This window comes from Ictidomys tridecemlineatus, chromosome 11 (genome assembly GCF_052094955.1).
Source record: "Ictidomys tridecemlineatus isolate mIctTri1 chromosome 11, mIctTri1.hap1, whole genome shotgun sequence".
Classification (NCBI taxonomy): Eukaryota; Metazoa; Chordata; class Mammalia; order Rodentia; family Sciuridae; genus Ictidomys; species Ictidomys tridecemlineatus.
The window spans coordinates 82,845,074-82,989,252 of NC_135487.1; the positions used below are offsets into that span (position 1 = coordinate 82,845,074).

Sequence of the window (144,179 nt, forward strand, 5' to 3'; positions counted from 1 at the left end):
CTCTAAGAGACTACATGGCCCAATGGGCAGTGTGAGAGAGGTTTTGGGGGTGTAAATATGTCTAAAAAGGACTGTAACCCCAGATTTTGTAGAAATCTATATTCAAGATAAGAAACAGAATTAAATTCAGAAAGAGAAAAGAAATAAGAAATCTAATAAATTTCTCTCTGGAAGACTTGAATTAAATGATGGATGTGAAGGCAAGGGTCTCTGAGTCCAGAAAAAATCATGTTAGCATAGTAACAATCAACATTAACTGTATCATTCTTAAGATTTACAAAGTACATGCCAGAGAAAATGAGACAAGTATGTAGTATAAATAATGCTATATCACATTTTACTTATGGAATTTGATTGATTATTCCCTGAGGCCTATCAAACCACAGACGGCAGTGTTAATAATAGTCAATATTCATTGGTTACACTGGATTCTGGGAGGCCACGTTTTCTTTCTAGTTTTTATGCATTCACCTTTCATTATACAAATCAAAACAAATAAAAATAGCTACACCCTCCCCAGTGGTTATATCATTCTTCCTGACTGATTTTAGCCCTAGAATCTTACAATAACATTTATCTTTTCAGCAAGAGCTGGATCCTCTCCTCTTCTTCATCAGGCTGTCTAGAGTTAGCACTGTCTTCTGTACCTCCACCTCAGGGATGACTTGGTTCCCCAGGGACATTGGAATTGTTTTTGGACATTTTTGAAGATCCTGTGTGTGTGTGCATGCACATATGTGTGCAAAGGGCCAGGAATATTGCTAAACATGTCATATTGCACAGGACAACAAAGAATTACCTGAATCCAAATGTCAATAGTATTGACATTGAGGTACCCTGACTTATTTCAACTGCAAATTCCTAGTGTTCCTTGCTCCTCCCTTCCAATAGATGAACATACCAATTACTTCACTGACTACATGGAGGTGGCCTGAACAAACCTCTTCAGACTTTTGTTACTCTCATAGTTTACTCAGTTGTAAGAAGGGGACAATAATGGTGCTTACCTCTTAGGATTAGTTTGATGGTTAATCCATAGCAAATATATGGAAAATGCTTAAAATTGCTTCCTGAGATTTAAGCAGATAATTAGCCTATATTTTAAATATGTCAAGTATTAGTTTATCTTTATTTATGCCTGTGCTTACTTCCTTTCATTTAGTCTCAGGGAGTGAAGTGTTTCTTCTCCTTTTCAAGTTTGGTACTTCTTGGCCCCATGTCCTCTTATCTCCTTTGAAAGAGGAAAAGAAAAACTTTCTTTTGTATTTCAATGCTTTTGGTGTGTTTTTGTTTTTTTTAAACAGTGCAGTCCTTTTCATTTCTTTCTTTCTTTTTTCTTTTTTTTTTTTTTTTTTTTTTTTGAGAGAGGGTCTTTCTAGGTTGCCCAGGCTGGCCTCAAACTTCTGATTTTCATGCGTCAGTCTCCTGAGTTGCTGAGATTATAGGAATGTTCCATGGTCCCTAGCCAACTTTTTTTTCTTTATCCTATATTTTCAAATTTTTCCTGTCTCATAACAATGATCCTCCCTTGACCCTGGCTCTCCCATATTTCCCTTTTCCTACTCTCTGCTCCACTTTCAGTCAAGGTCTTTGACAGAGGAAACTCTACACTTTCTGTCTTATTTCCCTTACTCCATTTGTCTGTTTCCTTGGTCCCAGGCTTGATCATCACCAGGTTCTGACTGAATCTGTGTACACTTTGCATTTCATCACACTAGAAGCACATCAGAGAAGGTACCCCAAGCACAGTGCTTACACTGGACATCTTCGTTCTCTGTCCCTTTATTGTGCACACCCCAGCCCACAGGACACACTGTATGGAGGGGCACAGGTACCATTAGACTAGAACGTGCCAAGTGGGCAAGTGCATTCTCCATCAGTCAAGGCAGCACAAAGTAATTTCTAAACTATTGGCCTTGGGCATGGCTGACTACAGTCATAGCATCTCTCTATGCCATTTTCATGCCTGGTAAAGGTCCCTGGAAGACAACTGCTGCAAACTCGGAGGCTTGTGTTGGTACAATGCTCAGAGACATCGGTTCCTACTGGATACTTGTAACAGGTTAGTACCTGGCCAGTGGCATGGTCAACATGGCGGTATGTGCCAGTGAGACTTGGGGCCTTTGGTTCTGGCTGAGCCATGATGGTGGTGCTAAGGAATCTAAGTAGAAGAAAGGAGCCAGTGATCATAGTGGTTCCAATTCCGCAGGTGATGCGGCTGCAATAGGCAAGGGTGGTGCTGCTGCTTGCAGAGGTTCCCAGGGCTGGGGGGGGGGGGGCGCTCACAGGGATGCTTGTGGCTCCATGGTAGCTGGAATCTGTGGCTGCTTTGCCCAGCGCCATATCCACTGCCGCCTACTGGGTTCAGAGCCCATCTACCTCTAACACCCCTTTTGCACTGCAGTAGCTAGGCAGCAAGGCAGAGGAGAAAGGTAGCAAGGGAGGTACTCAGCACCTGCCATGTTGCGCGGCTGCCCTGGCTGGGAGAAACACCCTCGGCTGTAGCCTGGGCCTCCAGGTGCACTCCTCAGACAGCGGCTGAGGAGAACCAATGGGGAGGGCTGGCCCAGAGAGAGCAAAGGGACAACTTCCCATAGCAAATCCTCCAGCCACTACCAAATACCCTCCTCCGCTGCCCAGACCCACAGGCAAAAGACTGTCCTTTCTTCTTTAAGTTAAATATTTCTGGTATTTTGTCACTGAATGGAAGCTAATTAACACAATATCTTTATAATCACTTTAGAATTAAGGTCCTGTCTTACTTTCTTAATCTTCAATAGCATCAATCCTATTCTTGGTCCTTTGCTCTTATTATCTTATATACTTTCATAAATTCTATATAAATTTCAGAACCAGCCTGTTTAGTTACATACACATAAGCGTACATACACATATACTCCCTTTTTGGATTTTTATTATAATTTATTAAATGTGTAGAATGATTTACTGGTGAATTGGCAAATTTATAATATTAAATTTTCTCTCATAAACATTACATCTTGGGGCTGGGGATGTGGCTCAAGCGGTAGCGCGCTCACCTGGTGTGCATGCAGCCCAGGTTTGATCCTCAGCACCACATACAAAGATGTTGTGCCCGCCGATAACTAAAAAAAAAAAAATTAAAAAATCTCTCTATCTCTCTCTTAAAAAAAATTACATCTTCATTTATTTAGATCTTTTTTTTTTTAACATGAGCACTTATTTATTGTAAAAGAAAAAAGCAAAAACAGTTCCAGGGGATGAGTGGCTACCATCCTGCTAGCACACAGCAGCATAGTCGCACGGGAGTCAGACCATTGAGTTCTGGAGATATGAGGGTTAAACAGGGATAGCGAGGCCAAACCACTTTCTGGATGCTCACTGGATCTGGATCTTATACTTGTCCCACTTCTTTTCAAGGTCATAGGGCTCCCAGCAGATGACAGAGAAAATGTGCTTGTTCTTATAACAGCTCCTCAGCACCACTTTTTCTGCATGAGACTCACTTCTCCACAGTGGCATCACTGAGTAGCCGAGCATCATCATGAAGATTAAGGTTAAAGAGTGGCCAATTCTTCCCACGTACCTTGGTAACGATGAAGTCACAGAAACTGTGATGATGGGGAATGATTAGTCCTCCTTGATGTACATGAGTTGCTCCACCCCTGCTGACCTGAGATTACTGAAGTCTTCATGCAGGATCTCAAGTGCCTTCTGGAGGAACGGCTGCATTGTATTGCCCTTTTCCATTTTGACTGTCTGCTGGTGTCCAGAGCCAGTCCAGTAACTGAAGGTGATTTCAATATCTTCACTCTTAATCTTCTCCTGCTTGGCTTCTCACTCCTGCTACAGCTCTTCCCAGAGACAATTATCTTCCTCCTCCCTGTCTTGGTCAGGCAAGAAGCTGGTGTCCACAACTGGGTTCTTCCCCAATTTCCTTCTCTTTGTGGTGATCTCTTCCCTTTCCAGCTGCTCCTCATGCATGTCCACCACCTCCTCCTTTTCTCCTCCCTCCTCTTCTTTTTCCCAGGTGAAGGGCAGGCTAGAGATCTTCTTATTGGCCTCCTTCTTGTGCTCTATTCTCGCAGCTTCTCCAGCTTTAGCTGCAGCTCCTTTGACTGCTCCCTTTTGGCCAGCTGCTTTTCCTGCTCCTTCACCAGTGCTTCCTGTTAGGCTTGCATGTTATTCAGGGTCATAAGATGGTGCTGGACTTGAGCTCTGCCTTCACAGCATCGTAGTGTGTAGAGAACTTCTTGTCAATGTTGGATTTTATTACATTCTCTTCTGTGATCCTTTGCTTCCTCTGCTCCATCTGCTCCCGCTGCTCTTCTTATTTCTTCATCAGATTTTTGGCGCAAACTGCCTTGCTTGGGGCGCCCTTGTACTGAGCCTTGGTGGCCTTAGAGGTGGCAGCGGTGGCAACAACTGTGACAGCAGCCCAGCTAAATCTTAGATTTTTTTTTTTGCTACAGTCTGGCTGCAGCAAAATAACCAGGGGATGATGAGGAACTTGTGTAGATTGATACAGCAGGAGTGGAAGCCATTTATTGTAGGACAGGAGGGGTATTTATACATTCCACACAGCTTATCTAATTAACATAAACTAGATACAGCAGTCAACCAATAAGGAATCTCCACACTTAATGGCTCGCTGGCTTTACTTCATAAACCACTTCCTCTGGCAAAATGCCAGGCGCCATCCAGACTTGTTTACAGACCTTAACATTTCCCCCTTTTGTTTAATTTAAATAACAACCCTAGTGGTTTTTATACAAACACCATAAATAATTTGCTACAAGCAGAAGGGGAGGATACACAATGCCAAAATACCAAACCAATTGATGGCTCAATGCAAGAAGCCCTTGGAAAGATTATACCAGCAATGACACCGTTAGCAAAGATACAGTTTGTTGTCTCAGTCCAGGTAAAGTAGTGTCTCAATAGATTAACTCACAGTCCAGGTGAGTTCTAAAGGCAGCTAGCTTAAATCATAGTCCAGGTAAGTTCTGTAGGCAGCTACCTTGATCTGAAATCTCGTCTGGTTCTCAGCAACATAAAAATTCTTTTACCCTCATCCTCACTGGCACTGGGATGAACGCAGGAATTCTGGCAATGATGCTAGAAAAAATCCTGTAGTATTCCAGCAGGTGCTAAGAAAACAACCTTCTGAACAATTTAGTACATTATCTCGAGTTTTTTTACATTTGAAATAAGCCTTAATAGTGCTCATTATTCATTAGCTTCCAGGTGTGGGAGAACCATTGTAATTATTGGCCTTGGAAATTATCAAACTTCAGGGACTAGGGCTGTCTTCCCCCTGCCACATCCCCAGACAGCCATGACTCCAAATCTTTGGATTTGGGCTCTTGCAGTGGTGTCCCGCTCCCCGGGCTGGGGGTGGGGGTAGGGAAGAGCGGGTTGCCACTGCTTGGAAAGGTCTTGCTGCACCATGACCAGCTGGCTCACGTGGCAACTGCTGCACCGATTCATGCACCCTCCGGTAACGAAAAGTATTCAGTAATAGCCTTTTGCTGCAACTTTTTTCCTGATAATCTTTCTTCTTCTGAACTTTCTTTTTCTTTCTGACTAGAGTTTCTGGGCTTTTATCAACACATGCCCTAATTATTCTTAGTTCCACTGGGGTGCCTTCTTTTTTCAACAATTTACTTTTCACCCCTTCCATATTTTCATCACAAAGACAATACAACATTTCAAGACAAAACAAGACACAAACATACTGTATTGATCTTCTCCATTTTCTCAAAATGGCCATTTTTCCTCTAGCCCTATCTAGGGACTAGCATATTTGCTCCATTCCTATCTAGGGAAGGGCAGGGTTTTTTTTTTTGTCGCTTACCCCCAAATGTCCCGGGGCACCATCTGCCTCAGTCCGGCTGCAGCAGAATAACGGGGGTGGGGGGTGACGAACAACTTGTGCAGATTGATACAGCAGGTGTGGGAGCCATTTATTGTAGGACAGGAGGGGTATTTATACATTCCACACAGCTTATCTAATTAACATAAACTAGATACAGCAGTCAACCAATAAGGAATCTCCACACTTAATGCCTCGCTGGCATTACTTCATAAACCACTCCCTCTGGCAAAATGCCAGGCGCCATTCAGACTTGTTTACAGACCTTAACAATTTTTAACAGAAGGGATCAATGATGAAAAATGTCCATTGGGAGATTTTTCAGTGAAAGCAGTTCCAGCAGTGTGACAAAGGGCTACATCAGACTGCAGAGGGCTATTGAATGAAAGGAAAGTGAGGAGATGAGGTCTGTTATTGTGGTATATTAATTTAGAAATATTGAGATAAAGTAAACAAATGAGCAAGTCTAAATGTTATATTTTTAAGGATAGGTGAGCTTTGAGGAAGAATATCTGTCAGAGAAGGACATGTTGTACATGATGTAGAGAGATGAGGTGGCTTATAGATGATAGGGAGGGGTTGAAACCAACAACTCAAGACGTGTGTGTGTGTGTGTGTGTGTGTGTGTGTGTGTGTGTGTGTGTGTGTGTGTTGAGGTGGAAATGACAATTTACCCATAGTAAATAGAGAAGACCTTGAAGGTGACATTTGAGTAGATCTGAAGGAAGTGACAGGGACTTGATGAATCCTTGGGGAGGGGGAATCTTTCCAGAAAAATAAATAGGAAGAGGTAGGGGCTGAAGAGAGTTTGGAATAGAGTGCATGAGAAAGAGGATGCCAGGAGGTGTGTGATTGAAGAGGTAACAGGCTATATCACATGAAGTCTTGTAGGAAATTATGAGGACTTGGACTTTTACTCATATATTATTGGATGGTTTTAAACAAGTGTGTGACATGATATAACTTAAGTTGTAACACCCTCACTCTTGCTGGTGTATTTAGAGTAGCTAGCGTAAGGATGAAATCAAGGAAAGCAATTAGAGTAGTTTTACAGCACAGACAAAATTTGAGGATGGCTTTTACTAGGATGGAAGAAGTGAGAACTGTTTGGATTTTGATATTTTTTGAAATGATGACAGGATTTTCTTCTGGGTCATGTGTATGATACAAAAGAGGGTAGTCAGGAGTTTTGATATGAGCACTTAGAAGACTGGGGCTGCCATGTAGTGGGATGGATAAGATTTTGAGAGAAACTGGGTTAGGACAGAGTGAATATCAGAATCTAGTTTTGTTTTTTGTTAAGTTTCAGATGCTAATCTGACATCTAAGTAAAAATGTCAAGTAGGCAACTTGAACTAGTAATCTGGAGTTCAAAGAAACACCCTAGCTAGAGAGAGGAGGTGGCTTATAGCTGACTGGGAGGGGTTGGAACAAACAGTTTTCAGAAAGTCTTTAAAGCCATGAGACTGGGAGAGATGACCAGGGAGAGAGAATACAGTATACTGAGTCCTAATATTTTCCAATGTTAAGAGACAGGGATGTTAGAGTCTGTAAGCAAGTAAGGATTGCACCTGCCATTTTGCCAGAAGGAGTGGTTTGTGAAGTAACACCAGAGAGCCATTAAGTGTGGAGATTCCTTATTGGTTGACTGCTGTATCTAGTTTATGTTAATTAAAATAAACTGTGTGTCATGTATATATACCCATCCTGTGCGACAATAAACGGCTCCCACTCCTGCTGTATCAATGTACACAAGTTGCTTGTCACCCCCCGGTTATTTTGCTGCAGCCATGCTGTGGCAGATGGTGTCTCATACGGGGAGCCCTGGGACACTCGGGTGTAAGTGATGAAAACTAAAGTTGCCCGTCCATAGATATGATGGGAGAAAATCCTCTCGCCTTGGTAGATAGGGCGAGAGGAAAAATAGTCATTTTGAGAAAATGGAGAAGATTGATACAGTATGTTTGTGTCTTGTTTTGTCTCAGTGTATTGTATTATCTTTCTGATGAAAATATGGAAGGGGTGTTAAGTAAATTACTAAGGGAAGAAGGCACCCCAGTGGAACCAAGAATAGTTAGGGCATGTGTTGATGGAAGCCCAGGAACTCTAGTCAGAAAGAAGAAAGTTCAGAGAATGAAGGATTATCAGAAAAAAAGTTGCAGCAAAAGGCTATTACTGAATACTTTTCATTACTGGAGGGTGCGTGAATTGGTGTGGCGGCTGCCACATGCCTGAGTGGGTCAAAGCACAGCAAGGACTTTCCAAGTGGTGGCTGTAGCTCTTCCCCGCCCCCTGCCTGGGGAGCGGGATGCCACTGTGAGAGCCCAGATATAAACCTGACCTGGAGGCACAGTCTCCTCTCTCAGGCTCTTGCTCCCTGTGCCCAGTGACAGTTTGAGTCTGGAACACTCCCAGGACTCTCCCCAGGGCCATCTGGAGCTGCCCAGGATGTTGCAGGTGGAATAAGGCCCAGCTAGCATCCCTGAATTTTGATCATTTCCTAGGCCAGTAAATAAAATGGTACTCCACACCTGGAAGCTAATGAGTAATGAGCACTATTAAGGCTTATTTCAAATGTAAATAACCTTGAGATAATGTACTAAATTGTTCAAAAGGTTGTTTGCTTAGTGAAATACTACAGGATTTTCTTTAGCATCATTGCCAGAGTTCCTGCCTTCATCCCAGTGCTGGTTAGGATGAGGATGGAAAAATTTCCAGTGTTGCTGAAAACCAGACAAAACTTCAGCTGAGAAATGGACAAGACTTCTGAGCTGTTGCTGTTTCTGCTGCTACAGCTTAGGCTAGCTGCCTGCAGAACTTACCTGGACTGTGATTTTAGCTAGCTGCCTGCAGAATTTACATGGACTGTGATTTACCTGGACCGTGAGTTAATCTATTGAGACACTGCTTTACCTAGACTGAGAAAACAAACTGTAATCTACAACAAATTGTAACTCAGTATCTTTGGTAACGGTGTCATTGCTGCTATAATTTTTCCAAGGGCTTCTTGCATTGAGCCATCAATTGGCTTGGTATTGTGGAATTTGGTATCCTCTCCTTCTGCTTGTAGTAGATCATTTATGGTGTTTGTGTAAAAACCACTAGGGTTGTTATTTAAATTAAACAAATGGGGGAAATGTTAGAGCCTGTAACAAGTCAGGATGGCGCCTGGTATTTTGCCACAGGGAGTGGTTTGTGAAGTAACACAAGAAGGTAATAAGTGTGGAGATTCCTTATTGGCTGACTGCTGTATCTCGTTTATGTTAATTAAGATAAGCTGTGTGTAATGTATATATACCCCTCCTGTGCTACAATAATAGGCTCCTACTCCTGCTGTATCAATGTACACAAATCACCCCCCGGTTATTTTGCTGCAGCTGGACTGTGGCACAGGGGAGATGGGCAGAATCACACAAAGTGACCCAGAAGGAGCAACTAGAGACAAAAGGGGAAAACAGTAGAATACTCTGTTCTGGAAGCCAAATACATATTACAGTTTGGGAGGAGATAGTTTTTTCTGTCAAATGACTCTGATAAGCTAAGACAAGGACAGAAGATAGACCACTGGATTGAGTCCTGTGGAAGCCATTGGTGGAGTAATGGTGGTAAGATCTTAATGGGTTCAAAAAAGTAGAGGATAGGAAAGGTAGCAGAATACATCAGTCACTAGTATGGCATTATGTAAAAATGTGAATGTGTAACCTATGTGATTCTGCAATCTGTATTTGGGGTAAAAATGGGAGTTCATAACTCACTTGAAACTATTGTTCGAAGTATGATATGTCAAGAGCTTTGTAATGTTGTGAACAACCAATAAAAAAAAATAAACACTACCTCAAAAAAATGGCAAGGAGAGATTGAAGACAAGGGAGGTAACTGTTGATTAAATGTTGTTGCAAGGACAGAGACAGAAACAGAGTGATAGTGGGGAATGTGGAGACAAGAGTCTTTTTGTTTTTATTTATTTATGATGAGACTGCTTGAGCACTCATGTTTTGGGAAGAACTGGGATGACTTGGGGCCTGAGAATGAGTGTTAGGAATTGAACTGGTGGCCTGAGGAGATGCTTTAGTATTAGCAATAATCCCTGAAAAAAAAATGAGGACAGAAGTTGGCTGAGGCAAGAATTTGAAACCAAAATTAGTAAAGCAATGTATCTCACTGTCTTTCTTCAAATTCTTAATTTTATTTAGTTATTTGAGAAATTCTTTGATGTGAATTTTTTTTTCTACTGATGTACTGATGATTGAACCTAGGGGTGCTTAACCATTGAACTATATTTCCAGCCATTTTTTTATGTTTCATTTAGAGACAAGGTCTCTCTGAGTCTGGCTTTGAATTAGCAATTCCTCTGCCTCAGCCTTCCAATCCACTGGGATTATGGGCTTGTGCCATTGTGCTGACTCTGATGGCAATTTTAGAAATTCATGAAATTGGCTTGAACAGTATCATCTCAATGGGAATTATAATTCCATGGCTATTCAGATTTCTTTGACATTTTGGATATTAGATATTGTAGATCCATAAAAATGGAAATTTTATTTTAAGATCTGCAACCACAAAGGGTATTTTTCTGCATGACTCTATTCCTAGAGAGATTAGCAATGAAAATAAGTCTTAAGATGAGGTTATAAGCAGAAAGAAGAAGAAATGTTGAAGAAGAAGCACTAGCAGATTGGGATGTAATAATACCGACTTAAATTTCTGCTGTTCTTTATAATTTATGGTGACAATGTATATACCATCTCATTTAATACTCTGAATAGTTCCTTATTGTATGAATTATTTCCACATAAATTGGGGTTCAGGGCTGTTAGGTGGCCTCCATATCACAAAAGTAACAATGGACAGAGCTCTACTATAATCCAGATTTTCTGACTTGACGTCATTTTGATGTTTTTGAAATTTATAAATCACAATTTCTATTTGAGCAAATTCTTAAAAAATGTATAGCACAGATATTGATGGGTCAATGACAGTGAATCTGGATGAATGGAAGAAGCATTTCCTATTGAAACCTGTCAGAAATGTTGAGGAAATTGTTCATTACTGGAATCATTTTACTGTAAGTAGTCTCTTTTTACTATTTGTTTATTTTATGTCATGGGCATAAAAATGTAACACAGTCTATAAAATTATGTGTCAATGTGACCTATGCCTTAGGCTATTGTGGGGATTAAAGTAATTAATAAAAGAAAAGCATTTAGAATAACAATTGACATGTTAATTACCATACTTTTTTAGCTATTATGATTACCAGTAGAAAGTAAAGGACTTTGAACTGAAACTGCTATTTCAAAGCTGTGATATCTGGTTTTTTTTTTTGTGAAATTTACCTTTTTTTTTTCTTCAACACTTAATTTTTTCTTAACATTCTGTGTTATGGCTGGGTGCTGTGGTGTACCTGTAATTGAGAGACTGAGGCAGGGGAAGCACAAGTTCTAGTACAGCCTGGGATTACAGGTGTGAACCACTGCACCTGTCTTGTCATTTATAATCTTACCAAGAAGGTATTAGTATTGTTTCTACTTCACATTTGAGGTAACTGAGGCCCAGAGGAGATTTTCAGTTAGGATTAGGGAGGTCAGGATTTGATTCCATCTGATTCCTGGGTCCAGGTTCTGTCTCCTCAAAAATTCCAAGTTATGATACATGTATAACAGAACTTATTTTCTGCTTTAGGTATTATGTGGAAATGATCAGACTTTTACCACTTCCACTATAGGTCAAGATGTAAAGCAAAACTCTTTTAAATATGTTTTATATATTTTATATATTTTTGTTAAAGTATATTCTGACTGACATAGCCATCCACTAGATCTTGAACTCTAATGAGACTTTGACATTATTGCCAATTAAATAGCTACTAGCTCATTAGTAGTTTGTTTGATTTGAGTTTTGCCATAGCTAAAAATATTTATTAGAATTTGAAAGAATATTCTTTTGGTATTCCATATTACATAATTTGTTTTCAATTAAAAAAATGATAGATTTAAAAATTGGTAATGTAAAGATTGTCATAAACATGATAATCTAGTTATTTTTAATTTATAATTGACAATATTATTATCTACCACTAGTGTTCTAGGGTGGGGCAAAATTAGAGAATTCTCTCATTTCATTTGGAGATGGGTGATAAACATACAGTATACTTTGATTCATGGAGAGAATCAAAATTGTGTAATGAAGAGACAGAGACTGGTCCAGGAGTTCACTCACTCTTTATTCCCTTCCATATGAAAGAACCTGTAATTGCTTGTGGTCCCTTTGAAGTAGGCCATAACTTAAATTTTTTGCCTGTGCCTTGGGGCCAAGTTTCTATGGGTCTGGTGATGTAACTGTGACAAGGGGAGAGGAAGGGTTTCCACTCTTTCCATGTTGTACTTAAGGCAGAAATTATGGGCCTCTAGCAACAATCTCTATCTACTTTTACCTTTTTGAGCCATGGAAGAACACTTTTTTTTTCTAATTTTTACAAAAATAGAGATGAAGCAAGTGTGCTTGGTTGCAGATATTCTGAAATCAAAAAAAGGGGAAAGGGGCACAAGACTTTTTTCAGTGTGCATATTTTTCACCTGTGATCAGTCCTGTGCCTCATTGAATGAAGAAGGGGGTAATTGATTTATAGTGGGAATTGCCTCCTGTGATTATAGAGGGTAAGAAGTTCTGTGATGTACTTTCTGCAAACTGGAGAACCAGGATACCTGCTAGTGTCCAAATCCACAGGCCTGAGTACCATGGTTCAACTCTCAGTCTAAGATCAAAGACTTGAGAACTGGGGTGAAGGGTGAGTCTACTGGCATAAGTCTTTGAGTCCTGAGATTCTGAGAGCATGAAGACAAAGATGTCCCAGCTCATGAAAATAGAATGAATTTGCTTTCCTCTATCTAAAAGTTCTATGATGATAGTCAAATGGTTGGATGATGCCCACCTATGGTGGATCTATGCATTCAAAACTAATCTCTTCTAGAAATACCCTCATATAGACACATATGAAACCAACTACAGGGCATCACTTAGCCCAGTCAAGTTGGCACATAAAATTAAACATCACACCCTCTATTTTTTCATAAGTATTTTTTTATTAGAATGTAATTTTACTCAACATTTTTTGGAACTTTCCTCAATCATATTTTTTAACTCTTCTGTCAAACTTATTATTTTAGCAATCAATACTTTAATGGTTCCTATTTTTTTGGTACTTTCTATTGAACTGAAGAACCACTGAACTATATCCCTAGTCTTTTTTATTCAATTTTTAAATTTTTGAGACAGGGTCTCAAAAAGTGAGGCAGGTCTCACTAAGTTTCTTAGGATCTCACTAAGTTGCTGAGGGGGTTGAATTTTTGAACTTGCATTCTTCCTGCTTTAGCCTCATGACCTTCTGGGATTACAGGTGTGTGCCACCACACCTGGCTTTTATACTTATACTATCTTTCTTTTCTTCTTTTTTTTTAATTGAGAGGGGTTTTGTATGTTGCTCAGGCTGCTCTTGAACTGAACTCAGATGTTCTTCCTACTAAAGCAATCACATAAGTTCTAGTAAATTTTTCCAAGACCTGTTGTATTTATTGGCAAAACAAAGTATTTTCTTCTATGAGTAGTAAGTAAATGTATCTGTTACTTGTTGTAAGCCGTTATTCTACTCCATTTTCACTCTGAGCTGTTGTTCCTTCCTCCTCACTTAATTCCATCCCTTTGGACACTGTCATATCTGTTTCCTGCAGTGTTTCAACACTGTTCCCATCATATTTCATTATTCAACAGTGGTACCAATATTTACTGAGCAACATTCACCTTTCACAAAAGTTTTAGGATATATGTAGAATGTTATTTTATACTGTCTTGCTTTCCAGATTTTTTTGTATTTAAGCTTTATTTCCCAAATTTTCCTTTTCTTGAAGGAAAAACTTTATATTAAGTTTATTTATTTCTCATAATATACCAGATACATAGCTCATCAATTCATTTCTAACTAGATTTAGTTGATATCACTGAAACTAAAGTAACATTTTTAATAAGGTGGGAATGATTATTTTTTAATTTTTATTTTTATTACTTCTTTTTAGTTATTCATGACAGCAGAGTGTATTTGATATAATTGTATAAGCAGGGAATGTATTTTATTCTAATTAGGACATCATTCTTATGGATGTACACCTTGGTGGGATTCACAGTGGGGTATTCATACATGTACATAGAAAAATTATGTAAGATTAATTCCACTACCTTTTCTTTTTCTATTCTCCCTCCCTTCCCTTCATTCCCCTTTGTCTAATCTGAACTTCTGCTTTCTCACCACCCTGCCTTATTGTGGGTTAGCGTCCATATATCAGTGAAAACTTTTGGTTTTTGAGGATTGGCTTATTTCCCTTAGCATTATAGTCTTCAGGTCCATCATTTACTGGCAAATGTCATAAAGGCTGAGTAATACTCCATTGTGTATATATACAACATTTTTTTTATCCATTCATCTTTTAAAGTGCGTTGAGATTTCATTTCACTCCAGTGAAATTGACAATTATCAAGAATCCAAGTAACAATAATAAATGTTGGGAAGGATATATTGAAAAAGGTACATTTATAGATTTTTGGTGAGACTACAAATTGGTGCAACCACTTTGGAATACAGTATGGAGGGAGATTCCTTAGAAAACTAGGAATGGAACCATCATTTGACCCAGCTGTCCCACTCCTTAGCATATATCCAAACAATTTAAAATCACATAATACAGTCATGCAAGCACATTATAGCAGCATAACTCACAGTAGCTAAGCTATGATTATCTTGTTGAATGATAGAAGAAATGCAATTGTTCTTTCATTGAAATAACAGACTCTGCGATGTCATATGGACATTTTAATGCATCTATTTGAGAATTTTGCCTAATAATCAATAATTTTGCCTAATTGAGAATTTTCCTAATATCTCACTTTGATAATTTGCTTAATTTGAAGTGCCTCCTCAGAGTCCCTCTAAAGCAAGCTTTATTCTTCTTATCACCATATGTATTCTTGCTTTCTCTGTGACTAGTTTTGTGATTTTCTTAAATCATGCCTGAATAATAACAAATCTACTACTTTTTAACATGGAAAGATACAGGATTATCAATTTTTTTCTCCTTTATGCCTTAAGGTAGAAATAAAAATGCCAAGTGACTTTGAATATTATAACATTAAAAAAAGTAGACCAGTGCCACAAGTTATAAATTTGGGGAACCTTTGTATGAAATGTGGCAGTAGGCTCCCTCAACACGCCTTTGCATCTTGGTTCCAGTCCATACAGCCACACTTTCCTCCCACTAAGCTGAGTGCCATAGTAGGACTAACTGGCCATTTTGTCTGCTTTTTTGTTCATGTCAAATCATCAGGGACTAGCTATAACTCAACTATGCGAACATTTTGACTCTACCAGTAATGCAGCATGGTATATCTGAATTTTCAGGGCTAATGTCTGTATTGGCAGAAATAAGACCAAAGAATAACATGGGGCATCCTTTTTTTGAACATTTGAGATCTGGAGATAGAATGATCGATTATGTCAGTGGCCAGCTTATTTAATGATCAGGAAATATTGCTGAAGTAAGTATTAAATAAGTAAGGTGTGTCTAGTTCAAAATAAGCAAAGGCACAATAAGAATTATTATATAGAGATATATAATGTATACCTTTTTTTCTCCCTTCTTTGTATTTCTAGTTCTAATACATAGAAATTTGATTCATGAATTATTGGATAGCACAGTTTCATGTTATGATTTATCTTTTAAAATAGGTGAAACCTGTGAACACACCAAATTAACTTTTTAAATTATTTTTACAACAGGTTGGTAAAAGGTTGCAGGCTATGTTCTTCTACTTGAAGCAGATCCCACGATACTATCCCATGTTACTTTGATGCTATATTAATTGGTGCATACACCACTCTTCTGGATGCAGCATGGAAGCAGATGTCAAGGTCTATCCAACAAAGCTTACATAAATAGGTGTGTTTACATAGAAACTATACACAGTGTCACTTTACACATGCTCTTAAAAGACAAAAGCACGAATTTTGGACACTCAGAGCGGGAAAAGTTTTTAAGTGGAGAGTAAATTTATTAACATCCTTAAGTCTGAAACACACAAAAAAGAAACCCATATAAATTCTGTTCTATATAAAATATGTTTGGGGAAAATAACTTGTTTTATGTTATTTGTTTCTATTTATTTATTCATTGATTTTTTTAAATTTAATTGATATAATGTTTAGAATGTGTATATATAGTTCTTTCTCTAATTTTCATCAACTAAAAGAAAAGTATTCTGGTATTATTATGAATGTAATCTTCTTTTTACAATGAAATTTTCTAAAATGAAACTACAAATGGAAATGAACTATGAGAGCCAGCAAGTTGATTTGGGCATGTTTTCAGATTTTTCAGAAAGAAAAATCACTTCAATTCTGCCATTTGTGTTACAACAATGCCTGGACTAAAGCCAGCTAAAATAATGGATGTCATGTAAGCAGTTTTGAAATCTAATCAAATTTAACATTTTTCTTACTATAACACTATTTTTATATATTGTTTGGAAAAATCATTTGAAGGGGGAAAACAGAATAAAACTGCTAAAAAGTTTTGTATTTTTACAGATTATATTTTAAACCCTATCACTTTTATTACAACTTTGTTCAGAATGGTTTAACCTTTGTGAAACACCTTTCACTGGGTTCAGTCCAAATGTGTGGAGTAGGAGAATTCCCTACTCTGCCACTTCTTTCACCTTCTTTTCTGGATGTGCCATATAGGTTGAATGAGATCAGAAAGGAAAAGCAGCAGTGTTGTGGTTTTTTAGCAGGTAAAGAATTTTGTAGAAGGTTAAAATGTAAAAGTCAATAGTATTCAAAAGGAAAACTTAAAAGAAAAAGACTTTTTAAAAAAATTAATGAAGTTATCCAAGACTGTATGTTATTGCTTAGTAAAATTTCTTAGATACTCATAAAATACTAATCATGTTATTATTTAGTTATAATTGTGTATGAGGGATTTATGTGTGTTTTTATTGTGTCTGGTTAATCCTTTTCTTATAACTCATGGTATTATTTTAAATCCTATTTAAAATATATGTTTCAAATCATTATTTTACTATCCATTTTCCTATATCTCTTCCCAGTTTTTAAAATAAACTTACCTAAAGATCATTTAAAGGTGTCCTATCAGTTACAAAACACAAAACTGATTTTAAATAATTATTATTGGAGATTAGGGTTGTGGCTCTGTGGTGAAATGCTTGCCTAGCATGTGTGAGACACTGGATTCAATTCAGCATTGCATATAAATAAATGAATAAAATAAAGGTCCATCAACATCTAATGAAAGTTTTGTGGACAAAGATGGCCGCTGCGTACAGGGGTTGCTGAAGTGCTGAGCGTGGGGCTCTGAGCAGCGGCTTTAATCGAGGTTTCATGCAGCGTGTTAGAGCCCCTATCACCATTAATCTGTAGTGGACCACCTTGCCAAGCAGCAGAAAAAACAAAGAGATTGAAAGAGAGACGCTTTTCTGCTCAGACCCGCGGGCGCTCTGCGCCCATCTGCTGCCTCTTTCACTTCGCTACCGGCAGAGAAGCTGAATACGTAAACAACAGCGGATTCACCAAATAAATTTATGAGAGTAAACAGTAACTCAGCAGTCAAACAGATCAAGAAGTAACATGAGCATAAAAAAGCAAGGAAGAAAAGGAGTACAAACAATTAAGGACAGCCTAAATATTCAGGAGGACTTAGAGTCATCAGAAAAATGGCCATATAAAGAACTCAAGGAACACCTTAGACAGATGGAAAAGAACCTTAAAGATCATATTGAAAGTGAATTACAGAAACAGATAAAAGAAGGAGTTAAGCATCTTTATCAGGAAATAGAGATTATTAAAAAAAATCAAACTGTAATCCTAGAAATGAAGGAAACGATAAACCAAATTAAAAACTCAATCGAGAGTATCACCAACAGAGTGGAGCAAGTAGAAGCCAGAACGTCAGATAATGAAGACAAAATATATCATCTTGAAAGGAGTCTAGCCAACTCAGATAGGCTGGTAAAAAATCATGAGAAAAACATCCAAGAGATTTGGGATAATATAAAAAAAACCAAATTTACGAGTCATCGGGATAGAAGAAGGCACAGAGATTAATACCAAGGGAATGAGTAACCTGCTGAATGAAATAATTACAGAAAACTTTCCAGAAATAAAAAAGGAAACAGATTTACAAATTGTAGATGCATACAGGACACTGAGCACACAAAATCACAGTAGACCAACGCCAAGACACATTGTTATGAAGATATCCAACATACAGAACAAAGAGAAAATATTAAAAGCTACAAGAGAAAAGAGGCAGATTACATTTAGGGGTAAACCAATAAGGTTAACAATGGATTTTTCATCACAGACGCTGAAAGCGAGAAGATCCTGGAACAACGTATTTCAAACATTGAAAGACAATGGTTGCCAACCAAGAATTTTGTATCCAGCAAAATTAAGCTTCAGGTACGACAACAAAATAAAAATCTTTCAGGATAAACAAAAGCTAAAAGAATTCGTAGACAGAAAAGCAGCATTGCAAAGCATCTTGAGCAAAACATTTCATGAGGAAGAAATGAAAAACAATAACCAAAACCATCAGTGGGAAGAGCTTCTATAAAGCCAGAGGGCGGGGGGAAAGCTAATCTAGGAGAAACAAACTAAAAGAAGATAAATAATAAAACATGGCTGGAAGTACAAACCATACATCAATAGTAACTCTAAACGTTAATGGCTTAAACTCTCCAATAAACCGACATAGGCTGGTAACATGGATTAAAAAAACAAACCCAACAATATGCTGCCTCCAGGAGACGCATATGATTGGAAAAGACATACACAGACTGAAGGTGAAAGGTTGGGAAAAAATGTATTACGCACATGGTCCTCGCAAGCAGGCAGGAGTGGCCATCCTCATATCGAATAAAATCGACTTCAAAACTAAATTAATCAAAAGGGATCAGGAAGGTCATTATATACTGTTAAAAGGAACCATTCACCAACAAGACATAACAATTATCAATATTTATGCACCAAATAATGGGGCTGTGACGTTCATGAAAGAAATTCTCCTCAAGTTCAAGAATCAAATAGACCGCAATACAATAATTATGGGTGACTTTAACACACCTCTCTCACCATTGGACAGATCTTCCAAACAAAAGTTGAATAAAGAAACTATAGAACTCAATATCACAATCAACAACCTAAACTTAACTGACATATATAGAATATATCATCCAACATCAAGTGGCTATACTTTTTTTTCAACAGCACATGGATCCTTCTCAAAAATAGACCATATATTATGTCATAGGGCATCCCTCAGTAAATATACAGGGGTGGAGATAATACCATGCATTTTATCTGATCATAATGCAATGAAAATGGAAATCAATGATAAAAGAAGTAAGGAAAAATCCCACATCACATGGAAAATGAACAATATGTTACTGAATGATCAATGGGTTACAGAAGACATAAAGGAGGAAATCAAAAAATTCTTAGAGATAAATAAAAACACAGAAACAACATATCGGAATCTATGGGACACAATGAAAGCAGTTTTAAGAGGGAAATTCATCGCCTTGAGGTCATACCTCAAAAAAAGGAAAAACCAACAAATAAGTGAGCTCACACTCCATCTCAAAGACCTAGAAAAGGAAGAGCAAAACAACAGCAAATGTAGCAGAAGGCAAGAAATAATTAAAATCAGAGCGGAAATCAACGAAATTGAAACAAAAGAAACTATTGAAAAAATTAACAAAACTAAAAGTTGGTTCTTTGAAAAAATAAATAAGATCGACAGACCCCTAGCCATGCTAACGAAGAGAAGAAGAGAGAGAACTCAAATTACTAACATACGGGATGAAAAAGGCAATATTAAAACAGACACAACAGAAATACAGAAGACAATTAGAAATTATTTTGAAAACCTATATTCCAATAAAATAGAGGATAGTGAAGACATCGATAAATTTCTTAAGTCATATGATTTGCCCAGACTGAGTCAGGAGGATATCCACAATTTAAACAGACCAATATCAATAGATGAAATAGAAGAAGCAATCAAAAGACTTCCAACCAAGAAAATCCCAGGACCGGAGGGGTATACAGCGGAGTTTTACAAAACCTTTAAAGAAGAATTAATACCAATACTTTTCAAGTTATTTCAGGAGATAGAAAAAGAGGGAGCTCTGCCAAATTCATTCTATGAGGCCAACATCACCCTGATTCCGAAACCAGACAAAGACACCTCAAAGAAAGAAAACTACAGACCAATATCTCTGATGAACCTAGATGCAAAATCTTCAATAAAATTCTGGCGAATCGGATACAAAGGCACATCAAAAAAATTATACACCATGATCAAGTAGGATTCATCCCTGGGATGCAAGGATGGTTCAATATACGGAAATCAATAAATGTTATTCACCACATCAATCGACTTAAAGATAAGAACCATATGATCATCTCAATAGACGCAGAAAAAGCTTTCGACAAAGTACAGCATCTCTTTATGTTCAAAACACTAGAAAAACTAGGGATAACAGGATCTTACCTCGACATTGTAAAAGCTATTTATGCCAAGCCTCAGGCTAGCATCATTCTCAATGGAGAAAAATTAGAGGCATTCCCCCTAAAATCTGGAACAAGACAGGGATGCCCTCTATCACCACTTCTATTCAATATAGTTCTCGAAACACTGGCCAGAGCAATTAGACAAACAAAAGAAATTAAAGGCATAAAAATAGGAAAGGAAGAACTTAAATTATCACTATTTGCAGACGACATGATTCTATACCTAGAAGAAACAAAAGGGTCCACAAAAAAACTACTAGAACTAATAAATGAATTCAGCAAAGTGGCAGGATATAAAATTAACACGCATAAATCAAAGGCATTTCTGTATATCAGCGACAAAACTTCTGAAATGGAAATGAGGAAAAACACTCCATTCACAATATCTTCAAAAAAAATAAAATACTTGGGAATCAACCTAACAAAAGAGGTGAAAGATCTATACAATGAAAACTACAAAACCCTAAAGAGAGAAGTAGAAGAAGATCTTAGAAGATGGAAAAATATACCCTGTTCATGGATAGGCAGAACTAATATCATCAAAATGGCCATATTACCAAAAGTTCTCTATAGGTTTAATGCAATCCCAATCAAAATCCCAACGGCATTTCTTGAAGAAATAGATAAAGCAACCATGAAATTCATATGAAAAAATAAAAGACCCAGAATAGCAAAAACAATTCTAAGCAGGAAGCGTGAATCAGGCGGTATAGCGATACCAGATTTCAAACTATATTACAGAGCAATAGTAACAAAGACAGCATGGTACTGGTACCAAAACAGGCGGGTGGACCAATGGTACAGAATAGAGGACACAGAGACTAATCCACAAAGCTACAACTATCTTATATTTGATAAAGGAGCTAAAAGCATGCAATGGAGGAAGGATAGCATCTTCAACAAATGGTGCTGGGAAAACTGGAAATTCATTTGCAACAAAATGAATCTGAATCCCCTCCTCTGGCCATGCACAAAAGTTAACTCAAAGTGGATCAAGGAGCTAGATGTCAAATCAGAGACTCTGCGCCTGATAGAAGAAAAAGTTGGCTACGATCTACATATTGTGGGGTTGGGTTCCAAATTCCTTAATAGGACACCCATAGCACAAGAGTTAATAACAAGAATCAATAAATGGGACTTACTTGAACTGAAAAGTTTTTCTCAGCAAGAGAAACAATAAGAGAGGTAAATAGAGAGCCTACATCATGGGAACAAATTTATACTCCTCACACTTCAGATAGAGCCCTAATATGCAGAGTATACAAAGAACTCAAAAAATTAAACAATAAAAAAATAAATAACCCAATCAACAAATGGGCCAAAGACCTAAACAGACACTTCTCAGAGGAGGACATACAATCAATCAACAAATATATGAAAAAATGCTCACCTTCTCTAGCAGTCAGAGAAATGCAAATCAAAACCACCCTAAAATATCATCTCACTCCAGTAAGATTGGCAGCCATTATGAACTCAAACAACAACAAGTGCTGGTGAGGATGTGGGGAAAAGGGTACTCTTGTACATTGCTGGTGGGACTGCAAACTAGTGCAGCCAATTTGGAAAGCAGTATGGAGATTCCTGGGAAAGCTGGGAATGGAACCACCATTTGACCCAGCTATTGCCCTTCTCGGACTATTCCCTGAAGACCTTAAAAGAGCTTACTACAGGGATACTGCCACATCGATGTTCATAGTGGCACAATTCACAATTGCTAGACTGTGGAACCAACCCAGATGCCCTTCAATAGATGAATGGATTTTAAAAATGTGGCATTTATACACCATGGAATATTACGCAGCACTAAAAAATTACAAAATCATGGATTTTGCAGGGAAATGGATGGCACTAGAGCAGATTATGCTTAGTGAAGCTAGCCAATCCCTAAAAAACAAATACCAAATGTCTTCTTTGATATAATGAGAATAACCAGGATCAGAGCAGGGAGGAAGAGCAGGAAGAAAAGATCAACATTAAACAGATACAATAGGTGGGAGGGAAAGATAGAGAAGAGGGAAATTGCATAGGAATGGAGGGAGATGCTCATTGTTATACTAAATCACACATAAGAGGTTGCCAGGGGAATGGGTAAATAAACAAGGAGAGAAGTGAAATACAGTAGATGGGGTAGAGAGACAAGATGGGAGGGGAGGGGAGGGGGGATAGTAGAGGATAGGAAAGGGAGCAGAATACAACAGTTACTAATAGGACATTATGTAAAAATGTGGATATGTAACAGATGTGATTCTGCAATCTGTATTTGGGGTAAAAATGGGAGTTCATAACCAACTTGAATCTAATGTATGAAACATGATATGTCAAAAGCTTTGTAATGTTTTGAACAACCAATAAAAAAAAATAAAATAAAAAATAAAAAATATTTTCCACACAAAAAAAAAATCTTTAACACCAATAAAATGGATATATGGAGATATATATATATATATATATATATATATATATATATATATATATAAAGAAAGTTTTGTGTTTGTTTTTTTAAATATTTTTTCAGTTGTCGATAGACCTTTATTTTATCTATTTATACGTGGTATTGAGAATCTAACCCAGTGCCTTACACATGCAAGGAAAGTGCACTACCACTGAGCCATAGCTCCAGCCACAAGTAATAAAAGTTTTAAGAAATTATTATTATTATGCATACAGATGCTGTCAATTGGACCTAAAATACTTCCAGCCATGTTTATTGGTGTCTGTTCCTGAAAGTAGATTAAAAACATCAATCGAATAACAAGTATGAGTAAGTAAAATAGGTTAAAGAACAGGCTTTCCTTTAAAAAATTTTCATCATATTTCTAGAAAATATTTAATACTTGAGGTCACTGAAGTTGAGAATTCTCAAAACTAACCTGAAATATGTGAAATTGTAGAAAATATTATATATCTTCATGGGTCTCTCTGTAAAATTTATATTTCTTTAAATTTGTATCTGCTCAGATCAAATGAAAAGGCTTCATGGTACCTAAAAACTACAATAGAATTTACCTTTTTATTTAGAATGATCATAAAAAAATCATAAAACTTTTTTTTGGAGTGTAGATGTAGTTCAAGTATGTGTGAGGCCCTAGGATCAATTCCTATCACAACAAAAATAAAAAAATAAAACAATTTTATAAAAGAATAAAATTAAAACTTTGGTTTAGTTTTATAATTATTTTCTATTTTCACTTGACTGTTTGATCATCTATTTCCTGTCATTTCCCAATGAATCCATGCAAATACTCATAAAACTGAACTGAGCCTTTCTGGGGGAAAAAACATGCTGATATAAAGAATTTTAGGTTTTAGCCTATTTTATAGAAGCCTATTACATCAAATAGTAATCTCAGTCTTTTGATTATATGCGGTTGCTGTTAAATACCCCTAATATATACATTTATTCATAAATTATATACCAATATATGTTAATGATACCTGATACAATTACATACCAAGTATAGTATAGTAAGTAAATATAAATTCTGGTATTTTCTTTTAGCATGGGATGTTTTGCCTAGTGCTTACTGGCAAAATTAGAATAAACTCAGATTTGCAGGTAGTTTTTTTGGAGGTGCATTTTAAAATGGCTGGGAATTCATTTCTTTGGTGATACTATTACAAAACATGTTATAATTATAAACATCTATAATAATTGACAAAGCAGAAATTATTCCAATGATATATAATCTATAAGCTATATACTTTCAGAGATGAAAAGGTTAATATGGGTGTCTGGGGAGGGAAGAATAAAAGTTTGTTCATTAGATTAGACAAAGGGAAGTGAACAGAAGCAGGGATGGGAATAGGAAGCCCATAGAATGAATTGCGCAGTAACTTTCCTGTGTAATTATGAACACATGATCAGTGTGTTATATGGGACGTTATATTCCATGTATGTATAATATCTCCAAATATACTCTACTCTCATGTATATCTAAAAAAGAACAAATAAAAAAGTTAATATAAATATTTCCACATATCATTGATACAGATTTTATAGCATTTTTTTTGAACAAAGACTGTACATATTTTAGGATATGCAAATTTAAAGTCACCTTTGAATCTCTCTAACCAGGTTTCATACAAAATGTTGAATGGAATTTTTAAACTATAGAAATCCTTCTGACACAGACTGCTACATATATATATGTTAGCTGCTGTCATTATCATCATCAAAGTTTGTAGCCATCAATCATGTATATCAATCATTATTTAAAAATACAGAGTGTGGGCTGGGATTGTGCCTAGCAAGAGTGAGGAACTGGGTTCAATTCTCAGCACTGCATATAAATAAACAAAGTTCTTTGACAACTAAAAAACATATTAAAAAAACACACAGTGTGTTTAGGGAAACTCTGTACCATCATTTTGGAGATAGCAGAGAAAATATGTATAATGTTGCCTTTGTTCTAATATTTCTTATTTTCTTCTTCCACTTCATCTCTCTCTCTCTCTCTCTCTCTCTCTCTCTCTCTCTCTCTCTCTCTCTCTCTCTCTCTCTCTCTCTCTCTCTCGGCACTGGGGATTGAACCTAGGGTGTTTAACCACTGAGTCACATCTCCACCCCTTTTTAAATTTTTACTTTGAGACAAGGTCTCACTAAATTGCTTAGGGCCTCACTAAATTTCTGAGGCAGGATTTGAATTTGTCATCCTTCTACCTCTATCTCCTGAATTTCTGGGAGTATAGGTCTGTGTCACTGTACCTGGCTGCTTCACCATTTTTTGACTATTTTTTTTTAGTACAAATAACAGCTAGCAATCATATTTCTTCAAATGTTTTATAAAAATACCAAACTAAACTGGGAATGTAAATCAGTGGTAGAGCACTTGCCTAACATGTACAAGGACCTTTCATCAATCCCCTGAATAACAGGGGGGAAAAAAAAGAAACTCAAATCCATCTAAAAGTAAAATTTTAGAATTTTTTCTATTACATATCCTGTTTATATCTTATACATAAAAGTTGTAATTACCACAAATGTTCATTGTTTAGCATAAAAAATTCCGTTTTCATCTGCAAAAATTTTTATGAAAGTATAACAGTTTTTAAAAATTCATTTATTTTTACTTTTCCTTTTTTGAGGGGGCAGTTCTGAAGGTTGAACTTAGGGGTGTTTTATAACTGAGGTACATCCTAGCCCCTTTTTTATTTTATTTTATTTTATTTATTTATTTATTTATTTTGAGCCAGGATCTCACTAAATTTCTTAGGGCTTTTCTACATTGTTGAGACTGGCCTCAAATTTGTGAACTTCATGCTTCAGCCTGCCAGATTGTTGGTATTACAGGCTTGTGCCACAACACCCAGCCAAAATATATTTATTTTCAGTTGACAAACATTATATTTATTCATTGTATACAAAGTGTAACAGTATTAATTTATTTTAAATTAATAGAAAATTTGATAATATGTTTAACTCCAGAATAATAGAGGAATATATGTATATAATTGGTTATCATTCAGGTAATCATTTCATATTTAGATTTATTTATTATCCTTAAAGGAAGGGTAGAATATTTAAAGCCTATAATTATTATATTACTTTATATGTTAAACATTTGATTTCTTGCTTTTTCATTAAAATAAAGTTTTTTGTCTTTTTAAAGATATCTTGAAATCAATTGTCTAGCACTTGTTTTGGGGGGCAGAGGATGTAACTCAGTAGTAAAGTGCTGGCCTAGCATACAGGAGTCTCTGGGTACTATCCCCAGAACCTAAAAAAAAAAATCTAGCACTATTTTTTAATCTCCTTTGTGTCTTTTAAAAATCTGGTAAATCAGATGTAGTGGTACACACTGTATTCTGAGCATCAGAAGCTGAAACTGGAGAATGCCTGTGCAACATAGAAAGAATCTATCTCCAACAAACAAGCAAAAAAAAAATAACCTGATAAAAATATAGAATTGGGGCTGGGGTTGTGGCTCAGCAGTAGAGCACTTGCCTGCTATGTGGAAGGTCCTGGGTTTGATCCTCAGCACCACATATAGATCAATAAAATAAAGGTATGTGTCCAACTACAACTAAAAACTAAATATTAAAAAAAAAGAATTGCTCTGGGGGTGGTGGCACATGCCTATAAATTATATTGACTCAGGAGGCGGAGGCAGGAGGATCATTAGTTTAAAACTAGCCTCAGGAATTAAGGCATGCTGACCCTAAGGAATGTAGTGAGACCCTGTATCAAAATAAATTAAACAAAATGCCTGGAAATTTGGCTCAGTGGTTAAGTGCCCCTGGGTTCAATCCCCAATACAAAAAAAAATATGTGTGTGTGTGTGTGTGTGTGTGTGTATACACACATATATATATTTACATAATTTTTTATACATATAATTTATTCCATAAAAGTTGACAAAAACGTATATTTTGAAGATAAATTTTAGACATTTTGCAGACACATTTGAACTTATTCTTCTACCCCATGTTTAGAGTAACTATTGTGTGATAATACAGTTCATGGATTCGTATTTATTTTTGTGATTGACATATATGATTTTTATGATTGACATATGTGATTATCATACATTTATATTGACACATATTTATCTTTACTGTTAGGCTTACCTCATTTTTCTTCTGTTTTTCTCTGTTGCTGGCGAAGAGATACTTTTATTTCACTTAAAGTTTTACTGCTGGTTACTGGACGATATTTAGAAGCCAGATAAGAGATCATCTAAAAAGTTACAATGTAAATTTATGTCTTAATGTTTTCTATATGTTCTTCAAATATTTCTTCTTATCTATCTAGTCTCAACATTTGAGAGGTATGTTTTCCATAAATATTTCAATGGTATTTTTACGAATGTTCATTGAAAAATATAATAAAAATTTAAAGGAGGTAAAAACCTTTGAATATGCCAAGTTCTACTCATTCATATTATAGGTTAGGTTATGTTCAGAATTTGTAAGTTTATTTTTATAAGATAAATTTTTTGATCATTTTATGTCTTTTATAATGAAGTTACTGCTGGCTTGTTGAGTCTTACAGGAAAAAAAAAGAGTTAGCAGGTTTCCTTCTGTTTGTTGCAAGCTTGCAAGCTCCAGTTTCCAGATTCAAATGATCTTTTCTTATGTCACACAATAATGTAAATGAATTTATTGGAGGTTGAAAATAAAGTTCTGCAGCAGTGTGATTCAGAATGTTCAATAAATCAGTACTAACACCATCATTTGAGAACTTGTTAGAAATGCCTATTTTTCGTGCCTATGGCAGACCCCTGAATTTAACCTGGAGATGGAGAGGGCAAGGTTGGTAGGAGAAACTGTCTTCAAATCATCTATGTAGCAATCACCAACTGGAAGTATGGTTAGGAAATGTGAAATGGAACAACTATTTTGAATCCGTATACCACAGGGGTGATTTCCTTCCTCCCTTTGTAGAGGTATTCATGGATCAATAATCTTTTTATTCCATTTTCACATGTTTGACATTTATCTGGATGGTCAAGATTGCTAGAATTCTCACCTTTTATTAATTGGGAACGTCATTTGCATACAGACCCTTTTGCATTTTAGAAAACAAAACTTTCCTATTGTACAATTACTGGACAAACATTCAACTGAAGCATAGAATAAATAAAATTTCTGAATGTTTTAGTTAAAAAGCATTAAAGTCTAGATGTTGTTAAATGACTTATTCCAAGGTCATACAGGTGGCAAAGCTAGGATTTAGACCTCAGCCATCTTATTTCTTAATTTTATGATCTTTCCAGAACACAATTCCATCTTACAAATGAGATGCCCCAAATCTTCCATCTCATTTGGTGTAGAATATAGTAGACTATATTTATAGTAGAATTCTATTTTTAGAATAGAATTCTACTATAAATATATAGTAGAATTCTATTTTTAAATTTTAAATACCAATTTTTAAAATTGAGTGTTTTTTTAAAGTCAGCTTTTAGTCATTGGTTTTCTTATATATTTGCTTTGCTTTTGGTATATTATAAAATAGAAGTTTATGCCTAATAATTACTTAGATTTTGAAATACTATGGATTTCAAAAGTAGAATCTATAGCTATAAAGAACTTTAAAAATCACCCAGCCCAATCCCTGACTACACAGATGAAAAAACTGTTCAAAAAAGAGAAAGTCACAAATTGTTAGAGAAAAAACCAAAGATGAAACCAAAATCTCTTCCTTTTAATTCAGTGCTTTTCATATTATGACTGCTTTCTAAAAATATATATATAAAAATAAATAAGGACAGGTGAGAAAATATTTCCATGACACAGTCACCAAAAGTGACCATGTTTGTCTTCAGTTTTTAAGAGTATGTTTTCATTTTAAAAGATCCACTCAATTCTGTTGTTTAGGAATACTATTTTAGCGTTTGCTGGTACCCTGAGGCATGGTCTCATTCCTAATATCCTCAGTGAAGGAACTTATGCCAGATACAATTGCCAGGATGCTATGTGGTGGTGGCTGCAATGTATTCAAGATTACTGTAAAATGGTTCCAAATGGTGTAGAGATTCTCAAGTGCCCAATTTCCAGAATGTATCCAACAGATGATTCTGTTCCTTTGCCTGCTGGCACATGAGTAAAGAGAATTTATTAAAACTTATTTGCTAATACACAGTCAACATAAAACTGCTCCTTGCTTAAACAGCTTGTAACATGGTAGAAGAGATGGTGTGTTCACATAAACATGGTCATTGCAAAGATGTACAAGTAGTACTATGCAGTCTCATACAAGGGAGAGAGGAATAGTAGGTGGGACCCAGGAAGGAGGACTTACAAAGTAACTAAAATTTCACCCAAATGCCCTCTGAAAATGTGAATAGAATTTTAGGAGAGTTTGTGGGGGAATATGGGAAGACTTGAAAGATGAAAGGTACAGTGAAGCATATTGAGTTGAAGCACAGTTTAAGACACACTGTTCAGCCTAGTTTTAATTTCTGTGTACAACACCTGAGGGTAGTGAGAGAATATTGAAAGGGTGAACCAGGTGTAGAGGACCTCGGCAACCAATCCAGGTAGTTTCGAGTTCATCTTATGAACAATGTTGAACTGATACACATTTTTTAGTGTTTTTCCCCAATACGGAATGTACAATAATATTACGTTTTTGTCACTTTTGATTTGCTTTTGTTATCATGTGTTAGGTATAAGACTTCAGGGGTGGTGAAAACTGCTTCAGGGCTAGCATGTTTGTGTCCCCATGATGTTTATATTTATCATGAAGTAGTCAAAAAACATTTGTCAAAAAATAATTCTTTATCTATGTTCCATTGTCCTACATGGGTTTATATTATCAAGTAGGTATTTATTTTAGACCTATTTATTTTCTCACAATTTGGTAAAAGTTGCACAGTATTTTTATTTGCTTCATACATTTTAAAACTATATCAAGAATTTTATATGATAGATTCAGATTTATTCCCAGGTTTTTTTAAAAAATAAAGTTTAATCAAATATATAAGGACTCTAAATTTCATTTTTAGTTTACATGCTTCAACTTATTTAAAAAAAATACAATTATATATCTCCCTATTGTCATCCTAAGTATTACTTTATTATTAATATGGACAAAGAAAATTATCTGTGGACTCTCTACATTCACTGGGGATATTTTCTGAAGTTATGATAGATTCCCATGTTTGAGAGTACCACTTTGCACATAATTTAATCACTATTACCTATGTGTGCAGAGGAGTAAGAATATTTAGGTGATAAATGATAAGCTAAATTCATTTATTGTTTATTGTTCTGCTAGAAACTATTCAAGCTCATCATTTCACCTACCTGCAAAATTACAAATTATTTTGTCACAGGCCTGAATAGTTAAAACTACTAATGTTAAATATTCGTATGACAGATTGTATTATTTTGTGTAGTAGGAGCTGCTGCTTTTCCCCGAGCCTACTCCAATCCTTATTTCTCTCTCCAAAGAAACGTATGTGTTTTAACATTACTTAAGTTGTGGGATTTAGGAGAAGATCAGTATGTAGTTTCTAATAGAGGTCACATCCATTCTGTCTCAAACAGGATCAACCATTGTTTGAAGTAATAAAGGAAGCCATGCAAAGACACATGCAGGGCATGCAGTTCCAAGAAAGGAATGCTGGACCACTGATAGATTGAAACATGAAGGATGAAGTTATGGAACTTTAACTCCATAGTGAATATTTACTGACGCAGAGAAATTAAACCTTGTAATCATTCTTTCACTTTGCAGTAATGGATGAAAACCCTTAAAATATAACAATGAGAGAGATGACTGTTTCTGATCTCATCAAGTTTTTAGTTTCTAGAGAAAATATGAAATTTCATATCATTCTAGTCAGCCAATATTAACAATAATATTGATGGTTACAATTTATAATGATAGCATCAATATTAATTGCCATAAATTGAGTCATTATCTGGTAGGCATTTTACTAACTACTTAACCTATGTTGTTCCAATTTAATACTCCAAAGAACATTTGAAACAAGTTATTTGGTTTTTATTTTTATTAAATGAAAAAACATCTTAAGAGTAGCCTGCCAAGAGCTAAAGAGCTACTAAGTGGCAAACTAGGATTTTTTCCCTGGTCTCTCTCTTTGGCTTATACCCCTATAAAACAGTTTTTACAAAAATGATATATGTATATCAAGTTAAAATTGATAAACTTTTAACTTCTTCTTCCTTATTTTATGGCACACAATCATTACCAGGCAATGCAAGGCTAATTGTTTCATTTTCCCCCTATTTCTCTTAGAGAATCATTCTAATGCATTTATTGTACATTTATTTTTTATAAAACATATATTTTTTCATGTATATGTCATTTTAATGTTTTCTTAGTGTATTATAGTTATATATAATTTTGGGTTCATTTTTAGATAATCACACAAGCATTTGCTCCACTTCACTTCCTAGTACTTTTTCTTTTCTTCCCCTCTTTCCCCCACCCATGTTCACCTCACCATATTCCCTTTCCTCTACTCTTCTGGTCTTTTATTTACTTACACATTTTTAATTTTAAACACCATTTTTAATTGGTGTTTAATAGATGCACATAAAGGTGAAAATCACTGTGGTATATTCATCTGTATACATAGCATAATTTGGTCAATTGCATTCTATCGTTCCTCTCGTTTCCCATCCTGTCTCCCTCCCCCTCTGCTCCACTGATTTTCATGGGATCTTTACCCCTGTCTTTTTTCCTTGTTTTTGCCTTCTGGATATGAAAGAAAAAAGTATACCCTTGATCTTCGGGATCTGTCTTATTTCACTTAGATGCTGTTTTCCAGTGTTATTCATCTAATAGCAAATGCCATGCATATCAACTTTTTAACTTTATAGTTTAGAAAGAATTTGAAATTCACAAAAGTTTGCAAAACAATGATACATGGAGAACCAGGAACCATTCACCCAGTTTCCCTCAGCTTCTTCCAATGGGAGTGTCTTATATAACTGAAGTATGGTATCATTAGGAAATTGGCATTAGTGTGATACTGTTAACTAGCCTATAGACCTGATTTGTTTCTAGTTTTTACATTATCTTATCTGTGTGTCTTTGAGTTTGTGCATACATGCTCACACTTGCATGTATGTGTGCATGTAGCTCTGTGAAATGTGACTCCATGTGTAACTTCATGTAACCATTACCACAATAAAGGTACTGAACTAATCCATCACCACAAAAGTCTTTGTGTCTGCCTTTATAGTTAACACCTACGCACTCTACTAACACACTTGAACTCTAACAACTGCTAATCAGTTCTCTCTATATATGATTTTATTATGTTGAAAATGTTATGTAAATTGAATTATGATTCAATTAACCTTTTGAGTGGTTTTATTCACTAATCATAGTGCCCTCAAGATCCATCCAAGTGGATGCATGCATTGGTAGTTTATTTCTTTTTGTTGATGAATAGTATTTCCTCTTAGGGATGTCAGAATTTATTTAAACTTTCATCCACTGAAGGACAATTAAGTAGTTCAATTTTTTTACTAATACAACTAATATGCATAATTCACATGTAGATTTTTACATGACACATATGTTTCATTTCTCAGGGAATGGCCAAGGATATGAGTCAGTCATATAATGAGTGCCTGTTTTATTTTATAAGAAATTGCCAAACAATGTTCCAAAATGTTTGTACCATTTTACATTCCTCTACAGCAATCTGGAGAGGACCAGTTTCGATTTTCATCCACACTGAATCACCATTTATGGCTATGGAGTTTTGTTTTGTTTTGTTTTCAAAGAAGTGCAAATGGTTGTGTAGACTGCTATACAATATTTGCATATCTCTAATGTTAAACATCTTTTCATATACTTATTTGCCATTCATCTCCCCTAATTGTGTCATTTGCTTATTTTCTAATTGGATTGCTGATTTTTTGACTGTTAAGCATTTTAAAAATATTGTTTTAAAAATTTTATTATAAAATGTCCCAATTTAGCCATTTGAAAGTGTGCAGTTCTGGGGCTTTAACTATATTCACATTGTTGTGTTGCCATCATCACTATTCATCTCCAGAACTTTTTTGTCATCCCAAGTAGAAACTACCCAGTAAATAATAAGTGCTCATTAGCCTTTTCCCAGCTCCTAAAAATCGCTATTGTACTTTCTGTATCTATGAATTTAACTATTTGAATGTATTTGTCCAGTGTCTGTTACTATAAAAAAAACCTGAGGCAGGCCACTTTATACAGAAAAAAGATTTGTTTAGCTAAAAGGTTTGGAGGCTGAAAGTATAAGCTGAAGCATCTCTGTTGAGTTTGGTCTCTGGTGAGAACCCTCTTGGTTATATCACATCATGCCAGATACCCTCATAGTGGGAGAGATTATGTGTGGGGGAGATCCCATGACAAGAAAGAAAGCCAGAGATTTAGAGGTCAGGACATTCTTATTCTTTGGAACCTAACCCCCTCTGAAAGGCATCATTGATCTTTTCCAATGGTAATGTCTCCAGTGACTCAACCACCTTCATCAGGCCACACCTCTTACAGCTTCCAGAACATCTAAATCATAGTCTGTGAACCTCATATAATTGAAATAATAATATATTTGCCCTTTGTTTCTGGCTTATTTTATTGAGCACAATTATTTTTATGTTTCAACCATGTTGTATGTGTGTCAGGATTCCATTCCTCTTTTTTTTGTTAGTTTTTTGAGGTTTTTTTGTGATAAAAATTTCTAAAATTGAATTTTCCATCCAACATTTTTAAAAACTAGAAATTACGACCAAAATAAGCTGGAAGAAAAAAAAAACCTCTTAACACTTACAGAGATTTTCTTCCAGATTGTTTCCATGATTTTTATTAGAGAATCATTAGAGAATCTCAATGGGTTAGAGCGTCTTTATGTGCCAAACAGAAATAAAGGACTTACGCTTGCTGTTCCCATTGTTGGTAAGTATTCTCTTCACATCCCTGGCTTATTAATGAAGCAGGCCAACATTCTCAAACCTGAAAGGATGCCAGTCATTTTGTAGGCATCTGTCTTCTGGCACCACACCACTATGTACCAAGTCTACAGCTGTGTTCCAAAAAGGCCATACAATTTTGAGTTGCAAATCTGTGCTAAGTATATAAGACATTGACTGACAGGAAACTTTTCTTTTTAATTACAGACACAATCCATGTGGTTTATTTATAAGTGGAAGGAGTTAGAAATTAATTTCCTCCCCCCCAAAAACCCCAGCAACTAGCAAAAAATTTCCTAGAAAATCACAGTCACATGTAGAGTGCACCCTAGAAAAGAGAAGGGACACAACAGTTGCCACCCACTTTCATCAAATACTGGATCTATTCAAGGGTGAAGAGAAAAGGCAACTTTCAAAAAGGCAGTGAGGGAAAATCTGTTCCAAGCCTCTCTCTTTATTTAGTACAGGATCTTCATGTTCACATGGCATTCTTCCTGTAGTTCACATCATCTTCCCTTTGGATATGTCTGTGCCCAAATCTCCTCTTATAAAGATACCAGTCAGATTGGATTAGGGTCCACCCTAATGATCATTGTAACTTGATTACCTTTGTGAAGTTCAGTTTCTAAATAAAGTCACATTCATATATACTGGAGGCCAGGATTACAATTTTAAATTTGTGGGGAGGGATCCATTTAAACAAAATCAAAAATGTTTAGTTTTGAGAAGTATTTATATACTAATGATGGCATTCCTTTTTTATTTTACTTTTTATTTTTTTATTTACATGGGACAGTGAAATGCATTAAAATTCTTATTATACATATAGAGCACAATTTTTCATATCTCTGGTTGTATACTAAGCATACTCACACAAATTTGTCATGGCATTACTTTTTTAAAATAATTTACAGTCAGGCATGGTGACACATACCTGTAATCCCATGGCTTTAGAGACTAAAGCAGGAGGACTGCCAGTTGAAAGCCAGCCTCAGCAAATTAGTGAGGTCCTAAGAAACTTAATGAGACCCTCTCTCAAAAAAAAAAAAAAGAAAGAAAGAAAAAGAAAAAAAAATTACAAATGTATTTATGGAGATATAAAATATTCCTCCCATATTCCTTCTCTCTATCTCACTCTAGATAGGGCAGAGGGGTTTGAAAGGAAGGGAGGGGGCATAGGTTATTAATGATGGTGGATTGTGATGATCATTATTATACAAAGTACATGTATGAAGATATGAATTGGTGTGAATATACTGTGTATACAACCAGAGATATGAAAAAGTGTGCTGTATATATGTAATAAGAATTGTAATGCATTCCCCTGTCATATATAAGTAAAAAAGAGATATAAAATATTTAAGTTTTTATTAATTTAATCTGCTCCTAGGTATCTAGCCTATGAAATAATCTAAAACACACAAAAAAGTCATATTATATGATGATATTGATCATACCACCATTTATAATTATATAAAATGAAGAAACAGCCTTTACAATTAACAGAAAATATTTACATTGACCAGAATGAAAAAATTACAAAATTATACCTATGACACACAAATGTGAAATCTAGTAAATAAAAAATATTTGATATAAGCCATTTATAAAAAAAATTACTGTATAAAAACATTAGAAGGAAATATGTATTTTGATTTTAAAATATGATTATGATTTTATAATTTATGATTTTAAAATATAATATTACATTTAAAATATATTAATATGTTAATATAATGGCACCATTTATAACATAACGTAATGAACCTTTGAGTTTCTAGGTAACTCACTGCACTCATTGGCAAATATTGTATACTCAAAATTACATTTTATATATTAATTTAAAATCATTAATTTATTATTTCTAGCAGAAACATCCAAATACTAACCATGCTAACTGAAGTTAGCTTCTAACAATCACTTATAGTTCTTTTATCCTTCAGTAAATCAATAGAAATAGATTTTATATTTAAAGAACATATTTTGTGCTATCTTTGAATTAATTTCATTTTTTATTTCAAATTACAGATGGTGGTATAACTTCTACCACAAACTTAGTACTCAAATTAAGCAGATATTAACATTCAGTTATATTTTCTTCAGATCTTTCTGTTTTTTTTTTTTGAAAAGAAATAAACCATATCAGGTATATCCAAAGCTTCATCTCTTCTTTTCTTCCTTTTCTCTCTAGAATTAATGACTATCTTATAATCAGGGTTCACTATTTGCATGTATATTTTTAATGCTTTAGGTTTTGTGTGTATTTGAGTATATGCAAATTACATATGATCGATGTTGTGTTGTATATATTCAGTGTACTGTAACATATACACTGTATAAATATTTGATGTATTTTAAAATTATACACAAATACGTGTATAATTTTATGAGTTTCATATAGACCAGATAGACATGCATAGCTGTATACATTAGAATTATCTATGTTTTAAGCTTTTACAGAAAAAGTTTTTATTATATATCTCTTTTTATGACTTGTTTACTCAATCATTATATCTTGGATATTTTTGTTTTCATAAATCTACTTTTTAAATTTTATATGATATAGGGTGTTTCCCTATATATAAACAGCATTTAATCATTCCTCTACTTAGTGGTTTATTTTTTTGCTGATAAAAGCAATGTAATGATGAATATTCTTATAAGAATCTCCATGTACAAAGAAGTAAGGATTTCCCTAGAGTATATTTAGAAAGAAATGTAATTACTGTTCAATTTTACATCTCTAATTATTAAGATATTACAAAGTTGATCTTCAGAATAGTTGTCCTGGTTTATTATATTCCTATAAATTGTATAAATATTTTAAATAGAATATTAATTTTCATTTGCTATATATAATATGCACTGGTTATAGAACATTTGTTTTATACATGTTTTGGTTTTTTTAGGTTTTAATATAACTGCAGGGGTTGATGACAATACAGGATTTATTTATGGAGGAAATTGCTTAAATTGTGGCACATGGATGGATAAAATGGGAGAAAGTGACAGAGCTAGAAACAGAGAAATCCCAGCTATGGTGAGCCGCCTCTGCCGCTTATGCAGATTATGGTTGCCATTACAAGATGGCGCTGGCTCCGCTGTGGTATGTGACAAACAACTCCTTATTTGGGAGAGTTGGCGCATGGTTTTTCAGTACCCTATGAGAAAGTTCCACGTGGCAGCTTCGCATTGGGGCTTGAGATGCTGTATTAAGGCTGGGAGGAGCATCCGAAGAATCAGTAGAAGAAATATCAAGGGCCTGAATAAACCACTGAAAGAAGATTCCCGAGTTGCGTCTTCCTTGCGGGCAAGGGGTCGCGACAAGTGGTGCCGAAACCCGGGAACCAGAAATTTCAGCGGTCAGGTGTGGTGCACTGGTTAGTCCCAGGTAAGTGGGATCCGCGATCAAAGCGGGGCAGCTCCTCTGTAAATAAAGAGAGAGCGGGAAAAAGGTATTTGCTCCTCTGTAGATAAAGAGAGAGCGGGGAAAAAGTAATAAATAAGACGCTCATCTGTAGATAAAGAGAGAGCGGGGGAAAATAATAAAATAAGACGCTCCTCTGTAAATAAGGAGAGAGCGGGGTTTTGTACTTTCACTTTCTTTACACTGCTTGGAACAGTATGGGCGCTACTTCCTCAAGCCCAATTTTGCTGGCCTTGGGTTACTGCCTTCCAAGGGACTTAAAGTGAAGCGGAGCACATTACAGAGGTTTTTAGAAGAGACTGACTCTGTAGCTCCTTGGTTTGCTTTTTCAGGGAGTCTCACGATTCCCAGTTGGGACAAATTAGGGAAAGATCTGGATTTCGCTTACAAACAAGGAACTTTAAAGGGCGGTACCATTCCGCTTTGGAAATTAGTGAGGGGGTGTATAATGGATGGTAAATGCCAGAAAGCTGTGAGCGAGGGTCAGGCCGTTCTTGAGCAATTGCATGAAGAAACATTGGAGGGGTCACATAGCGAGGTAGCAGAAAGTATTAGGAGTAAGAGTGGTGAACAGACAAGGGAGTCTGAAGTTAAACAGAGGAGAAGGCTCTATCCGGACTTGACTGAGTTAAAAACTCCCAAGGACACAAGTAGCTCGGACAGTTCTGAGGAATTGGACAAGTTATTACAACAATTACGTAAGACTAAGATGAAAAAGAAAAAATGGGAAACAACAGATGTAAAAGCCTGCTGTGAGAAGGGTAATAAATCCAGTTCTGGGGAGGAAGTTGAGAATCTAGAGGAGGAGCCAGTACTTGATGCTTCTCCACCCTTCCCCGTGCCTCCAGTAGTTCCGCCGCTGTATGTGGGTGGAGTCCAAGGCTCTGGGAGGACTTTTCATTCTCAAGTTTGGAGAACAGTCAATACAGATATGGGACTAGCATACCAGGTTTTTCAGGACAATAATAGGGGAAGATATCATGAGCCTTTAGATTTTAAAATAATTAAAACCTTGGCAGAATCCGTCCGTACTCAGGTGGAAGGACTGACTAGATTCTGCATGACCCCCTTAGATTGGGCTGGCTTAATCCGAGCCTGTGTCTCCCCAGGAAAATATCTAGATTGGAGAGCATTCATGTTAGAGGGTGCAGGAAAAGAGACTGCTCAAGATCACAGCAGCTATAGTGACAGCCATGGCGGTGTCTGCTGCTGCAGCAGTTACAGCCGGAGTAGCCATGGCCAGTCATGTAAAAACTGCTGCCACTATTAATGGTGTTGTTCAACAAACTTCCACCATACTCGAATCTCAAAATAAAGTTAACCAACATCTTTTGTCGGGGATTTTGGCTGCTGACCAAAGAATGGACCTACTTCAGGCTCAGGTAGAGGAGTTGTCTGACTTGGTACTTTTGGGTTGCATTGACCAACGTGCGCATTTATGTATAACCTCTGTCAGATTTAATGATTCCAGGAATGCTTCCCACATAATCGGTGACTATTTGGCCGAGAATTGGTCCATGGCGGCGGAAGACATGATCCAGTCTCAACTGACTCAGATAGCTGTCTTGAATAACACCCGTGTTGATCCCGTGACTTTGGGTCAATTCACTAATTGGATATCTTCTGCTTTTTCCTTTTTTAATGAGTGGGTGGGCGTAGGCATTTTTGGTGCAATGTGTTGCTTCGGTATGTTCCTCTGTTTGTGGTTTCTCTGTCACCTCAAGGCCCGCAGTGCTCACGATAAGGCTATGATCACACAAGCTCTTGCAGCTTTAGAAAATGGCAACTCACCTCAAGTCTGGCTTGCGCATCTTAAACAGTAAATCTTTGACATGTCTTTCCTCATTATTCTTTTAGTGTTGGAAAGCCCTTGCACTCTGTTGGTCTTGCTACCATTGCACGCAGATGGGTTTCCACACTAGTGCCTTTGACATGGTCGTTGCACCCCAAGTTATTCTAACATTGCACTGGGTTCGACATGTCCTTCTTTTGTCTTTCTTCTAGTGCTGGAAAGCCCTTGCACTCTTCAGGTCTTGTTGCCATTGCACGCAGAAGGGTTTCCACACTGGTCTTTAGCTATGGCTTTAAAGCCCATGCCTTTCTCTCAGGGTGTCGCCAACTTAATTGTGGTTGTCCTACAGAGGTAGTCCAAGCTACCACCTTTTGTTCACCATCGTCATGATACAGGATGCGAGGCAAGGCACTGCACTTGAGTGATCCCGCAGTGGACCGGGACCTCAAGGAGACCATGTCCTATTGCATGCGGGTTTGACGTGTCCATGCCCCGCCCCACGAAAAAAGGCGTCGGCTGATATGGAGTCAGATCTGGGGAAGGGCCCTCCTTAGGACTGAGCCATACTATGCAGCCACTTCTGCACAGTGGGATAGGACCTCTACTCTCACCTGTATTGTTTTAAAAAAACAGAAAAGGGGAACTGTGGTGAGCCGCCTCTGCCACTTATGCAGATTATAGTCGCCATTACAAGATGGCGCTGGCTCTGCTGTGGTATGTGACAAACAACTCCTTATTTGGGAGAGTTGGCGCATGTTTTTTCAGCACCCTATGAGAAAGTTTCACGTGGCAGCTTCGCATTGGGGCTTGAGATGCTATATTAAGGCTGGGAGTAGCATCCGATGGATCAGTAGAAGAAATATCAAGGGCCTGAATAAACCGCTGGAAGAAGATTCCCGAGTTGCATCTTCCTTGCGGGCAAGGGGTCGCGACACCCAGCCACCGCAAAATAGTGTTTATTTTAAAGTGCTTTTGTAATTGTGCCCTTTTTTAAAAAAATATGTTTTAAAATATATGTATATATTTTAGTTGTAGGTGGACACAATATCTTTTTTTTATTTTTATGTCATGGAGAGGATCGAACCCAGAGCCTCAGGCATGCTAGGTGACTGCTCTACCACTTGAGCCACAGCCCCAGCCCCCTAATTATGCCCTTTTAATTCACCATTTTAGTTTTTAAAAACATATACTTGTCGAATCTTTTACTCTATTAATGATGTATTCTTCATAGTAAATAAATAAAAATCTGCCTCTCTTCTTCTCTTCTATTTTCTGACTCATCTGTTCTTTCTCCTTGTCATTCAGATGTGTTCCTTTTGATATATGTTATACAGCAAAGCTGTCTGTTTTTTTTTTTCAGAAATTATCATGGTTTCAGCCTCTGCAAGTACTTAAAAATCAAGTCTTATGATCTATTATCCCAGTGGTTAATATTTCATTGTGCATATCTTCTGTAAATATGAGCAACCATCAGTTGTTCTGTCTTTTATGAAGTCTTTTCTCTTCATAAAAATGGAATCTTTTTTCTTCATAATTCTTTAAACTTTTGTCCCAGAATTTGTCATTTTTCTTTTTTTATTTCAGAAGCTATCAACAAATAGCTTCTTGTACTATATTAAGCTGAGAAGCTCTTTTCTTCAAATTTTATCTTCAGTAAGTATTATCTAAAAAATAATGTTTAAATAGTTGCTACTAGATTGAAGGGTATAGCTCCCTGGTAGAACACTTCTCTAACTTGGGTGAGGCCTGGTTTCAGTCCCCAGCAAAATCATATATTCCTGGGGGGGAGCCAACATGGCTGCCAGCGAAGAGGCAGCACATACAATGCCTCCATGGTAAGGGGATCAGAGAGACTCATTAATACACCCACATGCGTCCTGCTGAGAAACTTCAAGCAAAATTCCTCTGAAAGGAGACCTTCCTGGAACTAGTAAGTTTAATTGGAGGTGTCAGATTGTCACAGAATACTGAATCTCGGCAACCGAGAGAAGGGGCACAGTCCCGCCGGGGCCGCCAAATGGCCGCTGCCTACACGTTGCTGTGAACATAGGAGTGGACACTGACCACCTGGACCCCCGCGGGCGGGCTCTGTGAACCGCAGCCGACAGCCGCCCACACGCTGCAGCGTTCTTGGGAACGGTAGCTGCCTGACTGGGCCCCCACGAGCTGGCTCTGTGAATCGCAGCCGGCCGCAGGCCACACGCTGCAGCGAGTTCAGGAGCGGGAGCTGCCTGCCTGGGCCCACACCGCCCGGCTACCGCCCACACGTTGTAGTGAACTTGGGAGCGGTTGCTGCCTGCCTGGGCCCCCTGGGCTGGCTCTGTGAACCACAGCCGGCTGCTGCTCACATGGTGCAGTGAACTTGGGAGCAGTTGCTCTCTGACTGGGCCCCCGCGAGCTGGCTATGTAAACCGCAGCCGGCCGCCGCCTACACGTTGCAGCAAGTTTAGGAGCGGGCGCTGCCTTCCTGGGCCCACACCGCCCGGCTCCGTGATCTGCCACCGGCCACTGCCCACACTTTGCAGCGAGCTAAGGAGTGGGCGCTGCCTGCCTGGGCCCCCACAGCCCGGCTTTGTGAACCGCCGCTGGCTACCGCCCACACGTAGCAGCGAACTTGGGAGCTGTTGCTGCCTGCCTGGGCCACCCCCCCCCCCGGACTGGCTCTGTGAACCGCAGCCGGCCGCCGCTCACATGGTGCAGTAAACTTGGGAGCTGGCGCTGCCTGCTTGGGCCCCCGCAGCCCGGCTCTGTGAACCGCCGCTGGCTACCGCCAAGCGGCCACTGCCTACACCCTTGCAGTGAGTGGGAGAGCAGGCGCTGCCTGCCTGGCCCCACCGGCCCGACTCTGTGAACCTCCTCTGGTGGTTTGGAGCTGCAGACGACCACCCTCCACCTGCCAACCCAGTGCTGCAAACGACCCCTGACCAGCTGTGCAAACGACCCCGCCCACACAGCGAACAGCAGGAATGGAGACGCACCCAATCTGGGAAAAAGAACCGCTGCACAGTGATTGACTCCCGCCTACTGAGAGGAGAAACTTGGCCCAGTGGGCATAGCTCCATCCACTGGAAGAGCAGTTAATCGAATTCTAGGACTGCATTTATAAATTTTTTTTTGCTGTCTTTTTAAATGTTTTTAATTCATCTTATTTTATTTTATTCTATTTTTTAATTTCATTTTCCATTTCTACTATTATTATTTTTCTTTAAATTCCTTTTAATCTTCTATTTTTTTTATCCTTCTTTTCTCCTGTCTTTACATTTCTTTTCAATTTTCTTATTCCCCCTTCCTTGAATTATACCTGCTTACTCTTATTCTCTTTAGTGACTTCTTCCCATCCCTTCTAATACCTTTCCTCCCAAGCTTCAAATATATTTATAGGAGTAAACAGTAACTCAGCAGTCAAGCAGAACAAGAAACAATATGAACAGCATGAAAAAGCAAGGAAGAAAAGGAGTGCAAACAATGCAGGGCAGCCTAAATATTCAGGAGGATATAGAGTCACCAGAAAAATGGTCATATAAAGAACTCATGGAACACCTGAGACAGATGGAACGGAACCTTAAAGATGATACAAGACAGCAAATTCAAGCAGCGAAAGAACACATTGAGAATGTATTACACAAACAGATAAAGGAAGAAGTTAAGCATCTTTATCAGGAGATAGAGATTATAAAAAAGAATCAAACCATAATCTTAGAAATTAAGAAAAGTATAAACCAAATTAAAAACTCAAATGAGAGTATCATTAGTAGAGTGGAGCAAGTAGAAGCCAGAACATAAGATAATGAAGACAAAATATATCATCTGGAAAAGAGTCTAGCCAACTCAGATAGGTTGGTTAAAAATCATGAGAGAAACATACAAGAGATATGTGATAATATAAAAAAACCAAACTTAAGAGTCATTGGGATAAAGGAAAGGATAGAGATTCAAACAAGGGAAATGAGTAATCTACTAGATGAAATAATTACAGAAAACTTTCCAGAAATAAAAAAGGAAACAGATATACAAATTGTAGATGCGTACAGGACACCGAGCATACAAAATCACAGTAGACCAATGCCAATACACATTGTTATGAAGATATCCAATATACAGAACAAAGAGAAAATATTAAAAGCTACAAGAGAAAAGAGAAAGATTACATTCAGGGGTAAATCAATAAGGTTAACAACGGACTTCTCAACTCAGATGCTGAAAGCGAGAAGATCCTGGAACAACGTATTTCAAACACTGAAAGACAATAGATGCCAACCAAGAATTCTGTACCCAGCAAAATTAAGCTTCAGATACGACAACGAAATAAAAATCTTTCATGATAAGCAAAAACTAAAAGAATTTGCAGCCAGAAAACCAGCGTTGCAAAGCATCTTGAGCAAAACACTTCACGAGAAAGAAATGGAAAACAATAACCAAAGCCAACTGTGGGAAGTACCTCAGTAAAGATAGACGGAGGGAGGAAAACTAATCATGGTGAAACAAACGCAATTAAAAAAAAAATGAGATAAATAATCAAACATGGCTGGAAGTACAAACCATATATCAATAGTAACTCTAAACATTAATGGTTTAAACACTCCAATAAAGTGACATAGGCTGGTAACATGGATCAAAAAAACAAATCCAACAATATGCTGCCTCCAGGAGACTCACCTGACTGGAAAAGACATACACAGGCTGAAGGTGAAAGGTTGGGAAAAAATATACCACGCACACGGTCCTCGCAAGCAAGCAGGGGTGGCCATCCTCATATCGAATAAAATCGACTTCAAGACTAAGTTAATCCAAAGGGATAAGGAAGGACATTATATACTGTTAAAAGGAACCATTAAACAACAAGACATAACAATTATCAATATTTATGCACCAAATAATGCTGCTTCGAAGTTTATAAAACAAATTCTCTTCAAGTTCAAGAATCAAATAGACCACAACACAATAATTATGGGTGACTTCAACACACCTCTCTCACCATTGGACAGATCCTCCAAACAAAAGTTGAATAAAGAAACTATAGACCTCAATACCACAATCAATAACCTAGACTTAACTGACATATATAGAATATACCAACCATCATCGAATGGATATACTTTTTTCTCAGCAGCACATTGATCCTTCTCAAAAATAGACCATATATTATACCATAGGGCAACCCTCAATAAATATAAAGGGGTGGAGATTATACCATGCATTTTATCTGATCATAATGGATTGAAACTGGAAATTAATGATAAAAGAAGAAAGGGAAAATCCAATATCAGATGGAAAATGAACAATATGTTACTGAATGATCAAAGGGTTACAGAAGACATAAAGGAGGAAATCAAAAAATTCTTAGAGATAAATGAAAATGCAGACACAACCTATCGGAATCTATGGGACACAATGAAAGCAGTTTTAAGAGGGAAATTCATCACCTGGAGGTCATTCCTCAAAAAAAGGAAAAGCGAACAAATAAATGAGCTCACACTTTATCTCAAAGCCCTAGAAAAGGAAGAGCAAAACAATAGCAAATGCAGCAGAAAGCAAGAAATAATTAAAATCAGAGCGGAAATCAATGAAATTGAAACAAAAGAAACTATTGAAAAAATTAACGAAACTAAAAGTTGGTTCTTTGAAAAAATAAACAAGATTGACAAACCTTTAGCCATGCTAACGAAGAGAAGAAGAGAGAGAACTCAAATTACTAACATAAGGGATGAAAAAGGCAATATCACAACAGACGCCACAGAAATACAGAAGACAATTAGAAATTATTTTGCAAACCTATATTCCAATAAAATAGAAGATAGTGAAGACATCGATAAATATCTTAAGACATATGATTTGCCCAGACTGAGTCAGGAGGACACACATGATTTGAACAGACCAATATCAATGGATGAAATTGAAGAAGTAATCAAAAGACTACCAATCAAGAAAAGCCCAGGACCGGATGGGTATACAGTGGAGTTTTACAAAACCTTTAAAGAAGAATTAATACCAATACTTTTCAAGTTATTCCAGGAAATAGAAAAAGAGGGAGACCTTCCAAATTCATTCTATGAGGCCAACATCACATTGATTCCAAAACCAGACAAAGACACATCAAAAAAAGAAAACTACAGACCAATATCTCTGATGAACCTAGATGCAAAAATCCTCAATAAAATTCTGGCGAATCGGATACAAAGACACATCAAAAAAATTGTGCACCATGATCAAGTAGGATTCATCCCTGGGATGCAGGGATGGTTTAATATACAGAAATCAATAAATGTTATTCACCATATCAATAGACTTAAAGATAAAAACCATATGATCATCTCTATAGACGCAGAAAAAGCATTCGACAAAGTACAGCATCCCTTTATGTTCAAAACATTAGAAAAACTAGGGATAACAGGAACTTACCTTGATATTGTAAAAGCTATTTTTGCTAAGCCCCAGGATAGCATCATACTGAATGGAGAAAAGTTGAAGGCATTCCCCTTAAAATCAGGAACAAGACAGGGATGCCCTCTGTCACCACTTCTATTCAATATAGTTCTTGAAACACTGGCCAGAGCAATTAGACAAACAAAAGAAATCAAAAGCATAAAAATAGGAAAGGAAGAACTTAAATTATCACTATTTGCAGATGACATAATTCTATACCTAGAAGACCCAAAAGGGTCTACAAAAAAACTACTAGAACTAATAAATGAATTCAGCAAAGTGGCAGGATATAAAATCAACACGTACAAATCAAAGGCATTTCTGTATATCAGCAACAAAACCTCTGAAATGGAAATAAGGAAAACCACTCCATTCACAATATCCTCAAAAAAAATAAAATACTTGGGAATCAACCTAACAAAAGAGGTGAAAGATTTATACAATGAAAACTACAGAACCCTAAAAAGAGAAGTAGAAGATGGTCTTAGAAGATGAAAAGATATACCCTGTTCATGGATAGGCAGAACTAACATCATCAAAATGGTGATATTACCAAAAGTCCTCTATAGGTTTAATGCAATGCCAATCAAAATTCCAATGGCATTGCTTGTAGAAATAGATAAAGCAATCATGAAATTCATATGGAAAAATAAAAGACCCAGAATAGCAAAAGCAATTCTAAGCAGGAAGTGTGAATCTGGTGGTATAGCAATACCAGATTTCAAACTATACTACAGAGCAATAGTAACAAAAACAGCATGGTACTGGTACCAAAACAGGCGGGTGGACCAATGGTTCAGAATAGAGGATACAGAGACTAATCCACAAAGTTACAACTATCTTATATTCGATAAAGGGGCTAAAAGCATGCAATGGAGGAAGGATAGCATTTTCAACAAATGGCGTTGGGAAAACTGGAAATCCATATGCAACAAAATGAAACTGAATCCCCTCCTCTCACCATGCACAAAAATTAGCTCAAAATGGATCAAGGACCTTGATATCAAATCAGAGACTCTGCGTATGATAGAAGAAAAAGTTGGCTACGATCTACATATTGTGGGATCATGCTCCAAATTCCTTAACAGGACACCCATAGCACAAGAGTTAATAGCAAGAATCAACCAATGGGACTTACTTAAACTAAAAAGTTTTTTCACAGCAAGAGAAACAATAAAAGAAGTAAATTGGGAGCCTACATCATGGGAACAAATTTTTACCCCTCACACTTCAGATAGAGCCTTAATATCCAGAGTTTACAAAGAACTCAAAAAATTAGACAATAAGACAACAAATAACCCAATCAACAAATGGGCCAAGGACCTGAACAGACACTTCTCAGAGGAAGACATACAATCAGTCAACAAATACATGAAAAAATGTTCACCATCTCTAGCAGTCAGAGAAATGCAAATCAAAACTACCCTAAGATACCATCTCACTCCAGTAAGATTGGCAGCCATTATGAAGTCAAACAATAACAAGTGCTGGAGAGGATGTGGGGAAAAGGGTACTCTTGTACATTGCTGGTGGGACTGCAAATTGGTTCGGCCAATTTGGAAAGCAGTATGGAGATTCCTGGGAAAGCTAGGAATGGAACCACTATTTGACCCAGTTATTGCCCTTCTATGTCTATTCCCTGAAGACCTTAAAAGAGCGTACTACAGGGATACTGCCACATCTATGTTCACAGCAGCACAATTCACAATAGCTAGACTGTGGAACCAACCCAGATTATGCTTAGTGAAGCTAGCCAATCCCTAAAATCCTACTTACAGAATAAAATTTATTTTTAATTTTAGAGATGGGTCTGCTGTGGAAATTGTGGGCTTGTGTAAATCTGCCATTTGTTGGTTGCTGGAATTATCCAAAAAAATATATTTTTCCTTATCATGAAGTTAGAGTAAAAAGACATGGTAAGCTCTTTCTTTTATTTACAAAGAAACTTCTAATACTGTCTGTATTTTTAACTATGTACTCATCATTTGATGCACTTACCTAATATTATAAAACCATAAATTTCAAAAAGAAAGAAAAATTATTAATGTACTTTATGGAAATTGTAGCAAATCTAGTTACTAACCATATTTTTGAGAGTAGTTTAAACTGAGGCAAGAAAAACAACATAGTTACTGCCTTATTGTGCTTTTCTTTTATCTTAGTGTGACTGTGAACAGGTTCTATTGTCATGAACAATTTTGAAATCTTTACATCTTTTTTGAGAAAATTCTGTCCAATTGAAATATTATTTGAGCCACATAAATAATAAAATTTTCTAATTCATTTGTTAAAAGTAAAAAGAAATGGATGAAATTAATTATGTTTTATTTATGATAATGTTTGTGAAATATTATTCAATATGTAGTCAATATAAAACTATTCCTGAACTATTTTATATTTTGGGAAGTACTGAGTTTTTGAAATACAGTAAATGTTTTATATTACATTAGAATTTAGGCTAGCTACATTTTCAAAAAGTGGCCAATTTATTTTTCCCTAGTAGATAAAAATTAATAATTGTACTAAATACAACTTTTTGGCTCTTATTAGAGGTTTGAATTGCTTTAAATGTCTGAAATTGCCATGTCTTTTCATCATTTTCCAGGGAAAGTTGTAACAGTCTCATATGAGGAATGGAACAGAAAAATACAAGACAACTTTGAAAAACTGTTTCATGTTTCAGAAGATCCTTCTGATTCTAATGAGAAGATTCTAAATTTAGTTCACAAATGTGGCAAATACAAAGACAGTTATGGAGCTTCAAGTCTTTGGTGTGACTACAAGCTCAGGCCTAATTTTACCATAGCAATGGTCGTGGAAAGTGACATGTTTGTTACTGTCCAAATTGTAATAGAATTTACTTAATTTTTATTATTTTTTATTTTTTACTGTTTTCATTGAACTGCAGAAAAGGATATTGCTTACAAGGTAGTTTTATATAGTCTTTTATAATTAAAAATGTCTGCTTATCACCTTTAACATTTACCAATCAGTATCAAAAAATAGAAAACAATGGAAGATGATCAATGAAGTGTTTTCCTGATGTATTGTTCACATCCTGAATACACGTAGAAAATGATATTTGTGCAAGACACTGTGCTTGGATTTTGCTGTTTATTCCAAATCCAGCTTCTTCAATGAGCCCCTGACCCAATCAGTTGTCCTGAAAGCTAAAGATGTCTGTATTTTTAATCATCTGTGCCACAACCAGTGCCTCAGCATGCTAGATGGGAAGTTCTGGAGTAGTGAATTACCAGAAATAGCTTAAATTCACATGCTCTTATATTGATAATTAATAAATTATGTACAGCCAAGGATTCTAGAGTCTCTCCTTTTAAAATTCTGCAAAAACTATGAGGGCAATAAAATAGAGGTTTGTGTTTCTTTATGCCTGCCTAGCTGTTTCAATTTTGTCAAAAACATAACTAAACATGGTATTATAAATTACAGTAGAATGAAAAACACACAGGCACACAGGACAGCTTTGATTCAATTTGCATTTGATTAATCTGTCCAAAATTAATGCAGATCCTCTTCTCCTTCTTCTCTGTATTACAAGTAACTTTATATTGTTCTACATTTTATTATGATCCTAGAAGCAGAAAGTGTGTTCAGATATACCTTAAAGGAAACTCTTGTAAATATTATAAAGAATAAATTACATGAGTTGAAGTGAGTTCTATATTCCTAATAACTATGACAACTTCCTGTTGATCTAATACATTATTGAAGAATATCCACACATTTTCCTAACTTCTAAGGCCTAGAACAGTGCTTCCCAGTTAGCCTCATGAAATTAAATCTGGTTAGGCATCTACTCTTAAATTCTGCCCACACTGTATTTTTAAATATATTCATTCTTTTTCAAGATGATGATGTGTATATGTAGGTGAAAGTAATTCTTCTGTGATGTGAAAAAGTTGTATATTTATTTTTGACATTCATTAGGGCCCTGAGCTGTTTACTAGAGGAAAAAGCATGGAGATCATTGGAGATCGCAGAAAAAAAAAATTACTTGGTCCCCTTTGCGTGAAAACTTTAGATCCAGAGAAAGTTGGAATCTAAGTATTAAGAATGTTGTTAGTATTATTATGAATCCAAATATATTAACACCAGCTATCAATTTTTCTTATCGATAACATCTCCAAAATTTCATTCAGATTGAGTTTTTAAAAGTGTCATTTGTACCTACATTAAGCATCAGTACTCAGAATGCCTCTGTCTTATTCTGTATTCAATAATCAATTATAGTTTTAGTTTGTAAAACTAATGTCATGAATATTTTCTGATGTGCATTTTACTGGTGGTAAATTATTATTATACATATTGGAAGTTACAGATATATATAAAGAAAAACATAAAATTAATTTAAACCCCTTTATCTAGAAATAAGTATCATTATCGTCTGATCTATCTGTGCATTTTTGTACAATTTGGACCATATGGGCATATACCTAAGAGAATTGATGGAAAACATTAAATGGGGTCAATCCCCAGCACTACAAAAAGAAAAATAATTCATTCCCTTGCTTCCTTTCTTCACCTCAATTCTACTCCTCAAAGGTGGTCATTATTTTTTATATTGTTTCTACGAATAGTTGTTTCTACATTTCTAAAAAAAAAGTATATGCTGCTATTTTATGATATTTTAAGTATTAGGTATTATTCACATATAGTGATGAAAGGTGAGGATTTAATTCTGTTCTCAATATTAGTCTTATCCATCCTTTCTTTGTAATTATACTACTCTTTTTACTTATATCCATAAATGATTTTATTTTTATTTTAGAGTTGTGGGTTTATGCCATCATGTATTTCTTGTCCTTTCCAACTTTGTTTTTTTTCCTTGAGTTTCTAATAACCCTTCTGTTTTTCCTTTATGATTTTTCTTTAAAACTTGATGGTTTTTATTAACTTGCTTTCTGTATGAATTGATGACAGAATCTCACCTTTGAAGAATTTTCCTACTTCACTATGTACTCATTTCCATCATGAGATGCAAAATTTTGTGTTTTTTCTTAACTACATTCTGAGACTCTCATATTTTCAGAGTAGTTAAGACGCACTGATCAAAACTAAAACACAAAGTTTATTTTTGTGGCCACATGTATCTTAAAAAAAAAAACCTTTGTATTTAAATTGAATCAAGTATACATAGCCCTTGTATTTTCTGTTACAATAATTTTGTAATATTTTTGCTGCAAAAATATGGTATAAATTCTACATACTATCAGAATGTATGTTGAATTGCTATTTGTAGTGTGATGATATGCCAAATATAATTTTAAAATAATGTCATGGAAAAGTTTCAAAAACAACCTTTATAATCTATAACCAGTAAAACCTTATCTATAATATTTAGTAATTCAGTTTATTATATGGCCATATCAATTATTATTCATATATTAGAGACCTTTTGAAATACTTGACTTTAAACCAATGGTTAGTGTCAAGCTGACTCCTGGAAGGCCAGATACATGAATATTTAATATTTTTTATATTAGTCAGTATTTGTTAATTATTCCTGAACACATTGCTAAAGTCCTCTGGATTCATTATATTCTTATTTAAGGTTAAATTATGTTATAATGCTGAGCTTATTCTATGAATTGAAAGATAACATGATTATTTTTCTTAACATTGCTATTGAAATGTTTTTAATGCTTTCTATGATATCTGAGCTTCTTTTATTTAACTTAAGTTCCAATCATTTTGCAGTGATGTGGTTTACTGTGGAATATATGACAATGCCTTAGACAATGACAACTACAATCTTGCTAGAGGTTTCAATTATCACCAAGGACCTGTAAGAATTTCATTTTTCTCAGAGTTTTCAGTTATTTTTCAAATAGTTTTAGATATTCACAGTTCTTTTTCTTTCCTTTACCTTTAAATTATCTTTTTTTCAGGAATGGCTATGGCCTTTTGGATATTTTCTTCATGCAAAGTTATATTTTTCCAAATTGATGGATCCAGAGTGCAGTGCAAAGACAATGCTTTTGGTTAAAAACGTTCTTTCTCGACATTATGTTCATCTTGAGAGGTAAGTTGTCATGGGCATGTAATGTCTATAACTGGTGTGTCCTCAGTTCATTAGATATTAGGTAAGTTGAGTTTCCTTAGGATTCATTTCTCTGTGCTCTAGGTATCGCAACGAAGCTTGAAACCTTTCTTGTTTAACATGGCAGAGTCCATCGTGGAAATTTTACCTTCCCTTCATTACTTTAGGTAGTAAGTTATATAAAGCTAAAGATTTGATATTGTATGATCTGAACATATGAAATAGTCATTGATTTTTAAAATTTAGCTGGTGTTTTTAGAATGTGGTTAGCAAAAAATAAATACAAAAAACAAAAATATTTGAATCAGGCCTTTTAAACTAGTTGATATATATAACAATTTTCAAAAATGTTTCAATTATAGTTAAAATATTGGAATTGGCCTTTTGACTGTTATTTCAAAAACAGTTTCTCACCTCCTCTGTCCTAAATATCAGCAGATTAACAGTGTCAGAATTACATATTTTTCTAAAATGGTAAAAATTTAATCAAATCTATCTTAATTTCTCAAATTCTAGATTATGCCTTCATCTTATTGCTCAGACTAATTATGCATAATTGGCATAAATTTTATCACCTCTCTTTCGAGAACATAAGGGACTTCAATTTATCTGGCAAAAATTGCATGAAAACTAGTCTTCATTAGCTTTAATATACTCACAGAAAACCCAACTCTGTCTTGCCCTGTACTGTTACTGGGGGTTTTGCATTTCTTTTCGCTTTGTTCCCTTTTATTTGTTAAAAGTAAGACTATCTGGCATTCCTGGCATCATTCTACTTTTACCTGTCATCTCACCACTTCAGACCTGTTATGAGAACTTGTTCCAGTAATTAATTATCTTCTTTGATAATTCCACTTTATCTTTCCTACTTAAGCTACAGAGATATCTGTCAGCCCATTCTAAAACAAAATCCCTTCATATAGTTATTAACTCAAACCTGGTCCTGTCTCTCTTACCAGCCCATGTCCCCTTCAGGAGTAACCTCTTTTTTCTCTCTCCATTTTGACCACCCACTTAACCATTACCACCTTCATCTGGCTTTCATTCTCACCACTCTGGCAAAGCCACTCAACCAGATCTCTCTTAGTTTCCAGACCCCACGACTTCCATTCAGTTCTCTACTTTGAGATGGTTACTGCTTTCCTTTTTTCATGAAAAACCTTATGGTACCATTAGGATTAGCTTTCCCTTGTTTACATGGTAGAACTAATGATAATAACAACAAATGATATTCATTGATCACTTAACGCTGTTCTAGGCATTATTCTAAATGCATGTGTGTAAAATGACTAATTTAATTCAAACAACTATATAAAATTGCTACTATTACCATCATCATAATCTCCACCACCACCACATATTACTGTTGTTATCCACTTGTCCACTTACTCACTGTGTGACCATGAGTAAGTTGTTTAACTTCTCTATAGCTTGGTTTTCTCATCTGCATAGAGTGAGTTGGGATCTTTGGAGGTTGTATTTTTGCAAGGACTAATATATTAACATAAGTTACATAGACAAGATAATAAGACAGATTTTAGCTATCATTAATTATCTTCATTTTATAAACAAAGTTAAGAAGGTGAAGTAACTTAGACAAAGTCAAACAGCAAGTAATCTACTTTAGCTTTTACTAAGATCCAGGAAATCAGGTCCTCCAGGCTGTGCTCTTAACTGCACTATTAACTCTGTTTACACTTTCTCTGGCTTTTATTTCCAGCACCTAAATATGTTCATTATCTAAAAATCCAAGGGATTTTGTTTGTTTGCTTATTTATTATTAATGTTTTTGCTTTGCAATACTGATTTCTAAACTCAGGGCCACACACATGTCTGGCAGCCCATTCTAAAACATCCCCTGCCCAGGCAGGCTTTGAACTTGTGATTTTCCTACCATAGTATCCTAAGTAGTTTGGGATACAGATGTGTACCCTGGTTGCCTCTTGTCCTTTCTAATACAGGTGTTTAGCGCTATACATTTCCCCTAAAGTATCAGTTTATCATATTCCACAAATTCTGATAATTTGTATACTTATTTAGTTGAAGTACTTTCTTTTCTTAAAATTTTTATGTGTTTTTTTAGGTTTACTTAGCAGTAGAATGTATTTTGACATATTATACATACATGAATTATAACTTCCCATTCTTGTAGTTGTATATGATGTGGAGTTACACTGGTTGTGTATTCACATATGAACATAGAAAAGGAATGTCTTCCGTCTTTCCTATTTCCACCCTCCTTGCCTTGCCTCATTCCCCTTCAGCTAATCCAATGGCTTTATATTCCCCCAACCCTTATTTTGTGTTAGCTTATCAGAGAGAACACTCAGCCTTTGATTTTGGGGGATTTATTTATTTCACTTAGCATGATAAGTCTCTAGCTCAATCCATTTACCTGGCAAATGCCATAATTTCATTCTTCTTTGTGGTGAGTAATATTCCATGGGTATATATTCCACCTTTTCTTTATCTGCTCATCTATTGAAGGGCACCTTGGTTAGTTCCATAGCTTCACTATTGTGAATTGAGCTGCTATAAACATTGGGGTGGCTATATCACTGTAGTATGCTGTTTTTCAGATCCTTTGGGTATATACAGAGGAGTGGGATAACTTGGTCCAATTATGGTTCTATTCCGAGTTTGGCTGAAGTACTTTCTGTTTTCTCCTTTGATTTCATCTTTCACTCATAGGTTACTTAGAAATTCATTATTTAGTTTTCAAATGTTCATGAATTTTCCAGAGATATTTCTATTATTGTTTTAAAAATTGAGTCCATTTTAGTCAAGGAATATACTCTGTGTGACCCAAATCCTTATAAACTTATTACTAGTTATGATTCAGAATTTTTTGTCTAGGTAATTCATCTGTTTTCAGTTGCAAAGAATATATATTCTGGGGCTGGGGATGTGGCTCAAGCGGTAGCGCGCTTGCCTGGCATGCGTGTGGCCCGGGTTCCATCCTAAGCACCACATACAAAGATTTTATGTCTGCCGAAAACTAAAAAATAAATATTAAAAAATATTTTCTCTCTCTCTCTCTCTCTCTCTCTCTCTCTCTCTCTCTCTCTCTCTCTCTCTCTCTCCCCCAAAAAATAATATATATTATGCAATCCTTAGGTGACATGTTCTAGAAATATCAGTTGGTTCAAGTTGGTTGATGTTCAAATTCCTTAAGGGATTTCCATCTCCTTGTTGTATGAAGTACTGACAAAGGAATATTGCAATCTCCTGCTGTACTTGTTTCTGTGTGCTGTTGTATATGTTCCTGCTTCAGGTGTTTTGAAACACTATTATTAAGTATATAAACATTTATGAAATCACCTTCCTTATCACTGATACCTCTCTGCTCCAAGGTCTACTTTCTTTAATATTAATATAGCACTCCAGATTTCTTTTATTTGTTACCAACATATATTTTTGCATATTTATATTTTCAAACTATCTGTGCCTTCTCTGGCTCTGACATCCCCTGAACAGATGTCCAGAGACACAAATGCCCTTCCCATATTCTCTTACACTCCATATTAGGCAACCTCTACATGCAAGTGCCTTCCTTAAATCACTTGAATTCAGATTACTCTCAACCACCCCCCATCTGTTGTGACCTCCACCTCCTTCCTTATACTTCTTTAGCACTGACATCTTGCTTTGAAGTACTTGTAATCTATCTTAGTCAGCTTTCTCACTGCGGAGACTTTTTGTGACCAAAAAGACCTGACAAGAACAGCAGAAAGAGGAAAAGTTTATTTGCAGGCTCACTGTTTGAGAGGTCTCAGTCCATAGACAGCTAGCTCTATTCCTTGGGGCTCAACTCCATTCCTTAGAACTTGAGGTGAGGCTGAATATCAGGGCAAAAGGGTGTGGTGGAGAAAAACAGTTCAAGACATCACAACAGGAAGCACAGAAAGAGCTCTACTCCTCAAGGACAAAATATACATCCCAAAGTCACATTCCCAGTGATCTACCTCCTGCAGGTACATCCTCCCTGCCTACAGTTACCAGTTAGTCCCTGTCAGGAGATTAATTCACTGATTGGGTTAAGGCTGTCATAACCCAACCATTTCACCTTTAAATCTTACATTTTCTCACATGAGCTTTTGGAGAACACGTAATCTAAACCATAACGCTATCCTTTCCTTCTTTTCTCCTCCTCTCTCTTATTGTAGATACCCCCTTTGTTCTGCCTGCCTAATAAATTTAAGGATGAATTTTTCAGGAAAGGAGACTTCTTTATACTAGTGTGGATATATTCCATGTACTAGTGTCCACAATTAATTGTGAGCAGCATAGTTTTATAATCTTATAATTTTAGTAATTTTATAACCTCATTTTGTTCCATAATATCAGTAGGACTTTATTATGTCCAGGGATGTCATAAAAAAGCACCACAAACTGAGTGACTCCACAGAAGGTGTTAAACAACAGGATATTGTCTCAATTTCTGCAGGCAATAATCTGAAATCAAGGCATGGGCAGGGCCATTCTCTCTCTGAAGGCATTAGGGCTCTGACAGCAAACCTTCAGTCTTCACTGGACATTCCTTTTGTGTGCATGTTGGTGTCCAAATTTCTCCTGTATAAGGATGCCAGTCATTTTGGATTAGGGCCCACCTTACTCCAGTATAACCTCATGTTAACTAATCATATCTGCTAATAAGTAATCATGAATGTGGAGAATATAGTTCAACCGCTTACAGATTACCCAACTATCCAAATTCAGAGATTTGGCATTTTGCTCTAAAGTAACTTTAATACTTGGAGTCATTTAAATAATTTTTCTGTATTTTACATTTCTATTTGATAGATTTTTTTCAGGAATATAATACCAGGCTAGGGTCATAGCTCAGTGGTAGAATGCTTGTCTAGCACATGTGAGGCACTGGGTCCATTCCTAAGCACTACATAAAAATAAATAAAGGTATGTGTTCATGTACATATACCTTTATTAAAAATAAATATAATACCTAGCTTCTTTGATAATACCTATCAAAAATAACTCATATTCAACTCATGGAATTATTTTCCTATTTTAACTATGAAATATTTCCTATGTACAGAAGAATATTTGTAACACAGTTGAGTTCCAATGAAAAACAATGAAATTAATATATTCTCACAACCCCACTTAAGATAGAAACATTATGGGCTGGGGTTGTAGTTTAGCTGTAAAGTGCTCACTTAGCATGTACAAGACCCTGGGTTCAATTTTCAGCACCACATAAAAAGCAAATAGATGTTGTCTATCTACAATAAAAAAAACATTAAAAAAAGAAATATTACAGATTTCTGTATTTTTATTTTTTTGAAAATTTGCTTCATATTTTAGGAGGTATTCTGAAACTAAGAATAAATTTGATACAATAATATTTCTGTGTTCTAGAACACATTTTTAAAACTTTATTAATGCCTCTTAATTCTGTATAAGTAAGGAGTAATTCTAGCTCCTGTATCATAGAGTTACAGTGAGCATTAAATGAGGTAATGTATATAAAATACTAAATATTATAATATAAGTGTATGCTATATAAATTTGTTATTTAGTAAAATGAAAATGGTCAGTTTTCCCAGTGACAATTACTAGTGTTTATTATTTTATTTAGTTTTACAGTTATATCAAGATCACACATGGGGATGTACCTCAAAAGTAGAGTGCTTGCGTAGCATGTATGAGGCCATAGAGTCAATTCCCAGCACCACACACACAAAAAAATCACACATACTATCTACATAATTACAACTTGAGTCTTATAATTTATTCCAAAATAATGAAATTAAACCTCAAAGAATATTCCTATATTGCCTGGAATGGTGAGGGTTTAGTATATTTCTAATAGATAAAAAGATCTTTTGTATTTGAAAGTTATAAATCCTAAGGATGGAATAGGAAAAAATAATTTTAATCTAAATTCTTTATATGGAAATCTTTAGGATATTCTGGTTTATTTTGTTACAAGTAATTGTTTCTGTACTAAAAGGCAAAAAAAACATGAAGTATTAACTATATTGTTAAAATGTGTTAGATTATGTCTCATAAAAAATCCTTTCTATTTTTCAAATTCCCTTGGAAAGGACTTCCAGAACTGACCAATGAGAATGGCCAGTATTGTCCTTTCAGCTGTGAGACACAAGCCTGGTCAATTGATGTTATTCTTGAAACACTTTATGATTTATAGTTTGTCCAGATATATTTAATAAATATAAAACCTCATTATGCAATGGAAGATCATAATGCAAATGCCTATGTATACATATTCAAGTTTTTAAAAAAATATTTCATATAATATTGATGCCCAATTAGATAAGATTATAAAAGCATTGATTTATCTTTTTCTTTTTTAATGTATGAAGATAGCTTTCAGTTTGAATAAGAGAAAAATTATGATTACCAACAGAATTTTCTTTTGAGTTTATTAAGTATTCCTTGAAATCCAGAGTTAGAAAAAGAAAACTTATATAATCTTAATTTTCTACAAAAGTGAAAATGGAAAAGTATCTTTAAATTGTGGTATATATTCAGGAACAATACATACTGAACAGGCTGTGGATAATTAACGTCCTTATCATGTACTATGACCTTTTTTTTTTTTTTTTTTTTTTTTGGTACTGAGGATTGAACTCAAGGGGCACCCAACCACTGAGCCAGCCCTATGTTGTGTATTTTATTTAGAGACAGGGTTTCCCGGAGTTGCTTAGCACCTCTCTTGCTGAAGCTGGCTTTGAACTTTCAATCCTCCTGCCTCAGCGTCCCAAGCTGCTGGGATTACAGGAATGCACAACTGCACCCGGCCTACGACTGCCTTCTTAATACCTTATTCAATATATATTTCAGAAGTGCTTCATGAATGTAGAATTATCAACATTTCTACCATATATGTTCATAAATGAAGCTCAGATGTTCAAACTGTGATGTTATTTTTTCACTGTTGTATCAATATGTTTTCAAATGTTATGACTGTCAATAGTTTTCTAAAGACAACTGACTTGTGCTAATGATGCATAGACTAGGAAAAAAGGAGAGCATTAAGAAATTGATTTCATTAAAAACAGTTTTGTAAAATTAGCCTCAAGTTCCAGTTTCCTGATCTATGAGATGACTTACATTTTCAAAATAGAAATTTTTGGAAAAATTTATGAGAACTTTAAAGAAGAAAAAAATGTTATATTAATTTTTAAAACTTGATAGCTCTCTCTAGTTTCTGTGCAAAAGTCTATTGACAGAGCATAATAAATACTGGTTTCTGTTAATGAAAGCCTACATTGATAAATTCAGTATTGAGAACAATCTTTTTTTTTTTTTTTGGTACTGGGGAATCAAACCCAGGACCTCATACATACTAGGCAAGCACTTCACCACTGAGCCACATTCACAGGCTGACAACAATCTTAATATAATAAAACTATAGATACAAATTCAGTAGTTATCTTGAATCCAAGAAAATAATTTGAAATATATTTTGTTTTAGGATACCTTAAACTTGAAAATGACATAAAAGTGAAAAGGTTTTTAACATTTCTAAGAAATTACATTTTTGAATAGTACTTATTTCCTAAATGGAATTTTTTCTTTACTATTTTTTTAAGAGTAAATTAATTATATCATTATACATTTGTTTGGGAGAAATTAGTTGTAAAAATCCTCTCATTACTATTTAATATTATTCAGGGATATGTATGTTTATATATAAAACAATGATGCAGTATTACTTTTCTCAAGAGATCATACACCAAACAAGCTTAACTAATACTGAGAAATGAAAATAAAGATAGGCATTCAAGGCACAACTTCTGAGTACCAAAATCTATAAATGCATCAAATGTCGAATGCCCATGCTGAAAGGCTCATGCAGTTTACTGCAGGATTACCTACCCACCTTTTTGCAAAGATGACCCTGCTTTAGAAATAGTTTTCACTAGCTTTGTTTTCTTGTACCTAACCTAGAGCAGATTAAGTCCTACAAATTCAAGGAAGCTTGTGATATTAATCTGACCACTATTTATAAATAAGAATTTCCAGATTTTCCTTTTTTCTTCATTCCCTTCCTTACTCAATATATAACCTCCTCTAAACTTTGGAGGTAAATGGAATGACCTTAGACAGGCCTAGAAACCCATACCTGTTATCCCAGCAACTTAGGAGTCTGAGGCAAGAGGATCACAAGTTCAAGTACAGCCTAGACAATTTAGTGAGACCCTGTCTCAAAATAAAAAAATGAAAAGGACTAGAGATGTAGCTTAGTGATAGAGCACCACTGGGTTCAATCCCCAGTACTGGGGGTGGGGGAGTCTGAACTTCCTTGAGGGAACTATTAGTTCATCCAAGGTTTATGTAGCTATGCTGCTCTACCCTAACAATACAGGAAATAAGAAAGGTAAGAGAAAACCTGCATAGGTAACTAAAGCAAGAACTGACAGCTGACAGTTAAATGTGATTAAATAAATAACAAGTTTATGGTTTTTGAAAAATAGATATGCTAGTTTATCTACTGTAGGGGAAATACCCATCTTGGTAAATCTTTTGTATATTGCATTCTAATTAGGAGTATTAATGAAAGAACATTGTCATATTATGCACAGTCTGCTTTAAAGTTTAAAAAGGCATGTTGTGAGCTAGCAATGCCGCTCGCCGCTCACTTGTAGATTGCTTAGAATTTGCAAAGCCCCTTGGTTAGATCCCCCACATCTCTCTCTCTCTCTCTCTCTCTCTCTCTCTCTCTCTCTCTCTCTCTCTCTCTCATACGCACACACACACACACACACATTGGGGAAAAGAAAGAAGAAGAAGGCATGTTCTGCATTATTCTATCCATGGTAGTTAAAGTAACAGTTTTAGACTTTAGAAGGAGAAATGCCATTTGACTGAAGAACATTTATGTAGAATGCTTCAATCCTGTGCAACACTGGATAAGCTGTTATTATATTACATTTTGACAATGGTCTGATCCTTGGTTTTTCATTAATCCAAATCAATCTGAATTCTTCAAAATGAGAATGAAACTTGCCTCTTTTACCAGTGTACTATGATATTTTAGTAACTTTTCAAAAGTAATTAAGGTAACATGAGACTTATCAAATGTATCAATATTGTAATATGAATTGTAATCCATTCTGATTTCAGTCTTATGCTGCTGTATCTAGTGAGCAAATGTCATTTATATCTCTGTGTGCCAAAAAAATAAAATGTTTTCTAAAGGACTGTGTTTTTATGTTATTACATCATTTTCCAAATAACTTCACATTTATTAAGTACTTGCTTATTTGGGTGCTTACCTTTTTGATAGGATGTGTGGAAACAAAGAAAGAAGAATTTTAAAATATTTGATAATTTAATTAGTCATGTCAAAATTTGGAGCAAATTAAACTCTTGATGTATAAATAGATCTATTAGCAAATATGCACTCCTATGTCTTCAATACCATGAACTTTTTATTTTTCTTTCAACTTATTAAATGCAAATACTACATGCCAAATAGACATACATACATAGTTTCTACTGAAGTAACCAATAAAGATTTTGTCACTTTTGTTTTACTGAATAATATATATGTGTGTATTTGTATAACCTAAATTGATATATTTAACTTTTGCCTTAAGTAGTATTGTTTCATTTTTTTAATGCAGATATATACCTTTATCTTCAGATAAAAGGTCTTAACCTAAAAATCTAAACCTGTAACTATCAAATGGTTTTAGGTTAACTTATCAAACTTGCTAAGTTTACTTATTCAAATCCTCAAAGTTTTGATATAGTAAACTTAAGGAATTTGCTTAGTGGTTTATTGTTTTTGTTTTTTCTATTTGTATGGGCCTTGAAATATAAAGCAGTATTGAAATCTTGTCATTTTGGCTGCAATTTTTTTTTTTTTTTGAAAGAGAGAGAGAGAAAGGGAATTTCAAATTTTTTTTTTCTTAATTTTCGGTGGATGCAACATCTTTGTTTGTATGGGGTGCTGAGGATTGAACTCTGGCCACATGCATGCCAGGCGAGTGCACTAACACTTAAGCCACATCCCTAGCCCCAATGTTTTTCCTAATATATTTTTTCCGAATTGCCACAGTCTGGCTGGGCACAAAATCACAAGGCACTCACAGATTTGTAGATTCAAACAGCAATTCTTTATTCCTGAACTCACACCGGCACTCTACACATGTTCTGGGTAAATCCACATTCTGGGAAAAATTCACACTTCCACTCGGCTCTGTACCCCAAAAAATACTCTCTGAATCCCACGAGAACTCAAGGGGAACTCAATAAGCCAGTACACTTGTGGCAGCAGGATACTCCCTATTCCCAGCAAGATACACCCTAAACCTGGATCCGCTCTAATCCAGTAGGATCCTTTCTAAACCCGGATCCACCCTGGTCCTTGAGCAGGGTCACCTTTCTTAAACATACATGCAATGTCACTGCAAATGTCCAAGGCAAGTCCAATTCCACGAGTCCTTCCTCTAAGCAACATTGGGTACACTGGCAAGGAAATTGTCATACCTACTTGGCTAATGACTCTCAGCATCTCCCCCTTCTGATTAATTAAACAACAAGCAATGTGGCTTAAGGACCGTGCCTGGAAGGTTGTCCAATTCAACATATGGTTCATACCCGTCATGGGAAAAACTGACCTCTAAGCGTCAGCCTCCTGTCTTAGGTTGATACCACTGCAATTGGATCATACCCGTCACTGACTACCGGTCCAGCATAGAGCCATACTTGTGGATAGGCCTATGGACCAGTGGGGGGGTGAGGTTCTTGTGTCACTTCTTTTGACCCCCAAATTTAGCCTTGGTGCCAGGCGGGGTGAGGTTTTTTGCCTCACCTCTGTTGGCCTCCAAATTTTAGACCATCACTAGCGGAAGGGAGGAGGATACAGAAATGCCAAGACACCAAGCCAGTTGAAGGCTCCTTTGGAAAAATTGCATCACTGGTGACACCATCAGCAAAAATATGCCAGCACTACCACAATTAGCATAATGTGCGCTTGCAAGGAAATAAAAATTGCATCACTAATGACACCATCAGCAAAGATATGCCAGCACTACCACAATTTGCTGCACCAAACTATAGTTCACAATGCATTCAAGTGATATATAGTCCAGGAAAGTTCTGCAAGCAGTTCAAAGCGAAGGAGTATATCAATATGTCCATTTCCTCCCAAAGTAAATAGAGTCCTTGATTGAGCATTACTTGTTGAGTTATATTTATTGATGCATCAGTTTATACAGTTTACTGTGATAGCTATCATAGAAGCTGTAGTTTGGTTTTATCTTAGTCTTCACCGGCACTGAGATGGAGATGGGAATTCTGGCAATGATGCTAAAGAGACATTATGCTAAACAGAATTATTAAATATGATGAAAAGGAAAGGTGAAAGTAAACAAACAGATCTCTTAACCTCCTTTAAAAACAATCCTTACCTAATTTAAATTAGTAAACAAACAGATCTATTAACCACCTTTAAAAACAATCCTTAACAGCTGTTTACCTAATTTAAATTAAACCATTTAAATAACGTGAATAAAAAAATAATAATTTGAATCCATTTTTCCATGAGCGCTCTTCATATATGATATATGGACATATGCACACACAGACATACAACACAAAACACAAATGTGCACACAAACGTACAACACATGACACAATAATAAATGCCTTGTAGCTTTACCTAGGTGAAATCTCCATTGTAATGTTTAAAAACTCCACAGTCAAAAAATAAAACTGATCCGAAAAAACATTAACCTAGGTTTGTATGAGCTCAAAAAATAAAATAGAACTTTATGATGTGGGAAAATGCAATAATAAAATAGATATTGAATAAAGCACCCTGGTTAATCACTGTCACAGATGTAAGAATAGCCAAGCTGGAGCCCTGGATATCAGCTATTATAGATTTGAGTCCAATCATCTTCTTTTTGGTCTGTAGAAATTTCTTTAGTTAATCTCTCTGGAATCCAAATTGGCTGCTGTTCTCCCTATGGAAAAACAAAAACAGAACAGTGAATCCAATCACTGGGTCAGGACCTTTCCATTGTCCTGTTAGAATATCTTTCCAAAGTACCTTAGGCTTATGTACATTTTTTGGATACATATGTCTTTCCGCAGCACTAAGTCCTGATTAATCCAAATTTTAAAAGTTTAGAGTAAAAAGGGTTATTTTAAGTTTATCTTTGGGGAATATGTACCCCTTTCTAATTCCCTTTTTTTTTTTTGCTTTAATAAGTATGTTTTAATAGTTTGATGAGCTCTTTCAACTATGCCTTGTCCCTGTGGATTGTATGGGATTCCTGTTAAATGAGTAATACCAAATGATGAGCAAAATTGTTTAAAAGAGGTAGAGGTATAACCAGGACCATTATCTGTTTTTAACTGTTTAGGAACGCCCACAGTGGCAAAATTTTGTAAGCAATGAGCTATAACATCTTTAGTTTTTTCTCCGGCATGAAGGGAGCCTATCAAAAATCTGGAAGAAGTATCAACTGTAATATGTAACTATTTAAATTTTCCAAATTCTGGCAAGTGTGTGATGTCCATCTGCCAAGTAGGGTTAGGTATCAGTACTCTTGGATTGACTCCAAGATTAACTTGTGGTAAAAAGGTCACAAAATTTTGACATTGTTTTATTATGTTTCTGGCTTGTTCCTTAGTTATTTTAAAACGTTTTTGTAAAGTATTAGCATTAACATGAAACCTTTTATGAAAATTTGTTGCCTTTCTAGTGTAGAGAATATATGTATGTTATGTGTAGTTTTATCTGCTAAATCATTGCCCAAACTAAGGGCTCAAAGAAATTCTGTATGTGCCCTAATATGTCCTATAAAGAATAGATCTTTTCTGTCCCAGATTAGACTTTGTATAGTGGAAAACAAAGAGAAAACAGTAGAGGAAGGGGAAATCCTAGCAGCATCTTCAAGGGATACAATAGCATTAACAATATATTGACTATCAGAAAATAAAGTAAATACAGAAGCTTTAAACATCACAAAAGCTTGTAAAACTGCATTAAGCTCTACATTTTGAGCTGATTGTTTGGGTACTAAAAATATAAAATTTGATCAGGGGTAACTACTGCTGCTGTACCATTATTAGACACATCAGTGAATATATTTGGAGCATTAATGACAGGTGTTTTTCTTGTCATTTTAGGAAAAACTACAGGATGCTTAGACCAAAAAGACAACAAAGGATTAGATGGTAAATGATTATAAAATGAAACATTAGATTTACACTTGATTATTGTCCAAGTATTTAACTCATTAGCTAACTCATCAATTTGATTCATAGTATATGGAGTAATAATTTTATTGGGAGAAATTCCAAACACTCCGTTTGCTGCTCTTATTCCTTTGAGTATTAATTGTCCTACAGCCTTGGGATACCTAGCAAGAATAGTGTTAGGAGAATAAGATAAATGTATCCACAATAATGGACCTTCTTATCAAAATACTCCTGTAGGAATATATTTTGTTGGTAGTACAATAAATAATAAAGGCAAACTTATATCAATTCTATCCAAATGCATATTTTCCATATATGTTTCAATAATTTTTAATGCCTTTCTTGCTTTAGGAGTTAACATGCGGGGTAAATTTGGATCTGATGGACCTTTTAGAATATCAAATAAAGGTCCCAACTCTCCTGTTGGTATGCCTAGATAAGGCCTTATCCAATTTATGTCTCCCAATACCTTTTGAAAGTTGTTAAGTGATTCGAGTTGATCTACTCGTATTTAAATTTTTGGTGGACGAATCATGATTGAGGATAATAGAACTCCTAAATAATTAATTGGAAAATTTAATTGTACTTTATCTATTCCTATCTCTAGATTATAATTTTTAATAAGTTTGTAAGTGTGGCATAACATTCCAGCAATGTATTTTTATCTTTATGTGCTAATAATACATCATCCATATAGTGAAATATTTGTAGTTCAGGATTTTGATTTATAAGTGGCTGGATTGCTTTGTTAACATAGATTTGACACATAGTTAGACTGTTAGCCATCCCTTGAGGGACTACTTTCTATTCATATCTTTGATCAGGACCTTTATGATCTAGTGCAGGGATAGTAAATGCAAAATGTGGAGTATCCTCAGGATGAATTGGAATCGAAAAAAAACAATCTTTAATATCTATAGCTAAAACATGCCAGGTTTTTGGCAAAGCAGACAATTGAGGAATCCCTGATTGAGCAGGTCTCATAATAAACATCTCATTATTAATGGCTCTTAAATCTTGTAATAATCTCCATTTACCAGATTTTTTTTTGATGACAAAAATGAGAGTATTATGGGGAGATATGGAAGGTTGTATATGTCCTTCTGCTAATTGTTGTTTGACCAGATAATGGGCTACTTGTATCTTTTCTTTAGTCAGGGGCCACTGAGGAACCCACACTGGTCTTTCTGATTTCCAAGTAATTTTGATTGTCTCAGTGGCCCTTTCTGAAAATTCAACCCATGTCTGTTTATTCCTTGATCTATTTGTATTGGTGCTGCTATACCTTGTTCTTGTTCTCCTAATATTTTTTTTTCCTAAAACCTTGTCTAGGCCTAGTAGTGGGCACATTAGGATTGATGTTATTTGTTAACGTCAAACCTAATTGATCGTCCCCATAAATTTATAGGAAGATGATCCAATACATATGGTTGTATAGTTCCTTCACATCCTTCAGGATCCTTCCAATCTAATATCATGGCACTTCTATGGGGATTAGTTGCAACCCCTAGGCCTTGAAGCATTTGAGTGGCTTGTTGTAATGGACAATGTTTTGGCCATTCTTGACGAGATATGATGCTAAGGTCAGTACCTGTGTCCAGTAGCCCATTAAACCCATGTCCTTGAATACTTAGTTTTAGCTTTGGGTGAGAATCTAAATTTAAAGACAGCATAGCCCAATCTACACCTCTGGAGCCTAATCCCCTGAAACTTCTTTCTACACTATGACTAGAAAATTTATTATGAAGGCTGGGTATTATTAATAACTATGCTATTTTATCTCCAGGTGAAATTACTGATATACCTCTTGGAGAACTAGCTATAATTTTTATTTCACCTACATAATTGGGATCAATTACCCTAGGACTTATCATAAGTCCTTTTAGTGTAGATGAACTACGTCCCAATAATAAGCCTACTGTTCCTTGGGGAAAAGGTCTTTTTACTCCTGCGGGAATGATTTGAACTCTCATCTCTGGAGTTAGTACTGCTCTGGCAGAGGCTCAGATGTCGAACCCTGCGCTCCCTTGGGTTTGTCTGATGAGGGATTTAATGGACACTGTTTCCTGGGCACTACCCTGATGGTGTTGCTGGATTTCTCCAGTGCCCTGTATATTTGTGGTTGTGGGCCCCGGAGCATTGGGCCCCCAAGTCCGCTTTCTTGCAATGGAGCCTGATGCCTTTCTCCATGTTATCATGGGTAAATACCTGGTCCTTGTCCGTTTTTTGATAAGGGAGTACCCTCTATGGTGGTTTGAGAACGGCATTCATTAGCCCAATGTCTCCCTCTATGGCATTGTGGAAAAATACCTTGTATTCTATTCTTTTGATATCTAGTTTTGTTAAACCCTCCTCCTATGGGTCAACTCTTTTTAAAATGTCCTGTTTGTTCACAATTATAGCATGTGTTTGGCCTGGAATCTAAAGCCTGTTGTACTGCAGCTGCCAAGACTTGCCCTTGTTCATTAATGTCTCTACATAATTTAATATATGTGTTTAAATCGATATGTCTCCATGGTCTAATAACCTCTCTGCAGCAACAATTTGCTTGGTTATAAGCCAGTTGTTTTATTAATGGCATTGATTGATCTGTATCCCCCAAAATTCTGGCAGCTGTTTGAATAAGCCTATCTACAAAGTCAGTGTAAGGTTCATTAGCTCTCTGTATTTTCTTAGATAGCTGACCTTGTAAATCTCCATGTCCTTGTAAAGTCTTCCATTCCCTAACTGCGTCTGCAGCAATTTGTGCATATATAGCAGGATCATATTCAATTTGTTGCCGTTGACCCTCATAAGGTCCTTTTCCTAACAACATATCTAGATTTCTTTAAGGGTAACCGGCTGCTGCATTTCATATTTCTGTCTCCGTGCAAAATTTCTCATTGGCAACCTTCCATAACAAATATTGTCCTCCATTTAGCACAGATTTACACATGCTAGCCCAATCTGCTGGCGTCATGTCCAAGTTAGTAATGGACTTGACCATGCTTACCGTGAAGAGAGCTTGGGGATCATAGGTTGTTACAGCCTCCTTTAACTGCTTCACTGTTTTAAAATCTAAAACACGGTGAATTTGCTGCCGTCCTACCTGTTCAAGTACAGGGCATGCTAATCTTTGAGGTCCTGTCTCAGGATCCCATTTATCAACTATGGGGTTTGAGGACCACTCAGCTGTCTCCATCGGTTGGGCTGTTGGTTGAATTACGCCCTCTGGTGATAAAACAGAGTTAGTAACAGCCTCCTGTTGTGGCCTTTTTCCTAATAACCACTTTTCCTTTAAATTTTCTTCCTCTGTCTGACTAGCTCGAGAGACCTTCTCTTTTGCTTGATCTAAAATGACTTTCTCCATGGTTTGAACCTCTAAGAATTTACTTAACACCTTTTCAGTTGGTTTTTTACTAATTTCTAATCTACTATAAAGATAACGCACCCCAATAAGATAAAACAAAACAAAACCAAAACTGAATGAAACAAAAACAGAATAAAAAATCGTTGTATCAATTTTCTCTTCCTCCGGGCCAAAAAACTTCAAACCTTTAGGCACCCATTATTCCCAGTTTGCCTGAGAAATTTCTAGGGATAGGCAGCTTGAAACAAAAACAAAATAAATCAAAAGAAGAACACATTGGTTTTTGAAATGGTCACCCATTCTCTCACCTTCCAACAGGGGCGAGAAATTTCACTTACCTCCAAGTTTCAGACGTTCCATGTACGGGCCACCAAATGCCACAGTCTGGCTGGGCACAAAATCACAAGGCACTCAAAGCTTTGTAGATTCAAACAGCAATTCTTTATTCCCGAACTCACACCGGCACTCTACACACATTGTGGGGAAATCCACATTCTGGGCAAAATCCACACTTCCACTCAGCTTCGTATCCCAAAAAATACTCTCTGAATCCCAGGAGAACTCAACGGGAACTCAAGGTGCCGGCATGCCTGAGGCAACAGGATATGCCCTATTCCCTGCAGGGTACACCTCAAACCTGGAACCGCCCTAAACTCAAGGAGCGGGACACTCCCTATTTCCAGCAGGATACACCCTAAACCTGGATCCGCCCTAATCCAGTAGGATCCTCCCTAAACCTGGATCCACCCTGGTCCTTGAGCAGGGTCACCTTTCTCAAACATACATGCAATGTCACTGCAAATGTCCAAGGCAAGCCCATTTCCACGAGTCCTTCCTCTAAGCAACATGGGGTATGCTGGCAAGGAAATTGTCATACCTACTGGGCTAATTGCTCTCAGCACCTAATATTTTTGGTTTTGTTATTTTGGCTAGGAGAATTTTTTGTTTAACTCACAAAGGCTCTTATGTTTTCTTTAATCAAATCTTTAATTTTTACTTATCTCTTCTCTCCCTTCAAATTTTAATCAGACACACACAATTTAATAAACATTCTTTCTATTTTCCTTTGGGCTTATAGGTTTTTTAACAGTTATCTGATATGAGATAAAAATCACTTAGGTTTTTTAAAAATTGTTACACTCTAAATTCAAGTTGAATATGTTTATGGTAATGCCTTTTTTCAGTCATTGATTTTTTTTTAATAGTAGGACCTACATTTTGGGATTATTGTTGAATTTATCTGCCTGTAGTTTTTGTTTTAATATTTATTAGTTTTTTTTTCCTTATCACCTTACTTTCTAACCAATTCACTACTCTTCATTTTTCAGAATTTTCTTATATATTCCCAACTTGGCATTCTTATGTATTTTTCAAATCTAAAAACTATTAGTCTTTTTCACTAAGTACATTTAATATGAACTAGCATAATTACAATATTTAATTTTATGTAAGAACATAGACTGTTTAGGATTTTTTGTTTGTTTGATCTAGTTTTTTGTTTTTTTTTTGCTTTTTCTTGCTGCAATTCTTCCTAATTTTTATGTTTTGGTTGTTCAAAGCTATTTTAGTTCAATTGATAGCCTATTAGTCAAAATAAGAAATTCAAATACAAGTTCCCCTAAAATATAACGTGTTATGCAGTTACTTAACTCCCCATCTCATGGTATCCCCAACCCTGGAGGTTTTATTTATTGTTCCCTGTGAATAGACACCAATAACATTTTTGTTCTTTTTATGTCTGGAGCCTCTAGAGCATGTTCTCTCTAGGGATGTCAACTACACTTAACAATATAGAGCTAATATTAATAGTTTGCCTCTTCGACCCCCACCAACTTCTGTACTCAAGAGGATGGCTTCAGGAAACATTTTTGTCTCAGCACTTGCCATATAAGCATCCTAGACATACACAGGAAAGTTGACATCTTTTTCAGATAGCTGATGTTATTCTTTGTGCCTAGTCACTAGATGGTTTCACTGACAGGTGGGGATATCAAAATGGATGTTCTCAAAGTTCTTAGAATAGGGAGAACTGGGATCAGTACTGGACCCTCTTTCTCTTTCAGTTCCCCACCCAGGAGGCCTGTCCCCATGGACTCTTGAATGGAGAGGTGAGCCTCAACATGTGAGAGGTGTAAGCCTCACATGCACACATGGAGTCAAGAGCCCAAAGGAAAAGTCTTGGAATGCAACTGGATCCACACTTTGATGGTGACAGCAAAGTCAGCCTGAACCTTTCCTGCACCAACTAGAGCTTTATGATAAATACTAATCCTGTAAAATAATGGATGCTCTTCCAAGGTAGGGAAAGAAAGGGGAAGAGGAAGCCCAAATCCAATTGTTGGTTGTCAGGGTGTTGAGGCCTGTCTATGTTCTCTTAGGGTCAGACTTAAATCTGAGATTCTCCATTATGATTAGGTGAGCAGGATTGGGATTAGTATCAGAACTGCTCTCAGGTCCTTGAATGTCCTTGGCTATGTGGATTTTTGTAAGTATTTACATCTCAATCACCTTATTTCAGAGACCTGATAAATAATATCTACATTTATACATGTGTGGTGTCATTAATTATATAATTTTCATAGTGATAATTCAATAAACAAATTGTCCAATCAAAGCATTCAGTATGTAATATCATGTCGTTAGGTCTTTCTGACAATATAAAACAAAATGATATCTAGGAATTTTTTTCATCTGATATAGAACATTTTTTCAGTAACAGTGTATAAATCCTAGGTCCACAACTCTGCATCATGACATATCCAGCTCCTTTTTCTTCTTTCTCACTCTCTTTGAAATAAAGTGCAACCTCAAAAAGAAAGTGCACAAATTGGTCTCCCTGATGATTCCATATTCAGACCATCTTCTCAATTTGTCTCCATGGCCATGTACTCAGTGTCCTTCTCAACCAGGGTCCACTTTGCTCAGATGTGAAGACTGAGCTTTCAGCCCTGCAAATCTACTCCATCTGGATCATGATCAACTTACTTTCTGGTGTTCAATTCAGGTGGCACCCTCATCTGAGATATGACACTCTCAGTGCAGAAGGAGGCAAGGGTCATGACAGATAAGGAGCACCTGCCTTGCACAAGGACAGCTGTCTTGAAAGAGCTCAGTAAGCTTTATTAGTGTGTTGTTTTTGACACACATAGGTTAACATATATTGGTGAACACCTTTTCTTCCCACTGGCCTTCTACTTCTCCATGGGTTCCCACAATCTCTGTCAAGACTCATCCCATGGCTCAGTTTTTGGTCCCCTGCACAACTCCCACAGATACCAGAGCATGAAACCAGCTCTAGTAAAGATTTTGTAAGGATAGTTTGAAACGTCTGTTTAATACCACATACCTTCACACTAATTTCTTATTGTTATCAAATAGGGCATCTGCTTTTCATGACTCCTCTCTCTCATTCTTCTCATATTTCTAAAGATTTTCGATTTTCACATGACTGTAATAATAATTATAAATCGTCTCTCCTGTATTCCTATATAACATCTTTGTTCAGACAAATATCAATACCTACATGATACCTATATAAGGGTTATTATATATAATGGGTATGTATGAATCATATCATTCTTATGCAAGTTTTGTAAAATTCATAGGTTTTCTCTTCTTTTCATTAATAGTGGTCTCCTCCTACTTTGATCTTGCTTGATGATTTATTTTCTTCTTCCTGCCCATAGTGCAACTATACCAAGTATGATTTCCTTGTCTTTGCCTTATAAACCTGGGGTCTATTGGTTTTTAACAATCCTATTTTACTTGAAATTTTTTTATAAAATCAGAGAAACTTTACCTGTCAGCAAGCTTTTCATCACTGGATATGTAAAAAGGAATAATAAAAATAGAAATATCCAACACTTTCTAGACTTTATTTCTGAACTCCCTTGACCAAGACTGCTCTCTTGATTTGATGAACTTTTTATGTGGAAGAGTTTATTATAGTGAGATCATAGATAATGAATTCTGTTTGTAAAGGAAACAAAAGGAGACAGATTCAAGGTGCAAAGGCAGAATGACAGAATGCCCCTTGTCTAAGCTGCCAGCTTTATTAATATTAATAGATTACATTGGGTCACTGGCATCAGTTCATTATTGTTCGTTGTGTCATTAGGCAGGTTACAGAGTTAGCAACATTTATGCAGCTTATTCCTCAGTTACATACTATAGTTGCTGTGTGCAATGTTAGGAGCTTTGTGTAGCTCTCAAGAAAGTCTGTTTTTTAAAGTTACTGTTATGTAGACAGGTTCAGGTGCAGCAGAGCTTGGTGAAATGTTGCAGCTGTCTAACAAGAGACTTTCTTTATTCCCAGGAGCCTGAGATCAAGGTTGAGGCAAAAAGGACTCTAATACAGAGCCTCCTAATTGCTGGGCATTTGTATAGCAGTCAGGAATTTCCTATCTGCCACGCATTCTGTGTCTTTGCACAGGAACTTCCTTAACCACCAAGCATGGCACAATCATGAAGCTGTCAGAGACCCCAATCCCAAAACAGTATCCTTACACCTCTTGTCTCTTGTTTTCTTTTCAAAACTGCACTTAGATGCTTGCCTTGGAAAGAAGAACTCTCCCAACCTGGGATGTGATGCTCTTGAAGGTTCAGCTGCTAACAAACATGGGTCTCAAGTACATGGCCTCATTAATGCCACAACTGTCCTGTGACAGAAGATTATCAAAAGAAAGATATGGTTTAGCAAATGGAGAATAGCATGCAAATTCCCTGGCCTTCAAGCTTTGGGTACAGAGGTGATTATATATGTGGATCTGGGATGCACTTACTCTTTTTAACTCTTTAAGATTATAATTCCCTCTCATGCTGTGTCTTCTCTTCACCATTTTCTATAATAGCTGATGGAGATTTCATCTGGTCTTACCTCTATCTTCCTTGAGTTGCTTCCCTGCCATCCTCTATAATCTGCATCTATTCTTTGCATTGGGGTTTCTGTCACCACCAGACAACAGCTCAGTCAGATTGGGGTCCTATACCTATGAAGAGCATGTTCTAAACACGTGCTATTCTCTCTCTGAAATCATACACTTCCTAGTCTTTCTTGGTCTTCTTTCCTTGACTCCACTGCCTCTTTCTTTTGAGAGTGTGGCCTTCATAAGTTACTGGCATATGGCTCCTTCTATTGGGCCTGCCTTGAGAAAAAAGACTGATTCAACCCTGGAGTGTTCTCTTGGACATGCAAATGAAAAGTGTTATAACTGATGAGAAAGAGCCCTGACTACAAACACTAAATTGCAAACTGGGCTCCAGGTGGGAGAAGCATACTGGCCTAAGGCACAAAGCACATTTGTCTTCAGCACCACTTGCACAGCCTTGTGCAACTGCACATGGGTTCTTCACGACTCAGTGTCTGGAGATCATGGATTCATTTCAGCTGACATTAACTAGAGAACATTAGAAGACACCGTAAATGGATATCAGTCTAATAAACATACCTCAGAGTTGAGCTTTATACAGCTAAGATCCTGAGCTCCTTAGCATCTGTGTTCTCCCTTTTTATTCCTGTTTCCACATTTACATGTAAAGTTAAGAGTATAAAAATAAACTTTATTGAAATTGAAGTCTCATAATATCAGAGAGCATGTATATTGACTAACTTGACAAAAGTTAATTGGGGGACCAGCTCTATCAAAACCCAATATAAGGGTGGGCATGTTGGTGCATGCCTGTAATCCCAGCAGCTCAGGAGACTGAGGCAGCAGGATCTTGAGTTCAAAGCCAGCCTCAGCTACAGCAAGGCACCAAGCAATTCATTGTGACCCTTTCTGTAAATAAAACACAAAATAGGGCTGAGTATGTGGCTCAGTGGTTGAGTGTCCCTATATTAAAACCCCAGTACCAAAAAAGGGGGGATTTATTTGCAATTTGGGGATAAAAATGTCCACCTATAATGCCAAATGGGAAAGATCCAGTCATGAGGGAGCTGGGGAGATGATGGGAGTTAGGGATACATTCACTACATCTAAATGATGCCACCATGCAAAAGATACCTGGGGAGATGTTCTTTAAGATAAATGTGAGAGCACACCTGAGATTCTCATGTAAATGGTCAGGAATATAATTTGGGTATCAGCATTTTCAAAAGCTCTCAGATAATTTTATCAAGGAGAAGGAGCACGGGGTACAATATGATCTCAGATTACCAACATGAAAACACTTCAAACATGTGGTTTACTGCATCAAAAGACTGAGCATCTATTAACCATTAAGAAAAAGTTAATTTGCCTCTCATGATAACTCATTTTATGTCATACAAAAAAATTCAAAGGAAAACATGCATATTTATGGCTTAAACCTGCAGCCTCTCTGTTGAACCACCTGTGTACAACTTTTTAGAGTACAAGATAAAATAATAATAGCTGCATTGAAACTCAGTGCACAGAAAACAATACCTCCTTCCATTACAAATAATCAAAATGAGTATTTCCTTTTTAATTTTTAAAACAAAACTGCAGTTTATATCCAACCACATGAACTCACAGCCTTTTAATAAAATCAAAACCACAACTGTGAGTTTTACATGAGGTCCATTACTTTAATTAGGTAAAATCCCCCAATATATCTCTTCAGTCTCACTCCCATGAAGACTACAGAATGGTAAATCACCATGGAAATGCAGAAAATGATGGTTATTTAGACTGTATTCTGTCATTCTTGATACTAGTATGAAATACTGTCAAGAAATCTTTCTCAAAGGAGAACTTGGGGAAGGACAAAGAGGGAGGGAGGAGAATACAGTAATACAAAATGTCATTCATTTACCTGAGGTGTCCAGACAAAATGTCCTCAAAATAGTTCACCTTCTGACAGGGTGCAGAGTCACCTGCAGGGAACTAGAGAAAAGGATTTGGGCTGTGGTTGCTCTCCCTTGGCTCATGGCACTCTGAATGACTTCTTTTACTCTTCTCTCCTGATCTTATTTGGAAGAACTGCTAATGTTTCCCATGGATTATTCTGTCTGTCTAACCAAGGGGATTCAACAGTCCAGGTGCCTGGGATGCCTCCAGATTGCAGCCTTCCTTCTCTCTCCCTGTATACTTATGGAAAGGGCCTGAGGCCTACACTTTGGATGCTTTGGATCCAGGCTTCTTAAGAAAGGTCATGTGGATTTACTTAAAGCTCTACTTCTGTAGAATCACTATTTTCTCATTCGTAAAATGTGGTAGTGGTATTGGATGTTGTCCGTGGTTCCTGCTGGCTCACCCTTCTAGAATTGGTCCCACCCACCCCCCATTGCCATTAGCGCCTGTGGCACAGAGTTTTAAGTGTGTGCACTTTTACTCTTACTCTGCATCAGTTTATGTCTAAACATGCAATACTGGTGCTGAGTCTTCTTCCTTTGGAGGTGGGAAAAGCCCTCAGTTTAGTTAGATAAAGAGGTACAGGAGGAAGGTGGTTGTTATCACTGCTGATGGGTACGACAGAGCAGGTGTCCAATGTCCTGCAGAAAAATAAATTCAACAAAAGCATTCAAGACTTGTAAAAAGAAAGTTTAAGCTACTAATATGTGATCTTAAATACTATACAAAGACATGTCATGTTTCTTGTGGGCAGATTAATAAATAGCCAACATTTTATGGTTATATGTACAAACCACACAAGTCCAAATGGAATTACTTTGAATTTGAATTACTGTTGGTTTACTTTATTAAGACACAGGAAACGAGTATTGTGGAAGAGTATGCCATAGAAGATTATTTTAAATGCATATTAAATTAAGCAAAATAATATGTAATTGATGAAAAAATATTAAATAAGGCATTACAAAAGTATAAACATTCCAGCTTGAAATTGAAATGTATATGGGGACACAAAATATGATAAATTTGGTGTTTTAACTCAGTGGGGAAAAGAAAGGATTATATAATAATCATGATAACTGGATATCTTTTTGGAGAAACATTAAATTCTTTCCAACTAGATTCATTTTCCTCATATTCATAAACACTGAGCATCAAACATTCTATTAATTTCCAGATTAAAAAAGAAAATCATGTCCCCCAAAAAAGATTAAAAAATGGAAATATAACAAAATTGACTTCACCAGCCACACTAAATTTAAAAAAGAGGTAAAGACTTTAAATTCCTTATATATCTGATAAAAGATAATGTTCAGTCCTGAGTTCTCAGTGAAAATATCTATTAAGCCCTAATCTCCTAGGATGCTGGGTTGAACAATTCCATGTAGAAATGCTAATAAATCTATGACAATTGTCTCTACCCAGGAAATGCCAAACGTACTCCATTTATCATGGCAAGGGTCTGCATAGTTGTGTGGAAGATGAAGATACAACCCTACATCTCTGAAAATCTGCTCCTCACCCTTTGCACCCTTTTCCTCATCATACTGGCCACAGAGGTGAACCAGCTTCATTGCTGTCTGGCAGATGTTTTCTCCCAAGGGAAGGACTAGTGCCTGTTCTCTACTGGAATAAGCCCCAGGTCAGTGAGTGCAGTTGCATTGCTATATCTCCTATGCGTCCATCCTTAGAAAGCTTCAGTACTCAGAAGTGATCACAAGTTCTGCCCTCTGTGTCCCACATCATGTCAAACCTATCTGAGGACAGAGCCATGTGCACACAAGGAGTTTTCTGCTTTTAGAGGAAACACTGTGAGCAATGTGGGTGTTATGTTCTGGGCATGTCCCTTAATAGAAAATAAATGAATCCCTTTAACCTTTTCCACATCTTTTTGTTTTGTTTTGTTTGTTTGTTTGTTTGTTTGTTTGGAGTACTGAAATTTTTGTTACAGAGTGGAGTTACTCCTATGTTTGGGATAGATTCCAAATCATGCCATGGATAAAAAGAAAAATTTTTAGATATTTGAATGTTTGTAAAAGCTTTAGAATACAGTGAGGCTTTATTTTGTTATCACAAGATAATAATTTATAGATATATTGGTCATGCATATTAATGATTTTAGACTTTGTGAGAAGAACAATCATAACTCCCTGAAATGCTTCAAAGCATATGTTGCATGATCCAATTTGCATTTTTGGAAGACCTGCCCTTCACAAGTGAAGCAATAATGACTTAGGAGGTCAGGAATTACAGGACTTAGATGAGATGAAGGTGTTGGCATTATAGGTAGAATCACAAGATTACACAGAGGTAGAGTTCATGAGATTTTTTGATTAAAATGAATATGGAGAACAATGGAAATAAACTGTCAAGAGCATGTCAAAAGTTTCCAACTACAAGAGGTTGGACTGGAAAGACATTTTCTAATCCAGCAACACTGGAAGAGTTTAGAGGAATAGATAAAAGAGTTTGCTTTTGGACATGGTCACAGTATTGGGTCTAGCCTGGAGTGCATTTGGAGGACTTTATGGTCACGGATCTGGAATTTCATGAACCAGATTCACAGACCTTCTCTCCCAGGGAGCCTGGAATATTATAAGGATAAGATACATCTGGCACATAATCCACTTCAAAGTACAAAAGAGACTTCAGGGAATGAGGATGCTGGATAAAACATCTGGATGTTTTGGATATATTACACATCTTTACATTGAAAATGGTTTCTGTTTATTGGACATTTAAATTTAATTGTGTATCTTCTATTTTATTTGCTAAATCTGACAATCCAGAGAATATACATATGTTCCTGTCTCCCTAATCTAATTTTCTGGCCTCTATACATCTCTGCCGTGGAGAATATGTGTAGTTGAGGGCTCAGAATTGGAACATGAGCTTTTCTAGAGCAGCTAGTTGCTTTGCTGATGCTACAGTGTGTCCCACAATAGGACCAGGTGAAGGGGATGTTGCCTGTAAATATTTATGTTCTATTCTGAGGGGTCCCTCATAAAGCTTCCCCTCTTCGGTAAAAGAGAAAGTTTTTCTCCAATTGAGAGATGTTTTCTCTCTCCATACTTGCCTCACTCTGGACAGGTCTCTTATCTGGATGATGCCTGCATCAGCAGTCCTTGCCACAAGGGGGCGATGTGTGACAACAACCCATGAATGGAAAGGAAATCTGCACCTGACTACAGTGCTACAAAGGGGCAGACTGCACAGATATGAGGATGAGTGTGCCATGGGTGAGTACACAACATTTCCCTGCTTCCAGTGAGTGTCAGATCAGTAAGTGTTTAACCAGGAGCTCATGTAACTCCAGGAGTGTGTTACACTCAACTCTCACCTCTCTCCATTAAGTTAATTTGCAATTAACTCTTCACCATCACCTTATATTCCATTTGGAGAATTAAATATATGGAAGGTCTGTACTTGATTCTTTACATAAAGCCTTCCTCAGCAGCAGTTTAGCTAGCTGCAGCATACTGAAAGGCACTAGAGCAGAGATTGCATGTGCTCTGTTTTTTTTTTGTTTGTAAATTATGTAAAAAAAATGGAGAGTAAAAATCTACATGTAGCAAAATGAAAAGTCACCCCTATCTCTCACCTTCTACAAAAATCAATTCAAAGTGGACAGAGATCCTGTGCCTAATTGAAGAAAAAGTAGGTCAGAATCTCTTCAATATCAGCTTAGGAATTGATGTCCTCAACAAGACTCATAAAGTGCACAAGTGAAATCAAGATCAATAATTGGGATGGATTCAAATTAAAAAATTTTCTTCACAGCAAAGACACAATCAATGATGTGAAGACAGAAACCACAGAATGGGGAAAAATTCTTCATCACACACACCTGTGATAGGGCATTAATCTCCAGGATGCATTAAAAACTCAGAAACAAATAAACACAAAAACCCCAATAACTCAATCAGTAGATGGGCAAAGAAAATGAACAGACACTTCAAACAAGAAGAAATGCCATCAATCAACAAATATATGAAATAATGTTCAAAATATCTACCCAAAGCCAGAATTAAAGACAGTCATTCAGTGTAGATAGGCAAGAATCAGATCTAGAGAAGGGAGTCCAGTTTCTGTCCAAAAAGTTGGAGACCACCTCTAATTAATTGAAATCTTAATGCTTTCAGAACCTTTCCTCCACCCTTATCAAGACAACCTGCCAAAGCTCCAACCTATTGCTAAGGTAACCTGTCCCAGGGATTGTGCCTCCCTTCAGGGGATTGTAAAAGTTGTTAATTGATGCACCCTGGCACTACCTCCTGTCCATATCACTCCACCTGGGCCCCTCCAGCCCATCTGCTTCTCACCTTTTGACCATCACACCTGGGCAATCTCCTGGGCCTAGTCACACATGCAGGAAGGAATGAGATAAGGAGAAGACAGCAGGAAAGCAAAGGAAGACAAAATGCTCTAACTTTTTGGGACACCAGAATACTAGTTATGGCCCCCTTTTTTTTCCACAGGAAAAGTTTGTGTTACCCCTTTATAAATAAGTCCTGTTTTACATTCTTGCCTCTGAACTCTTTTTAAAATTATACTTAAACATTTGAGGAAGCAGATCTCATCACTGATAACTGGTGGTATCATAGCCATGAGAGAAATGCAAATCAAAACTACACTGAGATTCCACCTCACTCCAGTCAGAATGGCAATCATCAAGAATACAAGCAATAACAAATGTTGGCAAGAATGTGGGGAACATATACACTCAAACATTGTTGGTGAGACTGAAAGTTGGTGCAACTACTATGAAATGCAATATAGAGATTTCTCAGAAAATGTGGAATGGAACTACTATTTGACCCAGGCATGCCACCCCTCAGTTTATACCCAAATGACTTGCAATCAGCATAAAACAGTGAAACAGCCACCTCTCTCTGTCCATGGAGTCCAGTTCTGTTCCCTGACCCTTGTTAAAAGGAGGGCCTGCTGCTCCTTTTGGGCAGCATTTGGAGCTCTTTTCTCTAAGAGCAAGCACATTTTATAGGTTTCACTGGCTTCTGTTCTATGTATGAGAGACAGGATTATGGCTACAACCATGATTAATAGAGAAGTAATATGCCCCAGTTCAAAGGAAAATGTATTAGTGGAAGATTAACCAGTGTCTGCTTTTGCTACAAGATAAACTGCCAACATAAAGGGAGATTTATTGAGATATCATCCTGGACATAAGGAAAATGGTGTGTGTAGGGGACAGAGGTAGGGGACATGGTTAGCTGCTCTCATTTTATGATGGTAATTCCAAATCCATTTCTTCAACCTTGTTAAAGGCCCTGATCTTCATCCAGGGCCCCACACATGCCAAGTTTAAAGACAGTTTTTTCTTTCTTTTTCTTTTTTTTTTACTTTAATATAAATCTTATACACATAGCAGACACATGGTGATGGTAAAGAAATTTGAATTTTGAGAAACTACTAATCTGACTACTTAGATTAATCTGTATTAATCTAAATACACAAATGAAAAAATACATTTCAACTTGCAGTAAGAGAAAGCAATTGCTAAGCCACAAAACCTAACTACTTAGGAGTAGATCTATAAACATGTCATCATATTTTTCCAAGACAGTTTTTTTTTTTACTTGCCTGAGCATAAGAAACATATCCCATGCCTTTGGAGCTGAGAAAGCCTGCCCTGCTCCACTTCTAGATAAGTCCCTCAAAGGGATAAATAGATCTTCATCGATTTATAATTAGGTTCACAGACTGGGTCTTGCTCCAGGCTAGGCCCCTGAGAAAAGAATAGCTGTATGAAAAAAATTTCAGAGATTTACCTGCATCTTCTTGCTGCCTTTACAATGGAGGTGCTGCTTTGGGCTTTGCTGTCATTCTAATTGTAACAGACATGCTGAGAACCTGGGTACAGGTGGGTTAAGGAGGCTTTGTTTCCTGTGGAATTACATCATTATGCCAGTAGGCATCAGGTGTGTTTTCTGGGGAGGAGAGAGAGGGCTTGGTGTAAAGAGATATCTTTGAGGGTAAACAGGTAGATATGAGTGGTCTGCAGCAGGCAGCTTGGAGAGGGATCCAAGAAAGGCCTCAGAGCCCTGCCAAATTTATTCCAGCGTCTGTTACAATAAATTAAATAAAGAAGTATCAGCAACATAAGGAAATGTTTGTAGAATTATAGGTGATTTAGATAGTCCCTATCAATTCAAAATACATAAATTTAAATTATTCCAAACTTGACAAAGCTAACCTCCTAATTAGCCTATCCTCTTTAGTTAAGCACTGAACCTCAAGGCTTTAGTAGAAATTGTTTCAAAGCCCAGTCCTGGAAGAAAAACATACTAATTTCAATTTCATAGACTCTTTGTGCTGTTGGAGGGTAAAATGTTATAGTAGTCTCAAGAATAGAATTTCTCAAAACCTAATGTTTGAATAACCTGCAAATTCTAAAATGTATATATTGGGCCACACCCATCACAATCTATGTGATAGGGTCTAGGCATCTCATTTAAACCAAAAACTTTTAGTGGCTAATTTGCACATTAAAGTCTAAGAAACACTGAGAGATAATGAATCGTTTTCTTAGTTTTCAGAGTTCCATAAAACTATGCAAGAGACTATTTCCTGGGGTAATATATACATATTAATGAAACTCTAAGAATGTAAACAAAATGCTTTTATTTTTTAATAAATGTAATCATTAAATTAATATTCCATTGAGTAAGTTTCCTAGTGAATTCCAATTACCATAGGTTGATGTAAAAGAGGTTGACTAACTGAAAAGTGAACTAGTGGTAAGCCAGCAGAAAGCATGTTCCAGATGTTTCTTGAAGTATACTCACAGCAGCAGAAGCAGCAGCAGCAGCAGCAGCACGATAAGCCATCTTTGCTGACAACTGAGGTTCTGAAGCCAGAAGTAGACAAGCAGTCAGTATAGACAGTAAAATCCTCAGGTCAGATCAAGGAGGCCCATTTTGAGTGAGTCCAGAAAGTTGAAGATATCCCCTGGGGGATTGAAATGTTAATTTATCAGAAACCTTCCTCCACTCTTATCAAGAACCTGCCCCTGCTCCAGTCTGTTGCCAGGGTTAACTGTCCCAGGAATTGCCCCTTCCTACAAGGAGTCAAAAGGTTGTTAATTAGTGTGTCCTGGCCTGCTCCATCCTACCCTTCTTGCTTCAGCCCACCAGTTTTCCAACTTTTGGCCAGCCCACCAAGCAGCATTTCCTAGGCCTAGTCAGGAACACACTCAAAAGTCTTTGTCTCAGTGTGAATTCTAGGTTGTTTACTGAGAATGTGTTTGTGGCCAAAGGATTTCCCACACTCACTGCAATCATAAAGATGTTCTACACTACAGCTACTTTTATGATGAACAAATTTGGATTTGAGTATGAAGACTTTCCCACAATCATTGCACTTGTGAGGCCTTGCTCTCCTGTGTACTCTCTGGTGTACAATTAGGTTAGAATTATGGCTAAATTATTTTCCAATTTCACCACACTTATAAGTCAATTGCCCTGCGTGGATTCTCTTGGGCTGAATAAGGTTGCCTTCTGGACTGAAGGCTTTTCCACCTTCATTGGACTCCTAAGGCCTTTCTCCAGCATGGATCCTCCGGAGCTGGACAGTGTAGCTTTAGGACTAAAGGCGTTCCCACATTGCCTACACTTGTGATGCATTTGTCCAACATGCAGAATCCCCCTGCTTGCAGTTCTCTGGTCTGCTTTCCTCTTCTTTTGGGTGATCTTCTGTGGCAAGGGCCCAGGCTCCTCCAAGCTCTGCAGTCCTCAGAGCTCCTGGAGCAGCAAGGAGCCCACAACACCCAACCTCTGCCCCTCTGCCCAGCCCTCCTGCGCCATGTGGGCCCAGCGCCTGCTCACCCTGAGGGTAGTGCCCATGGCTAGATGGCCCTGCGACATTGCCGCTCCTCGGTGGGGAGCACTGCCACTGCTGGGCTGATGCTTCTTCTGCAGTGAAGCAGGCATCTAACCATAACTGGCTCCTCACGTGGTGCTCCCCAGTGGGTGCAAAGGGGTACACAGCACCCAACTGCCAACTGTCTCCCCTCGCGACCTCCCCATGACCATCAGCACGGAATGGGCAGGCGCTGCGGGTTCCCTGCTCCCTCATAATTATACCAGCTTTTAAATCATCTTCTCTATTCTGCATTAAACATAAAAGCTGCTCTAACTTTGGAGATGGAAACTAAGAAGAAAAAGTTTCTGGCTGTGTTTTTATATTGGCAATGATTTCTTATTTGACACACAAAAAAGACAAACTATTAAGGTTAAAAAAAGATAAACACCATGGAATCCTAAACTTCTACTGTTTGAAAGATTCCATCAAGAAAATGAAAATACAAATCCCTATAATATTTATAATAATAATAATAATAATAATAATAATAATAATAATATACTTTATAGGTTAACAGTGTTCAGATATCTTATTTTAGGCTTATATATATTATTAAATTATTAAAATTTATATGCTTAAGGCCACATAAAAGTTAGAAATAGTAAGACAAGCAACTTAAAGAGGAATCATAATATTTCAATCCATACTACACAAAGAAGAGAATGTAAACATCAAAGAGCACCTGAAAAGATGCTCAAAAGCATGAGTCATAGGAAAACAAAAATGAAGACCAACTCACATCCATCACAATGTCTAAAATTCGAATGACCATGCCAAGTGTTGGAAGGATTTAGAACAAACAACTGCAGTTCCATTCATTGTTGGTGAAAGGGATAAATGTTACAATCACTTTGAAAAACTGTTTGGTGGCTTCTGTAGGTGAACATGCATTTATCATGTGACCCATCAATGCTGTCACCAGACATAGAAGCACAAAGCTACAAAAGGACCTGTAACATGAACTTCAGAAGTTCAGTACTCAAGAGCAATTCCAAATGGAAGCAATCAACATGTCCATTAGAAAGTACATGGCTAAAACAAGTTATAGTCCTTACAATGGAATACTACTCAGCAATAAAAAACAAACAACTGATACTAGTAATAACAGGAAAGAATCTCAGAAATAATATGTTGAGAAAAAGTAGTCTCAGATAGCAAAGAATGTATGACAAATTATTCTATTTATATTTAGTTGCACAGGCACTTTCCTTTCTGCAAGTTGTTCTTTTTGGGTATTTTATTCACAGTAGAAAAACCTGACTAAAACAATTCTATTTCATGAACTTGAAAAACATGATAATATTGACATATAAACAAATATGCTTATAATATATCAAATCAGTGGAAGAAAGGATAGCTTTTAAAAGAAAATCATCTATTCTGGCACAATTAGGTGTCCATCTAGAAGGAAATGATGCTGAGCCACTGTCTCATCAGACTCAAAAATAATTTATAAATAGATATAAGCCTAAAATGTAAAGGAAAAATAATTAAATATAAATATAAATAGATATAAGCCTAAAATGTAAAGGAAAATTAATTAAATATTAATTTCAAGATAGTAGATGTATAACATTGGCATTGGGGAGTTTTCAACTAACACTGGAAACTCAGCACATATAAAGAAAAAACTAACTTATTTGATAACACTAAAGTCTTCCAATTTTTCTCTATGATATATCTCTTCCTTTGTTGATACTTTTGGGGCTTGTTCATTAACCTTAAATCCTATGACCCTGGAAAAATCACAAATTAATACCAACAATTTTAGGAAGATTTCTTAGGATTTTTTACATACTTTTTTGTAAATAAAAGTAGTTTAACATCTTCATTTCTGCACCATATTTCTCTCAGCTTGTCTTTATTTTTTCTTATTTTGTGGACTAAGATATCCAGCATGATAGTAAGTGAACATGGTTCCAGAAACTATCCTAACCTTGTTTCCTAGGTTACATGGGGAATATTCAGCATGTTACTAGTACCTGTATAAGTTGTTTGTTCTTAATAGATGCATTTTGTCATTAAGAATGATTTACTCCTATTCCTAGTTCTCATACACACACACACACACACACACACACAGAATTAAATCGGGAATGAGGTGAAGGAAGAAACCACCAGCCAAGAAGTGGGTGGCTTCTAGAGCCAGAAAAATTAAGGAAGCCAGATGTGCCTGAGATCCTCCACTGGGTGACAGGTCTGTTCCCCGGTGATTTTAAGCCAGTGGGACCTTCTGTGGACTCCTAACCTACCACTCTGATATAATGGATTTTTGTTCTTCTCAGCCATGATGCTTGTGAAAATTTGTTATGGCAGCAGTGAAAAATCATCCCTAGTGCCTCTGTCACTCACCTCAGTAGTGAGGAGATCTGAGGGACATGATAAATTCTCTGTAAATTCTGAAGGTCTTAGGTCAGTAGTTCAGGAGATACTATTACATATTTGAAGTGATACAATAGGTATTTGTCCTCTGTTTTCTTTTTGTCCTCTTTTCTGGGACTTTTCTTTCCCTCTTATGGGGCTTTCACTCTATTTTCTGAAGTAAGCTGACTTACTAAGTATGACTATTTGAGTTGTCCTGTAATCAATAATCATTTTATCAAGGCGACCAGCCCTTGAGGCACAGAGATAAAGGAGAGAACTTTGCAGGCTGCTGCAATAACCTCAGGGCCAGAGGTCCTTACCATTGGCTGCTTTGTCTTTAAATTCAATAATGGGTCTTAGGACTTTCCAACCATTCAACTGATTTTGCCATCAAATTCCTCTGTAATATAAAGGCAAAAGCAGTCATACAAATCCTTAAAACACCTGGTGAAATGCAGGTTGACTTCACATCTCCCCATAGGCGTGACCATGTCTCTACCCAGGGAGGTCTCTTGAAGAGTCTTTTGTTGCTGCTGGTAAGGGTCCTGGTTTCATTGATAATGATTACAGTTTTTGTTCTAGCTGCCATTGTTTGTGTTCATTCTTAACTATTTCTAGGACATCATTGTAGAGAAATAGCTTTATTTAAATTCTGGAAGGTAAAAGGACACAATAATTTTCTGAAGGATTGTTTTAAATTTTTATTTCAAAATTTATGGAATGATATGATTTTCAATTAAGTTTCACAAATGAGTTTATTGTTGTGACTCAGTGAAATGCATAATGTGTGGTAAACTGTGGTCTGCAGCCCACCTGTATCAGAATCATCACCAGTGTGTTAAATTGTGCCTACATCAGAATCACCTGGGATACTTAAAGAAAGATTCAGATCCTAGATGAGAGTTCAACTCCCACTGAAGCATTTGCCATTGCAGCCAGGGAAGTTGCACCCACAATCTCACAGTTGATGTTGAAACAGACAGCCTTTGAAATGAAAATCTTCAAATTCTTTTAACCTTTGATCTTCTTTATACTGAGGATGGAGGCCAAGGTACTGCCTGGCCCTGATGGGCACTGCAAAGGGGACCATGCACTGAGACAGATTTCTGGCTAACATAGCCTAGTTACATGTACACTTGGGTATTTCCTGTCTTTATTCACACTGTGCCCTCTGTCCTTATGAAAGCTTTCAATTACACTGAGTCACCAACAATGGAGACTCATGAAAGAAAATATTTTCCTCTATTTTACTCAACCCAAACTGGAAAGAGATCCATATTTTCATTTCCATCCTGACTCCTGAGTTTTAATGCTTCAGAAGAAACAGCAAAATATGTCCTTCCCAATGAAAACTACAAAGGCAAATCAATTTTAAGAATCACTCCATCATATCTTAGATTGGATATTTTTACAAAATGGCAAGAGGGGAAATTGTAATTTTTAATCTTAGACTTCAGAATTATTATTCTTTGTTTAAGTTTTTATAATCTTAAATTTTTTTTCTAAGTAGTTATACATGACAGCTGAATAAATTTTGACACACTGTACTCAAATGGAGTACAACTACTCCTTTTTCTGTCTTACAATGGTGCAGTCACACTGATAGTGTAATCATACATGTATATAAGGTACTGATGTCCTTTTCATTCCACTGTCCTTTCCACATCCTCTCCCCTTCCATCATCCCCCTCTGCCCAATACAAACTTTCTTCATTCTTCTCTATCCCCCTTCCCCCTTGCATTATGTATCACCATCCTCTTATCAGAGAAAACATTCAGCCTTTGGTTTTTTGAGTTTGGCTTATTTTCTTTTCTATTCTTAACACTTGTTCTAGGGACTGGTCTAGAAATGGGAAACAACACACAAAAAAAGAAAGAAAGAAAGAAAAGAAACTATTTGTAAATACAATTTTGCTTTCAAAAAAAAATGCCACTTAAAGACTGTTATTCTGTTTCACCCTCCATGTCCATGACTGATGTTGGCCTTCAACATATGGCTACAGCAACATAAAAAGAAATCTCTATCATACATGTATACACATCTACTCACATTTTAGAAAAACTCTGGAGACACAAAACAGACGTCAGCACAATTGGTGTCTTGCCCACACCACTAAAAAATAAGTAGAGGGCTGCCATATGCAAGACTTTGCATAGGCTTGGTGTGGACATCAAACTTCTTCCTGAGGGAAGTTAGGTTAATAATATGGGACAGTATACTTAATAGGGGACAGAAGGGCAGTAAATTTTGGAGAACATGGTAATAAAGGAAGCAAATTATTATAAGCTATGAATGAGAGGGCTTCTTTGAAGTCACCAATATCCTTCCCCACATGGACTCAAAGAGCTCAGACCTGATGGTGCAGTGCAAAGTCCAACTGGCTTGGCTCAGAGGAGCTACTTGGTGAGGTGTGGATCTGTGAAAGGTGTTTGCTGAAAACCACTGACACTGTTCAGAAGTGCCCTGCTGTCACTAGGGTGCTTCTAGGACTTCCAAGGAATGCAATGTTGAAACGATATGACTCATGTGTAGGGGGCAGCTGTTGTCCCCAAGTTGATTATCTGAGGAGAGCTGTTGAGGTGAGAACCATGCTGTGGCAGGTGTTGTGCCACAGATGCTGTTCAAAAGCAGTGTCACAAAGTTTACCATGCAATCTTAGGTGCTCTTTCCATAATGTTGGGCCTGGTGGTATTTGTCTACTTGTATTCCATCACTGCCAGGAAGTCATTTTGTCTTTCTGCCTACCCTAGTAGGACACATCTCTAATCACCTCTTCAGATGTGCACTAGTTTTGAATGAAGAGGGCCCAAGATGCTCCTTAGCAGATAGGGTTATTCAGATAGGGGGTGGAGGTAGGCCAAGGCTTCCTTGTGCTTTAGAGACCTGTGGTGACTTTGCTTCTTGTGTGGCTCCTGGAAGGCAAGGCTCTCAAGACAGGAGCACAGAGCAGGGCCCTTAAGGACTTTATGAGAAAGCAAACAAAACAACCCTGTTCAGATGGAACTGTCAGACCTGATGATAGTGCCCAGAGGCTGGAAAGAGGGCAAAGCATGCAGGAAGGTAGGAACTGGGTGAGAGATGATTAAGAGGATGAGCCAAGGGGGTGCACTGGGTCTGGAAAAGATTCCAGGTTCCAGCTAAGAGGGGAAGCCTCCCTGTGCCCCCAAATCCTTGCTGTCCCAGCCACCATCCCATAGCATGCTGTGTGGTCATATCTTATCACTTCCTTTTCATTAGCCAGTTTATGGTACAAGTAATGTAGTCTGAAGGGAAATAAAGGCCCTTGTCATCTTCTAAGAAAAGTAGAATGGAACATGAAAAACACACATGTAGAAACAACTTGTGGTTATTGGAGAGAATATGTTAAGGGAAGTACCCTGTTAAGTGTGTATATTAGTTTTCTTAAGGAGAAGACAAATTGACAGGGACCTCAGACATCATCTAAGTCTAGGTCCACCTTTTACAGATAAGGGGCATCAGCTCACGGAGACAAAGAGGCCAGCTAAAGGCATACAACCAGGTAGTGACAAGTCTGGAGTTACAGACCAGACATCAGTAAGAAGACAGGGTGGTCTGCACACTAGAGGGAGCCAGTGGGAACTGGAGGCTTCAGGGTTAACTTGGCAGGGACAGCATGAGTCTGTATAGAGGCAATCTTGTAAGTGTTGTGCTAAAGTGGCTCAGGAAAGAAAGCAACCCTCAGAGAAGAACCAAAGGGAAGTAGAAAACAAGAGCTACTTAAATCATGGCCCTAGATCCTTGATCATGCTATAGGGGTCAAAGCTCTCAGAGTACAATTTAGGAACATTCCTAGGAGAATGCTCAGCTCCTCTGATGTTTACCATCTAAGTGTAAAGATTTAATTTCTGATTTTTAAAACAATCAGTTACATATCAAGTTTTTCTTCAAAGTATTTTGAGAGAATTATAGCACAGCATTTAAGTAAATGTAGACAATATCTGGTACACATATTTAATTTTTTTCCCTTAAAGTTCAGTGTTTTTATTATCAGTTTTTTTATGACAATGAGACCACATGAATCTTCCTTCATTATTTTTAAAACTGGTGTGTCAAAATAAAATTGCTGTTCTTAATCTAATATTGTGCACTCAAGTCAATTTATAAAGTTATGCCTTATTTGATTTTTTATAAATTAGTTCAAGAAAGTCCAGAATGTACAAATGGCCTCAAGATCTCCTTGTAGACAACTAATTTAAAGACTTTAAAAGTTTCTTCATTCAAGGACCAACTTAACTGCATTTCTCCCACCTTCTTGCTTGACTGATATCAAGGAGGGAAAATTGGGTTAAAGAGGAGAGACAATGACACAGGAGAGCAAGGTCAGGGTAGGGAGCTGAGGGGGCACAAGGGCAAAGGGATGAAACCCTAGCTAGAGGCTATCTAGGAGCTAAGACTTGTATAGTGGACCAGATTATATGCTTCTGGAAGGTCAAAGGAGGTCAGAGTCACTTACAGATCTGATGATAGATCGTGATGTGTTTGAAGAAGACTCTGTGACCGTGAAAGGTGCAACCGATTCTTTAGCTTCAAGTAAGTCCTTGCCTTCTTGAAAACATCATGTGTCCTGGTAACTGAAAAATAAAGGAGCCCCACAGAGAAGTAATTAACACTGGGCCATACTTGCTGGGTGTGTAATTTCTAAAGCATTTTCTTCTCATCCCTCAATCTTGGGTCTCTTTCTCACCCTTCTTCTCCTCCCTCTGCACCCACAATTATTCATAACACAGGAGGGTTTGCCCCAGGGCATTAGGTGCTCCCCTCCCAAATTTCTGTGTCTCTCTTCTGACTATTCCTCTGCAGCACAAGTGGGGCATGTGAAAGACCACCCCTTTTTTTTTGCAGCACCACAGATCAGAGACACCGACGCTGGCTGATAATGAACTGCTTCATGTTCTGCTTCTGCTTGTTTGCAGTCATCAGACATTCAGCTGTTCTCTGTTTGGATACTTGGGCTCACAGATCCAGGAGCTCCCTTTTCATTGACTCAACCTGGGAAAAAGGGACAGGCTCTCAGTGAACAGTTTGGAGAATGGATGCATCCAGTGCTTTGTGGTTCCTACCAATCAGAAGCACAACTCCACAATCTTCTCAACACTACCAAGACTGAGTTCTCTTCATTATAGCCTCTTAATTCTCCAGCTCAGAACAGCTGAGGAAGAGACCACAGGTAGGAATGTTGAGAACCTTCAAGCCCCCAATCATACTAGTACAGACCTATATTTCTGCGGTCAAGGAGACCCCGACTCCACACCTGAAGGAAACTCTCAACTGCAAACAAGACCTCCATATCAGTCCTTGTAAAAGTTTTCTCTCACCCTTCCCCCATACATGCAGGAATGGAATTTCAAAGATATTATGTCTGGGACTTGGGGATGCCCTGATGACAGTGCTCAGGTTTCAAAATGTCTGTACTAACCTGAAGAAGGTAACATAGTTTCATCGTAAAATAAACTAGCAACATTAATGTAGAACTGGAAAATGGAGAGGGGATCAAGAATCTAGCCCACTTCAGGGCTGGCAATAAGAAACAGCCTGATATATGAAGAATTCTTTGGTGCCAGAGGAGCGGTGGTAGTGGTGGTTGTCTGTCTTTTCCTAAAACTGGCAGAGAGATAAAAAATTTAAAAGTATGTTAAGATTCTAGGAGCATGATCAAAAGAAGTTGCAGGGTCATAGTGACATCCTCTGACCTTTTGACCTAGAAGACCTAAGGAGTGAAAAAGTTTAAAAGGCCCCCGAATTTCTGCTCAAACTTCAGAATTATTGGAAGTAAAAATTTATGCATTACCAGGGTGTCTATGTCTGTGCTTCTCTATTTTCTTTTCTTCTCTTTGAATTATTATCTTGGGGCTGGGTGTGAGGAGGAGTTAAGGTAATCAGAGCTTCAATGAAAGCAGCCATGATAGACCAGGGGTCTTCCTCCAGAATCCTTCACTAAGGTTTAGCACATTCTAACAGCCCATGTAGAACCTGACCCTCAGAAACCCTGCAACTGAGAGTACAGAATCTTATAAGGCAGAAGAGCTAGGCTTTTACCAGAAAATGACAAACTGAATGTTTTACAATAATTTGAAAAGAACGCAGATATACCTATTAGCCATGGTGTCAAAACACTAAGGATTTGTTCAAGAAATGCTGAAGAACCATAGGATTTTTGTGAACTATTGTGAATATGCAATTGAGTTTAGTGAAGCTAGACTTAGACAAAATTTTAAGAAAGGCCATAATCTGGAAACCAGTGTTAAACCACAATGCAAAGAAAAGACCACAAAAAAGAAAAAAAGAATGAAAGAAAGAAAGAAAGAAAGAAAGAAAGAAAGAAAGAAAGAAAGAAAGACAGAAAAGACCACCATTTCAAATTTTAAACCAAGTACCATGGTTTTCTAGGAACAAATAGCAGAATTTCCCTATAAATAAAGTCTGAGAATAGATGTAAATTTTAAACAGAAGCTAAAATTGTGCAACTTGTATTATTTCAAAAAATTTTTTTTTCCTTTTCTAAAATTCTTTTCCTCCCCTTGATATCAGGGAGTGAACCCTGGGGAGCTTTACCAGTGAGCCACATTCAGAGCCCTTATTTTTTGAGACAGGATCTCACTAATTTATTGAGACTGGCTTTGAGTTTTTGATACTCCTGTCTCAGACACCTGAGCCACTGGGATTAAAGGCATGAAACTCCCATTTCTAAAATTGTAATTATCGTATTTGTACACGCAGCTTTCTTTCAGGAGACTTTAATTGAAAACTCTCCTGAAGGCTGGGATGTGTTTCAGTGGTAGAGAACTCTCCTTGCATGCTGAGGCCCTGGGTTTGAGCTTTAGTGCTAGAGAGAAGGAAGGAAGGAAGGAAGGAAGGAAGGAAGGAAGGAAGGAAGGAAGGAAGGAAGGAAGGAAGGAAGGAAGGAAAAAAGGAAGGATGGAAGAAAGGAAGGAAGAAAGGAAGGAAGGAAAAAAGGAAGGATGGAAGAAAGAAAAGAAAGTTGGAAAAAATAATAGACTAAGAGAAATGAAGAAATAGAAAGGGAAAGAGGGAGGGAGAGAGGGCGGAAGAAGGAAGGGAAGGAAGGAAGGAACAAAAAAAGGAATGGAGATAAGGAAAAAGATCAGGAAAAAAAATTATAATGAACACCAATTAAAATGTCTTCTGCTAACCTACATATTAATCATCCATTACAGGCACCAAAGCCCTTATATGACTGTTTAAATTAATTAAAATTTTAAAAAATCAAATTTCAGTATCACAGTCCCACCACTTAATTTAAGAGTGCAATAACCACATGGGCTGGTGGCTATAATATCTGACAGTGTAGTGCAGATACCATACATTTCTGTCATGGCAGAAAGGTCCATTGGACAACACTGATAAAGAGGAAGCATCACATCAAAGTACTGGTATTGTGGATGTGTTAAAAATATTCTATCAATGTGGAGAAGGCCCAGGACAGCAAATCACAGGAGCACTGGCTTGGAACCAGGTAAGAGAGGCCAGCAGTCCCAGGTGAAAAAGGAGGTCAGATGAGGTGATGAAACTGCAAGTGATGCTGGTGTGCACCTGTCTTCAAACCACTGCCCAAAGATGTAGGAGAAGAACCAGGTGGCACAAGAGGATTTGGGGCTGTGAACAGGGCCAGTGGCAAAACTGTCAGACAGGTGTCAAGGTGCACAGTTCCACTATCCCACGATATATAGTACATGATAAGAAATGTTGATATTAACAAGGTGATTCTTAAGTGTACTGAGAATTTATTAGGTCAGGTACTGTTCTAAGCACTTTTCATCTCACTCAACAAACTCAAATGAATTACTAGTTGATCTACAAGGTTATGCATCTATGACCTCAAACTTGATCATTTAATTAAATGCCATTCAAGTTTGGTTTGTAAAAAAAAAATTGACACACACGAGGTACAGTGATACCCATTTGTAACCTCAGTGAAGTAGAGAAATCTCAAGTTCAAAAACAGCATGAGCAATTTAAAAAAGGTCTTGGGATGGAGCTCTGTGGTAAAGCACCCCTGGGTTTAGTTCCCAGTACAAAAAAAAAGTAAGAAAGAAAGGAAGGCACTTTTTCCTTTTTCAGGAAAAATTAAGTTCTTGTCATTGAACCAAGGTGCTCTTGAAAAAAAAACAATTAAGTAGATGTCTAGCTCTTGCTCAGCTTCAAATTCTTGAACTGAGTGCAGAAAATATTGCAGCCCAAACAGGCCATGTTGTTCTCTAAGCCTCCTGAGCTCATTATGCACACCACTACATTTCGTGTTTTGGAACCTACAAAGACAGTGTGATGATTTAAAGTTCCATTTATTTTTTATTGCCATAATGAAAAAGCAGCCTCTTGTATTTCATCTTCAACAAAATACAGTTGTCAAACTGATAGAATTATTTAGAAATGACTTCATTTTTTAGACTGGAGCTAAGTGCCTAAGTATAGTAATAGTATTTCTAACTACAATGATTAAAATAAAATTATTACCACATAAACTATATGAGTGTAAAAAAGAGCTTGAGTTTTTTTTAAACAGCTGTCCTATTTAAAAATTATTTTCCAAATGACAATTGACAACTTCATTTTCTAATATTATCAGCCAAAGGTTGCCAACTACATTTACATAACTTGTACTAAGATTTTTGGTATTGCCAGTTTTTACCATTGACAATTATAGGGATGCACTTAAAGTTCTTTCTGAATGATATTGTTTCATTACATTTCAGTATTTAGCTTTTTAAATATGTCCAAAGTCTTTCAGGACATGGGCTTCAACAAGAAAATTATACATTTCCAATAAAATTCAATGCTGACCATAAGAACATTGTATATAATGGTGAAAGAAGTTTAGAACAATTTTTTAGATTAAAAAAAATTAAAGTATGTGCAACAGAGCAGAAACATTTGAAGTGATAAAATATTACTGGTTTTAAAACAAGTAACATGGCTTCTTTAAGCCTCACAATTCAAAGAGCAGACTAACTGTATTTCTTTTATTGTAAAAAGGATGATTTATAAAACTGTTAATTTCTAAAATTGTGGTACAATACAATTTTTTCACAGACAAAGCTTGTTTTTGTTTCAAGGAGTATCTATGTAATCATCAAGGCCACTAGGTACAGACACAAGATGGGAGCCTAATTTCATGGTCTCTTCCTCCTTAGACAAAGTCTTGATGTCCCCTTCCTTGAACGGGAATGCTCCTCATTGAGCTTGTGTTCCTCCTTGGTCTCAGCCTGGTCAGCCAGAAGCTTCTTTTTTTTTTATTGTTGGTCGTTCAAAACACTACACAGTTCTTAATACATCATCTTTCACAGTTTGATTCAAGTGGGTTATTCTTGTTGGCCTTATCTGATTTCAGTTTGGGAATATGTTCCAGGAGGATCCACTTGTTTTTGAACACATTGCCCTTTACCTTCAGATAGAGGCTGTGATACATGTGGTAGTCAATTTTAGATTCATGGTATCTCTGAGCAGCCTACACAGAATCCACATCCTCTGCACCCATGTGACCATTTCCTGCATTGGAGCATTAGCTGTACTCTTCTGCTTACCTATTCACACATGCCTGTGCCTCTGGGGAGTCAAGGTACTTTTCTGGCATTGAACCCCAGAATGGACAGTCACTGATTTTGTGGATGATCAGCCATCTTTGATCAGCTTCCAGATCTGCTGTTAAGAGTTTTCATTGGAAATTTTTTGGTCTCATTTGAATCCAATGAAACCTTCTTTTTGCCACAGCAGAGGTCACTGGAGGCACCTCTTTAGAAGCCTGAGCAACCTCCTGGCTGCACCTGTAGCCATGAAAGAAAAGAGCCCAATATAGTTTGAAGTTTTTCATAATATATCTATGATTTCAACATTAAATACTTGTAACATGTTTATATATATATATATATATATATATAAATAATAATATATGTGTACACTATATATATATAGTGTACACATATATTCACACAATTGTCTCATTTGTTAACAGTGCACAAATGGTTACATAGTACACAGATCATATTTACTTAAGCCTGTTAGCTTATTTCTGAAGAGTTCAGTGAATTATGCTAATTTTTCATCTTTCACATTTGAGGAAAACATCCTGAATTCAATGCATGACTCTCTGTCTCTCTTCATATATATATATGTGTGTACTATATGTATTTAAATGAATGTGATACAAATCACACAGGCCAACTCTGGCCTGCCACTTGTTTTTGTTTGTTTGTTTGTTTTTTTTTTGTTTTATACTAAAAATGTTTTGGGGATTGTTCTGGTTGAGTCAGGGTCTCTTCATATTGCCCAGGCTAGTCTTGAACTTGTAAAGTCAAACAATCTTCCTCAGGCTCCCAAGATGCTGAGACTACTGGTTCCACCATGCCTGACTTTTTTTTTTTTTAATATTGGGGTCTACCTAAGTTGCCCAGGCTGCCCTTAATTTGATTCTCCATCCAAAGCCTCCTGAGTAGCTGGGATTTACAGATGTCCACCACCTGAAAAATATTATTTTAGTAAGAAATATTGGACAAGATACTTGTGGCCCTTAACAAATCAAGTCTTTGAGATCAGATGTCAAACCCAATGGTTCTCAAAGTTTAGTGAGTATAGGAGGCCCCTGAAAGATCTGCTTAAATAGTGGATTTCTAATCTCCATGCTTCAAAACCAAGATAACCCTCTGTGCATATCCAGCTTTCAGTCTTCAATTCCTGCTATACAAATTGTATTTGATGATTCAACATCAGAAATAGATAATAGACAAATATAACTATCTCAATTAAATACCTACTAATAGAAAAAATAGTATCTCTAAATAGTATAATACTGTATTTTATTTCTGAATTTTAACACTTATGAAAATAAGCATTTCATAACTTCATTTTCACAGTTGTGAATTATTTAGAAAAGCCCCTCTTTTTGGCAGATGAGCCAGCCATGAGGAGACAGTACCTCCCAGTTAAGTTCCTTCAGTCCACAATTGAGACTTCAACATAAGAGAATGTTCATGGCTTACCTGAGGTACTTCTGCTCTTCAATATTTTAGCCTCATTACGATTCTCAGCTCAAGATTTCCTAGCAGCCTGGGGTTCTCTCTAAAAGAAAGATGTTAATTCTTCTTTTAATGGCAAAGTTGTTTTCTGTCATAAGTTCCTGTGCATGTTGGGATGAAGCTATGTCTAGGGGGACAATCAGTTGGAACCCAAGTCTGCACATTCTATTGTGCACTAATAGATTAGACTTGATTTTAAATTTCTCTGCCTCAAACCAACATTAGGCAATTAAAAAAAAATCCTAAAGTTGGTTTAACACTAGTCATATATTGAACACAACTTGTACAGTATTAGCAAATATCAGCAAATTTCAAATACAATTTGATGGTAATTTCTATCATCATGTAGTATTAGAAGAATCTTTGAGGAAGACCTTTGCTCACAACTTAAATCATAGGACATACAAATTTCTTGAGAAACCAGAGAAAAAAATATTATTGAGGAAAAGATGAAAGAATAGTTTAAAGTTAAAAAAATCAAAGCTAATCTCTTATGCACGTTGCATAATAAATTAACCAGAACGAATTTACAGGCATGAACAATGAACACTGAACAAGAAATTTGTAGACAATTGTCAGAACAAACACATCTTTGAAGCAATGCAGTGAGACCCCTGAATAGAGGTGACAAACTTGTCCTGTATGTTGATATCTAGATATCCAGAATAGAATTGAAGTTCCACTTTAAATTGACCTAAAGGAATTTCAATCGTTTTTTTTTTTTTTTTTTTTTTTTTGAGACAGGGTATTCCTATGTTGCCCAGTTTGGGCATTACTCTATTTCAGTCTCCCAAGTTTCTGGGATCACAGGCGAGTGCCACAAGGCCCAACAAAAATTCTTTTAATGATGTCAATTTAAATGTTATTCCAAAGAGGAACAGCTTTTTAAAAACTGAAAACAGTCCTTCATAGAGTAAGTTATTAAATTTTTATAGTTGGCTTAAGAACAGTCAACCAATTAAGAAAGCATTCAAGTGCAACAAATTCTAATATTTTCACATTAATTCCATAAACGTCTAACATGTTTCTAGATTAATCTATGTATAAATAGAAGAAAGCATGTTAATATAAGTAGCAAGAAATAAATTGTCCTGTCATAAAACTACACAAGAATGACTAATGTCTCAATAAAAAAAGATTAATCTATTGACTGTTTACTCAAATAATCACTAACCTAACACAGGCATTTACCTAAGAAAAGATTCTAAAGAGTAAAATGATCTGGCAAACACAAATCTCTCCTGTTTACCAAAATCATCACCTATAGCATACTTTGCATCAGTCATGCCTTCTCAGTGACATATTGTTAACAACTACAGTATCCTGATTGTGCAAAGGTTGCACAGTCATTTGTTCTTTAAATATGGACTTGTATGAATGACCATACCAGGTTAATTGTCTTAATTGACCCCTTAATTCACCTTAATTGTGAAATTGACCTCTACATGAAAAGATAAGGATATTAAAATAAGATGAGAAGAGCCTCATGGTATTTAATTTAAATCAACTTAAACAAATCTTAACCTAATTATAAGAAATAATGCTTAACCTAATGAAAATTTTCAGTTAGGGTGACCTTAGAGCAGAATACAAGCTCTGATGATTAAAACTTAGATCATACCAATTGAAGTAGCAAAATAAATAATTGACCCAAACATTTGATTGAAAAAATGACTTTTTCTAGGGTCAATAGTGCAATCTTACTCTAGAGTCCATATTGGCAATAGAATTTACGACCTGGATGTTGGATGGTGTAACCATCATTAATGATCCATTTGTTCAATGAGTAAAGTCCTACATAATCTGAGTTTAAATCTGAGAAATCCATGTTGGTTTATATGAATCCAATATTTCTCCCAGTACAACAGACCAAGAGACATAAGGCCTGCTTGTAAAAGCACACTGGATTTAATGGGTGATATAATCTACAATCTAATACATAACTATATGCCCTGACTCCTAAAAGGACTTGTTAAAATGCTGATCCCCTTAATGGCCTAACATCTTATAATCCAATGTTCAACTTCTATTCCTAACAGCAGGTTACAGTTAATCTACTTATTATCCCTATTTTTCTCATCATAGTGTTATTAGCACTACTTGAATAAAATGCATTGGATTATATGCAACTTCCTAAAAGTTCAAACTATGTTAAAAGGCATAATATTATCATTGTTTATTCTAGGAACTCTCATAATTTTATTTATACATTTATTTATTTTGAGTACTGGGAATGAGACCCAGGGGTGCTCTACCACAAGACCCCCAAGACCTTATAATTTTTTTTTTATTTTGAGACAGAGGCTTACTAAATTACTTAGTACTTGATAAATTGCTGAGACTGGGCTTACATTTCTTCTCCTCAAGTCTCAGCTTCACTAGTTGCTAGGATTATAAGAATGAGCCACTATACCTAGTGGGACTCAAATAATTTTAATTATCCCTTATATTTAGCCACCTTTGTACCAATCATTTCATCAACACTTGCATTCTGAGTAGCTACTATTGGCCTAGCATTACTGAACAGTGTATAACACATACAGCTTAGACCACATGTAAAACTTAAGCTTCCTCCAATGCTGAAAATTATCATATCCATAATTATATTTGCATTAGTAAGATGATACTCTAAAAATTCTATAAGCTGAATCACTACATAGCCTACCAATTAGTTTCATCAACTTATTTCTCTTAAACCAATTTGGCAAAAATAGCCTAAATTTTTCATTAATTTTTTTTCCAATTCACTATGAGCACCACTTTTAAAATTAATAACCCAAATCTTTCTCCAAGCAATTACATTAAGTACCATCTTTCCAAAACATCAGATATAGAAAAAACCTACATATCTACATATTGATTTTCTACAAATATACTTAGTCATGGCATGTATTGTCAGAAAACTAGTTCAAGTCTATATTCTTTTTGAGGCGACTCTAATTCCAACTCTAATTATTATCACCTAGTGAGGAAACCAAGCTGAATAATTAAGTGCAAGACTTTATTTTCAGTTCTATATGATGATTGGCTCTTCACCTGTACTGATAGCATTATTCCATGTTCAAAATTCTACAGGTTCATTCAATTTTTCTTAATTACCTACTACCAAATTACCAAGCTCCTTTTGTAATGGCCTTCTATGAATGGCAAACATAATAGGATTCACAGAAAAAATATCCCTTTACAGCCCCTGCTTCTAGTTACAAAATCACACATAGAAGCCACAGTTGCTGGATCTACAGAACTTGCAGCTGTGTTACCAAGACTAGGAAGCTATAGTATAATAAGCACTACTATATTTTCAAATCCACTAATACAATGTATACCCTAACCATTTCTAATATAATTTCTATGGAGAATCACCAATTGCTACAAATAACAAACTCTATTTATTTGAAATAGCCTTAAACATTGCTCATCACAAATTTATCCACATCATATAGCACTAGTAATTGTGGCCACATTTATCCAAAACCACAAAGTTTTACTGGAGTTGTAATCATCCCACAGCTTCACATCATCAATGCTATTTTGCCTCACAAACTCAGACTATGAATCCATAGTGAAACTACTATTAGTTTGTGGAATATAGATATTAACTCTTTTAATAGCAACATGATAAGTACTGGTAAGTCTAACTAACCTATCTTCACCACCAAGTGTAAGCTCAGCTGGAGAATTATTTGTAGTTATAGCATTATTTTCCTGACTTAGTTTACCATTATCCTAAGAGGACTCAATATACTAATTATGGCCTTATATTCCCTCCACACATTAATCACAACATGAGGGCAATTCACATACCACCATGAGAACTTCCTTCACACTAGAAAACAATATTTATACATCACCAACCTAAATCACTCCTGTCACAACCCACAAATATTTTAGCATTCACATAAACAAACATTAGATTGTGAATTTTACACTAGAAGCTTAAAACTCCTTATTTACCAAGAAAGTGTAGAAGAATTGCTAACCCATGCCTCTTTTGAAGTCATGTTGTAAATTTCTAGCTCATTTATAATGAAATGACTCTCAACTTTTAAAGAATAGAAATAAATAATCTGTTGATTTTAGGAGCCAAATAAAAGTAAAAAAAAAAAAAAAAGCTAAATAGAAGTAACACATTTAGGGGCAGGGGGTGGGGCTCTCCTCTAGAGTGCTTACTTTGCACTTGTGAAAAACTGGGTTCGATCCTCAGCACCAAATTAAAAAGATAATAAAGGTATTGTGTCCATGTACAACTAAATATATATATTTAAATATATTTAATAATATATAAATTAATAAATATAAATTTAAATATATAAATATAAATTTAAATATATGAAATAATTATTAATTAACTAATTAATTATTCTACTTGATATATCTTTAAAAAAATTTTTTTTAGAGATTTGTTGTTTCACCTGTTTTCTTGCCACTTAATTTGTTGAAGAAATTGTGTTGTTTGTCCAATAGAATTGCCCACAGTCCACATTTTGTTGGGTGTAACTTGTGGCATAATTTAATTTTTTTCTGTCCTAAAGCTTACAAAGAGGTAGTTGGATCTAGAACCTTTTGGCACTGGTAACCATTTGGGGCTGATAATTTCTTGTTGAGGATGGGGGCTCTCCTGTACATGTAGGCTGTTTCATTGCATCCTTGGCCTCTACCCACTAGATGTCAGTAGAGCCCCCTTAGCTATCACAATCCTCCCTCCCTACTGCCCTGCTCCCCAAAAAACAAACAAACAAACAAAAAACCACAGGTCTTCAGAACTTATCAAAGGTTTTCATAGCAGACCTATGTTCTGCTGTGAAAAGTAGGTTACCTATACTACAAAATTAACAATATGGTTGATGTCACCACTGCAGATTAAAAGATCATTCATTCTGGAACCAGATATTTTGAAGACAACACCTGAGTATGATTTTAGGAATATTTAATTTCAGGCTGAACAGAATTTATTTTAAGGCTGATTTAAAAGCAACATATAGAGAATGTGAATTTCCTTTTGATAAAAAAAATACTAGAGACAATAATAAAATAAAATAGTAAAAACACAAGTAATTTCTTCTCCATTATGGAAAATTATTTTCTATTATGGGAAACTTCTTTTTCCAGAAGTGTTTTTTAAGACTTGTTGAACAACCTAAGATGTTGGACATACACAATAGATACAGTGATGGTTTTTCTTTTGGAGAGGCACTTTATACTTTTATTATAAACCAAACATTTTGGTCTTGCAGAAAAGTATCATTTTAGTAATGCAGTTTTCATACTCAAAATGGATTTGCATGGTATAAAATTACTTTAAACACAACACAAGACAAGGGAGATTAATAAAATAATACTTTTAATTTAAACGAGAGATGAAAATTGTGCTGCTCACCTGTAATCCCAAATGAGTGGGGAGGAGCCTAAGTTATAGGCCAGACTCAGCAACTCAGTGCGGCCCTGATAAACGTAGTGAGACCATGTCTCAAAAGAGAAAACCAAAATATCTGAGGATAGCTCAGTGGTACATCATCTCTGGGTCCAATCCTTTTTCTATCAGTGAATGGTGTCTCTCTTTCCTTATCACCTGTGTCTATCTTCCTTATCTCTATCTCCATATTATTTTCTCTTTCCCTGAATCCACTTTTCCCTGTATCATCTCCTGTCTCATTTGGTCTACTTTATTCTCTTTTCTTTCTTCTCCCTTCATAATTTCCTCTCCTTTCCATATCTCTGTCTCTATTTGCTTTTCTCTTCCAAACACCATTGCTATCCATTACACCCACCATTTATCTTCATCAGGAATTTGTTCATGATATTGTTAATGACATAGCCAGTTACATTTTAATGAGGAACAATATAATCTTTATTAAAGGGAATGGTGGATAAATTCAAAAGTAATTAATGCATTTTAAAATAGACTTCAGAGGGTGTTTGAGGTTAAGGAACTTCTCCATATTTCCTTCCAAAAACCTTATTTATGATTTAACTGTGGCTGCTCCACTCCAGCCTCTGATAATTTCTTTCTTCTTATTAGTTTACTTCAATTCAGGCATCATGACTTTCCATATAGAAAGTGTTTGGTGCCTTTATTTTCTAGTAGTTGAAAGGATGTTAAAAAGAAACAACACTCAGTAGGAAAGCTAGATTCACCAAAAACCAGGGTGCAGTTTTCTAGTTTCATCTCCCCAGGGCCCTCCAAGATGCCTCTACCCAGGTGCACCACCAGCCCCTAGACCATCCAATAACAAAAACAAACAAACAGAAAATAACTTTTGGGGGTGGGGGAGGTTGGTGTTGAATTAATTTTCATGCCTGTTCTCTCCACAGTCAGCGCTGATCAGAGGAAAGTGTAATCTGAAGCAAGAGCCACCTAATAATCAGTGATAAATGAGCCAGTAGGGGGCAGGCATGTCCCAGTGTGTCCCCTTTCCTATCAATTAACATTCTACTGCTGGGTTTTAGAGCCAGATTCCATTGTGCCCAGTAGAGGAAATGGGCAGCTTTTACATGGACTCTGCCTTATGTCAGGGTTGTCCATCTGTCCTTAGTACTTTTTGTTTTCTTTCTCTTCTCCTCCTCCTTTTTATGCTACTTCTACCCCTATTTCTCCTCTCCATTCTTCATCTTTTTTTTTTTTTTTTTTGGTACTGGTGTTTTAACTAAGAGTACTTAACCACTGTGCCACATCCCCAGCTCTTTTCAGTTTTTATGGAGGCAAGGTCTCACTAAGCTGATAATGGCCTTGTTAAGTTGCTGAGGCGGGCTTTGAACTTGTGATCCTTCTGCCTCAGCCTCCTAAACCACTGGGATTACAATCATGACCCCCACATCTGGTACCCAGCCTTGTCTTATGCTGAGACAGGATCTCACTTTGTTCTCCATATTAGTCTCAAACTCATGATCAACCTGTTGCAGCCTTTTGAATAGCTACATTATAGACAGGTACCAACAGGCTCCATTTAAATGTAAGCAATGCTAAAAGCCACATATAGTATTTGAGAACATTTGCAAGTTAAGAGATGGAAAATGCTAACTCTGAGATGAGGCTCGATTGTCATGTGTATTTTGTACACGTGACAGCGTGTCATTTGGAGTGGAGTCCCAGGAAAAAAATAAATCAGAATAGAGTCCAGCCTTTGAAAAATGTGTGTCATTCCAGGTTTGGTGAACAGCATCTGTAATGCAAGCTCCCTGGGAGGCTGAGGCAGGCGGATTATGAGTTCAAGCAATGCCTTGGCAATTTAACAAGACACTGTCTGAAAATACAAAATGAAAAAGCCTGGGATGTAGCTGTAACAGAGCATCCCTAGGCTTCAACACCCACTAAAACACACCCACACATATTTGTTAAGGGGAAATAAAGAAATTTAGCACAGTGTGGTGGCATATGTCTGTAATTCCAATGACTTGGGGCTGAGGCAGGAGGATCAAATTGCTTAAGCAAGGATTAAATTGTTTCAGCAATTTAATGAGACCCTGAGCCACTTAGTGAGACCCTGTCTCAAACTGAAAATATATAAATGAAAAGGAGATGTAGCTCTCCGGTGTAGTGCACCTGGATTCAATCCCCAAAACCAAAACCAAAACAAAAAAAAAAAAAAACAACAACAACAACAAAAAAAAAATACAACAGAAAAAAACAAAGAAGAAGGAATGAAGTTTCATATGATCTGAACCAAAGCAGAAATTAAAACTATTAGAATGAAGGGAAACTACATGTAGAGACCCTAAGTCTAGACCTCTGGTCATTTGAAGAGAAAGAAATGTGATATTCTCTTTGCATCACAAACTATGTGCCACAATTTTATGTTTCTTTTTTGGTACTGGGGACTGAACCCAGTAGTGCTCTACCACTGAGCTACATCTCCACCTCCATTTATTTTTATTTTGAGACAGATCTTGCTACTTGCTGAGGCTGGCCCCCCACTTGTGCTTCTCCTGCCTCAGTTCCGGCATTGCTGGGTTTGCAGTCATGGGATACAACTTCATGGCTGTAGGTCACTAGGGAAGATTGTCTGAGTGTAGACCTTCTAATGGTTCTGTTTTGAGCTCAGTTGGCATATACCACAAAATCACTTGTTGCCAAATGCTCTGTTCGTATCCCTGATGCTAACATAACAATGAGGACACAGTTTTGAGAAAAATGAAAGGGAATGTTTGCTATTTTGAGAGAAAAAAAAAACAGAAGCTCTTCTGTCCCAAAGGCTGTCATTCTGCCTATCAGGAATAGGTTGTTATTTTTTTTAACTTGATTTAAAAAAAATGACAGCAGAATGTAACAGGGGTTTTCTTGATGCACAATTATTTATATCTCTGGTTGTATATAAAGTATGTTGACACCAATTCTTGTCTTCTTACATGTAATTGTATAATGGTATCCATCACATTCCACCATACTTGCTAATCCCCTGCCTCATTATTTTACCTGTGACTCCTCTGCCATGTCTAGAACTCATCTATTTTTCCCATGGTCCCCCTTCCTACCGCACTATGAGTCAGCCTCCTTAAAGCTGAGAAAATATTTGGCATTTGTTTTGGGAGGGAATTTCTAACTTCACTTAGCATTATCTTCTACAATGCCATCCATTTACCTGTAAATGCTATGATTTTATTCTTTTTTAATGCTGAGTAAAATTCCATTGTGTATATATGCCACATTTTTAAATACATTTTTCCACTGAAGGGCATCTAGGTTGGCTCCACAGTTTAGCTATTGTGAATTGTGCTGCTATATACATTGATGTGGCTGTGTCCCTGTAGGATGCTGTTTTTAAGTCTTTTAGGTATAGTCTGAGGAGATTAATAGCTTTGTCAAATGGAAATTCCATTCCCAGATTTCCAAAAATCTCTATTCTGCTTTCTGTATTGGCTGCACCAATTTGCAGTCCCACCAGCAATATGTAAGTGTGCCTTTCTCCCCACAACTCACCAACACTTATTGTTGTTTGTCTTCATAATAGTTGCCATTTTGACTGGAGTGAGATGATATCTTAGATTAGTTTTATTTTCATTTCTCTGATTGCTAGAGATGATGAACATCTTCTCATATGTTTGTTGTTGATTCTATATACTTTTCTGAGAAGTGTCTGTTCAGGTCCTTGGACTATTTGTTGATTGGATTATGTGATTTTTTTGGTGCATAGCTTTTTGAGTTCTTTATATACCCTAGAGATTAGTGATGAACAGATTGTTTCTACAGAGGTGTTTCTGAGAAAATTAGATTAGAGTGAAGAAACAAGGAAGGAGAATATCAGAGACAAGAAGATCAGGGAGGAGAAAGTTAAGGAGCAGACTTGAAGGAAACAAAAAATATATGTAAGATTCAAAGCCACAAGAGATTTAGTGAAAGCATCAAGAAAACCCCTGTTACACACTGAAGCACATCCCAAACTCCCCCTTTTTTTGGAGGAACTGGGGTTTGAACCCGGGGGTACTTTAACACTGAGCCACATCCCTAGTACAGTTTATTTTTTATTTTGAGTGGGGTTATCACATACTTGCTCAGGATGTCCATGAACTTGCAATCCTCTTGCCTCAGCTCCTAAGTTGGTGGAATTAAAGGTTTTTCAACTGTGTCCACTACAATCTACATTTTTTAAAACCCCCACCCCAAAATTATATTCAACAAAAAAACAAGGTACCTAAGTCACTTTTTATTTTTCTCTTATTTTTCCCCCTATTGGTACCAGAAGTAGAACACAAGGACCCTAAACCCCTGAGCCACAGTTCTAGCATTTTTTAAAATTCAGTAAATACAAGTTATAGGAAATGAATAGTTCAATTATGCAACATGTAGGGCAAATAGGCTTTTCCAATTAGTTCAGTTCCTGATTGCTGAAGCTTATTGCTTTGAGATAAGATGAAACATTGGACTGTTTCATTGAAAATTAATAGACACAATTCCCTACATTATTTAAATGTAGGCACAGAATCAAATTTACTAGTTGCATTTTGCTAGTCTTATTTGTCTCTAAGAAATTCCCTTGGTGGCCCTAGGTGTGTAGGTCTCTTTGTGCCACCACCAAGCAGATTTCAGAGTTGCAGTGCTTCTAATTTTCAAGGCTGCTCTTTCTGGTTCTTTGATCATCTTCTCTAATGGGTGTCTCTGTTTGTTTCTACCTCTGCTCACACTTCTGTGCTATTGCATCTATCATATGGGCTCTGAGGCTGTAGACTCTGCATCTTTGAACTCAAATCAACCTTGGATTGAACATGGTTGAAAATAAGTTCATCTGTAATGAATGTGTGCAGTCTTTTTTCTTGTCATTATTCTCTAAACAGCACAGTGTAAACTGCTATATAATGTTCACATTGTATGCTGTGTTGTAAGGAACCTCGAGATAGATTAAAGAACACTGTAGGATGTGCATATGTTATATACAAACACTGCATCATTTATACCTGGACCTTGAACATGTGAAGAGTTTGGTGTACAAAGGAGGTGGGGTCCTGGAATCAAATCACTGTGGAATCTGAGTGGAGCCTGTATGTGGCTTTGGGCGAGGGAGTATAATTTTCACATATAATTATACTCTCCAGGTCAATTGAACCCTACATATTTTCACACATCAACAATCATTGGTTTTGTGGTGGGTACCAGAGATTGAACTCAGGGACACTCAACCACTGAGCCACATACCCTGCACAATTGTGAATATATTGTAGAGACAGGATCTCCCTGATGATCTTAGTGCCTTGCCACTGATGAGGCTGGGTTTGAACCCGTGATCCTCCTATTTCAGCCTCCTAAGCCACTGGGATTACAGGGATGTTCCACTGTGACTGGCAACCATGGCTCTTAGTATCTAAAACTATCCCAGGTATATTTAAGAAGAGATAATGTACAGTAATCATGTTGTAAAGCCCACAAAATTATTGGCAAATTTAGGACAATGCTGTGGAGGTGGGCAGGTACCAAAGGAAGCTGGCTATTGTTGTGATGGGCAAAGATGTTGCATCGTCAGTGGAGGGGAGAAATAAGTCATATCACACACTAGTGCTTTTTTCAATGCTATATTCACATAAATCACTCAATACAATTTCACTGCATATGTTCTTTATCAAAAAAAATTATAATCCTTAATGCTGGGCACTGCAATACACATAATTGATTCAAAACTAAAAGTTCTAAGTTAACTCTGAACCCAGAAAACACTTAATCATGCCAGACTCATTACAGACATTCCCTCTGCATGCTCAGCTCAAGTGCCAGGTTTAGAGTCTCAATTCTAAGTATCCACTGGATGCTCACTCACTCACAGTGATTAGGTCAGGAAACAATGGAGGCTTCTCCTGGGCTTGATGTAAAAGCTGGTTGAGGGGACAGTCCTAAGAGGAAGTCACCATTCTCACCAGGGTCGAAATGTGGCTGTAGAGTTTGAGAGCCGTGAGGATGATGCAGAGGATCAGGCAGATAATGACAAGAGTTGGGATATTAGTGCAGGACCTCATCAGGCTCTCCAGCATGTATCCATGAGTACAGCTGGCTGAATGTCTGTTCACTTTCTCCATAATTTCTACTAAATTTTGGGGCTCTGCTCACCATTTTAGTCCCTATAAGCTATTACTGTGTTTCTTAGTGATGTATTTCATTCTTGGGTCATGAACTCTGGTTTGACAATTTCTGCACTAACCTTTCACCTCTGACTTCCATCAGCATGAAGGCAAATGACCATGACTTTACTCTGAATTTCCACTTGGTTGTGAACAGAGACTTGTCTTTATCAGGCTGTGCCTGATTTATACTACAGGGCTCTGGAGGCTGTGCATGGTGGACCTACAGGTTTATTTTCAACTGGAAATAATTTGGCTTAGGCCATTTTTACGTTAAGGCCATCCTTACATCTAGCCCGGATCACAGCTTGGAGTCCCACAAAAATCCTGATTAGGAAATTCAGCCAGGTGACATAGCACATTGGGGGCACAGGTCACACCTTAGGCATTAACCCCAAACCACATCAGGATGCAGAAAAATCCATTTGACATTTTCATTCCTATCTACTGATGGTGGACCCTGACTTACTTGGAGACTCCCATGTTGGGTGGGGAATTCCTTGACACAGGAAGGGCTTTCATACAGAGGCCAACTAAACTAGACCTCAGCTACAAACAAAAACTAACACATATTACCTCTCTATATATGTATGTATGCATCATCCCTAACTTATTCTACTACCCCTGAAGAGTCCTGCTGGCCTCCCTCACAAGAGATCTTGAGAGTTCAGAGAAGGGGAACATGATGGAGATGTAGAGACTGCTCTGTAGCTCTGGGTTTGGGGTGTACCTGTCGGGCTGGGACAGCCCACCCATTGCTTTATTTGGTGAATCATATTCTATGGAAAAGCCTTAGTGTATCCCAAATAGAAAAATAAAAACACACACTCACTCTCTCTTTCCAGTGTGGAAGCAGCACTCTTAAGATCTCAGAAATGACCTGCCCTTGCATTTCAAAAATTTTTCTGTGCTGTCTGGTTTCTTGGTGTATCTCACAGCCAGCTTTCTACAGAAAGGGAACACAGCATATCTTCCAGTTCAGGACACAAGTGAGAGTTAAGGCTCTTGAAAGGGTTGGGTGTAACGGGAAGTCAGCCCCTTCTATATTTGATTTTGAGACAAGGTCTCACTAAGTTGTTTAGGGACTTGCTAAGTTGCAGAGGACAGCTTTCAATTTGCAATGCTCCTGCCTCAGGTTCCTGAGAGATTACATGCATACAGCAGTGTTCCTGGCATACTTAACAGGAATATTTAAACATTCAAATAACTAATAGGAAAGTTAAAAACAAAATGGTGAGTGTTAAGCATGGCCACAATAAGAGGTTAAGGAATGCAGGAAACCAGGAGAAGAAAACTAAGGCAACCAAAGCAGAAGTTACAAGGAAAAAGATGGAATCCAGAGTAGTTGTATCAGAGCAGGGAGAGGTTCTGTTCTGTTCACCTTAAAATGCTCTTTGGGAACTGTAAAAATTTTCTAAATCCCAGAGGAAGCCCAACGAACAAAACAAAAATGACAGCATGTTCACAAACGACAAAGAAGGAAATCCAAACTTATCCCAGAAGAAAACACCAACCCACAGAAACAGAGTAGAGAGTAAGAGAAGAAAATAAAGAAAAATGTTGAAAGAACTCAGAAAGCAAAACTAAAAACAAATAAGACCAGTCAGAAATAATTCTGTATCTTTCAATCAAAAACCTTGAATTTAAAGGGATTAAATTCCCCAATTATAAGATGGAAAGTGACTGAGTGGATTTTCTTTTTTTAATGGACTCAGTCACCTGCTGTCTACAAGAAAATCCCTTCACATAAGGACACAGACAGAGTGACGGTGAAGGGATGGAAAAGATATTCCACATGAAGAAAACCAACCTAGAGTAGGAATGGCTAGACTTCTGTCAGATAAAATAGACTACAGATTAACACAATAAAAAGAGACAAGGTGATAACACGATGATAAAGGGGTCAATTCAGCAACATGAGACAGCAATTGTACAAATACATGTATCTGACAGCCGAGCACCCACATGTGCAAAAGAGATATTACTGGAATGTAAAAGAAGAAGTCGACTACAACACAGTAAGAACAGTGGAGGCTTCAACTCCCCTTTTCAGCACTGGACAGATCATCTCTGCACACAGTAGACATTTACAGACCATCCCACCTAACCACTGCAGAGCAAACATCCTTCTCAACAGCACAGGACACATTCTCCATTTATTCTCAAAATAAATCTCCATAAATTTAATAAGAATGAAATCCATAGCAGGGAGAACACCTGGAAAGTTACAAAGCATGGGAATTCTTCATTGTGTTCCCCCAAAACGAATGGATCATTGAAGAAATCAGTACTTTGACGTGTATGTGAGAAATAAGAAAAATAAATAAAAATAAAAAAGAAAGTATAAAATGCCTGCAGACCAATGAACAGGGCCACACAAGATATTCAAACCTGCGGATACAGCAAAAGCAATTCTAACTGGGAAGTCCTCAACAGAAAATACCTTCATTAGGAAAATAGATCTCAAATAAATGGCCCAATTTTGAATCTCTAGGGACTGGTAAAAATAAGGGTGTGTCATGCCCCAGTTAGTAAAATTGGGAGAAAGAATAAAATCCTAAATCTTCTCGAGAAGCTGGGATCCCAGGCATGAGCCACTGCAACCAGCTTTTCCTACTTGCTTGTTATTGTTTTGGGGACAAAGACAGCGAACTCAAGGGTGCCACACCAGTGAGCCCCATCCCCAGGTAGGATTTTGAAACAGGGTCTCAAAAACTTGCTTACAACCTCACTAAATTACTTAAGCTGGCTTTGAACTCACCATCCTCTGCCTCACCTCCTGAGCTGCTGGAACTACAGCTGAGCAACACCAAGCAAGATTTTCCAGTTGTTTTTGAAAGAGAATTTTTTAGGACATGAATTTGACCCACCTGTCCAGACCAATTAAAGAATGCTTTCCATTGTTTTCATGTGGGTTTTGTTTCTTTCTTTTTGAATATTTCTAAAAGATTAATTAATTAATTGTATTCCAATTAAACCTTCCCATAGTGGTCACACCAATTTTAGATTTATTTATTTTTTACTTATTTCCCTGATGCCTTGGATGGAACCCAGGCCTTTCCACATGCTAGCAAGTGCTCCACCACTGAGAAATGTCCCAAGCTCCCTGAGTTAGATTTGATGAAGTTCACTCATTTATCTAGAATAGCATGTGTTCTTGGTTTCTAGATTATGAAGGTAAAACTGGACAGTGTTCCAGAAGGGGCTGTAGAGTCTTTGGATACAGGTGCACAAATGACTCTGCATCTTTCAGAGGCCAAGGAGAAAAACGCAGTCCCCACTTCCTGACCCAGCCACCCTTACAACCCAGGTCCTGTTTGTTATGCCATCCTACAGTTGTGTGCTCTCTCACAGCACAAATCAACCTAGAGTCAAAAGATGAGGAACTCAAAGAGAGGTGAGTGCTTTATCCCCAGGCATCTGAGAAAACAAAGTGCCCTCACAACTATTCCAGTGTTCAAGGGGTCTGGAGGCACCAGAATATCTTCAAGTCCCGTTTTAGTCATGATAACTCTTAAAACAACACATGATGACAGATCTCATTATGCAGATTTTCGAAAAGCTAATAAGGCCTTTACTATTGTTATGTGTGCACACTTTTGTTATGTGTTGTATGTCTATATATACATATGTCCATATATCTTATATATGATATACAATTAACATATATAAGGAGCGCTCATAAAAACAATTTTAAAAAAATGGATTCAAAGATCTTTAATTCATGTGATTTAAATGGTTCAATTTAAATTGGATAAACAGATAAAAATAAATGTCTTTAAATTTAAGCTTAAAAGTTTTCCTAGGTGTTCAAAAAAACTCATAAAATATTAATGCCTATACAATGTCTAAAATGCCTAGGTTCTAGAAATTTTTCTTCAAGAACAACAAAAAAATGGCTAGCACTGTTCAATACACTTGTCTAATATTTTGGTAAAATAAGTAAAGTAAATTTGATATGGGATTACTCATTCATGAGTACTTTTGTTAGATATCTGATTGATTTACTAAGGTCTGTATAAGTTTGTACTAAGGTCTGTATAAGATTGTAAAAATCAGTCATGTGTTAAAGAGACAAAAATTTCTTAAAACATAAGTTTACCAATAACATTGTGTTTATTAAGTTTTATTTGTTTTCTAGAGAAAGCAAACATAAAAATTAAACAACTGGTTAAATAAAACTGTTATTTTAGAGCACTGTACTGCCATTACTTTAAAAGCTAAACTTGGTTAATGTAGAAACATCAATGTAACTGTGATGTTATTAATGTGCTCATATCTTCCAGGTATACAAGTCTGTAAGGTAGAAACTTTAAAAGAGCATTATATCAAGCTATTGTTCTGAAGTTGTATGGCAAAATATATTGGGGATTTATTTACCTGTTATCAATAAAAAACAGTTTTATGTTACTTTTTACATTGGGGAACAATTTAAATATATTTTTAATTTAATGAGAGCCTAATCTATGAAAAGATTAAAAAACTGTCAGCCTTTCTTTAATTCATGTTTTAAATGTGATATTATATGGTGTTAGCTAATGTTCATGTGACCTCAAACAATTTATGTAAACTTTGTAAAATGATATTAAAAAAACAAATGATCAGCTTTAGAACTAAAACACTTAAGATTTATAAAGAGCTCTGCCTTACCTGAGAGAAGGCTCTGTATCCCATTTTACTACATGTGAGAATGACTACAAAAGGAGTAGACCAAATTTTAGTTCATTTAAAATTATGTTCAAAAGTTGTTTTTTTTTTCTGTCAAGATTACTAGGAGCTCAAACAGGGGATATAGTGTGTAACTCAGCAAATAGTCAGGGTAGCTATTACACGAACTAAGTGTTTTTACTCTTGTTAATTATATTTTGTAATTTCCTTATAAGTGATCTAAAGATTCCCTGATAGTGTTTTATAAAAGTGTTGCTTTAAGAACACAACATGGGTTAATTTAAGATAATAAGCCATTAGCTACAAGACAGATAGGATAATACAGATCCCAGTTAATAAAAAGATAAATAATTATAAAGTTATAGACATTAAAGCCCAGTACTCTTAATATAAGGCTGTTTAAATTTATTTGCTGGATGTTTAAGATTAAGTTTTAAAATTAAAGTTAAATTAAAAGGGCCAGAAAAACCAATATTTGGCTCTTGCCCTCTGAGTCAGTCTGAATCCAGGGAATAGGGGACTTCTCTAAAGAGCTTTGCAACTCTGGGCCACATAACCTCCCGATCAGGGAGACTAATGAGACCACTGGAGAACAGAAAGCCAATCAGTGCATTTGCTATAAAGAGGAGAGTCCATCAGAGAAGGGAGACATCTCTGATGCTTCCAAGGGAAGCCACGTGGTCAAGCAAGACCTGGACCCATCCTAGCGCAAATGGCACTAGCAGAACTGAGAAGCTGCTCTCAAGTTTCCCCAGGAATGATTCCCATGAAAGCTCAGCTGACTGTTAACAATAGATAGAAACAAAAGTCAGTGTGATTGCTTCATCTTAAACACTTAGCAAAGACATTAAAACCAAAATACAGCCATTCCTGGGCATTTTAAATAATAATAATAATATATTTTAAGGTATACACTTTATGGTAGCCTCCCAAAATAAGTAAGACTGGAGGCTACAAAGAAGGATTCTCAGACAGAAATGCCTGGTAACTATAAAAAGAGACTATCAAGAGGAGCTGCCAGAGACAGAAGTTTTTAGTTTAAGGCCTACAGATATTCCTAATCTACACAGGTAGGCTTCGTGTTTGCTAGTATGATTATGCAGCCCTGAGTAACAGGATTAAAGGTTTCTCTATTAGACACAGAGCTAATACTAGTAAAAGAATTTTGCAAGATCAGATGACATTAAATTATTAAACTGTATCTTATGGGGAGGGACAACTGTAACCCTAAAAGTTAAATGTTATGCTTACAGTCCTGATAACTGGGGATGTGAAAGCCTGGTGAGGGAACTTCTATCCAGTGACATGTTCCAGCTGCTGCAACATTTATTCAGTACTCATGGTTTTTTTTCTCTCATAGAAGCACCATCCTCAGATGACGTTACAACCTGTTCTTCCCCAAGCAGACTTCAAACTGAACTGACTTCTAAAAGGCAACTCATGTCTCTTAACTGACTTCTAAAAGGAAACTCACACCTCACGCTGTGCCCCCTCATGTTGTCACCCCCTCTCAGCTCAGAAGAAGCCAAAACGAGCGACGCCTCTCTTTTTACAACAATGGAGCCAAAAAAAGACTGTCAATATAAGTAATTAATTAACTCAGGTAAAATCAGGGAGACCAGTTTTAGGTGAGTTCTAAAAGTTGGAGACTGTTGCCTGAGGGATTAAAATTCCCTCAGTTCTCTTCCCCTACCCTATCAAAGATTTGACAGGGACACATAAGGGGGGAATGATAGACCCAACCTGATCTTCTATTAAAATTGGGAGCCATCTTGCCACAAAGCCATAAAAAGATAATTTTGGCTTTACTACAAATTACTGCAAATTCTAAACCTGCTTGGAATGCCTTCCCATGTCTTGAACTCACCCATGCCTGGCTCTCTGACCAGATAGCAGCCCTCTCTGAAACTTTAGTGACACCTCATAAATATTGGCCTTCCCTGGCCATCCTGACGGAGGCTCTAATGGTCCTCATAAATTCTGATGTTGGGGCAAAAAAAAAAAAATGTGTAAACTACCATTAGTGTGATGCTTGTCAGAGTTCTGTTATCTTTAACACCCCCTTTTGTGTAACTTTCTGGGCTATAAAGCTGGGCTGTAGGAAAGGTGGGGAGCTGTCTTGTTCCCGCCGTTTGGGGAGGGAAAGGCAGCCCAGCCAGTCCAAATAATAAGCTTGCTTTAATTTGATTTTAATTGGAGTAAGTGGTCTTTTCTTGCGTCCTGGTCTAACAGGAGCTCCATCCCCCATGCCCAGATGGGAGGGTCTCCCTCCTTAAGGAGGGAGTCCCTCTACCCTGGCTGCAGTGGTTTACTAGCTTTCCCTGACACCCAGGTTGGATGGGTCTCTCTCTTGGAGTTATGAGTCCCCTCTACCCTGGCTGTGGCTGTAAAGGACCTCCCCCTGACAGCCAGCTGGTAGGGTCTCTGGATTGAAGAGGTGAGTCCTCTCTATACTGGCTGCAGTGGTATCAGAGTTTCCCTTCACCCAGGTGGGAGAGGTCGTCCACCTTGAGTATAGAGTTTCCTCTACTCTATCTGTGGCAGTATATGAACTCCCCTGACAACCATATGGAAGGGATCTTCTGCCTGGAGGGTCGAGTCCCCTCTACCCTGGTTCTAAGGGTATAGAAGTTCCTCCCACCCCCCACAACCAGGTTATGGGGTCTCCTGCCAGGAGGGGCGAGTCCCCTATACCTTGGATAAGGTGGTATAGAAGTTACTACCATTCCCAGGTGGGAGGTGTTTCTGGACTGGAGGTGCCAGTTACCTCTACCATGGCTGCTGAGGTATATGAGCGCCCCACCACCCCATATCCAGATGTGAGAAATCTTCCACCTGAAGGGGCAAGTCCCCTCTACACTGGCTGAAATGGTTTACTAGCTTTCACTGACACCCTGGAGGGAGGTATCTCTCGCCTGAAGGGGCGAGTTCCCTCTACCATTGCTGGGGTAAATAATCTCTCCATGATACCCAGGTGGGAGGGACTCTGGCCTAGAGAGGCCAGGCCACCCTACCCTGGCTGCAGTGGTATAGGTCCCCCTACACCCAGATGGAAGGGGTCTCCTGCCTCCTGTTTTGAGACCCCACTACACTGCTTGTGGGAGTAAATGAACACCCCTGAACAACCAGGTGAAATGGATATTCCGCCTGGAAGGTCGAGTCCCCTCTCCCCTGTGGATGAGCTCCCCCATCACCCAGATTATTACTGGAGGGGCGAGTCCCCTCTACCCGGGCTAAGGCGGTATAGGAATTACCCCCATCCCCAAGTGGTAGGTGTCTCTCTCCTGGAGGAGGGAGTTGCCTCTACCCTGGCTGCTGGGGTATATGAGCTCACCAGACACCCAGGTGGGAGGGGTGTTCTGCCTGGAGGGGCTAGTCCCCTCAACCCTGGCTAAGGCGGTATAGGAGTTACCCCCATTCCCAGGTGGGAGGTGCGAGGTGTCTCTTGCCTGTAGGTGCTGGTCGCCTCTACCCTGGCTGCTAGGGTATATGAGCTCCACCTGACACCCAGGTGGGCAGGGTCTTCCACCTGGAGCGGGGAGTCCCCTCTACCCTACGCGGGCTAAGGGGGTATAGGAGTTACACCCATTCCCAGTTGGGAGGTGTTTCTTGCCTCAGGTGCGAGTTGCCTCTACCGTGGATATGAGCTCCCTCTGACACCGAGGAGGGAGGGGTCTTCCGCCTGCAGAGGCCAGACCACTCTACCCTGGCTGCAGAAGTTAAGGAGCTTTCCCTGTTACCCAAGAGGGAAGGGTCTCCCGCCTGGAGGGTTGAGTGCCTCTACCCTGGCTGAGTGGGTGTACCAGCTCTCTCAGACACCCAGAAGGGAAGGGTTTCATGCTTCGAGGGGAGAGTCCACTTTACTCTGGCTGCAGCAATATATGACTTTCCCCTGGTGGGAGCGGTCTTCCAACTGGAGTTGCAACTGTAGGTCTTCCAACTGGAGGTGCATATCCACTTTACCCTGACCCTGGTGGTATAGGAGCTCCCACAGACACCCAGGTTATGGGGTCTCCCAACTAGAGAATCAAGTCCCCGCTACACTTGCTGAGGGGGTATAGGCGGCCCCCGCCCATAGCCAGGTGAGAGGGGTCTCCCACCTGGAGCAATGAGTCCCTTCTATCCTGGCTGTGGAGGTATACAAGCTCTTCCAGATACCCAGGTGGGAGGCGTCTGCCGACTGGAGGAACAAGTCTTCTCTACTATGGCTAAGGTAGTATACAAGTGCCCCCCTACACACAGGTGGGAGTGGTCTTCTGCATGGACAGTAGAGTCCCCTCTACCCTGGCTTTCCAAGTATACAAGCTTCCCTGACACAAAGGTAGGAGGGGTATCCCACCTGGAAGGGCTAGTCCCTTCTACTTCACCTTTTGTCATATAAGAGCTCCTAGTATACCCAAGTGGGAGGCGTCTTCTGCCTGCAGGGGCATGTTCCCTCTGTCCTTGCTGTGGGGATCCAGCCTGTAGGAGTGAGTCCCCTTTACCCTGGCTGCAGAGTTATAGGAGCTCACCCAGTCACCCAGGTGGGAGGGGTCTCCCAACTAGAAGGGAGAGTCCACTCTACCCTGGCTGCAGCACTATTAGAACTCCCCCTGACACCCAGTTGGAAGTGGTCTCCCTTCTGGAGCTGTGACTCACCTCTACCCTGTCTGCCTCGTTATAGGAGCTCCCCAGGACACCCAGATAGAAGGGATCTTCCATCTGGAGGGGAGAGTTCCCTCTACCCTGCCTGCAGTAGTAAAGGAACTCCCCAGCCACCCAGGTGGGAGGGGTCACCCACCTGAAAGAGAAAGTACCCTCTACCATGGCTACAGTGGTATAAGATCTCCACCTGACACCCATGTGGGAGGGATCTCCTGCCTGGAAGAGCAATTCCCCACTGTTCTGTATTTACTGAATTTTAAAAAATGCTAGAACTGTGGCTCAGTGGTTTAGTGTCCTTGGATTCTAATCCTGGTACCAAAAGGGGAAAAAAAGAGAAGAAAAAAAAAGTAACTTGGGTACCTTGTTCTTTTGCTGAATAAAATTTTCGGGTGGGAAGTATTAAAGGCTGTCATTCTGCCTATCAGAAAAATAGGTTGTTATTTTTTACTTGTTTAAAAAATTTAATCACAGCAGAATGCATTATAATGCTTATTACATGTATACAGCACAATTTTTTTATATCTCTGGTTGTATATAAAGTATGTTGACACCAATGCTTGTCTTCATACATGTATTTGTATAATGATGTCCATCACATTCCACCATCCTTGCTAATCCCCTGTTCCCTTCTTTTCCCTCCCACTCCTCTGCCCTATCTAGAATTCATCTATTCTCCCCATGGTCCCCCTCCATACCCAACTATGAGTCAGCCTCCTTAAAGCTGAGAAAATATTTGGCATTTGTTTTGGGAGGTAATTTCTAACTTCACTTAGCATTATCTTCTACAATGCCATCCATTTACCTGTAAATGCCATGGTTTGATTCTCTTTTAATGCTGAGTAAAATTCCATTGTGTATATATGCCACATTTTTTTATCCATTCATCCAGTGAAGAACATCCAAGTTGGCTCCACAGTTTACCTATTGGGAATTGTGTTGCTATTAACATTGATATGGATGTGTCCCTGTAGGATGATGTTTTTAAGTCCTTTGGGCTTAGTCTGAGGAGAATAACAGCTTTGTTAAATGCTAATTCCATTCCCAAATTTCCAAGGAATCTCCATAATGCTTTCTGTATTGGCTGCACCAAATTGAAGTTCTACCGGCAATATATGAGTGTGCCTTTATCCCCACATCCTCACCAACACTTATTGTAGTTTGTCTTCATAATAGCTGCCATTCTGACTGGAGTGAGGTGATATCTTAGAGTACTTTTGAATTGCATTTCTCTGATTGCTACAGATGATGAACACCTTTACATACGTGTGTTGATTGATTGTATATCCTCTTCTTAAAAGTGCCTGTTCAAGTTCTTGGCCCATTTGTTGATTCGGTTGCTTGTTTTTGGTGCTTAGCTTTTTGAGTTCTTTATATACCCTAGAGATTCGTGCTGAACAAGTTGTTTTTAAAGTGGTGATTCTGAGAAAATTAGATTAGAGAGAAGAAACCAGGAAGGACAACACCAGGGACAAGAAGATCACGAGTAGGAAGTTAGGGAGAAGTCTTGGGGGAAAGAAAAACATATGTAAGATTCAAGCCACAAGGAAATTAGTGAAAGCATCAAGCAAACCCCTGTTATACATTGAACCACATCCCAAACTCCTTTTGTGGAGGAACTGGGGATTGAACCCAGGGGTACTTTAACACTGACCCACATCCCTAGTACATTTTATTTTTTATTTTGAGAGGGGTTATCACTAACTTGCTCAGGATGTCTGTGAATTTGCAATCCTCTTGCCTCAGCTCCTGAGTTGGTGGAATTAGAGGTTGTGCCACTGTGTCCACTACAATCCACCATTTTAAAAACTTCCCACCCCAAAATTTTGTTCAGCAAAAGAACAAGGTACCCACGTGACTTTTTCTTTTTCTCCTCTTTTTTCTTCCTTTGGTACCAGGAGTAGAACCCAAGGACACTAAAACACTGAGCCACAGTTCTAGCATTCTTTTAAATACAGTAAATACAAGTTATAGGAAATCAACAGTTTAATCATACAACATGTTGGTCAATTAGGCCTTTCTTTTTAGTTCAGTTTCTGATTTCTGCACCTTATTGCTTTGAGGTAAGATGAAACATTGGACTTTTTAATGAAAAATTAATAGATACACAATTCCCTTCATTATTGAAACCTAGGCATGGAACGAAATTCACCAGTTTCATTTTTCTAGTCTTATTTGTTTCTCAGAAATGCCCTTGGAGGCCCTAGGGGTGTAGGTCTCTTTGAGCTGACACCAAGGAGATGTGAGAGCTGCAGTGATTCTAATTCTCAAGGCTGCTCTTCCTGGTCCTTTGGTCATCTTCTGTAACTGATGTCTCTGTTTGCTTCTGCCTCTGCTCACACTCGTGTGCTACGGTGACTCTCATCTGGGCTCTGAGGCTGTAGGGTCTGCATCTTTGGACTCAATCAACCTTGGAGTGAACATGGTTGAAAATAAGTTTATCTGTGCTGAATGTGTAGAGTCTTTTTTCTTGTCATTATTCTCTAAACAGCAAAGTGTAAACTTCTATATAATGTTTCCATTGTATTAAATGTTATAAGGAACCTCGAGATGGTTTAAAGCACATGGGAGGATGTGCATAGGTTACATGCAAACACTGCATTATTTATACCTGGACCTTGAACATGTGCAGGGTTTGGTATAAAAAAAGGTGTGTTCTAGAATGAATTCACTATGGATACTAAATGAAGGCTGTACTTGGCCTTTGGCTAGGGAGTATAATTTTCACATATGTGTTTACTCTCTAGGTCACTTGAACCCTACATATTTTCAAACATCAGCAATCATTGGTTTTGTGGTGGGCACCAGGGATTGAACTCATGAGCACTGGACCACTGAGCCAGATCCTCAGCACAATTGTGAATATATTTTAGGGACAGATGAGCTTAGTGCCTTGCCATTGCTGAGGCTGTTTTGAACCTGTGACCTTCTTATCTCAACCTCCTCAGCTACTGCGATTACAGGCATGTGACACTGTGACCGGCAACCATGGTTCTTAGTATCAAAAAATAACCCAGGTATATTTAAGCAGAGAGAATGTACAGTAAGCATGTTGTAAAGCCCACAAGATTATTGGCAAAGTTAAGACAATGCTGTGGAAGTGGGCAGGGACCAAGTAAAGCTGGCTAGTGTTGTGATGGGCAAAGGTGTGACATCTGCAGTGGAGGGGAGAAATAAATCATATTCACACACTAATGCTTTTCTCAATGCTTTATTAACTCAAATCACTCAATACAACTTCATTGTATAGGTTCTTAATCAAGAAAATGATAATCCTTAATGTTGGGCACTGCAATACATATAATCAATTCAAAACTAAAAATTCTAAGTTAACTCTGAGCACAGCAAATAATTAATCATGCCAGACTCATTACAGGCATTACCTCTTTATGCTCAGTTCAAGTTCCAGGTTTAAAGTCTCAAGTCTAAGGGTCCTGCAGATGCTCACTTACTCAGATCACAGGGATCAGGTCAGGAACCGATGGAGGCTTCTACTGGGCTGGATGTGACAGCTGGTTGAGGAGACAGTGTTAAGAGGAAATCACCATTCTCACCAGGGTCCAGATGTGGCTGTAGAGTTTGAGAGCAGTGAGGACAATGCAGAGGATCAGGCAGATAATGATAAGAGTTCGATATTAGTGCAGGACCTCATCAGGCTCTCCAGCATGTGGCCATGAGTGCAGCTGGCTGAATGTCTGTTCATTTGCTCCATAATTTCTACTAAATGTTGGGGCTCTGCTCACCTTTCCAGTCCCTATCAGCTATTACTGTGTTTCTTAGTGACCTCTTACATTCTCAGGTCACAACCTCTGGTTTGATAATTTCTGCCCTGACCTCTCACCTCTGACTCCGATCAGGGTGAAGGCAAATGACCATGATTTCACTCTGAGTTTCCACTGGGTTGTGGACAGAAACTTGTCTTTATCAGGCTGTGCCTGATTCATACTAGAGGGCTCTGGAGGCTGTGCCTGGTGGACCTGCAGGTTCATTTTCAACTGGAAATACTCAGGCTTAGGCCATTTTAATGTTAAGGCCATCCTTACAGCTAGCCTGGACCATAGCTTGGAACCCCCACAGACATCCTGATTAAGACCTGCTGCCAGGTGACCTAGCACATTGGGGGCACAGGTCACACCTTAGGCATTAACCCCAAACTACATCAGAAAGCAGAAAAATACATTTGACTTTTTTTATTCCTATCAACTGATGGTGGACCCTGCCTTACTTGGAGACTCCCATGTTGAGTGGGGAATTCCTTGACAAAGGAAGGGCTTTCATTCAAAGGCAAACTAAACTCCACCTCAGCTACAAACAAAAACTAACACATATTACCTATCTATATATGTGTGTATGCACCATCGCTAGCTAACTTATTTTATTACCCCTGAAGAGTCCTGCTGGCCTCCCTCACCAGAGTTCTTGAGAGTTAAGAGAAGGGGAATGTGATGGAGATGTAGAGACTGCTCTGTAGCTCTGAGGTTGGGTGTTACCTGTCGGGCTGGGACAGGCCACCCATTACTTTATTTGGTGAATCATATTCTATGGAAAAGCCTTTGTGTATCCCCCATAGAAAAATAAAAACACACACTCACTTTCTCCTTCCAGTGTGGAAGCAGAACTCTTAAGATCTCAGAACTGGCCTGCCCTTGCATTTCAAAATTTTTTCTGTGCTGTCTGGTTTCTTGGTGTATCTCACAGCCAGCTTTATGCAGGAAGGGAACACAGCATATCTTCCAGTGCAGGCCTCAGGTGAGAGTACAGGCTTTTGAAGGTATTGGGTCTAATGGGAAGTCAGCCCTTTCTATTCTTTATTTTGAGACAAGGTCTCAGTAAGTTGTTTAGGAGCTTGCTAAGTTGCTGAGGATAGCTTTCAATTTGCAATGCTCCTGCCTCAGGTTCCTGAGAGATCACATGCATACAGAAGTGTGCCTGGCTTACATAACAGGGATATTTAAACTTTCACATAACAAATAGGAAATTTAAAAAGAAAATGGTTAGTATTAAGCAAGGCCACAGTAAGAGGTTAAGGAATGCACGAAACCAGGAGAAGCAAACCAAGGCAACCAAAGCAAATGTTACAAGGAAAAAGATGGAATCCAGAGTACTGGTATCAGAGCAGAGGGAGGTTCTGTTCAGATTAAAATGATCTTTGGTAAGTATATAAATTTTCTAAATCCCAGCGGAAGCCCAAAGAGAAAAACAGAAAATTATGGAATGTTTAAAAATGACAAAGAAGCAAATCCAATCTTATCCAAGGAGAAAACACCAACCCACAGAAACAGACTAGAGAGGAAGGGAGGAAAACATAGAAAAAGATCTAAATAGAAATCAGAAAAAGTAACTAAAAATGAATAAGACCAGTTAGAAATAATTCTGTATCTTTCAATCAAAAACCTTGAATTTAAAGGGATTAAACTCCCCAATCATAAGAGGTTAAGTGACTGAATGGATTTCCTTTTTTTGATGGACTCAGTTACCTGCTGTGTACAAGAAAGTCATTTCACCTCAGGACACATACAGAGTGACAGTGAAGGGATGGAAAAATATTCCACAGAAAGAAAACCAACCTAGAGCAGAAATGGCTAGACTCATAATAGATAAAATAGACTACAGATTAAAACACAATAAAAAAAAAAACAAGGTGATGGCTCCATGATAAAGTGGTCAATTCAGCAATATGAGACAGCAATTGTACACATACATGTACCTGACACCCAAAAACCCACATGTGCAATACAGATATTACTGGAATGTAAAAGAAGAAAGTCAACTAGGACACAATAAGAACAGTAGGGGCTTCAACTCCCCTTTTCAACACTGGACAGATCATCTCTGCACACAGTAGACATTTACAGACCATCGCACCCAACCACTGCAGAGCAAACATCCTTCTCAACAGCACATGACACATTCTCCATTTATTCTCATAATAAATCTCCATAAATTTAATAAGAATGAAATCCATACATAGCAGGGGGAACACCTGGACAGTTACAAATCATGGGAGTTATTCAACATGTTCCCCAATAACCAATGGGTCATTGAAGAAATCAAAACATTGTCATGTATGTAAGAAATAATAAAAATAAATAAAAATTTTAAAAGAAAGTATAAAATGCCTGAAGACCAATGAAAAATATCACACAAGATATTCAAACCTGGGGATAGAGCAAGAGCAATTCTAACTCGGAAGTCCTCAGCAAGAAACACCTTTATTAGGAAAATAGATCTTAAATAAATGGCCCAACATTGCATCTCAAAGGACTGGAAAAAATAAGGATAAGTCATGCCCTAGTTTGTAAAATTGGGAGAAGGAATAAAATCATAAAACTTCTTGAGTAGCTGAGATGCCAGGCATGTGCCACTGCAACCAGCTTTTCATACTTGTTTGTTATTGTTTTGGGGATCAGGCAGTAAACTCAAGGGTGCCACATCAGTGAGCCCCATCCCGAGGTAGGATTTTGAAACAGGGTCTCACAAACCTCACTAAATTGCTGAGGTTTACAACCTCACTAAATCGCTGAGGCTGGCTTTGAACTCACCAGCCTCCTTCCTCACCTCCTGAACTGCTAGAACTACAGCTGAGCACCACCAAGCCGGCTTTTGCAGTTGTTTTTTGAAGAGAATCTTTCAGGACATCAATTTGACTTACCTGTCCAGACCAATTAGAGAATGCATTCCATTGTTTTTATGTCGGTTCTGGATCCTTCTTTTTGAAACTTTCTAACAGATAGACACCTCTATTCCAATTAACCCTTCCCAATGTAGTCACATAATTTTTGGATTTATTTATTTGTTTACTTATTTCTGTGATGCCTTGGATGGAACCCAGGCCCTTCAACATGCTAGCAAGTGCTCCACAACTGAGAAATGTCTCCATCTCCCTGAGTTAGCATTGATGAAGTTCACTCAGTTCTCTAAAATAGCAAGGTTTCTGGGTTTCTAAATTTTGGAGGTAAAATTGGCCAGTGTTCCAGAAGGGGCTCTAGTGTCTGGATACAGGTGTACAAAGGACTCTGAATCACTCAGTAGCCAAGGAGTGAAACCCAGTTCCCACTTCCTGACCCGGCCACCTTTTGCTTTCTCAGACCTCAAACCAGGTCTGAGAAAGCAAAGTACCCTCACAACCCTTGCAGTGTTCAAGGGGTCTGGAGGCACCAGAATATCTTCAAGACCCGTTTTAGTCATGATAACTCTTGAAAAAACACATGATGACAGATCTCATTATGCAGATTTTCCTTGACTTTATTTGATCCTACAATCCAACAAATTGAATGTCATTCAGAACCTTCCACCTGCCCCACACGTGCAAGCTAGACTTAGAGCCCGAGAAAAGAAAGTGCCATAAAGAGGGATCAAGGCACAAAGATCACTCTCTGGGTGAAAGAGAGGCTGGCTGTGCTTGGTCCAGACTCTGCTACCAGTTCCAAGAGTGAGCTGCGCTCTGTTTACACATCAAAGTGGGTTCCAGTTCACTATGGATGGGGGATTATTCAAGCCATAATTAAAACACATCCACAGGCAGCTTTAGAACACCTCAAATGAAGGCTGAGTGGACCTCGTTCTCATCCTTGGATGGGAAACTAAGGCTAAGGTCGCTCCACAACCCCATCAGTGCAGTCCTCAGTGGAAGGAAGCATTAGGGCAAGATCTGTCAGTTATGTGCAACTCCCGCCCCACCAGAGCTTGTAATTGATTCAGTTTCATTTTGAAATATTTTCAAGTGTTATCTACATATATGATTCTACTATTTTGCTGAAAGGTAATTTGGATACCTTCAAGGGGCACCACTAGTTTAAATGAGGACAGACTACCTAGGTAAATGACAGGCAAGGTTCGGTGAGGCCCAGAGGCTCTGATCAATGAGCAGCATGGACACTTCCTGCAGGCACTGGGAGTGAGGCAATTCGGCCTGTCTTGTGCACAGATGCTCTTGCCCAGCAGATCCAGAGACTGGTACCTGAGTTTTCTGGGTCTACATGGAGACACATGAGGAAGGGCCAGCATTTAATGTCTGGGTGGCACTGAGGTCCACTGAGAAGAGGTTTCTTTGCAATGGCTCATGTTCAATGCCTATGTAGAATGTTCCAATCCATCTGTCTGAATCTGCATGTGTTAAGCCACAGAATAGCCACATATCATGACCAGATTTCAGTTTGATACCTTGACTTCTTGGGGCTGAACCTCATTGTTCACCAAGTACTCCATGCCTTCTTTCTCCACAGCATCTGGAGAATCCCAAGGTTTCATTAGGAAGACAGGTAAATCCAGTGCAGAAGACATCAGAAGACTAACCTTGAGATTCTCTTCATTTCTGACTATTTATGGACCAGCCATGAAACACAATAGCTTCTTTCTGTGCCCATCAAGCCTAAATCCCATTTTAGAAATTCAGGTCCCTATGTATGTCTCTATAAAGACACATGTCCTGAAAGTCCTAACCTCAGAGGGCTTCCCTCCAATGAAGCCCCCTGCTGTACTTTCCTTTCCGCAACCACACTTTAGGCAATGTCTGAAATTGTGGGCTCTGTATTCCCTCTAAGGTGACCTTACATCCTGGTTATAACACCAATTGCCTAGAGGTACACTTTTGAAACACACCCATCTATGCAGGTGTTGGACAGGAGCAGTGAGTGAGGCCCTGGTTATACATGAACTTGTAGCCACAACGGCGACAGGGGACAGTACAGAACACAAGGATGTTTGGCTGCCTAAAGTCCCTCACTATTGCTGTCAGCTCAGCACAGAGTTGGGAACATCTCCCTGGGTGGATGGTACCCCAGGGATCATAGCTCTCCAGAGGGGCAGGGTACAGCTCTACGCTCAACTGGCTCAGCCTGGCAGTGTGAAGCAGCAGGTTCCTCAGGGTTGACATAGAGAGGCAGTTCCCATGGAAGCTCAAGATCACAAGCTGGGAGCAGTGGCTCAGGGCAGGCAGGAGAGTCTGGAGGTGGGAGTCAGTGATCCCACAATCTTCCAGGTCCAGGCTGTTCAGGGTGGTTGCAGTGCTCTCCAGCAGGATTTGGAGGGGCTCCAGACTGAAATCGGTCAGTTTTGTGCCCCTCAGTTCCAGGTGTCTGAGCTGTCTGGTGTTTGGATATTGGGAAAGATAATTCCAGTCAGAATCTGACAGAGGGCAGTTGGTTATTGAGAGGGTCTTCAGGGGGGTCTTCAGGTGCCTAAGGAAAAACCAGAAAGTTAGTACTGAGGAGCAATGTCAAGGAGGGAGAAGACAAATTGGCCCAAACCCAAAGTCACCCTGGTGATCTGACAATGGTCCACACTTAGAATGCTGCCTTTTGCAGAATCTGGTGATTCACATCACCCCATGTCAGGGTGAGCCTTTCACCACATCTCCTGTGAAAAGATGAGTCCACATCTCTGTGTCCCCTCCTCACTGCCAAGCAGAAAGTCACAGGTCTGGCCACAGGAGGTCATGGGGAGTCATGTATGAAGGAAAAATTTGGGCAGTATGTAACAAAATCCCCTGGGGTTACCCCTCTGAGAGGCTCACACCCTATATCCTCAGCAAGATTTTTACCCCTGCTCCTGACCCTTACACCCAGGATCACTACCTGGAGTTCAGAACAGCCTTTCCCAGGTGGGTATAGAGGCAGGTCTTCTGCTCCCAGCTGGGGATCACAGAGCTTTTCTGTTGACAGGTGTAAGTGTGGGGGCTTCCCTCCTTCCAAGCCCTCTTCTCTACCCACTTTCCACCACCTTATTTGGACAGGCCTCCCATGGAAGAAACATCAATCCCATCCCTAGCTCCTGTCCCTCCCAACTGGATTCCCAGCATGGTGGCACTTCCCAGGCTATGGACCCTCCTTTAGGAGTCTGCTCCAATGCACATTATGCGATCAATCTTCAGGATTGAATAGGAACAAAAGGATAGGTTAGTGAACTTCCAGTGTCTTATTAACCATGAGAGTTTCAGTGGCTGGTAGGTGCAAATTTTCTGTAACTGGTCTGCAGAGGGTGCTCTCCCCCGTCTTACTCACCTCAGCACCTGTTCCAGGTGGCCCTTGAGGAGGAAGATAGCATTGGCACAGAACTTCCGCAGGCAGTCCATCCTGAGGAACTGTGAGGTGAGCTGGGCGAGCAGCTGCTCCTGCTCCTCTTGGGAGGTGTAGGCAGGCACATAGACCTGGGAGACAAGCAGCTTCCTCAGGTTCCTCATCTGGCCCAAGAAAGGAGCAAAAGCAGCCAAGCTGGAGGCCGCCCAGGTGCAGTGCACTTCCACCTTCTGGATAGAGTCCAGCTGCAGCAGTCTCAGGACCTTCCTGGTGTGGCTGGTGGGTTTCCCAAAGATCTTCAGCCTATTGCAACACAGGTGCAGCCTGTCCCTTCTCTGTGTGACCCACAGGAACAAGTGGGTCAGGAATTCATCCGGGGGTCTTTTTTTGAGGCTCAAGTCTATGAAAACCTTGAAGGGTTGCTTAGCTGCCATTGCTGGACCAAGTTTCAATGTTCGATTCTTCTTAATGTCTTCTGGTGAGCAGGCGTCAACCACGGCTCCAGACCACATCCTCCAGAAGTTCTGGGGAACATTCCGCAAATCCAGCACCTGCAGTTTCCACCTCCTGTGGAGACGACAGCAGAGTCTCAGCCCTGAGGCTCCTTCCTTCACCTCTCAGCTGCTGCCCCCTGCTCCACCTCTTCCTTCTGTCTCACTTTTCTCCATCCACTTCCCTCCAATGCAGCCTGGTGCCCCCACTTGTACAGACTGAGGCAGGGGCAGGTACAGCCTCCTCCTCCATGGATCACCACAGCTGCCACAAGCACCTCCACATCTGGAAGCCTTTCTCAGATGGGGCTCAGCATGGCCAAGGCCTCTCCACCCCTCCTTGCTGGCAGCACAGGAAGCCTGTGGTGCACAATTCAGCACCAACTCTCCCTGCCTATACCCATTCCTTCCCTGGCCCCGAGGGTGCTCCCTTCCAGGCCACCTGGGTCCCCCTTACCTGGGGTGATCCTGCTGTGCAAGCAGCATGTCCAGGCCTTCCAGGGCCACTTGGATCATCTCAAGCTGTGGCTTCCTCATCAGGGCCCCCAGGGGCAGGCGGGTGAAGGGCCATGCCTGCACCATTTTCTTCAGGACCTCAGTGTGTCCCCTGCTGAAGGCCTCCACAAAGAGTGGTGGGAAGAGCTCTATGGGCAGGTCCTCCAGATTCAGGACGGCCCTGGACTTGTTGCTCAGCAGGCTGCGCCCTGCCAGCTCCAGCAGCGTGGGTGGAGACTGGATGCACATCCTGGGGAGTCTGAAAGAAGAAAGGTCCTGGAATATGGTCCAGAGAAAAGGCCACTATCCCATCCATTGCCAGCCTCTGGTAAGGGGGTACTGGGAAGTCTATAAACACACCTCACTCTTAAGGGTGAAAGCTTTGGATTATTAGGTTATCGTTTTAAAAGGGAAATTGGAGTGCCATGTGACCTAAACAGTAGGCTCCTAGATTCAACAACTATATGGCTGAAAATGGACTTGCCCTTATATGGGTGACATTCGTTTTAATTTGTTTTTTAAATGAACATTTATAAAGCTTGTGGCCATATTATAAAACACTTGGAAATTACAACAGAGTCTCATGGATATCTGTTACACTTGTGAGATTCTGCCATCTTAGGGGGATGTTGAAGAGAACAAACAGATCAGAGAAGAATCTATGAACTATTCTATGAGATCATTTGAAGCTTTTGGTTTAATTTGTTTAAACAAATTATAAATTACAAAACAACATAGGCCATACATTATAGTCTTTTAGGGGCCGATATTGGTGACTGAATTTAGGACACTCAACCACTGAGCCACTTCCCTAAGCCTATTTTGTATTTGAGATGGAGACAGGGTCATACTGATTTGTGTAGCATTTTGTGTTCTGAGGCTGGCTTTGAATTCTAGTCCTCCAGCCTCCTCAACCTCTTGTGTTGGCGGGATTATTGGTGTGTGCCACCAACCCAGCAAAAGAGTATAATTTATAGGCACACAATATAAATATTTCCATCATCAGAAAATAGAATTGCAATCAATTAGAATAAAATAGAAATCCAATCTCCTTGGTGAAAAAAAGTAGCTGGGGCTTGAACTGGGCTTGATCCTCAGCAGAACATAAAAATTAATAAATGGTGACCTGGGGATATACCTCTGTAATTAGAGTGCTTGCCTCGAATATACAAGGCCCTGGGTTCAATCACCATACCATACCACCAAATAAATAAATAGGTAAATAAATAAATTACATTGTCCATATAATCCTTAAAAAACAAACAAACAAAATAAACAAATGAATAAAAGTTGGGCGAGGGAGCCTACACTTATAATTCCATAGGCTCTGGAGACTGACACAGGAGGATCAAGGGATCAAAGCCAGCCTCAGCAAGAGCAGGTGCTAAGCAACTCAGTGAGACTCTGTCTCTAAATAAAATACAAAACAGGGCTGGGGATGTGGCTCAGTGGTAAAGTGCTCCTGAGTTCAATATCGGGTACCAAAAACATTTTAAAAAAAAGGAAATTTGAAAGTGACATAAACCAAAATGAAAATCCTAATATTTAGCATGAAGGCAAAACCACACTGAGAAGCAAAATTGAAGTCCTAAGTTGCTTCAGGAGAAAAGACAGAAACAAAATTGTTTTTGAATCCACACAGGTGAGGAGGGAAGGCGCTGGTCCTTAGGCCAGTGACGGACTTACGGGATCTGGCCAGGTGTGCAGGTGCTCTGAGCTTCAGTAGGTCAGGATGTGTCTCCTTAGGCTACAAGACAGTTGTGCTTCTCTTCTGGCTCTGCAGAAGCGTTTAGGACCTCTCTGGCCACGCCCCCACCTCCATCTGATTGATCAGCATCCAATCAGAAAGCAGTATGTGATCACCTTCCAAAATCTCCACCCACTTAATGATGGGTGGCGATTAGACAATTGCATTTCTGTTTTTTCGGTCTCTTTGTTTTAGTCAGCTTTATGGTGCTGTAACTAAAAGACCCAAGGACAACAACTACTGTTGAGAGCCACAGCCAAAGGGGCCCCAGCAAACTTCCAGCTGCCAGCAAACTTCCAGCTGCTGGCTGATGATTGGCTCACAGAGGCCCCAGCAACATCTAGCTGATTGGCTCCTCTGTGGTGATGCTCATTGGGCTGTTTCCCCGCCCTTCAGACTGCAAAGCTGATGATTGGCTCACAGAGGCCCCAGCAACATCTAGCTGATTGGCTCCTCTGCGGTGATGTTCATTGGGCTGTTTCCCTGCCCTTTCAGACCATGGAGCTGCTCATTGGGGGACTTCTTTGGCTCCGCCCACATGACCCAGCCAATTGGCCTCAAGAGCAGGAGGATTGTGGGAGGTGGTGAGGCTGGTGTGGGTGAGAGGCTTGTGGGAAGCCAGTGGTGGCAGTTGGGCTCTGAGGGTTTTTTCCTGAGGAGCTGTTTTGTTTGGCATTTGTAGTTCTAAAAATAAAGTTAGTTTCTTTTTTGACAAGTGGCTCCTGAACTGTGCCCAGGCAGACTGCGGCAAACTACAGAGGAGGAAATGTTTATTTTGGTGGCTTGGTTTCAGAGGCCTCAATCCAGAGACAGCACCTCCAAGTTGAGACTGAACATCATGGCAGAAGCATGTGGCAGAGGGAAGAGGCTCACATTACCAGAAAGCAGAGAGAGAGTTGGCCACTTGCAGATACAAACTCTACACCCATATTCACACCCCAAAGATCAGCTTCCTCCAGCCACAGCCCAACTGCCCCCATTATCTCCCAGTTAATCCCACCAGAGATTAATGCACTGGCTAGGTTATGGCTATAAACCAATCATTTGTCCTCCAAAACATTGTCACATGTGAGCTGTTAAGAGACACAGCGTCTAAACCGTGATGGTCTTTTGGGGGTATCTTGTTGGAAAGTGTCCCTGCTCACATCACATAATCATATCTAAGGTAGATAATTACAATTGGCTAAGTTTATATTTGGTTTCTGTTTCACATAATAACTTACCACAAATGAAACACATTTAATTTCATGCGTGTGTGCACCTATATAGGATTAAGGCTACATCCAACACTGTCTCTGGTTTTTATGCTCTACAATATTTGAAATCTACACTCTGATTTAATTTTAAGTTTCTCTGGAATTTATCTGTGTGTCACCAGCTGAAAGGGTGACTTCATGCCACAGCCCTGGCTTCTCTTATTACCCCTGACTTGGTGCACAAGGCAGGTCAAAATTACAGTCAACCTATATCACAAAAGAGAGTCTCTTTAAAGAAAAGTGTAGTCAGTCATAATAGGGCAGGAATGCAGGACACTTAAGGAAAGATGAGTCAGTGCCCCATCCAGGAGGCAAAGGGAGACAGGGTGTCAAAGGCAGCTTTGAATCAATTATCACTGGTTCCACAGATTCAGTACAAAGGGTAGCCTCAGTTCAAGGACAATAGGTGGTGACTGGCCGGGTGTCCTCTTAGAAATTGTGGGTTTATTTTATGCACAGCTGAGGTTGGGGCTGACTGGTTTGTGATAGTTCCTGCCATCATGCAGGGCTGCCCAGAGACCTTCCCTTCGCAGCACCCTGCTTCCCCTTTATCAAGATTTGACAAAGTTACTTCCTGTTGATTTGAGCACCATTTATGTTTCCCCCTTGGGATGAAGAGTTTTCTCCTCTGAATGCATCACCTAATGGTTAGGGTTTGATTCTATCTCAGTTCCAGGATGGACTTTTCCTGGTTGGTCCAGTCCCCCATTGGAGGGAATTAATAGATGACTAGGAATCAATGTTGATACTCATTAAGCCACATTTGAACAACAAGGTGGGTTTGGAGAGAGTGGCTCTAAGTGTCCCTTCACCAAAAAATCTCTGTTAAATTCAATTTTGCCTATTCATTAGGCCTTTGGTATCTCATCTCCAAGCTTTGGCCTTTACTATTCTATGAAGAGTTAGATTTTGCAGAAATTTTATGAGTATAGGTGTTCATTTTTAAAAAATATTTAGTTCCTGAATTCATTTGTTTTTCTTTCTTTCTTTATTTCTTTCTTTATTTTTGTCACTGGGGATTGAACTCAGGAGAGCTTTACCACTGAGCTACATCCTCACCTTTTTTCATTTTTATTAATTAATTACTTAGTTAATTAAATTATTCATTTATTCAGTTTGGGTACCAATATTTGAATGCAGGGGAACTTTACCACTGATCTATAGTCTCAGCCAATTTTTTTTAATTTATTTTGAGACAGGCTCTCATAAATTTCTTAGACAGGCCTTGAATTTGAGATCCTCTGACTTAGCCTGCTAAGTAGATGGTGTTATGGGGATTCCCTCCAGAAAGCACTCTAAGTCTTAATTTCAAATCAAAAGAGATCTATCATTAGCTTACTAGGGACTGTCACCCACCACAGAGACTGAAGTTCTTTGAAAGTACAGTAGCTTCTTTTCCATTCAAAGACAATATAAGCACAAATCCACAACTCACTTCCTTGCTTATCCTCATGTAAGCTAGCCAATCATAGAAATTCAAACATTAGTAAGTGGGGCTTGTGGGCTCTAGACAGGATCAGAATTTTCCCATCAGCAAGACATCATATTGGCTTTGCAGTACAGTTGAGCAGGGTACTGGGTTCAAGTAGGTGCTAGACAGTCACATCCTGAATTTGGGTTGGGGTCATCAGGATGAGAATGTACTTCAAAGTCATTTAGACCCACAATAGCATTCAAACCCAGAATATAGCTCTTCATGACCACCAGTGCATCATGAGTAGGGTAAATTTGTAGGGTACCAAGTACAGAAATGCAATGTTTTAAAAATAAGAATACATCTTTCATTTCAGTTTCTCTGAAACAGCTCTTATAACAGTTTTTCACAGGAGGCAGCAAAATTGAGTCTCAGGCCTACCTATAAGAGTTCTTGCTTTATAATTGTCTTATCTCACTTTTCAAAATTACATTACCTATAGGTGACACACTTATTGATTGTATTTATCACTTCACACTATAGCTGATGGGATTACAATTGTTGACCACCACACCCTTTTTTTTAAATACAATTTTGAAAAGGTAGAGCATGTGTCTAGCATAATTGAGGCCCTAGGTTTGATCCCTAGCATCAATAAATAAAGAAATTTATATATATATATATATATATATATATATATATATATATATATATATATATATAAATGAGATACCTGTGTTCAAGTAAACGTGATAGAGGTTTTTTCCTTCTTAACCAATTAATCTGATTGTAGTTATGTTCAGGAGAAAAATCTAAATGGTAACCCTTGATGATAAACATTTAGAATAATCATAGTTAAAAATCTATTAGGATATTATTATAACCAGCTATTAACAAGGTGATTTGATTGGCATGCATTTTAATATAGTGTCCAGAATTATGTTTGAAAACATATAAGATTTTTTATGAGTTTTTGCCATTGTAAAGCAAATATTAATAAAATATACAATTAAATATAATTTTAAAAAGTTATGTTATATTTGACAGGACTTCCCATCGTATCAAATTAGGCTAATTGACTTAATGTCTCTCTTCTAGAAATCCCTTAAGCAACTATGTAGTTCTCTGGAACATCCCAATGTTAGCCCAAGGTCAAATGACAATGTAGACTTTGATCATAGAGAAGTTAGTCAATAATCTCAAATGTTTTAAAGCACTTAATGAAACCTGGGGTCCTAGATCATTATAAAAGATAAGTCATTTAACCAGAGTGATGAAATATATTTAAAGCTAATACAGAAAGTTATGTCCTATGAAATGATACTTCAACTGTTTTTTAAAAGAGAATTTGTAATATTTATTTTTTAGTATTCAGTAGACACAACATCTTTATTTTATTCTTATGTGGTGCTGAGGATCAAACCCCACACATGCCAGGCGAGCATGCTACTACTTGAGCCTTATTCCAAACCCATACTTCAACTTTTAACAGAGATGACTCAGTTTTCATTTTCCCAAGTAATCATAGAACTTGATAAAACCAATTTGAAACCTAAAAACTTACTCTCCTCTCCTCCAGTACTGAGCATTGAACCATGAGCACTCTACCACTAAGCTACCTGCCCAGTTCTCTTTGTTTTATTTTGAAACAGGCTTGCCAAATGGCCAAGTATGGCCTGAATCTTGCCATCCTCCTGCCTCAGGCTCCTGAGAATCTGGAGTTACAGGCATGGCCCACCTCACCTGGTTTTAATGAACTTCTTGAAGTCCAGCTGTTTGAGAGATGTTCAACTGGAACATTCCACATGGAAGCCATTACTGCTTTTAATTGTCTTTGGAATCATTTGCACACTAATTTCAAAATGTGCTTGAGAATGAACCATAATAGATTTCTCTGCAGTGCAGAAGAAAGTCTCTCCTGATGTTTCTTTGGAATTTGCAAGTCCCATTCTGTGTTTTATTAATCTCTTGAGAGCCAATGATAAAAAAAAAAAACCTATGATCTTGTTTGAAAATGTAGGGGTTTCAAAGTATTTGTGTGTGTGTGTGTGTGTGTGTGTGTGTAATGTTGTGGTTTTTGCAGAGTCCTCCTGAAAGTTTATTATTAAATAACCATGCTCAAGGACCTTCTCCTGCATGGTCTTCTGACCTCCACTTTTGTGAGGTTTTCCTACAAATAATTTCATTTTGATTCTGCAGTCCTTCACAGTAGCATCATCAGCTGGGATACTGTTGCCATGAAATATCCTGAGCCTTTACATGGTCAGTGTTGGCTGACATGGTCAGTTGTCTGAATCTGATGGCAATCACTTGGTATGCATATGGCTGCTGGAGTGTGTGTGTGTGTGTGTGTGTGTGTGTGTGTGTGTGTGTGTGTGCATTACCTGGGATTATATACCTGGGACACTTTTCTACTGAGCTACAACCCCAACACTTTTTATATTTTTATTTGAGACAGGGTCTGACTATGTTGGTCAGGCTGGCTTGAAAGCTCTGATCCTCCTGCCTAAGCCTCCCAAGTTACTGGGATTCTAAGTGTGCACATGGGTCCTAGCCATAGTTCATTTGAAACCCTCAAGAGATTATATTGCACCAGGGATCAAGTACCATAAGTAAAAGGAGAATAATAGCCTCAGACTGTAAAATTCCTCTGGATGAATGTTATACTGAGACCCTCAAATAACTCTCAGACCACAAATTGCCAATCCAATTAAGCCTTTATTTCTGGCCAGCAGCATACACTCTTCTCTCCAAAAGTGAGATGGTCAGAGTGGTGAACCCCCTACAATTTTGCCTCATATTTAAGCCAAAAAAAAAACAAAAAAGGGAGATTTGGGGGTCTAGCCAATGTAAGCAAGTACATTGAATATGTAAAGAAGAGTAGTGTCAACTACATCAATTTTATTGATGTTTTTATATTAATCAGGTTTTAGAATCTGTAATGTGGAAGAATACTCTAAAATAACAGTTGCTATATCACCAGAGATGTACAAACCTTCATTTGTCCAGTTAGTTGTTCTAGAGAATAAAACTTAACAGAAAAAATGTAATTAATATTTTAAGAAGTGTTTGTCATTTTAATATGTAAATCAATCTTTGGTTTATATCAGCACATTAAAATTTGCTCTTAGGGAATAGCCTTGAAAACTGTTAACTATTTGTGTTACATATATTAACAACTTAGTTATAAAAAAACATTTTAATATTTTTCCTTTATTTATAGATGTTTACATTACTTACTTAGACTGTATTTTTTACTTAGATGTATTATAATTATGTTTTACCACACAAAGGCTTTCTTACCTGGAAACATGTTTTTTACTAAATATATTTTTATATTTAGAACCTTTTAATAATTTTTAATCCATGGATCCCTCTTTTTGTTTATACCTTAAAATAATCCTTATTAATTTCTGAATTTAGATAAATTAATCCATTTTAATAAGAGAAAATATATTTATAGTACTCTAATTGAAATGCAGTTGAAACCTGTTGACTATTTGTATATAGAATTATACCTGCTGGAACTTTTAAATTTTAGAAACCTTGTTTTGGTGATAAGGTAAAATAATTTTAAATTTTTTAAATTTACCAATATATGAAAACATGAACAGTGCTTAAATATTTTTATCTTCTGTAATTTAAGGAGTTTGATTACTTGATATTACCTTTAACAGTTAACATTTAAACTTTGTAAACCTATTAGATGTCTCTAATACACACATCCATGATTAATTTTATATAGGTCAGATCTAATTTACATATTTTAAATAACAGGTATAAGACAAGTGCATTGAATAGTATTTGTAATTTTTTCCAATTGAAGAAAAATCCCAGAGACAATGGATATTAGATACTTTATAGATATTAACATTTTATTAACTGACCAAATAGAAACAAAACTGTGCATTAGTAACTTTAAAGACATTTTAACTTTTATTTATTCACTCAATTTCAATAGAACCTTTTTAAATTCTATGAAGGAAAGGTATTTAGATCATTTTTTAAAATTTAATTTATGAGCTCATATATCCATTTTTAGTACTAAATATATGTAGACACACAGTACCCCGGTGCCCCTACACAAAACAGACAAACAAAAGGCTTGTAGGTTATTTATTAAAAACCTATTAGACTGAGAATTAACCCTTGTAAATTGGCCTTAGAAGAAAGCAGAATGCAATCAGAAAAACATATTAACCTAGGCATATCAGATCAAAATTATGAAGTTAACAAATATAGATTTTCAAAAACCTTCCTGGCCTTCTTCCTGAATTGGTCCTGCTAATCAAAGGTGAAAAGATTTAAGGGAACATAGACATATGACAGGGCCTTATTCCTCCCTGAAGAAACTTCCCAAAGATGAACTCCATTGGTCTCCTCAGGAGAGTCACCCAGATTGGGGTCCCATTGTATGTTAAATATGAGAGTCCAGTCTCCATAATCCACTGAGGTGGGAACTGTGAGTTATTTGGCCAGTTGAAGAGCAGAAGATATGTATCCAAAGCAATTATTTCTGATATGGTTTGGATATAAGTTTTCCTCCAAAAGCCTCTATGTTAATGCAAGAGGTGAAATGATCAGATCATGAGAGCTATAACCCAATCAGTGGATTAATTCATCAAATAGATATATTTCTGTGTGTGTGTGTGTGTATTCTTATAATTAGCATGTTTTCAATCCTAGATTACCATTGATAAAATGCAGTTTCAAAAGCTCTCTCTGGCTGCTAAGGTCCTCTGACAATGACTGGTTTTAGCTGGGTTTCCATAACCCAGGTAAGTGCCATCCCAACCAGAACACAATTCAACTTTCCTCCTCAGAGGTTTTCCTGAATCTTCTCCAAAGTTTTTGTTTGTCCAAGGCTTTTTCCAAATCCAGAGTCCTCTCCTTTCTGTCCTACAGCCTTTCAGTCTGATACCTTGTCAGGACGTTTAAGATAATCTTATGACCCAAGCCATTGGAGTCAAAGAAGGTGTGGGTGAATGACCAGAAAGTTTGGCTGGGAGGTTTCCACAGAAGAAACATAGAAGACCACTCATCACCTGGAACTAGGGGAGAGCAGGGAGCTGGGGCTGGAAAGGTGGCCCCAGGAAGGGTTTGCTAAGTGGAAATTGGCAGGCTTGGGCAGGGTTGGAACATGGTCTGAGGTCTTTTTCCACTTCCAGAAGGTAATTGAGAGGACCATGCTCCCTAGAAGGACTGTTTGATTCAGAGGAATCATTGCCACCAAGGTGAAAATGAATGGCTTGCACTTGTGTTACCATGAGCAGCTTGGCAGACCATGGAGGTGGCCTTAGGCAACTTTACCTGAGGTTGATCTTTTGCACCACAAAGAGGAGTAAAGCTTCTCCTGGGCAGGGAAGAAACCTGCAGTATCAAGGGTAGTAAGACTGGCCTTGGAGGGAGTTGGGAAGTTGAGGCCCTTGGTTCCCAGAGGCCACATGCAGCCAGGCTCTGCCTGCACCAGGGGTAACGGGAGCTGTAGTCCAGCAGGAAAGCTAGATTTATCAACAACCAGGGTCCAATTTTCTAGTTTCATCTCCCCATTGCCTTCCAAGATGCCTCTATCCAGGTGTTACCAGCACCTACACAACATCGAATAACAGAAACAAACAGAAAATCACGTTTGGAGGTGGGGGAGATTGGTTTTGAATTAATTTTCATGCCTATTCTCTCCACAGTCAGCGCCAATCACAGAAAAATGGTAATCTGAAGCAAGAGCCACCTAGAAATCATTGTCAAATGAGCCAGAATAGGGCAGGCTTGTCCCAGTGTGTCCCCTTTTCTATCAAGTAACTTTCTACTGCTGGGTTCTAGAGCCAGATGTCATTGTGCCCAGTAGAGGGAATGGGCAGCTTGTGGGTGGACTCTGCCTTAGGTCAGAGTTGTCCATTTTCCCTTAGCTATTTTTGTTTTCTTTCTCTTCTCCTCCTCTTCCTTATTCTCCTTCTACCCCTCTTTCTCCTCTCCATTCTTCATCTTCTTTTTTGGTACTGGTGTTTGAACTCAGGGTACTTAACCACTGAGCCGCATCCCCAGCTCTTTTCAATTTTTATTGATATGGGATATCACTAAGCTGCTTATTGCCTTGTTAACTTGCTGAGGCTGGCATTGAACTTATGATCCTCCTGCCTCAGCTTCCTAAACCACTGGGATAGCAATCATGGCCCAGCACATCTGGTTCCCATCCCTGTCTTATGCTGAGACAGGATCTCACTTTGTTCTCCATACTACTCTCAAACTCATGATCATCCTGCTGCAGCCTCTTAAATAGCTGGATTAGACAGGTACCAACATGTCCATTTAAATGTAAGCAATGCTAAAAGCCACATAGAGTATTTGAGAACATTGCAAGTAAGAGATGGAAAATGCTAACTCTGAGATGAGGCTTAATTGTCATGTGTATGTTGTACACATGACAGCATGCCACTTTGGAGTGGAATACCAGGAAAGAAATAGATCCAAATAGAGTCCAGCCTATAAAAAATATTATGTCGTTCCAGGTTTGGTGATATGCACCTGTAATCCTCAGCTCCCAGAGAGGCTGAGGCTGGTGGATTATGAGTTCAAGCAACACCTTGGCAATTTAACAAGACACTGTCTGAAAATACAAAATGAAAAAGCCTGGGATATAGCTGTATCAGAGCATCCCTAGGCTTCAAAACCCAGTAAAACACACCCACACATATTTGTAAATGGGAAATAAAGAAATTTAGCACAGTGTGATGGCATGTATCTGTATTTACAATGACTTGGTGCTGAGGCAGGAGGATCAAATGCTTAAGCAAGATTTAATTTCTTCAGCAATTTAATGAGACCCTAAGCCACTTAGTGAGACCCTGTGTCAAACTGAAAATATATAAATAAAAAGAAGATGTAGCTCTGTGTTTTAGTGCACCTGGATTCAACCCCCGGAACCAAAACCAAAACCAAACCAAAACAAAAATTACAAGAAAAAAAGGAAAAAGGGCTGGGGATGTTGCTCAAGTGGTAGTGTGCTCGCCTGGCATGCGTGCAGCCAAGGTTCGATTCTCAGCACCACATACAAACAAAGATGTTGTGTCCACCGAAAACTAAAAAATAAATATTAAAAAAAATGACTATTCTTAAAAAAAATAAAAACAGAAGGAAAGAAGTTTCAAATGATCTAAACCAAAGCAGAAATCAAAACTATTGGGATGAAGGCAAACTGCATGTAGAAACACTAAGTCCAGACCTCTGGTCATTTGAAGAGAAAGATATGTGATATTCTCTTTGCATTACAAACTATGTGCCACTATTTTGTGGTATTTTTTTTTTTTGGTACTGGGGACTTAACCCAGTTGTGCTCTACCATGGAGGTACATCTCCACCTCCTTTTATTTTTATTTTGAGACAGGATCTTGATAACTTGCTTAGTCCGGCCTCCCATTTGTGCTTCTCCTGTCTCAGCCTCCAGCATTGCTGTGTTTGCAGACATGTGCTACCACTTTTTGGCTTTCGGTAACTAGGGAAGACTGTCTGAGTGTAGAACCTCTAAAGGTTCTGTTTTGAGCTCAGTTGCCCTATATCACTAAAGCAAATGTTGTCAAATACTTTGTTCTTCTCCCTGATCTAATGTAATAATGAGGACACAGGTTTTAGAAAAAGGAAAGGGAATGTTTACTATTTTGGTAGCAAAAAAAGAGGGTCTTCTGTCCCAAAGGCTGTCATTCTGCCTATCAGAGGAACAGGTTGTTTTTTTTTTTTTTTTACTTGATTTAAAAAACAAAAAATAAATGACAGCAGAATGCATTACAATTCTTATTACATGTACACAGCACAATTTTTTATATCTCTGGTTGTATATAAAATATGTTGACACCAATTCTTGTCTTCATACGTGTAGTGTATTTGTATAATGATGTCCATCACATTCCAGCATTCTTGCTAATCCCCTACCCACTTCTTTTCTCTCTCACTCCTTTGCCCTATTTAGAATTAATCTATTCCTTTCATGGTCTCCCTCTTTCCCCTACTATTAGTCAGCCTCCTTAAAGCTGAGAAAATATTTGGCATTTGTTTTTTTGGGTGGGGGATTCTGTAACTTAGCATTGTCTTCTCCAATGTCACCCATTTACCTGTAAATGCCATGATTTTATTCTCTTTTAATGCTGAGTAAAATTCCATTGTGTATATATGCCACATTTCTTCCATTCATCCACTGAAGGGCATCTATGTTCCCTCCACAGTTTACCTATTGTGAATTGTGCTGCTATAAACATTTATGTGGCTGTGTACCTGTAGGATGCTGTTTTTAAGTCCTTTAGGTATAGTCTGAAGAGAGTAATATCTTTGTCAAATGGAAATTCCATTCCCAGATTTCCAAGGAATCTTCATACTGCTTTCTGTATTGGTTGCACCAATTTTCAGTCTCACCAGCAATATATGAGTGTGTCATTATCCCCACATCCATGACCAACACTTATTGTTGTTTGTCTTCATAATAGCTGCCATTCTGACTGGAGTGAGGTGATATTTTAGAGTAGCTTTGATTTGTAATTCTCTGATTGCTAGAGATGATGAATATCTTTTCATATGTTTGTGGATTGATTCTATATCCTCTTCTGAGAAGTGTCTGTTCAGGTCTTTGGCCCATTTGTTGATTGGATTATGTGGTTTTTATGGTGCTTAGCTTTTTGAGTTCTTTATATACCCTGGAGATTAGTGTTGAACAGGTTGCTTTTATAGAGGTGATTCTGAGATAATTAGATTAGAGAAAAGAAACCAGGAAGGAGAATATCAGGGACAAGAATATCAGGAAGGAGGAAGTTAGGGAGAAGACTTGAGGGAAAGAAAAAAAAATGGTAAGATTCAAAGCCACAAGAGATTTAGTGAAAGCATCAAGCAAACCCCTGTTACACACTGAACCACATCCCAAACTCCCCCTTTTGTGGAAGAACTGGGGATTGAACCCAGGGGTACTTTAACACTGAGCCACATCCCTAGTACATTTTATTTATTTATTTATTTTTATTTTGAGACGGGTTCTTACTAAATTGCTCAGGATGTCTGTGAACTTGCAATCTTCTTGCCTCAAATCCTGAGTTGGTGGAATTAGAGGTTGTGCCACTGTGTCCATTACAATCCACATTTTTTAAAACTCCCCACCCCAAAATTTTATTCAGCAAAAAAACAAGGTACACAAGTCTGCTTTTTTATTTCTCTCTTTTTTTTTCTTTTTCCTTTGTACCAGGAGTAGAACCCAAGGACACTAATCCACTGAGCCACAGTTTTAGCATTTCTTTTTAATTCAATAAATACAAGTTATAGGAAATGAATAGTTTAATTATACAACATGTTGGGCAATTAGGCCTTTCCTATTAGTTCCATTACCTGATTTCTGAAGCTTATTGATTTTGAGCTAAGATGAAACATTGAACTGTTTCATTGAAAAATTAATAGAAACACAATTCCCTGCATTAGTGAAGTTTAGGCACTGAGTGAAATTTACCAGTTGTATTTTGCTAATTTAATTTGTCTCCCAGAAATGCCCTTAGTGACCCCACTGGTGTAGGTCTCTTTGTGCTTACACTAAGCAGATGCCAGAGCTGCAATGTTTCTAATTCTCAAGGCTGCTCTTCCTGGTTCTTTGGTCATCTTCTGTAACTGATGTCTCTGTTTGCTTCTGCCTCTGCTCACACTTCTGTACTACTGCATATTGTCTGGGCTCTGAGGCTGTAGGGTCTGCCTCCTTGGACTCAATCAACTTTGGATTGAACATGGTTGAAAATAAGTACATCTTGGCTGAATGTGTAAAGACTTTTTTCTTGTCATTATTCTCTAAACAGCACAGTGTAAACTGCTATGTAATATTCCCATTGTATGCTGTGGTATAAGGAACCCCTATATGGTTTAAAGCACACAGGAGGATGTGCATAGGTTATATGCAAACACTGCATCATTTATACCTGACCTTGAACATGTGCAGAATTTGGTATACAAAGGGAGGGTCCTGGAATAAATTCACTGTGGATACTGAGTGATGGCTGTACTTGGCCTTTGGCTAGGGAGTATAATTTTCACATATGTGTTTACTCTCATGGTCATTTGAACCCTACATATTTTCACACATGGAAATGGAAGGTGATCCTCAGGAATATACAAAATTACATATAAGTGGAATTGAGGGGTAAGACAAGATAATACAAGTGGAAGAAATGATTTACAGTAGAGGGGGTAGAGAGAGAAAAGGGGAGGGGAGGGGAGGGGGGATAATGTAGAATAGGATAGACAGCAGAATACATCAGTCACTAGAACTGCAATATGTAAATCAATGGAAGGGTAACTTATGTGATACAACAATCTGTATACGGGGTAAAATTGGGAGTTCATAACCCACTTGAATCAAACTGTGAAATATGATATATTAAGAACTATGTAATGTTTTGATTGACCAACAATAAAAAAAAAGAGACCAAGGGAAATACCACTGTTAGTTTTTCTAGTCTTTGCAGTTTGGGAAGGCTTGATACTGGAGGTTTTTTTTTTTGTTGTTGTTGTTTGTTGTTGTTATTTGTTTGTTTGTTTTGTTTTTCAACTGGAATCCATAATTAAAAATACTTTTTAATCAAAAAAAATTATTGGTTTTGTAGTGGGTACCAGGGATTGAACTCAGGAGCACTTAACCACGGTGGAACATCCCTAGCACTATTGTGAATATATTTTAGAGACAAGGTCTCCTTGATGAGCTTAGTTCCTTTCCATTGCTGAGGCTGGAATTGAACCTGTGATCCTCCTGTCTCAGCCTCCTGAGCCACTGGGATCACAGGCATGTGACACTGTGACTGGCAACCATCATTCTTAGTATCAAAAACTAACCCAGGTACATTTAAAGAGAGAGAACAAGTATAAGCATGTTGTAAAGCCCACATGATTACTGTGAAAGTTGGAATAATTCTGTGGAAATGGGCAGGGACCAAGGGAACCTGGCTAGTGTTGGGATGGGCAAAGGTATGACATCTGCAGTGGAGGGGAGAAATAAATCCTTTTAACACACTAATGTTTTTTAATGCTTTATTCACTCAAGTCACTCAATACAATTGCACTGTATAGGTTATTAACCAAGAAAATGATAATCCTTAATGCTAGGCACTGCAATACACATAATCAGTTGAAAACTGAAAATTCTATGTTAACTCTGAGCCCAGCAAACACTTAATCATGCCAGACTCATTACAGATATTTTCTCTGCATGCTTGGCTCAAGAGCCAGGTTTAGAATATCAAGTCTAAGGGTTTAAGTCCAGCGGATGTTCACTCACTCAAAAAACAGTGATCAGGTCAGGAACTGATGGAGGCTTCTCCTGGGCTGGATGTGCCTGCTTGTTGAGGATACAGTCATAAGAGTAAGGCGCAATTTTTTACAGGGTCGAGATGTGGCTGTAGAGTTTGAGAGTGGTGAGGATGATGCAGAGGATCAGGCAGATGATGAGAAAAGGTGGGATTTCGGAGCAGGACCTCATCAGGCTGTCCAGCATCTGGCCATGTGTGCAGCTGTCTAAATGTCTGTTTTATTGCTCCATTATTTCTACTAAATGTTGGGGGCTCTGCTCACCCTTTCAGTCCCTATCAGCTCTTACCATGTTTCTTAGTGACGTCTTACATTCTGGGTCAGGACATCTGGTTTGAAAGTTTCTTCCCAAAACTCTCAACTCTGA

General features: G+C 37.8%; 1 protein-coding gene and 2 pseudogenes across 1 annotated transcript; all 3 read right to left on the reverse strand.

The window, feature by feature from the left end:
• Positions 1-3,357: 3,357 nt before the first annotated feature.
• Positions 3,358-83,033, reverse strand: LOC144368582 (protein FAM50A pseudogene; annotated as a pseudogene).
• An 11,239-nt stretch (positions 83,034-94,272) lies between these two features.
• LOC144368583 (large ribosomal subunit protein eL19 pseudogene) lies at positions 94,273-121,117 on the reverse strand (annotated as a pseudogene).
• Positions 121,118-125,628: 4,511 nt separating this feature from the next.
• On the reverse strand, positions 125,629-128,331 carry LOC144368584 (PRAME family member 20-like). Its single transcript, XM_078027777.1, has 3 exons — positions 128,045-128,331; positions 127,082-127,663; positions 125,629-126,259 (listed from the first exon to the last, which is right to left on the reverse strand). Exons 1-3 carry the CDS (start codon positions 128,329-128,331, stop codon positions 125,686-125,688), a joined length of 1,443 nt encoding a protein of 480 aa, XP_077883903.1. The 3' UTR covers positions 125,629-125,685.
• Positions 128,332-144,179: the final 15,848 nt, after the last annotated feature.

What these genes read in the sequence shown, in the direction of transcription:
- LOC144368584 (XM_078027777.1), bottom strand. Translation starts at nt 128,331, where the DNA reads ATGTGCATCCAGTCTCCACCCACGCTGCTGGAGCTGGCAGGGCGCAGC. An exon ending in GCACAGCAGGATCACCCCAG is followed by an intron (nt 127,664 to 128,044) that starts GTAAGGGGGACC and finishes TCGTCTCCACAG; the next exon opens with GAGGTGGAAACTGCAGGTGC. An exon ending in CACCTGGAACAGGTGCTGAG is followed by an intron (nt 126,260 to 127,081) that starts GTGAGTAAGACG and finishes GTTTTTCCTTAG; the next exon opens with GCACCTGAAGACCCCCCTGA.